We start from the raw sequence: 144179 nt of genomic DNA on the forward strand, positions 1-144179 counted from the left end.
TGAAATCAGGCGCGAGATTGGCTGCGCCAGTAGCGATGTCATTGCTGTCTGTAGCAGCCGATTACTCTCGCAGCAGTCTCTCTCCGGATCCGAAACGCGTAGGCCACGCGTCATATGCATTCCTGAGGAGGAGGCAGCTTTCGATCAGTAACGCCGCGAGCAGAACCGGGAACGAGCTCTTTTTCGATAAAATCTTTCATCACCCAGAATTAGACAAAGAACTGCTGTCACTGCACTGCACATTCCGATGATTACACCATGCTAATAAGGTCGGCATACCTTCTATCAGAAGGAATTCCTTTTCGCTTTCCTGGCTCTTACGCACACCTTAAGAGTGGAATCACCTTCCCGAAATTCTCGCTACAATTCTGAATCATGAAATTTAAAAACCCCATAGCTAATATTTTATAGAGCCCGCTTTTGCACCTGCTATGGTTATGTTAATGTTCAATCTTGTTTTATTTAGTTTTTGTTTATTTGGTAATAACGAACTCGTATGTTACATCCAATTTTCGTACCTACATTTATAATAGCCATGTTAATCATGCATTGATTTATGTTTCGCATGCTGCTTTCATTCAGCAATCTTATTCTTTGTATTTATTGTTTCACACTCCCCTCTACTGCTTCGGCCCTGAGGGTATATCAAGCAAACATGGCTAGCCGATTCGTCCGTCCGTGTGTCACCTGTACGCCGAAAACTCCTCCAGCGCATTAGCGAAAAGGGGCGCGCGACTGGCTGCGCCGTAGTGACGTCGTTGCTCTCCGTCGCAACCCATTGCGCTCGCAGCAGTTTCCCTTCGGCTCCGAAATGGGTAGGCCACGCATCATACCCACTGCTGAGGAACAGGCAGCTTTCGATCAGGAACGCCGCCAGCAGAACCGGGAACGAGCTCGTCTACGCCGTGATGATGCAGCAGCCCGGGCACAAGAACCGGCTCGTGCAGCCGAGTGGAATCGGCAACTGGGCACCGAGAATCCGGTAGCCTACCAAGCCATCGCTAAATGAACCATTGGGATTAATGCAGTGATAAACGCCGGGGCCACACGGTTCAGTTTCGCTGGTTAACCGTCTGTACGGAGTGCTCGGACGGCGACGTTTAAAGCTTTCTTTCGATGCAACGTAAGCGCCTAGGATATGTGGCGCTTTCTGCTAAGAGCTGAAGCGGAGACCATGTGGCATTCACCCATCTCCCTTGAAATAATTCCTCTGTGAAGGTTCAATGGTCTATATGCGGAACATTGGTATGCCCGTGTTATACCGGTATTAATCGACACTGAGCCAGCTTATATCCTTGACTCTTAAAACTAACCTAAATATATTACACATTGCGATGATAACGAAAACCAGTGCTTAGGTTTCACGCGTCGAAAGCACCATCTTATTATTAGGTAGACCGTAGTGTGGAGCTCTGGTAGAATTTTGACCACGTGGGGTTTTCGTGCATCTAAACCACAACATGAGCGGTCTTGCATTTCGCCTGGATCGATAGGCCGCTGCCGCGTCAAAGAGAAAAGCAGCGACCTCCGCAAAGCAACACCCAAGCCATTAGGCTACCGCGGCGAGTGATAATGAACAACTTATTCGCTTAGCACATCGGTAGCAACATTTTCGATACTTTTTGGCAAGGGTAAATAATGAATAAATGAGAACTTCCAACTGATCAAGTGGAAGTTAAGCTACACCACTTGGTGAAGCTTAAATCCGTTTTTTGTGACCCATTGTCTTTGGGAAGAGACTTTTCACAAAGAAAAGAAAAAGAACAAATAGACAAGTTCGCAATAACTTGCGTTTATTCCAAAGCACCCAAAGAAATTAAATAGGCGTTGTCAACATCATGTGCAAAGTCAGGTATAGGGATCGGGTAGGTAAAATCAAGTAGCTAAAATGAAGTAGCTAAAATGAAGTAGCTAAAATGAAGTAGCTAAAATGAAGTAGCTAAAATGAAGTAGCTAAAATGAAGTAGCTAAAATGAAGTAGCTAAAATGAAGTAGCTAAAATGAAGTAGCTAAAATGAAGTAGCTAATATGAAGTAGCTAAAACGAAGTAGCTAAAACGAAGTAGCTAAAACGAAGTAGCTAAAACGAAGTAGCTAAAACGAAGCAGCTAAAACGAAGCAGCTAAAACGAAGCAGCTAAAACGAAGCAGCTAAAGTGAAGCAGCTAAAGTGAAGCAGCTAAAATGAAGTAGCTAAAACCAGGTAGGTAAACCAGGTAGGTAAACCAGGTAGGTAAACCAGGTAGGTAAAATCAGGTAGGTAAAATCAGGTAGGTAAAATCAGGTAGGCAAAATCAGGTAGGCAAAATCAGGTAGGCAAAATCAGGTAGGCAAAATCAGGTAGGCAAAATCAGGTAGGCAAAATCAGGTAGGCAAAATCAGGTAGGCAAAATCAGGTAGGTATCGGGTATAAAATCGCAGATCTCTAAAAATGACTTAAAACACGTACGCATACGGATGTCAATTGAAAGGGTTGCGCCATGAGGTGGCGGCTACAATATGCGACGTTTTTTTTAGGACAACACGGAAAATGACTGGGGTCAGAACAGTCAGGAGAGAAGCATCCTTTCTTGAAGAGGAAAGAGAAGTCCGGGAGCTCGAGGGGGGCCAACAGCCGGGCGTACTCGATTTGGTCGCTATTGGAGAAAGGAACAGAAGAGCATGTAATGTAGCAGTGCTTGTACATGCAACTTAATGTAGAACCCAGTTATTCGATCAGGGTGACAGCACATTCATTCCGTCCGCAAAACTGCTAGGTTAGCGTTCCCACAAAGAGCTGGCGACCCAACACACAGTACACGACTGCGAACTACAGCCGATTTATTAAACGGAGACTAAAGACAAATACTAAGTCAAGCTAAAGTGATAGATCAGTGCTCGAGAATATCTAAGGTGCGAATATTATCGCGACGAGAGCCTTAATAATCAAGACGTTGAGGTAAGTGAAATAAGACTCCCACGGGACATTCGAGTACTTGCCCGATGACGAAAGCACTCATTTAAATTTTGTGACTAGCACTCAACCACTCACTGCAGAAATATTCCTTGTATGGTGTATGACTAAATTGCGAGCTGCCTAGTTCTATTTCATTTTTAGAACAAGAACTCATCGAAATGTCCCTTGAAAACGACGCGGGTGGGCAAAAGGTTTCGTATTTGCTCGATTCCGCAATGTCGACACTTTCGTGTTTCTGTAGTTTCGTTATCGCGTAGTGCTGCACTGGTTTTTCTGGCTCGCGAAACTCGCACAAACTGCAAGTGGCAGAGAATTCAATTTTCATGTGATGTAGCGGGATGCCCGAACGGTCTACGCCACATGACCGACATGCAACTGGCGCGGGGAATCCAGCGCACTGCCGTGGCTCGGTGCCGCCGTCTGTCGGGCGCCGTTTTACTCACCGAAGGCAGCAAAGGGTGGTCATGGCGCATGCAACGTCACGACTTCCCTGTTGGGTGGCCGGAGATTTGAATTTCTAAAAAGGTATTCGCACCCTTCAGTTTCAATTTCTTCGTAAATTCTTCTTGGCCCGAAAAAAGCGTTGCGATGTTTCTGGGACTGTATTTGAACAATCCACGCCGACTTGGTATTTGCCTTTAGTGTCCCTTTAAGCTTTGGCTTGGAGATAAAATCGCAGAAATAGTCTGGTTACACGATCACTTAATTGATTTGTATGAAGTTTGCGGTATTTGAGAGATAGTTAAATTCCACCAACTGCCTATCACAGACTTGTGCTCAGCAGGCTGTTTCTTAGATGTCATGCTATAGCCATTACAAAGAAATCGCAAGCGATTTCTCCCTAATCAAGTTTATTTGGAGCGTAGAATTGATCAGTATACAAGTAGACGTATGGGCATACAAAGGCTACAAGGACGCAACTTGGACAGGTCCCTAATCACTAGCGGGATTCGGCAGTTATTTCGAAAAGAATTTCAACAAGGAGTACTTAATTTTTCATATGCGCATAATGTTTTAATATTTAAGAAGCGCAATCGCACAGAAATATTCATGGTTGGGGAGATTTCATCTGTTTTAGACAACATCGCCGAGACATGCACTTTACACACGAACTCCCGCGGTCCGGCTCTATTCAGTTTTATTAAGTATGTTATGTTTACTAAATTTATTAAGGTTATTAGGCATATGGAGTTTTTTTACGTTTTATTAAGTTTTATTCAGTTTTATTAGGTTTTATTCAGTTTTATTAAGTACATTAAGCTGCAGTTTTTTCGGAAACAAATCACTTGGGCCTATTACCTGCCGACAGAGAAGGACCTGTTCTATTGATTTGCATGTTGGAAGACTGTCAAAAGGCGATTGTTGCTAACTGCACTTATCCTGCCATCAAGAACTCCTGGCCACATTTGATTTCGTTTAGTTTTCGAATTCTTGTTTCGCTCATTTTCCATGAGTAGGACTTACTAAAACGCTCCTACAAAAGCTTGTAAAACGCAGAACTAGCTGGACTAGGACCGAGACCCAACAAGAAAAATGTGAGGTCTGAAGCGATGCCCTCTCCGTACAAGATCACGCACAACATCAAGAAAGTCGTTCGGAGATGCGGTGTGCCTGTTGTGTTCTCCGTCCCTACCAAGCTCAAAAATATATTTTCCAATTTGCAATGATGATGTAAAAAGGAGGAAACGGCAAGACACATTCTACGACATTCACGTAATGTTCCACAGGAGTGGTGTCTGAGGTTCTATTCTCCAGTGGCAAGTCCCATGTTGGGCAGACTGGGAACTGCGCGAGTCATATGAGGGAGCATGCATAAAATCTGAATAAGATTGACTGCGCCCAATTAGTGATGCATGTTAACACGCGTGGCGTGGAAGCGAGCTGTAATTCGGTAGTGTACGAATTCTGGACAGGAGCAAGAACTCCCCCGCAAGAGAAACACTTGAGCGTTTGATATTAAGAAACATGGTGATAAGTGTGTCAGCGGTACGTCTTTCTTTTTATGCCGCTGAGTTTGCACTTTCGGAGCCAAATCTGAGATTCGACAACGCGTCAGGTGTCTTTTGTACGATGAGATACGCAAGCGTGCACTCGTAAGTGTCTAGTTTTTTTTTGCGTAAAATAAACTGCTGCTGATAATGACGCTCGTTGGTGTACTTTTCGAAGTTCTTCGTGCCAACCATACATCTAGGTATCAAGCAACAGAGGATACAGAGTTTTGATTTAGAACCTCGCATGCTTTCCCGAAATGTTGCGAAAATTGATGTCTCAGATAATGCAGAATGTTTACAAATTTACAACTCCGCGCCAAACCATATATCTCAGTTTTGTAAACTGTACCTGTCAAAGAAACTAAAGCACATGAAGTTAATAAAATTTCTCAACTTACTCAATACTGCAGGAATGCTTACAAGTGTTTAGCAAAATCCGAACTCCCAAGGTAGCAGTTCCGTCGGGATCAGTCTATAATACATTATCTTGCCCACTTTAGGGTCTCTGTAGGTGCTCTTCAGAGAATTGAGAGCAATATTTACAACCAAAGTGAATAGTTGAAAACAGTGCTTAGTTTTGCAATGCATCAACTTTTGTTATGTCATTCACGGCTTAGAATATCTGTTTCCGATAGTCAGTAGGCTTGACCTTCTCGTTTTAAATGAAAAAAAAAAAAAACTGGCTGTGGCTTAGCTAAGGTTAAGCCCAGGTTGCGAAGCATACTAGCCTTTATTTTAACGCGACAGCGTTAAGGAGCTATTGTCGCAGAAAAGCCGGTGTTGTCGGCGTCGGCTCCGGTGTGCGGCGCTTGCTCAGGCGCAAATTTCATTGCCGCGCCGAACGCTGCGTTGCTAGACGCTCACCGCGTCCGATGCGGGGTGCGTAGCCGCTGCGCCGTAGCAAAGCCACCTAGAAGCAGTCCCTGTAGCACGCCGCAACCTTCGCTTCTCATTCCAACGAGCAGCTCTGTCTCCAGGAGGCATCTCACCTCGTGAGTGTCTAACAGAGGCAAGCGCAGCTGCTTATATACCGCCGCGACGCCGCGAGCGACGGCGTGAGTTGGATCCCCGTTTCTCCTCTGTCGTGACGTCACGGTGTCACGTGGTATTGTAGGCTACATCGCGGCGCCTGAGGAGCTGGGTTGAGCTCTAGTAATATGCTTCGCATAAAAAAGTTCGTTGACTGAATGTGTGCTCTTTAGTGGCGGAAGCGCCGGGTATGGCCAAAGAGCACCATGCCATGGAGTGTTAATGACGTCGATGTGGTGTAGTGTGATGAGTTCTCTGAAGTTGATGTGACGTGACGTGGATGTAAAGGGGCCTAAACATGGTCGCTAAATTGCGCAAAATCTACGTGTAATAAGATTATGGCAATGACTGATGACGTGTACTATGAGGATTAAAATGTGTTCCGAAAGAATGATGCTATATATAAAATACGTAAGCTGCTAACATTGCCTTGAGCACTACTACTACCCTACCAGTGCCCTTGAAACATAGGGGCCTGGAGGCTCTGGCTTTTGCAGGCTTGCTATTTGTATTTTTTTATTTATGCGCAATAAGGATTGTACCGTATTGTATGCGCTATAAAAAAACAACTGTCAAAACGGCATCATCTGGAAAGAGGAAGCGCTACGGAAATACTGGGCTTATAACATGTAGGACAACATCAATATAACGAGGACTGTTTGCTCTTGAAAAGCTGTTCTTGACCAAGGAACATAGCCGGATGAAGAGGGACACAATAGCGGTAAGCAAAAGGAAAATACTTCTTCCTCTTTCGGCTTCCCCTCAATCCAGTAAGACGAGGAGGACGGCCAGCCTGTCACATCTACCACAGGTTGGGGGCTCGTTACTAGTCAAGAGAAAGTTATGAGTGCCAAATATGTGTCATATTCTGATTCGAGTGAATAGGACATGTGTTCGTGTTTTCGTAGTTGGGGGCCAGAAACCCAACTTCGGCTTAATCACGTGAAGCTTATTGCTCGTTTCAGCATCCCACAAGCGTTGCCAGTGGCGTCGCAGTTTGTTTCGTAGGAAAGGGTTCAGATCTGTGGCAGGGGGAGCAGCAGAACAGTTAATACCTTGCGATTTCGTCGGCAAGCACATTACCTTCGACTCCTCAATGTCCAGGAACCCAACATATTACTTGACTACGAGAGGAATAACGTTGAACAAGAGTGAGTAGAGTTCAATAAAAACAGGATTTGTAAAGACATTAACGCTTTTACAAGGCTTTACGAGTGAGAATATTATTGCTCCCTAAAATTAATTTCTTTATGTGTTTTACCACAGAGAGTACCGCATATGTGCATGGTGGTCAGGTTTGGAAAAATGAGTGGCCAACAGCAGCGTAAGAAACACCAGCCCGTGACATTAACGCGTCCGTGTAGAATTCTGAGCAAGAGTACTTCGATTGCAGTTCATGAAAATGCATTGCGATTTCGGGCTCCGGAGCGTGCTTTGTGAACTCTACAAAGGATGAATCGCGTTCTATCACTTCCCACTCCCGGGGCGGTAACAGCTTCCCGAGAGGCACTCGGCGATGTTCGAAAAGTGTGACACTCATTTCTTCGCCAAGTTCTTTCACACGCAGAGAGAAAGGTAGTCTCAGAGAAGGTATATTACGAAAACGTGTTGCACACGGGAAATCGTTAACGGTTGTAGAACACGGACGTTCTGATTACAGTGCACATTGAGAAAGAAGGTGAAGCTCATATATGCTCTCTGCAAGTGGAGTGACGACTCGTTTGATTATACGCACAAGATTTCGGCAGGGCTTGTTCCGAATGCGCTAGTGGTCAGGCGGGTATCTAGAAGGTTGACGGGATTTAGAATCTTCAGCGCGCTTGGAGCGGCACTGATATACGACGACACCATAGTCCAATTGTGACCGAATTAGGCTCTTGTCAAGATTCATTAAATATTTCCTGTCGCTGCCAGAGAATGTGACGTTAAATTTTCAGTGAATTCATTTTTATGCATTTCACTTTGAGATATCTTATGTGTGGAATAAAATTAAGTTTAGAATCAAGTATGATGTAGGGGATACATGTAGGGGATAGGGATAGAGATAGAGGTAGGGGATGCACGTCCTTTTTCGTAACTCTGAAAAGCTGCCGATAATCCACGCAAAAGCGCCATGAGCCATCCATCTTTTTTACCACTACAACAGGTGACGCCCATGGACTACATGACGGTTGAATGATGTTCTTGGCAAGCATTTTGCCAACTTCGGCGTGAATAATTGACGCTCAGCCGGTGACGTTCGATACGGGCGGCAATGAATAAGAGGAACATCGCCGGTATTAATGCGATGTTTAAGAGCTGTAGGTAAAGGATCGTTAAAACGATCGTTAAAGTCAAAAATATCGGTGTAGGAAAACAGAATGCGGTAGAGCTCACAAGCGTGGTCGGACGGCACGTCGGGTGCAATCATTTTCTGTAAGTCGGCGATTGTTAAAGTTGCCGACTTCGATGGCAGAGGAGGGTCGGCTGAATTGTCCTCTACTACAATAAATGCTACTGAGTGATCCTCGAATGAGCAAATCTGGTGCAGAGACATCGCGCGTGGCCGTACTTGTGTCGTCAAGCAAAAATTGAGCACTGGCAGGTAGACGCAATCCGCCGTAATTGATAAAACTGTATGAGGTACTGTGATCCCGTGCGTAAGGAGGACGTCTTTCATAGGAGGCGCGATGTAGTGACCGTCGGGGACTGGTGGGGATGACACGAAGACAACGTAAGTCAGTGAATAAGGTGGCAAGCGAACGAAGTAGACGGAACTGAGGCAACTGGGGTGTGGCACAGAGGGATCCAGAACAGGCAGGTCAAGGCGAAGAATACTGGCGGAACATTCGATGAGAGCAGAATGTGCGGAGAGGAAGTCTGAGCCGAGGATGATGTCGTGGGGACAGTGGGCTATGACTGAATAGCACGATAATGGAGCGACAGGCGAAGGAGACGCGGGCGGCACACATCCCAATTACAGGGATGGTGACATGGACAACAGGCGTCGTGGCGGGCGTAATTATTTTCTTCAGGCGGTCACGAAGTTGAGCGCGCATTACCGACAACTGCCCCCCAATATCTATAAGAGCAGACACAGAAACACCGTCGACGTGCACGTCAAGAAGGTTCAGGTGTGTAGGCAACGTCAGAAGAGGATTCGGCGCCGTAGGGAGCAATGCAACGTCACCTCGAGGCACTGCATCGTCTGGTTTTCCGGCAGGGAGCGGCGTCTGAAGGGAGTCGGCGAATAGGAGAGAGGGGCTGGGGAGAGCGAGATTGTCGTCGTTGGGGCGAAGGCGAACGAGAATAGGGGCGGTTGGGCGCAGGAGAATCAGTGGCGGCATTATCGGAGCGTGCGGCATATGGACGAGAAGGGCCACGTGGGGGGCGAGAGTAGGCAGTATAAGTATACCGGGTCGGGGAACTCCAGCGACTGCGACAGTGCCGAGAAATGTTCTCGATTCGACGGCAGCAGAAACAAATGCGTTTGTCGTCAGCAGTGCGCCATTCAGATGGGTTGCGGATATGTGGTGGGTAATAAGACGCGGGACGGTGTGGAATCGAAGAAGCCGGGTGGGTATCCGGGCGATGGGCCGAGCAGATGGTGTGAAGACCCATGTTTGCGAACTCCTCGCGGACAACCGCCTGGATCAGGGAAACCGTGACTGCAGGAGCGTTGGAGGGGCAGGAGTCGAAGGCAGCCGGATAAGCGGCCTCGATCTCACGCCGGACGATCCTAGTAGTATCGCCAGTGTTGTTGGGACGAGGAGCGTCGGCAGAGGAAGATGTCGCTAATGTGTTGGGCAGACGGGCAAACTGCTGGTCGATACGTCGGCTTTCAGTGAGTTACAGGCGGCGGCACTCTTTTATAACTGCATCCACCATCGCCACGTTGTTTAAAACGAGCAAGTTGAAGGCGTCATCGGCAACGCCTTTGAGGATATTGGAAACCTTGTCTGACTCGAGTCATGTGCGCGTCAACTTTGCGGCACAGAGCCAAGACGTCCTGAATATACGTGACGTAGGGCTCTGTTGACGTCTGCAGTCGGCCGGAATGCGCTTTCTGCGCGGCAAGCTGGTGACCGTAGGGGTTGCCGAACAAGTCTCGGAGCTTTTGCTTAAGCGAATCCCAACTGGTGAGCTCATCTTCATGCGTCCGAAACCAAACTCGAGGTGTGCCACCGAGGTAAAAGAGTACGTTAGCGATTATGATAGTAGGGTCGCACAGATTATTGCGGCTGACGGGTTCGTACAAGCTGATCCAGTCCTCGACGTCTTCCCCATCTTTGCCCGAGAATACGCCAGGGTCACGGGGAGCGGGGAGAGCGATGTAGGTCGTCGAGGTGGCAGCAGGTGTCGGGGCTGGTGGAGTCGAGTTGTCGCCGGCAGCCACGAAGGAAGGCTCGACGTACCGCCCACTGCGAAGCTCCATGACGAGGTACAGGGAACGTTCACCTCCACCAGATATGTAGGAAGACGCAGACTAAAAGCTATATACAAGTATATTTACAAAGACACACGCCGCACTTACCCAAGAGCGAACAACCCGCGCTAGCCTCTCATCGTCATCGTCGTCTTATCACTGCTCTCCTCTTCGTCATCGCAAATACTGTTCCGTAGAGATATCATGGCTTTGCTCCACCTGGTGAACGCTCAGAACTGCTGCTGCAGCGCCTGGTTCAGGCATCAGAGCTAGCCCTTCATGGGACAAATGAGTGAGTACTGGCATGACTTTTCCCCGGTTAGCCATCGCTGTTGTCTCTGAGTTTCTTTGGAATTAATCTTTTCTAAACGTGATCTCACCTGTCGCCGCCTTCTACAATGGTTGATGCTTGCTCCAAGCCTGTGCGGCTTGTGCTGGGCCATGCGTGATCAAAGCTGTTGCTAGACCCCAGGTGCAGGTAACTTGTGCTCCCATTGTCAGTGACACCTGTATGGTACAAAAGTACAGCAAATGTCTTCATTTCCCGTTTTGCAAGGGCAGTTCATAGGAAATGAACACTTCATTATTATAGATGGTGCCAGGCAACAAGTTTTAGTCGTGGGGGAGCCCTACTGCACCGCTACCGGAGTCGATGCTTTTCCTATCTGCAACTATGTCTTGAATCGACGCAAGAACTTCATGCCAGGCGATAGGGGTGCCGAGTACGATCTTACGTCTTCTGACAGATTATTACGCTCTATCTCATATCGCGGACAAAATATCTATCTCATATCGCGGACCCACTATATTTGTTAGATAAACTAGTTATTGGCGCATTAGAAACGTCTTGGAGTTCTTTCTTTTAGCTAAACTATTACGAGCGCTACACCTAGCAAGTTACAGAGGAGGACAGAGAAAAATTGAAAGGGCACATTTCTACCGAGGGATCATAATTTTGTGTTTGAAGCTTGATCAGAGATTCGTAACTTCCTACTGCACATATATGTGTTAGCCAAAGACGTACTTGCCTTTCAGAAGCTGGGTATTCGAACCCCATTTGGCCACTCCTGCGGCTGAAGTTCCCAAGCACAGGTGGTAAGCAATGCACATTTAGCAGCTCATTAAGAAATCGAAAACGGTTGTCCTCGCCAATGACCCTGTGTATGCCATCAACAGACTATAGGACAACTTTCTAAACGATTGGCCAATGCGATTATCTAAGATTCGTGTTGCTGACAGCAGATTAGCTTGGAAAGAAATATGTAAGTCCCAATTCACGGGACAATGTCATTATCTGGTGCAACGGAAAGCGTGAAATTGCTTTAAAAGTGTGGGATGTGCGGATAGCACTGCAAGGATTGTAGCTAGTAGCGCATGTTCCCTAAGTGCGCAGAAATTGCATTACATTGAAAAAAAGGGAAACGGGAGAGAATAAAAGGCGAGAATACGGCAGAACCCTTGTCAGGATGCAAGGAGGTTCCCTACAAAACAATGAAGGGCACACCGCATTGCCGAATACACCTTTATATACAATCTGATTTGGAGAAAGCCGGCTAAGAATGATAATCGCATTATTACACCCAATGCCATAGTGTCTACGCCTTCGTACGTCACAAAAGCATTAAAAGCCTGGGAGGCCATGCTCCAGAGCGAGGCTGAAGACGACCAGCGTCGAGCAATCCGCCTGGCCATTGAGGCCGTGAAGACTCAGCGTCCTAAACGCGCGGGGACTGCTTCGTACCCACCACCCCCCTACCTGCATGTAGATTAAGAGGCGGGCACCCCAGCTCGGTGGAATAATAAAGTTTTCTATCAGTCAATCAAACGCCAATTCCGAAGCAGATCACTAAATATTTCAGTTGCATTATCTTTGACTTCCAACGAACTACAGTGCGATTGATCAGACGTAATTTAAGAAGTTCATTTTTAAAGTCCAGCATACTCACTTTTGATAGTCACGCCGTGAAAATCTCAAGGTGCAGCAGTCGGTGTTATGAAAGCGGTTGCACAGATACTGGCAGGACGAAAAATGCTTGATATATTCATAGACTGCTGATCAGCTTACATAATAGAGCATTCTGATTGGAAGGCCGTTGTATCAGCAACGTGTAGGCTTTCTTGTTAACACAGCGGTATAATTTTCAGGTGCCGCCACACTTCTTAATATATCAATGAGATTAAAGCTCATTAAAGCTTCAGAAGCATATGGTGGGGATACATGGTAAAGATTTATGGTAGCAGAGGGAAAGAACTAGCAAATAATTTTGTGTTATTGAGTTAGATTTTCATTAAATTTGTCATGTTTACGTTGCAGTTGTTGCTATCGTTCTGGGTATAAAATAAGAGTTTCAGTAGAATTGATTTGGGCTGCCGCAAATTGTAAGCTCTAACTTGTATAAAGTGGGATATGTGGGCTGCTGATAAAATGCTACATGGGAACAATTCTCACGTTGTGCCGAAAAGCTTACAGCTCCGTTACAACCCTCTGGCATAGACATCTTAAACGCTGCCCTAATTGCAAATCACACGCTGCGATGGAATCAAAACATTTTCTCCTCTTAGTTTGATCGGTTCAAAGAAAAAAGTATCAGAGTGGTAGCGCGACGGACCCACTGAGATTATGCTTGCTAGACAAAACTGTAGACAAATTGTTATGCACTGATTCCAGTGGCGAGTGAATTGATCGTGGCGCATGGAACGTAGTCGGCTTCTGAAGCGACGGCCTATAGGTGCGTGCGTTCGCAATTTTCTGATATGAGAAGAAATTCGTTGAAAAATTTGAACTGCATAGATTTCATATGAATTTGCATGTATTCATATCAGTGCACGCAGGGAGAGGGTGCAAGGACAGGAAAGGCAGGGAAGTCAACCAGAGGAGCACCCGGTTTGCCAACCCAAAGTGGGGGTGAGGGAAAGGGGACACACATTTCTTTCAAAGGACATTGATGAAGGGGCTCATGCGGAAACAGTGTTGGCGCCGCTGGTAACGTGCCTCTTTCTAAGCAATGAGTGCTGCCAGGGAACACGTTGGAGCTATCCTCTATGTTTGTTGCAAAGGCATGTAACCATGGCCTACGTACCGTCGACGTTGTAAGTCCCGTCGGTTATTGGCCTCTGCTGAGTGTTCCATTGGTAAAGCCAGGCGTCGTCAGAAAGGCTGCAATTATTAAAGGTGTTGGTGTTAGATAATTACAGCTGTGGCGAAAAAGTTGAAATTGCACTTTTATAAAACAAAGCTCAAGAAAGGCAAAGTACTGTTTGGTAAGCGGACTACTTGAAATGTTTCGCACTCACTAAAGGCACTCTGCGCTGGCTGGCATAGGACAAACGGCACATGGGGCAACATCTGGTGCAGGGCACTCATCCACCATAGTCAAAAGGGCCCCTACCTTGACTTGCACGAGCATTGTCAGCTTAATGGTCAAATTACAACGGGTATCATGCCTACGGGTGCAGTTCCCTACATAACATGCGTTCTCCACTTACCACAGTGGCAGAATCCTAACAATTCCGATAGAATATATTTTGCTCTATGGAAATTTTTTATGCAATAATAATAAAACAGGTTGTAGGGTAAAGAAGACACTATGCGGATGGTTTCTGCAATGCTAATGAAAAGCAGCGCTCATGTTAGAAAAATTTCCCTTTGTACCCGCATGTTGTCGTTCGGCACCGCCGTGGAGAATGCAGTGTTTTCGCGCAGATTTTGTCTCATAGCCAACTGTCAATTTGAACAGTTCAGAATGAGAGGATGAAGTCGAATGAACTGCGCCTCAACGAAAATGGAGTTCATAAATATTTCTTTGCAAACTATGCTAAGTTTGTTACTGATCTGCCAGTCGCAGCTGCTTATCTGATAATTCATGGACGGATCAAGTTTATTGTGAGAACGGCTTGAAAAAAATGTCAGTCACTTTAGCATACGCCATAGATAATGGAGGTGAATGTATGCACGCTCACGACAGAGCCATCGAATTACTCGATGGTTTCGTCCGAATGCCCGTTCTTGGTTATTACCTCTTCTTCAAAATAAAGGTTGTGGGTTCGAGCGCCCTAATGAGTGTACCTTATTCAAATGTGCCTTAGTCATATTCGCCCTAATTAACATGAAATGGTGGGGGTTCGACTCCTTTCCAAGGTCCTGAGTTCAAGTGCCTTAATTGACTCTGGAATAATTGACTGTCTTTTTTGGCATGGTTAGTGGCGTCGAATCAGCATAGTTAGTTGCTTAGTAACTCGGGGGACCAACTGCTATGCATGCTCACTGACCTGGAGAGGCAAAGCAGAAGGGTGGGTCTAAAAATTATTCAGCAGAAAACTAAAGTAATGTTTAATATTCTGGGAAGAGAACAGCAGTTTACGATAGGTAGCGAGGCACTGGAAGTGGTAAGGGAATATACCTACTTAGGGCAGGTAGTGACCGCGGATCTGGATCACGAGACTGAAATAATCAGAAGAATAAAAATGGGCTGGGGTGCGTTTGGCAGGCATTCTCAGATCATGAACAGAAGGTTGCCATTATCCCTCAAGAGAAAAATGTATAATAGCCGTGTCTTACAAGTACTCGCGTACGGGGTAGAAACCTGGAGGCTTACGAAAGGGTTCTACCTAAATTGAGGATGACGCAACGCGCTACGGAAAAAAAGAATGATGGGTGTAACGTTAAGGGATAAGAAAAGAGCAGATTGGGTGAGGGAACAAACGCGAGTTAATGACATCTTAGTTGAAATCAAGAAAAAGAAATGGGCATGGGCAAGACATGTAACGAGGACGGAAAATAACCGATGGTCATTAAGGGTTACGGACTGAGTTCCAAGGGAAGGGGAGCTTAGCAGGGGGCGGCAGAAAGTTAGTTGGGTGGATGCGATCAAGTTTGCAGGCACAACATGGCCACAATTAGTAAATTATTATTATTTACATTACCCCTAAGGGCCCTCACATGAGGGTATTACATAGGGGGGGGGGGGGGAGAACAAACATGAAATATACACAAGAAATAAACTACATAAAATAAACGTACACACAAGGAACATAAAATAAATAGATATGAACAAGGGGTAAATGCACTTAGTCATGAAAACACAAGAACATTTTACATAATATGTTAATATGTGCATATAGGCATAAGTAATATCTAATCTGCTACCACTAACCGCTTTCTTGCAACAAATTTTGGAAAGATGGTAGGTTAACTTCAGTAGCTATGCGTGATGGTAGGTTATTCCATTCTATTATTGGGCGAGGAATAAATGATTTTGGGTAGAGCGACGAGCGGCACATTATGCGTTTTACTTTGTTAGCGTGGTCACAGCGCGGGAAAACTGCAGGGGGGGGGGGGGGGGGTGAAAAGAAGTCTTCGTGAAGCGTGGAATGGTGATAAAGTTTATGAAGTAAGGTTAGGCGAGCAAACTAGCGTCGACGTGATAGTGATTCCAACTCGGCACGTTCTTTTAACGATGTGACGCTGGTGAAGCGTGAATTATCGGAAAAGATGAAGCGAACAGCACGGTTTTGCAGATATTCAATGTTGTTAATTATGTTTGCTTGATCGGGATCCCATATGGCAGAAGCATATTCAATTTTTGGGCGGATCAGCGTGATATAAGCCAGTTTTTTTAAAAGAGAAGGTGCGTGCTTGAGGTTACGTTTAAGAAGACCGAGTGCTCGGTTAGCTGATGCTAAGACGGTGTTAATATGGTAATACCAATGTAAGTCAGACTGAAGATGAAGGCCAAGATGCTTGTAAGTTGGCGCAAGTTCTACTCTAGCATTATTGAGAAAGTAGGTGGTAGGAAGTCGAGTGGAATGGTTGGTAAATAATGTTAGCTTGGTTCTAGATGTATTTAAAGACATTACCCACGAAGAGCACCAAGCGGTCACAGCATCAAGATCAGTTTGTAAGGAAAGTCGGTCAGCGTCATTACTAATATTACGATATATAACACAATCACCTGCGAATAATCAAATTCGAGATGAGACACATTTGGGTAGATCATTAATGAAAATTAAGAAAAGTAGGGGACCGAGGACGCTGCCCTGAGGGACTCCAGATGTTAAAGGAACAGAAGAAGAGTTACAGCCATTAGCACAGGTAAATTGTTGTCTGTTGGAGAGAAAATCTTTAATCCATGCAAGAACGTTTGGGTGAATATTTAAGTGTGTTAATTTGATTAGAAGCCTGTGATGAGGAACGCGATCAAAAGCTTTAGAGAAGTCAAGAAACACTGCGTTAACGTAGAATCCTTCGTTAAATGCGGAAAATATATCGTTAGTAAATCCGGCGAGCTGAGTGTCGCATGAATAACCCCTGCGAAAACCGTCCGGGGTAGTTGGAGACGTATGGGAAGTATGATGATGATGATGATGATGTTGAGTGGCGTCGATGTGGCAGCAATGTGAAATACGACGACGACGAACGAGCCAGTAGTGATACGAGCACTGATTTTCTGTGCAATTACAACGCGACCTTGAAACAGATGTAAGGATATCCGCCTTAAGAATGTCGGATGACTGATACATTGTATAGCATGAGCGTAGCTGAGACGCGACGCACTACTACAATTGTTCACAAAAATGTAAAACAAATTCTGGGTTTTTACGTGCCAAAACAACTTTCTCAATATGAGGCACGCCGTAGTGGGGGACTCCGGAAATTTCGATCACCTGGGGTTCTTTAACGTGCACTTAAATCTAAGTACACGGGTGCTTTCGCCCCCATCGAAATGCGGCCGCCGTGGCCGGGATTCGATCCCGCGACCTCGTGCTCAGCAACCTAACACCATCGCCACTGAGCAACCACGGCGGGTATAAAAAAGTGAAGAGTACCACAGCATATTGTGACTTTCCACTTTTTTATCGCTGTATTATAAAGTCGCCATAGTTTGCTCCTTCTAAAACGATTCGGAGCCCTGATATCTAAATTGAAGTGGTAAGAGAACTCTTAAAAGGAATACCAGAAGTGGCATCATTGGCCAAACTAATCTGAGCGGGAAAAGGGTCAGCTTGCCCGACAGTTTGTTTTCTCTTTAAATGCATTGGTCGCCCTTGGGCAGCAGGCAATACGAGAAGCAATTGTCTTAAGCCAAGCTGTTGCTTTTCCTGCTCCGGCCTTATGATTAATTTACCTGACTTTAATGGCTCTTATCTTTGCAGCAAGTTGGTTGACGCTGACAGACATGCGTACAATTTATCGCCCCCGCACAGCCCAAAAAACTACCGACATCTGCATAACCTATTGCATCATACAGCGAGTGCGCGAATAGGTTAAATACAAGTACTGTCACGTTTAAACGCACAATGGATGAAATATGCAGACAATAAATTTTCTCCTTCTCCAATCTCAGTCTTCAAATCTACATTTAACCACTGATTGCAATCTGTTTTACTGTAACGTAGGTAACATGTATTTTTCTCTATTTTGCTTTGGTGGCACATCCTTGTTTTTTGTTTTTCTTAATTAAAGTTGTGAACATTTCCAGCTATAACTTGCACCTTCAATATTTTATAAATTTGCATATGAATAGCAGGAACAGTAGGGAGAGTTTATGTGCTAACATAATTGCATATCTGGCCTTGAGAGGCAGCGCGCCCTCCAGTTGTTTCTTTTCTCTGTGTGCGCCCCTGGCGCTGTTTTGGAATTAGGATTGCGCAGTCGCATTTATTCCGTTACTTTTGTTGACGCGACGCAGCCAAATATGTGCGACGATTCAACCCACGTGAGGTTACTTGGAAAGTCTTCCTTATATCCACTGCCGTATGTGGTATCAATATCGCAATATGTACTTAAGTAAAAGGGGGTAAATAAACGACTTAATGCATATCGATAAAATTAAGCAAATATTTATCATTTTCTAAGAAAAATGGAAATGTTTACTCAAGAAATATATAAATTAACATTTAGGAAGAATTCTTCGCACGGGCAATGTCGACCTTAATTCGACCAAAAGCATTGGTTACTTGTCTGGGGTAGAACAACATATACTAACCTAAACTCTTTCTCTTACAAAAAATTGCACCGACTATTATGGTACTTCCGAATGCCTAATTTGAGCCCAGCTGCATACGTGTTTTCATTTCCCGATATATTGGCAGGTGCGGACAGTGTCTCGTGAAGCATGTTGCAAACGGAGCCAGGTGTGGCGCGACTGCTTCGCGAAATGGGAAATCATCACTTGCGTGCCGTAATCCCATTGCCGTCATGCCGTGACACCATCCTCATTGATGCGTCGACGTCATCTTTTGTTCGTTATTCTGCAGCAGTTATGCTGTCACAATTGTGTCGGGATTACGGCATCGCTGTGATTGCGTCGTGGTCACACAGACGCTATCATGCATTCGCTGCCATACGGTACAGTCGTCATGCCACCATGGCGGTGCGGTCGTCGTCATTATCGCTTTTTCATGCGGTCGTCTTACCGTCGTCGACACGTCGTCCTTGTTATACCATCATTATGACTTAGAATGCGCTTGTCATTGTCGTCATGCCGTCCCCGTTGTACGACTAGACCATTACATCAATATCATTCCTTAAAATTAATGTTAAGTTATGAGGTTTTACGTGCCAGAACAACGATCTGATTATGATGAACGCCGTATTGGGGGACTCCGGAAATTTTGACCACCTGGGGTTCCTTAACGTGCGCCTAAATCTAAATATACGGGTGTTTTCGCATTAAGCCCCCATCGAAATGGGGCCGCCGTGTCCGTATCTTTGCACACGAATGTGGTGTAGTACGGATGCAGTTGACAAGCTTGCAAGAGTTCTGAGCATGACAAGCGTGTTAGCACCACCTACACCATAACACGTGTTTATAATAACTTGATATTGGGCGCGTTTATTTATTTATTTATTTACTTACATACCTACAGCGCCCAACGTTGGGCATTAGAGTAGGGGGAAGGAGTATACAAATGATGGAAATACAGATGATTGATGTTACACAAGGATAGATCTAATACACAATACAACAAAATATTGATATTGAAAACACAGTACTTCACACAACATTACACTAGAGGTTATTATGAAATACAATATAAATACACTTTAGTACAATATAAGACGCAATGATATTATTAATAATAATTATAATTAGAATAATGTAATGAAAAAAAAAGAACAGCGAGTAAGGCAAAAAGCCGCGGACAGGAAAGGTTAATCTCCTATTCTGTCCGAAGCGAAACACATTTTACAACTACAGATATAAATGTTTCGACAACAAAGTTACGAACGCAGATGGCGTTGCTGTAACAATTTCGAACGGCAGTTTATTGCAATCATGTACAGTTTTTGGAAAGGAGGAATGCTTATACAGGTTGATACGGCATTTGTACTCTTGCACCTTTAGCGAATGATCTGTTCTCGGCGATATGTAGCTTGGGTTCTTTATGTATGTGTCCCTGCACGAACCAGTCTTGCCTGTGTAAATATTGAAGAAAAGTTTAAGCCGCGAATATTTCCGTCGGTTCTCGAGAAGTGGCCATCCCAAGTTAACACGTATTTGTGATGAGCTCTGAGTGAAATCATAGTTGGCAGTAACGAACCGGGCGGCGCGTTTTTGTAGTCGTTCCAGTTGGTTAATGGCTGTGTTTGTCTCTGGGTTCCAGGCAGAGCTGCCGTACTCCAACATCGGACGAACGTTTGTTAAATAAAGCGTTTCCTTTACCTTATGGGGGGCTCTCCAGAAATTACGTTTTGGAAAATGTAACATACGACTAGCCTTTAACGCCACGCTCTCTATATGGTCATTCCAAGAAAGATTATATTTAAAGACAACGCCTAAGTACTTGTAACTATTTACCTCGATCAATGGTTCACTGTTTAGAAAGTAATTTTTAGCAAGTGGTACCCTCTTGTTAGTGAAGCGAATGACATTGCACTTGGCAGAGTTTAATTTCATGCTCCAGCTGTCGCACCACGTGGACACTGTTAGAAGGTCATTTTGTAAGATACTTGAATCGGCAGGGGACGTAATGGTGCGATATATGCAACAATCATCAGCATACAGGCGTATGTGACTGGAAAGATGCGTTCCTATGTCATTTATAAATATTAGAAATAACAGTGGGCCCAAGACGGACCCCTGTGGAACGCCCGATAAGACTTCAGTCTCTGATGAGGTCAGTCCTTCCAGGACAACACGCATCAGAGCTCTCCTTTATAGAAAAAGTTTGACAGTGGAGGCATAGTTGCACCATGGGCAGCATTACGCACAATCTGTGATTTGCTTTATGCAAGGAAATTTTTCCAAGCGTGCGCTCACCTAGCAATGTTTTTCGGAATGGCCGACGCTTCCTCCATGGCAGCGCGGCTTGTACCGGCAGTGCATGATTGATGCTGTTGCTGAACACCATAGGTAGGGAACTGGTGATACCGCTTTCAGTGACATGTGTATGACCTGAGAGAATAACAGAGGTGTTAGCTCATCACTGCGCAAGGGTCATTCAACGAGCGTATTTCGTGATGAAAAAAGAACATGCAGATTTAGTTGAGGTTTAGTGACATGGTAACCTGACTTCCGTGCTTCTGTATGCGGTGAGCTTTCTCTAAATAAGCGTTCAATACATATGACGAAAGAGACGGAAACTATACAACTTGGGGTTTCCACTAAAATATGGGCTGTATTTAGCACACCAGAATAGAACACAATAGTGTTCCATGCTGAATATGAGATTACGCATTTTTAACGCAATAGCACTACGCGCCTCGTGTCACAGCTAATTCGGTGTCTGCGTCCGGCGCTGGCGTTGACCGTCTTGTGAGCAAAAAATCATTCCGAATCAGGCATACTGAATCATGCGGGCTTTCCATGTAGCGCAAATGTGTTACTGACCTAAATGAATGCAAGTAAAATGCGTCAGAACCATAATAAAATACGATTTACACACAACCTCCAACGGTGATAGTATCGGATTGTAATTTGAATATACAAGAAAATCTTCTTTTGCGCGGGAACTCAAGCACAAACCAATTTTCCAGCGCTTCTACCTCTCTTGCACCACGGGCAGTGGCGTACCCATTTCCGTGCGAAACCATCCAGATGGCCCTCGCCTCCGAGCATAAGCGGCCCACACAAGAAGCCGCGTTTCAAACAGAAAGCTCGCTTTCGTGCACAGTGTATGCGGCCAGCGTTTCCCGGTAAACATTACGGTTACACAAGATGCAGTTACCGGGAAGCGCGATAAGGTGCCAGGGATCGTTGAATGGTATCGCATTCCACTCTTAAAGGCGAAGCTAAAGCGTCTTGCAAATTTCGTTGTGTCTGTAATCAGAGTCGAATCTTTGCTCTACATTTCCAGCAATAAGCATATTTCAGACTTTACTAAGCTGCGGATGGAAAATATTCAATAGTTCTTAAGTTACCTTTTGCACAAACCTAACTTGCCTTAACCATAAAGGTTCCTTATAGTAAAGCTCCCTAGTAGAACAGAAAACTAAAGTTTAGTTCTGGGAATTCTGTCTAAATACATAAGAAATACGCGGTAACAATCGCACTAAATTTGCTGAGGTCTGTTGTACTTGAAAGAAAACATTAAAATGTAGGGACTTGCGCAAACGAAGTTTTCTTTTGGCTGCGAATGCTTTTATAAAAATGTTTCAATATGGAAGAATTTGTAAGTTATGAACAATATCAAGCTTTCAAATTTAATGGAGCAATAAAAATGATAACACTGTTTTGGATACATCTAATAATATATCTAAAGTGGTCAAAATGATAAAACATCCGGTGCTCTGAAATACGATACTATGTTGTGGGTAGGACTTTTGAGAAACGCTCGTAAACATTCAACAATTCTGTAAGTTTGTGATTAATGAACCAATGTTGGCTGCCTTAGGTGCCCTAGCTCATGAAGTTTTACAGAGTTGTGATTTGTTTTTTTTTTTTTTGGGGGGGGGGGAAGCTACAAATTTGTAAAATATGTCCTTGTCATTTGTGTCGTCCATGTATGGCTATCACGCATTATGGCTCTCACGCACGAACTTTCCTATCAGCTATCCTGTTAATTCGCATTGGGGCTGCTCGTACGAACACCGACACGGTGACGCTCGTAAAGTGTGTCCTCTTCTGCAGTAAATGCACCACTCTCGTGTCCTATGTAAATGTTATTTTCGTTGCGGGTTGTTAAGCGTCTTCGCAAGTAGTATCGATGGTCGAAGGCCATGCCGTACATACCAGTGAAGTCCGTCGCATCATTGTGCCTGTTCAGTGCGTTCCACAGGTCTTCGAAGGAGTCGTCACAAATCCTAGAATTAGACATATGTATTGGTATCGGATTCTTTGCTTCCAGGTAAGGCGGGAAATATCTGATGAAGCTTTTGTAAAAGTACAATTTGGAAGAAGCAAACTGCAATTCGTTAATGAACCTGATACATGTAATGTTTCATTTTACACAAATGCTCACGTGCTGGCTGGCATGAGGGGAATAAAACAATGAAAGTTTATTCACTCACGTATGACACGTGTAGCTGCCTTTCCGAATAATTAAGTTGAGTTACAGGGGCACGAACAAAGCGCAATTGCAGACATAAGCATCAGAAAAAAAAAACGTAAATGAAGGGACGTGATTCTGCCGTTGTATACCGAAAATCATTCTAACTTGCGACTTCATTACCGTGGCAGCAAAAAACATTGTCGAAGGTTTACTAGTTAAAACCTGCTTTAGAACTTAAGTATACTTATAAGTCTCATGTCGGCTATAAAAGGAAGAGACATCATAAAGGTGACAGCCGCGCGATGAGCAGCACACGTGAATGGTGCGGGAGTGTTTTATGTTATGCCTTGGACTGACTCCCGCACAGGGGGCGAATCAGTCGGCCGAGATATTCACGCAGCACGAGATGGCATTTCAGGAATCGCCCGACACTTGTGTGCTGGCGCGAGTAATAGTGGGTGCGAGAGAGAAAATCTGGGGCCTTCTGCTTCTTGAATATCTGAATTTGCCTAGGTATTACGGAGGAGTACATTCTTTGCTCGTTTTGTATGTGTTTCTTCCTATATTTTCGGCATTGCGGAATGAGGTCGCGCGCTGGCCATGGCCATGCACTAGTTCGTGTACGCTACCACGCTGACTGCCGGCGCGGTGACTCAGGTGAAGCAGCGGACACTGACGGGCCATTTGGTGACCGCTGTGTCAAACCGTACGTCGGACGTACGCGAATCCCAGAATAAAAAGGTACGTGGGATGGACTTTCCCGAGCCAAGCGGTGCTCGTGCTGAGTCAGTCAAGCCGGATCATACCATTCTCGCACTTTACGGTGCTCTGCCTTCGTAATTAGGATCGCTCAATTACGCGGCGGAGCTGTAGGAGCAGTGGTAGAGACCGGGCCTGCTCTCCTGGAGCAGTATCTCCTCTCGTGCCAGGCTTAAGATACGTCGGGCGCGCCAGCAGTGGTTTGCTTCGGTTTCGCTAAAGCTTCGCGGCTCCCGCCTACCGATGTTTTGCACATGTTTTTGGTAAAGACATTTATTTAGCTTTAAGGGGACTATTAAAAAATGCCTTTGAAAGGTGACGGAGAGCAGCATTCGAAAGGCGTTACCCGACCGAAATTATACTTCACCGCCTGGGCTTCTGTAATGGGCATGTAGACTAGTGTGCATTCTTGAATTTCAGCATCGGGGATGATGGGCCTTTGCTCCGAAAGCATTAGGGGTGACCTCGAACTCGACAGCGCAATTCCGTAGCCACTGCGCCACCGGAACAGGTTTGCGATGCGGTGACCTAACATGAGCGACAGTAATGTTCTTCGATAAAAGCATTTGCTTCCCGCAGTGACATACCTTTGGGCCTTAACGATAAACAGCCGCAGCTGTGCTTACTGTGAGGATATTTTGGCATCACCCATGCATCGACGCGCGAAAAAAAGCTAAGAATGTCGCCCACTTACGCAGTCTGAAGTTGTCTGCCAAAGGCTTGCTTTGAATTAAGAACAGCTCTATAGCTTTCAACGCCAGTGTTCCCGGTCATACCTACGGGGGACAATATTCAGTGAGAATTTTTACAAGCGGCAAGACTCACGTAGTGCAACAGTCGGAAGTGCACGAAGTGCCTTGCAAGAATTCCTGGCTTGTGCTCGGAGTTGCTTCGTCGCCGAAAGTAAACGCAGGAGGCGTGTTTCCACTGTTACTTTCTTCAGCCATGGTTGTTTCGGCGCCTCCGGAGCACCAGCGTCTGTTTCCTAACAAAACGACGCCGAATCGCCACGCATGCGCAGTTAGTGCCGGTGAGGAAAGGGAACAAATGAAATGTTTGGGTCTTTGCAAACTAGAAGGAAGCCGTACAAATCATCTGAAAAAAAGACACGATAAAGTGAGCCACTGCGTCGACGTTAAAGTGCTCATATTTTAGCGATATAACAGGCGACGTGATAACGCGCGCTGTCTTCCCAACAATTCATCAAAACAGTGTAGCCGTTTCTCCCAGTCAAAAACCATTGACATGAAATTTGTTTATTAAGGCGAAAACCTTTCATGGGTCATGGGTCGAAAATTTGGCCGTCCGGCGTGATGGTATCAAAATTCAAGCGCATGCGCCAGTATTTTTTTATCAAGAAAAAAAAAGAGTTCGATTGCCTTTCTTAGCGTTTAGTGCACACTTTTGTAAATAAGTACTGTAACCAAAAAATGTTTGCGTGTGGTTTCTTCGCTTTTGTTCGTGTTTGCCGAGCAATGTACACGGGTCTTATGACGTTTTGAGGAGTATCAGTATGTATGGTTGAACTGGAAATACATGTGTCGTTGAAAGTTAGCGCTGTCTGTTTGTCTGATTTGCCTTTCCGTGTCCCTGCCTTTCTGTACTAAAAGAATATATATACAAGCCCACGTAGCTACCTTCGTCGATTATAGCGCTAAAAGCTCATTCAGGGAACCAGCATGTGTCTCCTAATGGTCTTCATAGACATGTCATGGCCATTCTAGCGTGCCTTTAACCACGTAGAATCAGTGAGGATACTTGGCGACCGCAAAAGAGCACAAGGGCAAAACGAGTTAAGAGAAAGCAAGTAATAATAGAAAGTAACAACGCTTTCTAATGACAATGTCAAAGTAACTTATTAAATGTCTTGAGAGTGCGCAGGCTTTCGCGTTTATGCTGTTTTGCTTTAACTGTAATCTTTTGCTTTCTTCTTCCTTAATAGAAGTGCTACGGCTTCCATGGGAAAATTGGTGCACGTTAAGGAATTTCGGAATATGTATATATAACGTAAACATTTTCATTTCGAAAACTCTATCTCTTAAAGCGGGCGCGATTTGTTCCCAGTCTGTAAGGGGGCGCTGCGGTCAGGGTAGGGCGCTGGTGCGTTCTCGATGTTGGTGTTAACGAGCTCTTCTTTTACCCTCCTTGTCTGGCCACCGGGCGCGTTTGACATTGCGTTTTTCTTTCTTGTCTGTTGACTCCGTGAACACGTGGTAACCATAGACAGCTTGAGTGCGTTCAGTCTATAGAATTGACAACGATGGGCTCTGGACCAAGTACCTTTGTTTCTTACTTTGTGTAGAAATATAGGAACTTCTTTCATGCCCGGCTGTATCAGCGAAGCCTACGTGGCTTGTGATTGGGGTTCTATCACTGCTACTGGACGCCTGACCCATGGATGCACCGATTGTGTGTTCACGCATGTCATAAGACGCGAATGAAGAGCAGATGCGAGGTTCGGGACCCTGCGGCCTTTTTGGAGTTACTGTCGCTGTCACTGTCATAAGCTTTTATTTTTCACACTCGCTACATGGAGTCCTGAAGTCGTGAAAAAAAGAATGCCTTGCAAGCTGCACCACCAGCCCGAAACAATTCTGTTGCCACGCACTTTTACGAAACCGGGAATTAAAAGACTGCTGGATAAATTCCCAGAATTGTCCACAAATGCGTAACCCTTGTTTTGCTCCAATCTTAGTTCGCTTTTCTTTACTTCGTTTCCATAGCTTATGCCGGTCTACCTACCCATCGCTTTTCCGATGTCTAAAAATGCTTGCGCATTAGTACGCAATTCTCAGAATTTCGGTAGCATTTTGTGTTGCTTATCATGTCTGTCCTGCATAGACCACATCATGCTGCATATTGAAACTCTACGATCAAAACGGGTTCATCAAGCCACGTTTAGGAAGTAGCCAAAACATCTACTTTGTTGAAAACTGTGTCTTGTTCAATGTCTGTATAGTGAGCACTAAGTCATCTAATGTTGGAGGAAACCAACGAAAAGCCACCTGTTCCTTCGGCCTCAACTACGCGCTGGTTGACCTCACTGTACACGGTCTAAAGTCGCACTTTGTTCAAGCGTTGCATTTCGGAAAGGTGAATTCCGTCATACCACTTCCCTTTGTGTGACGAAATGTGAAGACGTCATGGGCATTTGTGAGATATAGGTCTTATGAGTTGGTTGCTCTTGAAGGAGTGACGTAGACAAATGTTGGGGGGAGAAAATTTTTTAGGCTTCGAATTATCTGCAATTACATTATTATACCAGCTCTCAACCAGCTATTCTATCATCTGTCTATCACGCTGAAGAAAATACATTGTCACATGTGCAAATTAGACCAACACGCTTGAAATCACTCTGTAGCTAGTTGGACCTCCGCAAAGCACTGTCTCGCGTATGGGGAACTCTCCGTGACCTTCGCGCTTCTGATCAGCAACGCCAACTCTTTAAGGCACTTGCTCTCCACCAAGGCTGACGAGAAGTAAATGTTGGAGAATACTTTTTTGTGGTTATTGCAGGTGACATAGTGCTACGAAAGGAAATTGTACGAAGTTCCCTTGATGCGAGTTTCACCAACGGACGAACCTTTCTCGATGGAAGAACTGGAGGCTGTTCTAGCCATTTTCAGGCTTTCCCCTTCGCCCCTAAGTAGACACTATATCGTACGTCGCTATCTGCCACCGTGACCATGAAGCGTGTGAGATCACGCTGTTTCATCCCGATGTTTCATGAAGTCACGATGAAGTTGCCTTTGGGTCGAAGCGTAGCCGTCTTTTCCCAATCCTAAAGCAAGCATTCCCTTAAACACACATCACATCGGCCTGTTGCTCTCGCCTGGTGTGTTCGTAAATTGATAGACAGGGTGATCTCCTCACGCCTCAAGGGGTTTCTTGAACATTACAATGTTTAAGGAGAGGCAATGACAGGCTTTTGACGTGGCCGTTTAGCGGTCGACTACGTCATTGATTTTTATTCTTCAATTCAACAAGAGAAATGATCCAAACGCTGTGACGGGTGCTGAGGGTAATGATTCTTGCGAAGCTCTCATTCACACGCTCCTGTCCGCTGAAAACCGTGGCCACCCTTTTCAGTGAATTTGATGGTACCTGGCCTGAATGACTTCTTTTCGTCGCCAATGATAGTGAAACTACCAACCACTGCACCAGCTGCTGAGTTCCACAAGTTGACGTTTTGAGCCCAGGCTACTGGATTCCCTGGCACAGTCGGTCAGCCTATAAATCTACGCAGATGAGATTGGCTTCTGGACTTTAGTAATTGCCCGCAGGTTCACGCGAGATTACAACGAACTGTAACGCTCACGTCTGCTCATCTTAAGGGACAGTACGTCTCGGCGCCATAACAGCAGGACACGCTTTAGACGTCTCCATGAGAAAATCGATGACAGGATCTCCGGTGTATGCTATTGGCCAGCCTATCTTGTACAAGAGAACTCATCGATATTTAAAGATCAATGTTGACGGCGTACTTTTCCGGAGCCCCATGCATCTTTCCCAAGCCAGTCATGTCGATCAGTCACCGTTTCAAAGTAATCGCTAGAAAAACATGCGGATCCTTGGTTTCCTAGTGTTAAGGCACTCCGGTGCTGTCAAGCACTCGGAAGAAACATTTGACATTATTTGAGAACATTCAAGCTCATGCGTTTCGAACCTGTCTTGGTCTTCCTTGATGCCTTTCAAGGGCTGCAAGAATTGCCATCGCCAGGCAACATCCCAGCAGTAGTTATGTCACCACGCACACCCTTAGAAATAATTTCTGGCCCCTTTGCCGACACTAGTCTCAACGCATTGCTTCTCACTGGAAAAGTAGGCCAGCGGTAACTTTCTCCGGCATTCTAGCCGCCTACCAATCATCTCTTTCGTTTCATTTCACCCTTGCAGCAAGATCGCCTTGTGTCCTTTGCAATGTCTCCGTCACCCACAAGTGCGGCTGTGTATTCCGCGAGTTGTAAAGAAGCCTGACTGGCCAACTTGCGTCCTGAATCAAGCCGCTCTACATATACTGCATGATTCTTACACCATTCGAGTTTCCATTTTACCGTTGGCTCTTCGACTGTAACCAGCTCTGCTAGTGAGGCAGACATTTCATCGACGTAAATCTGCACGAAATTCAGGATCAGCCACGTCAGAACACTGACTGGGTCCATACTTTGCGCCCTCTGCAGCGCTATGTCATATGTGCATCAACAGTCAGCAAATCACTGGGCTGTATTCTGTGACTCAAAGGCAGCCGTGCAATCGCTGTTATGAGCTCTTCTTCCCAGGCCAAATGAAGTATTCGAAGTGGAGATACGATTAAGCTGCCACCCAGCGGTGGAGAGAGGCCATGTAATTGTATTTCAGTGGCTACGTGGGCGCTGCCAGATTGCTGTAAATAAAAATGCCGACAAATCTGCCCGTGAGACACATGATGTATGTGCATGCTCCCCAATACTATTGTCGAGAACGGGTGCACCACGTTAACTCAGTGGCCTGGCACATATTACTATTGCAATCAAAGTGAACACACCGGGGTTCTCTAAGCGGCTCCTAAATGCCATGTACCCACATATGAGATTACAAATCTTATCCGCTTTTAATTTTTACCCGGTTGATTTTAATTTTACCTGGTGGACCTCCATAACAGCACAGCAAAAGCTTTCTTTTTCATGGTCGCTGGAGGCTTTTTTGCTTATTCCCAGGGAAGACCTTCATCAGCCGTCATAGTTGCATTGCCTGAAGACAGCGGTTCGTACCGTAATTTATCAAGGCAGGAATTAACGAAGGTGATTTGACGTCCAAGTGCGATCAACCATTTATTGACTAGTGTTGCCTACAGACAAAATAGGAGAATGTTTTTTTACTTGCGGAGTTTTGGTATTAATTACGAAGTTTCTGGCGAAATGCCTCAACACTTTATGAGCGGCAGCAAGCGTAATTAATTTGTTGGTATAAAGCAGGAACATAGGACCAGGACGAAAGAAGATTGGCATGCCACTTACTCTTCTTTGAGAGGAAAACAAGCACTGTGAGAGGAGAAAAATAGATGGGAGGTTCTCGATGGAAGATAACCGACGATGAACGTGATGCAAAGGAAGGGCTGTGCACGCTTTTGTGCGCATATGACGAGAGCTGTCGGGACAAGTTCCAAACAATAGCACAAGTGACTTCTGGTGAAACATACTTTCAGTTTTCTGAAAGGGGGATTTCCCATTATTTGTGAAAATGTCCCCACCTAATAGTTTTTCATTGATGAATGTGCTTAATATCGATGTGACTTGCACATTCGGAATGAAAAAAAAATATATATTTTTTTGTTGGGTATTTCTATGTAGTGACAACAGTGACAATAGGTGTTTAGCGAGGTATGCTCCACAGCCGTGTCGAACATCTTTCAATACGGAGTTCGCAGGAACTCTATGTTAGAGCACGGAGCTTCTACAGACACACACCGGGTAATTTTGTAGCTGGAAATTGTGAATATTGAAGTTGGAGGGGTGTGGAATTATTTGAAAGTCTATAATAATGAATAATGTGTGTTTTCTATGGAATAGATATTAATAAAGGGCAAAAGAGTTGTCGTCCACCAAGATATAGCACGACTATACAAAGGAAACCCGTGGTTTCCTTCGTGCTATAGCTTTGTGCTTAATCCGAATAAATGACAACTTTTCTCTCTCATGATGATTCGTCGACCATGCGGTTCGCATAACTGATTTACCAGAATAGTTGTTATTTGGGATTGCAATTTTTTATTAGTTTACGAGCAGTTTAACCGCCAACTGTGCGCACCCCAACTTTATATTGGGGCAAAAGTAGCGGCTACTCAGGTACTCAAATGATTGCTGGGTCTCCTCAGACGAGATCAGCGATTGAGGTTACTTGAGGCTGCGTCAAAAAGAACATCTTGCGGAGTTCTACGTGAGCAATTGTTCTGATGGTCTTTCAGAGCTTGTCGGAACCTAGTCGCAGGATTTCCACTTCGGCGAGGGCACTAGGCGGCTATGTTTCCGAGTACGCATTTCGAGAATCTTATCCTGGCCCATGGTTTCCGGAAGAAATTTTGCGACGGTCTTGGCCGGCTTACGAATTAAATCCGGCGTAAATCCTTTGCTTCAAACCATGCACGATCAAACATGCTTTCTTCTCAGGAAATGAGGGTTGGTATTTTGCTTAAAGATCGCGACATTCTCATTCGGTAGCAGCGCAAGGGTTTCAATTAGAACTTTGACCCGCTCGTCGCGGACGACCCTCGTGAATATTTGTAGGAAGACGCTGCGAGACCGCTCCGAAGTTGTTAGGCTGCATTCTCGGATCTCGGTCCACGTACTGAAGGTGTCTTCCAGTGAGATATAGACATGCCGTAGCTTATCGTCACAGTTTCAATTATCGATTGTAGCGATTCTTGCGTAGGACACCAGCTAACTTCTGGGATCCTCATACAGTGATCCGCGGAAGATCGATGGCTGCCTTCGCTTTTGGAGCACAATTGTTGCAGGCATCACGGGGAATGTCATCGACGTTGTTAGCTTAGCCATGATCTTCACAGTCTTTAAGGGCAGACGTCGGTACTCTGGTGGTAGTAGCCTGTGGCTAGGTCTCTGGCTTATGGCGACGTTTACACCACTTTCAGGGCTTTCTGACTGTATCCAGAGACTGTAAGCTCCTCTACAAGATGTCGCGATGTAATGACGGTGAGAGAGAGAGAGAGATAGATAACCTTTATTAAAAGAATATTTAGAATAATCGCAAGTGATCGGGGCCCATAATCCAGCTCGTCGCTGGCTCTTGCCTACTTCTCAGCTATCTGGATCAGCTTGAGATGGTCGTTGAGGGCCAAGCTGAACGGCAGTGCCTCCCATTGCTCCATTATGGTATTCGAGTCGGGGTGTTCTATGTTGCGTAGCGCGCACTCCCACGTCTTGTGTCAGAGTTGGTGTGGCCCACCACCACGGGCACTGGTCCCTGGAGGCTGTGGGATATTTGCGATGTAATATGTGTAGGTTCATATAAGTGCGCGTCTGGAGCCTACGCCAGGCAGTGGCATCCTCTGTCTTTAGATTTCAATGGGAATGTGGATATCGCAAGCGACTCCCTCTTTGGTAGTTCACGATGGCTCACTACTAGAGGTCGGCGGGGTCCGGGTCTTCTACAGGCGGCGTGTGTAGTGCTCGGTTATGCAAGAATCTTTGAGCTGCTCTGTCGGCCTCCAGCTTACTCGTGATGCCAGTGTGGCCCAGTATCCAGAAAGTGGTTTGGGTGGTGATGTCCTCAGGGTCTTTCATCCTCAGGGTGATGTCCTTGGGTATTTGGGCTAGGACTTGTGCAGCAGGTCTTCCGATTCTTCCCGGTAGGAAGTTCCGGCAGGCCTGCTGGGAATCCCCGAGGATCTTCAGTAGCTTGTTTGCGTGTTGGACTTCGCGGATGGATAACGCGATCGCTAGCTCCTCGGCTTCCGTGATCGAACAGGGTTGGGTCGATGCAGTGGAGGTAACATGGTCTCCGCGGTCGCATACCACAGCCACTGTGCCCTTGTTCTTTGTCCCATACGTGGCGGCGTCCATAAAACGGGACTTGGCGTGGAACCTGAATGTTTTCTCCATCTACTGGGCCTTCGCTCTCCTGTCGGAGTGTACGTTCGGGTATATGTTGCGTGGTATTGGATCAACGTGATAACTGTCCTGGGCGTGACGACGTATCGAGCAGGTTTCTTGGGTTCGTGTTGGCATTGCTTGGAAGCCCAGGGTTTGTGGCACCTGCTGGGCCGTGTGAGTCCGCGCAAGTCTCTGTTGTTGTGGCACGTAAAGGGCTTCTGTCAGTTCGCTGAGGGCGTTGTGTAACCCTAGCGCCAATAATGTTTCAGTCGATGTACTCATCAGCAGGCGGAGAGTGGTCTTGAAAGCCGACCTCAAGATTGTGTTGGCCTGCTTCCTCTCTGAGTGTGCCAGATAGTAGAAGGGAAGGCTGTATGTGATTCTGCTCACCACCCGGCTTCTGACCAGTCGGGGCGTTGTCCCTTTCCTTCACGCCTCTGCCGTTGTATGTTACGCAGGAGCTCATGCGTGATGTCGCCTGGGCACAGGTTTTGAGGAGTGTAAGGGCATGTGTGGTATGCTTGTTGAAGTGCAGCCGTACGCCTAGCACCCCGAGCAGTGGCTTCTCTTGTATGAGGCCCCCGTTGAGGTATACCTCGAGTTGTCTTGTTGAGCCTGTGGGGACTGTGTAGTTACCCCGGCCTCGTCAGTATCGTAGGAGCTCAGATTTCTCGGGGGAACACTTTAGCCCCCGTTGCCTTAAGTATTCTTGGATGAGGTGAGCTGCACTATGTAGCCATTCTTTTCCGATGAGAGACCCTGTTGTGCTCTACAGTGTTATATCGTCTGCGTAGATTGCGCATCGAAGACCTAAGTCCTGCCGTTTATTTGCGAGGCCAATCATGGCGACGTTCAAGAACGTGGGTGAGATGACCGCACCTCCTGGTGTGCTCAGGAAGCTCTGAACATATTTGTACCTTCGCTCTCTGCAGTTGGTGTTGGCGAGCCCTTCTAGGATTCTTTGGTGGCTGACTTTGATATAGATTGCTAGGAAGACGTGTTCGGCGCTGTAGAGAACGTTGCTGAGGATTTATTCCTTAATTTGGAGTAGTAAGTCTTGTGTGGAGAGGCCTGCGCGGGAACTGAACATGGTGTGCGGCAGCTGCTTGTCTTCGAAATGTCTCTGTAGTGTCGTGTTCATAATTTTCACGTGCACCTTGCCGATGCAGGACATGAGCGACATGTGTCTGAGGTTTTCAAATGACAATTTCTTGCTGGACGTGGGGATCATGATTATTCGGTCGTGTTTCCACGTCGCCGGCACCGTACCTTGTTCCCAGTGTTGGTTGAGAAAGGCCGTGAACGTGGAAGTAGGCCAGTCGCTCAGGTTTCCGATCATAGAATTCGTGATGCGGTCCGTGCCCGCCACTGTGTTACTGGTGGTGGCTGCGATTACTGGTCTCATTTCGTTTACTGTGATAGGTTCGTCCACTAGTGGGTTGGTTTGTCCTGTGTAGGGTGTTGTACATGGTTGTGTGGGAGCGGGATCTCCATAACACTTGGCCTTAATAGTATCACCGAGATCTTGTTGGCTACCTGGGTAGGTATGTAGTAACCGCTCCAGTGCCTTGTGGCCTCTGGGTTTGGTGGGACCTGGGATGGTTTGAGGATGTGCCATGTTTTGGCTGTATCCGTGGTGCCACCGAAGGAGTCCCAGAATCTATAACAGTTCACCGAGGCGAGTTTCATCGTATAGTCTTCTGCTTCCGCTGTGATTTGTGCTATACGTGTCTTCTGTTTCCTGTTCTTTTGTGCTTTCCGCCAGCGGGTGAGGCCCCGTTTCGCATCGCACAGTTGTAGTAACTGGGATTCACCTCTGGGGTTGGCTCCGTGCTGGCGACTTCCTTTGTGTGGCGTTGTGTATGTCCACAGAGATTGTCGCTCCCATCTTCCAGGTTCATGATCGTGTCTGCATCCTGTTCTTGGGCTTCCCTGATGCGAGTTTTGCTGTGCCGATCTGTCTGCAGAGGCGTCCAGTCTGTAGTGTTTATTTAATATGTAGTGCTCGCTGCCCAAGTTTTTGATTGTGCTGAGCCATTCGGCTCGCGTGGTGTGCTGAAGAGGAGGTCGGGAGTGGAGTCGCTGGTTAGGCTGTTCCCTTCACCAGTTGGTATGTTTGGCTCTGTGAGGAGTGTGAGATGACATAGTACAGTTTTCCTAGCTGGAAATATTTCTAGCCCGGTATCTAGTACTCCCCCCCCCCCGCATGCTCTGTGCTTTGAAATCATCTACATTACCAGGGGGTTGTCTTTATCGAGGCGGAGGGTGTCCGCAAATAGTTTGCCTACGTTTACCCGCCTTCGGGTGGAGGGGGGGGACACAGTATATGTTTAGGACGAAGGCGCTATGTTTCTGGTTAGCTTTGTAGACGAGTTCGAGGAGTACGTGTAGTACGTACCCATCGTGTCTGGGCTTGTGTTACATGGGTGTGATGTTTCTGTCTACTAGTGCGGCTACGTTCCACTTGTCTTTACTTCTGTGGTATTGTTCGTAGCCATGCAGTGTTGGTCAGGTACGGGCTCTCTAGGGCTATGAGCCCCGGTGGTTTTGAGGAATGACCGATGACTTTTGTCATCGCCCTTTTTTTCCTTCGGTACTCACCGCAGTTACATCACCATGGGTAAATTTCTAAGTTTTCGTCGACTTGGCTGTATGGTCTAGGCATTGTTAGATGTTGCGTTCGGTGATGTTATGATCTCGCCTAATTGGTTCGGTCCTGCCACAGCTGTGGCCTTGAATAGGTTGTGTCGTGTTTTTTTAAGTTTTGTGGAGTGAACCTGGTCCTTAAGCTTGCTGTCTAGAGTGGTTTTCATGCGTTTTATTGCTCTGTCTGTGCGTTGTATTGCAGTCTGTTATTTGTTCAAACTGGGCGCGTGTAGCATCCATGTAGGCGTGCATGTGGAAGCGGATGGCAGTGGCATGGGTTTGTAGGTCAGTGATGGCCTTGTGTAGTGCCAGCTCTTGTGGTATTTGTGTTAGCTACGTAACTTGTTTGGGTTGTCGGTTTTCTTGAATGAGCGTTTGTATCCGTGCGTGCATGCGCACGTGTTCCGGTTCAAATTTTACAGATGCGGCGTGTGTGCTTTTTTCATACGAGGCGGAAGCTACTGCTGTCCAGGTTACCTCGTTTTCTTTGGCGGTAGTTTTCTTCAGTGAGGCTTCCTTGGTCTTTCGTTGGTGCTGCCTGCTGAGATTGCTTGGGCGTCTACCGAGATCACCATCTGGGCGAACGAAAGTGAGGCCGGGCGCGAGAGCAGGAGCGGGATGTGGACCTTGGGTTGGAACCAGACTGGGATCCATAGACGCTCGAAGACTCCGCGTAGTCAAAGTCTGAGTCTTCCCGCTGAGCTGAGCCACGAAGGGAAAGGTCAGCCGCAATGGTCGACTGAGTGACCGGGCGGAGTTGCTGTTGCGTTTTGAGTGTGGTGGTGGAGGCAGGTTTCCCTCTGCCAGGAATGTACTTGGCTTGTTGCACATGGTCGCGGCCGGGAAATGTGCCCCTCCGCAAAGAGCGCGATTCGGAACACAAGTGTGTCCGGCGTCTGGGTTAAGGTGGGTGCAGACGTTGCACGCACAACCATTCGGTTGGGGCAGACGTCTGGTTGGTGTCCAGTGGTTCTACAGATGTAGCAGAATTGCCTTGCCGACTGGTTGTCTCGGCAAGGCATCTCCCTTTCGAAGAAGGAAACAACACAGTAAGAAGAACCGTGAGACAGGAAACTATCGCTTTATTGGGCGAACGTGAACCCACAGAACAAGTTCACTAGGACAGAAAGATAGTCCGATAGATCCAAGCACATGCATTGATCATCCAAGAATTGATTTACAGCTAACGAGCGTCGCATGTTCGTACGTGATTTATCAAAGATTCCAGCGTAATTGTTGGTGCTTGCATGCCTTCCAAAATGCGGAACTGTATTCGCGTTGCGCGTGCGATTTGATTACAGAAGGTTCGACTACAACGTAGAAAAAGCATATAATTGACGAAAAATATCGACAATCTTGTGATAATGCAGTCGCGTCATGCGCAGAGTGGTAACAAGCTTTGTAACCTGCGAAACGCATTCACAAGAAGACTATATACAAGTATGCGTGTTAATATGCCTAAAAACTGCATCTCACGTTTCCTGTCATTGCTTGCACAGATGCGTTTGTCACATCAGGGTAAAAAGATTGTACAGCAGTAACTAGAGAACATTGCGAGTCTTGACAGACGGTTTCCAAATGGATGAAAGACTGGCTTTTGAAGCTTTAAGCCACCACAATAAAACAGCTAAAATTATCGTAGTTGGTGAAGACGTGATATAGTGAAGCTTCCAATTATTTTGATCTAATGCAGTCTCACTACTCTCATCAGCTTAGTTTATGGTATACAAGGACCTTAAGTAATGACAGAGATTACTTGTTAGTGTAGAAGAAAACAGTACCTCATTTTTAAATGCTTTCCAATAGGAGATGTTCCCTTCTATGGACATTCGGATATCATAAAGCACAGGGTTCATTAGATCCTGTTCACTACTAAGCTGTCAAAACACCTACAAAGAAACACTGACAGAACAAGGAGTCAAGGATATTGTGAAAGCATTTCAACCTTCAACACAAACTTGCAGCCCATAAGGATTTGTCTTGAAATAAATTTGCTAATGCTGTGTTCGCGAACAACAAATTCAGTTACGCAAACAGTAAGCGCTGGCTAGGATCTGCCGTATACCTCGACATTGAAGCACTCCAAATACCTTTGGCGACGACATCTTATAACTTGGAGAAACCAGATGGCATCATTCACATCGCTTATTTGACTAGGCCGCTTTAACCGTCAAAAGAAACCGGCCTATACACACGATGCGTTTAGTTAGCTCCTGGATCCTCTGAAAGAATATCAGCGTTGCTTCCCCGCACTGCTTCACTTTCACGTTGGTATGCAAAAGCCACGGGCGCTTTGGTTAACTTGCGCACTAGTCAGACTTATCTCTGGACACCCCTATGCGTCACGATGTGTGTAATAAGTTGATCGCCGTCTCCGAATGCATCTCCACACAATTGGCAGGTAATATTCTGGTACAGCTGTCCATCGACGGCTTTCTCTGAGACCAAATGCGCCCTGCGTACACTAATACGGGGTTTCATCCATGCATGTAGCTTCGACGGTGACGATCGAGAGCCGAGTTGTTCTTGAAGGATGCATTACATATTTCGCAAACTAAAGCTCTGTCCTCACAACAGAAGTTGTGATGTTTGAGTTTTTTTTTGGTTTTGAATGGTTTAGAACACTTCGGACAGACATGCGGTTTCTCGTCTGTGTGAGTGTAGTTGTGTGTACGGAGATTCCACGACTTCGCGAATGATTTACCACAAGTTTTGCAAGTGTATGGTCTCTCGCCTGTATGTGTACGTTTGTGGATATCGCGGTGATGAGATTGCCGAAATGATTTTTCACATATTTCGCATTTGTAGGGCCTCTCGTTTGTGTGCGTGCGGTAATGTGTGGCAAGGAGACTAGCCCGGTGGAACATTTTGCCGCAGGTTACGCATTTGTGGTTTGTGCCTGTTGTATTCCGGCAGTGATTCACTGAATCATTCACAGGATCACTTGCTTTGCAAGTGTAGGCTGTATCGCCCGTGCGTTCCATGGTGTGCGCATGTAAGGCATCCTGTCTGCTGGAAACACTGGAACATGCACCGCAGAACTCTTGCTGTTCCCTCCCTCCTGTTCCAGTAGCATTCCTGCAAGTAAACGTGCAATGGGGCTCAAAATGGGTGACTGTTGTTACAGGATGATAAAAACACATTTGCCAATTGAGAGTTGGACAACCTAAATCGCGCGTCCATAGTAAGGCGATTTGCACAATCTTTGCTGGAACCTGCTACATTTATATTTAGCGCTCGATTTGGCGTCTAGATTGGCAGCAATTGAACACTGGAGCTTTTGTTCTGTCTATTTCGTTAAACTTGAAAACATAAACTGTGGTCCGTGGAGTGGATATTAATAAAAAGTGTTATATTTATTACATTATAAAAAGCCTAAATGTAACCTGTGCAGACGAGTAGAACTATCTGAAAGCGAAGCTTATGTATGAAACTTACAGGCTCTAAAGATTAAAGATAGTCGTACTTCTTGGACACGCTAAGGAGAAGCATTCAGGCAAATGTCCAGAAATGTACCCTCGGAAGTGAGATGTTTGACCCAAACAGACCGTATTGCCTGAGCTAAAACACGTTTGCTTTTTATACAAGCCCTTGTAGGTAAGGAGGAGTAACATAATTGCAAATGCTTAAAAGGCGTACTGTAGTACTCGCGTTATCTCAGTCAAATACGGGGGGGGGGAGGGGGGGTAGCTGCTCTTCGTCGGCCATATGTCAATACACAAATATCAAATACATATCGAATAGTATGAAGGGAGCCAGAGTTTTCAAGCGCAGTGAATGAAATCTGCTGCGGAAGGGTTCCTTTTTTTGAAGATCCTATTCTGCAAATATACAGTACAACGCTCATTGCAATGTTCGTCAGTGTAACATAAAAAACCTCTATTTCTTTCTATTCATTCCTTGGCCATGATATTTCTTGGGCGTTAATTTCATGAAGTTTGCATACGTGGAGTTGGCATTGTTGGCGCGTCATCATTCCTAGCGTTTAAGGCAGAAATGCTAGAAAAAAATACGAACAGAATACGAAACACGCACAAGTGCCTCTTGTATGCGTTCTCTCCTGCCTGCTGTTTTTTGAAGTTACTACCCTGTTTGTACTGGATGAAAATTGTTTGCTGTGTTGCTGTTAATATGTTATTTGTTCGTTTACCTGTATTTATTCTAACAAAATTAAGTTATAAGCGTTTTACGTGCCAAAACCACTTTCTAGTTATGAGGCACGCCGTAGCAGAGGACTCCCGAAATTTCGACCACCTGGGGTTCTTTAACGTGCACCTGAATCTAAGCACGCGGGTGTTCTCGCATTTCGCCCCCATCGAAATGCGGCCGCCGTGGCCGGGATTTGATCCCGCGAGCTCGTGCGCAGCAGCCCAACACCATAGCGGGATTTGCGTTTTCAGAGGAACCGGTCTAGGCTGAAGAAAACATTTCTTCAGTGACTTACGTTCGATTTGAAAACTAGTTGGTAGTATTTCATTTAAACAGTTAAATTCCAGCAACCGCATCAATCACAACTTTGATCCATCCATCCATCCATCCATATTTGCGTGAAGTTTGGGTTTGCGAGGATTTCGACAGGATCTGCTCCTAAAATAGTATATGTCAGGGTGCTGCGTAATACATCTATTTTGTGCACTTTAGATGTGGTATTAGGTGCAGTTTAGAGAATCGCGGCGTTCGCTTTATTGCGGAGTTGTTTCTGAATTTTTGATACGTGCGAGGCAAATCAAAAATGCAATTCCTTGCAAAATTAATAATTTTTTCAAATGGAGTAACTGGAATACTTGTGCAGTGGGTTGTTCAGCAGACTGATCTCATTTTCAATGTACTTAGGTCCTGAGCTGAAGATTCCTGTTACACCAGCGCCATATTGTCTTAACTGCAGACTACATTTCGCATTTCAGGCAACAACGCTTTCATCCGTCGCAGAAGATCGTCAGTGGAAGTATAATTGAAGCACAGGCAGCGTTCCGTGTCGCCTCGCTGAGTTCCTCCATCGAAAGGAATTCATACGAAAGTTTGGCTCACCAAGCGTAGTTCCCAAAGATGTCCGATGGTTCCTGCAGGCACGCGTAGCTTGTACTGGCCACTGGGCTGCTGCTGCAGAACGGAAGTGTGAAACCCGTGCTTCCGATTTCTGTGTGGCCTGCGTGCCCTAGAATCAAGGTGCCGATTTGCCATCATGCGACAGCAAGGCCGGAGAATTCCGTGGTAAGAACGCGCAGGAAGAAAGAAGAAACCCTGACAGCGCTGCGGCCCTCTCAAGTGATTCTCTAAATTCGAAGAACAAAAGTGGGAAGCCACAGCGTAACGTTACGAAAAAGACGCCCGTGTGTTTCGGGAGTTGTTCGTTGCTACATTCCTTCGTCTCTTCTGCATAGAGCGGAGCTCGGTTGACCTTGCAAGGGCTGATTTTTGTTCTCTCGCTTCTTGGCGCGCTTCCATAATGGTTCTGCTCTGTGATAAGCAACTCGGCGGCAGACGACGGTGCTGTCGGTCATACAAGAACACGGTACATGCAAATGTATGTACGGAACAATCGCTGCATAATAGGTTGCCGCTGTTATTGAAAAATAAAGTGAAGTGAACATTCGATATTTTACCTTTAACATCTCTGGAACGAGATTGGGCTTATAGATATCTCAGTTAACCACAAAAAGCGATTAATAGTTCACGAAAGAAATTTGTCATTGGTGACGATGAAACCTGCACATCTTCGGGTGACCCTCATATTAGCGCTGAGACAAAGGACATTTGCGTTAGCAGAGCAAGGTCATTAAGGTTCGAGCGGATTCCAGCTGGCTTGGCTTTCAGCGTGTAAGTGCGGTTGGACTTGGGACTTGTGGGCAGACCTTGCACCCCACCCTTAGGCTGTCACAGTATATTAGATGAGGCAAAGAATGCTTAGCAATAAAATTACTTAACCGAAGCAAGAAAAGTTTGGATCAACCAAATAACGAAAAGGTGCATGAATGACATTTACTCAACCATATCTCAGATTATCGGCGATGCTCTTTAACATTGGTGGCACGAGAAACGTCCTCTGGTGGTCAAAATAAATCCGGAGTCCCTCGCTATAACCCAGAATTAATTCTTTCATGCTGTTGAAATGTATTGTGTACGATAGCAAACGTTAGCTTCCTCAATCATCTTGACAGCAAGGCATGGTATAACAGTGACCGAAAACCTTCCCGCACCTACCACAGTCGGTGGATGTGCTATCAGCCAGGTGGTACTGCGTGTTCCATAGGTCAACACGGGTTGTCTCAGGAATTTTGCAACACAAGACAGCTATTCACGTGAGCACTGAGGCAATAGTGGTTGGACAAAGATTGTAGCCGAAGCCAACGTTTCGACTAGGGGACACAACAGACGAGGACAAGTTCCTGTGTGGAAACGTTTGCCTCCAAAATCCTTAAGGCACACAGGCATATTGCACTGAAACAATTTAGTGCGATCTATGGTACCGGAATGAAAGAGGTCCCGTACCAATATAGAAGCTGCCTTCGCGGAAGGGCGAAGCTATTACATCTATAATATATTATTAAAACACTAACGAAAGTAACGTTAATAGTAATTAGACAGTGTATATTCCAAGACACGCTCACGTAATAACTAAATCAATGCTATACCACGTGCGCAATGACACGCATAACGCGTAATCTAATGACTTCTAACACGCCCGGTCAAAAAGATGGTGTGATGAGGAAGGCCGGCGAAGGATACTGTAGGTGCTTGTCCCAGTGTGAACGTTCCCTAATGCCTCCACTCTTTACAAGTGATTTCTACTTCACAGGTCAAGACAGCAGGAAGATATTGCATACCAAGGCGTCAGACTTTTCTGCTTGCCGTTTTTTTAGTCTTCGAAGCGTCCTGGCTCTCCGAAAACGATGGCGATCATAAGTCTCCACATCCCACATTTCCATGCATGCAATACAAAGGGGCAGCGGAAGTTTTTCTTCTACGTAGTGTACTAAAAACCGATGCGGCACCTGTATTTGGAAGCAATAGAGAATGTCATGTCTAGAGCACCGACCGCGATTTGTATCTCGCTACAATAGTCGATTTAAACTTACGCCTACGGTAACACAGACGGACGCCTTCGCTTTTAAGGCTATACATATTCCGCGAATGTGTGCTGCAAGGTATAGACTATGATTTATATCGGAGAGTCGTGTCAAGGCAGCCGCTTTAGTTCAAAGTGCACGGGAACCCTCTTTACCTAAGGTAAGGGAACTGCCGCAGTGTGTACCGAGTGACGTTAGCAGCACGGAAGCCAAATTATATTCCGTGGCATGCAGCAAATAGCCGAGGATCTATCATTGGCCGTTCATCCCCCACCTGAAACTTAAGAGGCTATTCGGCCGAAGATCTCACACGCTTGTGAAGCAACACAGTTACGCTGGCTATTGAACGATTGTTATTGACGAACTTGACACCGGCGGAGAGGGGAGGCTTCGTTCCGGCCGCGAAGCTCTCCACATCTCTGTAAGGTGCCTGGTGATGGTCTCGTGCTGACGATGCCCTCTCGGTGAGCGCATATTTCCCCCCTCATCTCTTAAGTGGTTCAATACATACAAGCATTTGTCTCGCAAACCAGATTTATTTCAAGGGAATTTTCCACGTCTCAATAATTTCTCACGTCGTATTCGAGTGCTGATTGCCGTGTTATAGTTTGTTAACGAAGCTTTCCCTCAAGTCTAAATATTTTAAGGCAGTTTGTCGTGTGCGTAGCATGGCCACGCACGCTTATATCGCCTTCTGTTTCTCTACCACGGTTGCGCTTTAAAACCACGGCGCTGCAAGTTTGCTTCAGAGACTTTCCTTTCCTTCCCTCTTCTCCGACCTCAAACTGGCTCTCTTAACTACTACACGCAGAGACAAAGCAACAGCGCATTTCAAAGGCGATACTACGGTATCCGCATCCACAACGCTGTTCCTGCGATTGTAGGCGCGCGTTTAACTGGTCACGCACATCCTTGACATCAGACCTATGGCTTTGATGTGCGAATAATGAATGCGTAAGCATTTGAAGAATTATGGTATGAGGCATACATGTCCAATTATATAATATTACGTGGATGTGAACCGAAGTGCGAATTCAGCGCAGTATGACTAATATGTTCACACTACGGTCATAAAGCGCGTAACAGCTCTTTTGGCGTATCGAACGTAACGGCTGTAAAAAACGTTACGGCAGTTAAGCCGGCACCTTTGTTCACATTTAGTGGTGCTTAAATTACGGCTTTTACAGCAGGCCACTCAAATTTGGAGCTGCAGAATTGAAGTCACCAGCGGTCCAATATGGCTCCTGCCAACATGCCAGCGCTGGCCGAGATCGAAGAAATTCACGCTCAAAACAAACTTATAGCCATGTATTCAATCGCCCAAATACGACGAAGGCGACGCAGAAGGGTTTGGGTGCGGCAAGTATTTCTCGACAGGGCCGTGGACGGCGATTTTCACAACCTTTTCGCCAAGCTCCGAGTTGGTGACGCTGCGATTTTTCATAACATCATGCGCATGTCGCCCCAGCAGTTCCGCTTCCTTGAAAACCTAATGAGACCACTCATCAAAGTTCGGAGCACGCATCTGCGGCCATCGATTTCCTCGGCGGATAAACCAGATGAACTGAAAACAGTCTCGCAAGGCGCACTGCAAAAATTTTCACGAACACAGCCAATCGTGCGCACGGAATGGTGCAATGGCACTTCCCGCGCTCGGAGCTGTCTGCAGACGGGAGGACGGAAGTGTCGTCACCGGTTGTTGAAAGCCGAAAGCTTATCGGTCATTGGCTGTGTCGCAACGGTCGTAACATAACAGTCGTAAATATTGCCGACCCTTTAACACTCTCACCCACGATTTTTGCGAGAATTGCGCACGTTGGTACCTTTACGTTCGCAGTCTGAACTAGACGCATACGCTTGTTGCGCTTCTGCTTACGTATGTTACGAAAAATCGGCGCCTTACGAACGTAGTCTGAACATAGCATAAGCGAATATGAAACAATCGAGAACGCGCGCGCGAAGGCGCAATGCAGAGCCCAGAGCAAGCGTTCTCGGTCAGCATTTCCTTCTTTGTTTTCATGTCTTCATTTTTGTGGGAAAGTCTTACACTGATAATTGCATAAGGCGATGTTTTGGTGTGAAGTTCTTGAACACAGGCGAATTCGAGACGAGCATATTGACGTAGCTGTTACCATTTGTTTCTTACCCTCTCTGTGGAAAGAATGAAGGAAAGGTGAATTCTGGGCAAACTGTGTGGCCTGGACTGGTCAGGGTTCTTGCACTTTACACAAGCACTGCAACTTGCCGTATTATCGGTGCAAGACTCGCTTGTTCAGTTGTCCTAGTAGTTGACATATCATAGCTACGTATCAATCAGGGTGAGAACTCCCCCACAATGACGTGCAGAAGTAGGGCAGGCTAACTTAAAAGAAACTACTTTGATATCATCAACGATAGGTAGTGCCTAAATACAAGAAAAAAGAAATGGTGAGATTACGCAGTACTTCCCATGACATTTTGACATAATTCATGTTTTCTTAATAAGATATCTGCGGCTAAGCAACTCATTCAATAACCGTTACCTAAAAACTTTCGTTTTATGGCCTTAGAAGCGTTTGGTGAAGGGAGTGACAATAAATATAACAAAAAACTGAATTCTAGGGTTTTTATGCACCAAAACTACGATCTCATTATGTTGCACGCTGTATTGTGGGTGCACGGAATAATTTCGACCACTGCTTATTAGCAGCGCACTTATGCTACATTGCCTCGGTACACTTAGACATCCTCTATGTCATTGTACGCACTTTCTTTTAGATGAACATCTCGCTCCTCACTATGTTCATCTCATCTCATTATGAGGCAAGCCTTAGTGTGGAAGTTCGGATTAATTTCGGCCACTTTTCTTACTGCATGTGAACCTACCCTACAAGGTCGCGGTAAACATAGATATGCTCTTTTTCATTTTGACATCTATCTCTTAGATGAACATCCTCCTGCCCAATATGTCCATATATTTCACAGGGGGAGTGAGTCCCCAAGGTAACCATCCTGAACGCATGTCTTCAGGTCTAAAAGGAGTAACATGCTGCCTGTTTTTTTTTACTCTGTCCATGTCCAGTAGCGCTCCTACAACTATTACGTAAGTCATGTCATGCTCTGTATGCTGAACGCTCAAAGCTGCTGATGCAGTGCCTGTTTCAGGCATCAGAGCTGGTCCTTACCGAGAGAAATTAGCGCGTACAGCCATGATTTTCCCCCGGGTAGCCTTCCCTCTTGTACCTGAGTTTCTTTGGAATTAAACTTCTCTAAATGTGGGCTCACTGGGCGCCACCTTCTGTAATGGCAGGTGCTTGCTCCATGCCTGTGCGGCTTATGATGGACATCGCGTGATCAATGCTGGTGCTGGACCCCAAGCGCAGGTAACTCGTGTTACCCTTGTCAGTGACACCTGTACGGTACAAAAGTACAGCAAAGGTCTTCATTCCTCGCTTCGCAAGGGCAATTTATAGGAAATGAATGCTTCATTATTATCGAGGGTGCGAGGCAAGAAGTTTTAGTTGTGGGGGTACCCTACTGCAGGGCTACCGGAGTCTATGCTTTTCCCATCTATAGCTATGTCTTGAATCGACGCAAGAACTTCGTGCTCTGCGATGGGGATACCGAGGACGAGCTTAATTGTTCTGAAGATTATTACGCTCTATCTCATATCGCGGACACAAAAGCAGAGTGTTCGAAGGAGAATAAGACATGTCGATTTTATGTGCGTGCAACCCTTGACCCTACCATATTTGCTGGATTCTCTAGATATAGGCGCATTAAATACATGGTGGAGTTCTTTCCTTTTGCTAAACCATTACGAGCACTACGCCTAACGCATTACAGAGGAGGACAAAGCAAAATTGAGAGGGCACACGTCTACCTAGGGATAATTTTTTTAAGCCTTATGAGAGATTCTTGACCTCCTATGACACATACATGTGTCACGACGCACTCGCCTTTCAGAAACTGGTTATCAGAACCCCATTTTGCCACTCCCGCGGCTGAAGTTCCTAAGCTCAGGCGTTAAGCAATGCATATTTAGCAACTCATTAAGAAATCGAAAACAGTTGTCCTCGCCAATGGCATTTTGTATGCCGCCAACAGACTATCAACGGAACATCAACAACGATTGGTCAATGCGATTATCTAAGACGTGTTGCAGACAGAAGATTAGTAGGAAAAAAATATGGAAGTCTTAATTCACGGGGCAATGTCATTAAATCGTGCAACGGAAAGCGTCAAATTGCTTTAAAAGCGTGGGATGTGCGAATAGCGCTGCAAGGATTGTAGCTAGTAGCGCATGCTCCCAACGTGCGCTGAAATTGCGTGACATAGAAAAAAAAAGGAGAAGGGGAGAGATTAGAAGGCGTGAATACAGCATAACTTTCGTCAGGATGCGAGGAGGTTCCCTACAAAACAATGAAGGGTACACCTTATTGCTGAATACACCTTTATATTCAATCTGATTTGGCGAAAGCCAGCTAGGAATGATAATCGCATTATTACACCCAATGCCATAGTGTCTATGCCTTCGCACGTCACAAAAGCATTAAACGCCGATTCCGAACCGGATCACCAAAGATTTGAGTTGCATTATCTTCAATTTCCAACGAACTACAATACGATTGATAAAACGTAATTTAAAGAGTTCATTCTTAAAGTCCAACATACTCACTTTTGCTAGTAACGCCGTTAAACTCTCAACGTGCATCAGTCAGTGTTACGAAATAGGTTGCACAGATACTGGCAGAACGAAAATTGCTTGATATATCCGTAGAATGCTAATCAGCTCACAGAATAGAGCATTCGGTGTGGAAGGCCGTTGTATCAGCAAGGTGTAGACTTTCTTGTTAACACAGCGGTATAATTTTCAGGTGGTGCCACACTCATTGGAAATCGTTATGTACTGGGATCCTTAGTCTATCAATGCGATTGAAGCTCGTTAAAGTTTCTGAAGCATATGGTGGGGATACCAGGTAAAGATTTATGCTAACAGAGCGAAAGAACTAGGTAACAATTTTGTCTTATTGAGTTACGGTTTCATTAATTTTGTAATGTTTACTTTGCAGTTGTTGCTTTCTTTCCGAGTATAAAATATCACTTTCAATAAAAATTGATTTGCGGTGCCCCAAATAGTAAACTGACTTGTATACAGTGGGATATGTCGGCTACTGATAACATGCTACGCGTGAGCAATTCTGCCGCTTTGCCGAACCTGTTACAGCGCCGTTACAACCCTCCGTTATAGCAGACACCTTAAACGCCACCTTAAATGCAAATCAGACGCTGGGATGGTATCAAAACATTTTCTATTCTAAGTTTGATCGGTTCAAAGAAAAAAAGTATCCAGTGGTAGCGTGATGGACCCACTGAGATTCTGCTTGCTAAACAAATTGGAAAACTGATTGGCATGCACTGGTTCCAGTTGAGAGGTAATTGATCATGACATGGAACCTAGTCTCGCATTCTGATGTGACCATCTTGGAGTGTCCATTCGCAATTCAGCCATATAAGTACAATTTCGTTCACAATCTTGAACTGCATGATGTCTTAATAGTTTGCATGTATTCCGGTCGACAGAGGCTGAGTGAGAGCAAGGACAGGAAAGGCAGGGAGGTCAACCGCACGAGCATCCGGTTTGCTAACGCACAGTGGGGTGAGGGAAAGGGGACACACATTTCTTGCAATGGACATTGATGAAGTGGCTCATGCGGAAACAGTCTTGGCGCCGCTGGTAACGTGTCTCTTTATACGCAATAAGTACACTTCTGCCACGCAACATTTTGAAACTATCTTCCATGTTTGTTGTAAAGGCGAGTGACCTAGGCTTACGTACCGTCGACGTTGTAGGTCCAGTCGGTTATTGGCCTCTGCTGAGTGTTACATTGGTAAAGCCAGGCGTCGTCAGAAATGCTGCAATTATTAAAGGTGTCGGTGTTAGACACTTACAGCTGTGGCGAAAAAGTTGAAATTACATTTTGTTAAAACAAAGTTCAAGAAAGACAAAGTACGGGTTAGTAAACGGGTTACTTGAAATGTGTCGCACTCACTAAAGGCACACTGCGCTGGCTGGAAAAGCACAAACGGTACAGGGGGCAACATCTGGCGCAGGGCCCTCATCCACCATAGTCGAAACGGCACCTACCTTGACTTGCACGAACATTGTCAGCTTAATGGTCAAATTACAACGAGTATAATGCCTCCGGGTGTAGTTCCCTACATAACATGCGTGCTCCATTTGCCGCAGTGACAGAATCTAAACAATTAACAAGGAAACAAGGAAATGTTTTGCTCTATAGAAAATTTTTATGCAATAATAATAAAACATGTTGGGGCATAAGGAAGACACTGTGCAGATGATTTCTGCAATGCTGATGCAAAGCAGCGCTCATTATAGAAAAATTTCCCTTTACCCGCATGTTGTGGTTCGGCATCGCTGTGGAGAATGGAGTATTTTCGCGCAAATTACATTCATGACTCGCATTCTGGAGCTCTGAGAAATACAGCGCATTAGGGGCTTAAATACATTGCTCTTAATAGAAAATAGATTTTTTCTCATAGCCAAGTTTCCAACTTTAACAGTTCAGAATGGGAGGATGAATTCGAATGATTTGGGGCTCAGCGAAGATTGAGCTCATAAATATTTCTTTGCAAACATTGCTAAGTTTGCTTCTGCGATGCCAGTCACAGCTGCTTATCTGATAATTTAATGAAGGATCAAGTTGCCATAGATGGTGGAGGTTAATGTCTGCGCGCTCAAGAGAGAGCCATCGAATTACTCGATAGTTTCGTCCGAATGCGTTCTTGCTTCTTATTACTTCTTTTTCGCAATAAAGGTCGTGGGTTCGAGCACCCTTATTAGGCTACCTTAATTAACTGTACCTTAGTCATATTCACCCTAATTAACACCAAATGTTGTGGATTCGACTCCTATCAAAGGTCCTGACTTCAAGTGCCTTAATTGACTCTACAATAATTGACTGTCTTTTTTGGCATGGTTAGTGGCGTTGATGTGGAAGCGATGTGAAATACGACGATGACGACGAACGAGCCAGTAGTGATACAAGCACTCCAATTTTCTCTGCGATCACAATGCCACCTTGAAACATAGATCTAAGGCTTTCCGCCTTAATAATATGTCCGTTGACGGATACACTGTACAGATGAGCGTAGCTGAAACGCGAGGTACTTTGCAATTATTCTCAAATGGTAAAGAGTACCGCAGCCCCCTGCCACCCCCCCTTGTGGTGACTTTCCACTTCTTTATCACCGCAATATAAAGTCGCATAGGTTTGCTTTTTTAAAACAATTCGGAGCCCTTTACTATGGATTTCAGTGTTAAAAGAACCCTTAAGAGCAATACCAGAAGTGGTTTCAATGACCCAACTACTCGGAGCGGGAAAAGGGTCAGCTTCCCAGCACTTTGTTTTCTCTTCAAAATACATCGGTCGCCCTTAGGCAACAGGCAATACCACAAGTAATCATCCTGAACCAAACTATTGCTGTTGCTCCAGCGGCCTTATGTTTAAATTACCGGACTTTAATGTATCTGTTATATTTGTATCAAATTCGTTAACACTGACCCACATGCGTACAATTTATCTCTCCCGCACAGCACACGAAACAACCGACACGCGCATAATCTATTGCATCATACATCACGTGCGCGAATAGGTTAAATTCAAGTACGTTCATGTTTAAAGGCGCAGTGGATAAAATATGCCGACAATGAAATTTTCTGGTTCTTCAATCTCAGTCTTCCAATCTGCATTTCTTCACTGATTGCAATCTGCGTTACTGTAACATAGATAACCTGTATTTTTCTTTATTTCTTTTGCTTTTGTGGCACATGCTTGTTTTTCTTAATTGAAATAATGAACATTTCCAGCTATAACTTCTAAGCTCTATATTTTATAAATTTGTATATGAGCAGTAGGAACAGTTGGGCGAGTTTATGTGCTAACATAATTGTAAATCTGCCCTTGAGAGGCAGCGCGCCGTCCCTTGTTTCTTTTCTCTGTGTGCGGCCTGGCGCTATTTCGGAATTAGGTTTGTGTAGTGGCAGTTATTCTGTTACTTTTGTTGACGGTACTCAGCCAAATATGTGCGACGAATAAACCCACGTGACGTTCCTTTGTAAGTCTTCCTTAACTCTACTGGCTTATGTGGTTTCTATATCGAAATATGTACTTAATTAGTAAAAGAAAGTAAATAAACCACACAATGACAATTGATAAAATAAGTAAATATTTATCATTTTGTAAAGAAAATAGAAATTTTTACTCAGGAAATATATGAATCAACATTTAGCCGGAGTCCTTCACACGATCAATGTCGTCCTTAATTCGATCAAAAGCACTGATTACTTGTCTGGGGTAGAACAACATATAGAAACCTCAACTCTATATTCATCTTACTAAAAATTGCACCGACTATTATGGTACTTCCGAATGCCTAATTTGAGCCCAGCTGCATACGTGTTTTCATTTCGCGATATATTGGCAGGTGCGGACAGTGTCTCGTGAAGCATGTTGCAAACGGAGCCAGGTGTGGCGCGACTGACTCGCTAAATGGGAGATCGCGAGAGGCAGCGCGTGGGTGACGCGTGGGCGCGATTCACTGCAGCCGCCGCTGTCGTCACTTCAGTGTCGTAATCCCATTGTCGTCATGCGGTCACACCACCCTCGTTGATGTATCGACATCATTTTTTGTTCGTTATTCGGCCGCAGTTGTGCTGTCGCCATTGTGTCGGGATTATGCCGTCGTTTTCATGCCATCGTTGTCATTGCGTTGTCGTCACACAGACGCTATCATGCATTCGTTGTTATTACGGTACAGCCATCATGCCGCCTTGGCACTGCGGTCGTCCTCATTATCGCTTTTTCCGGCGGTTGCTTTACCGTCGTCGTCATGTCGTCCTTGTCATACCTCAATTATGACTTAAGAATCCACCTGTATTTGTGATGCCATCGCCATTGTACGACTTTACCATCACATCCATATCATTCTTTAACATTAAAATTAAGTTGTAAGGTTTTACGTGCCAAAACAAAGACCTGGTTATGAGGCATGCCGTAGTGGGGGACTCCGGAAATTTGGCCACCTCGGGCTCTTTAATAACGTGCACCAAAGTCAGAGTACATGGGTGCTTTTGCATTTCGCCCCCATCGAAATGGGGCCGCCGTGGCCGGGATTTGATCCGGTGACCTCCTAATATCATTCCTTCTTATTCCATCATTGCGTTAGCGTCATACAGTCATCATACCTTCAGGCTCATAGGTTAGCTTGGTATACGAAAATCATAACAAAGCGGTACAATATTTGAGCACAAGGCATATAGTCGTATCCTCGAAAGTCGAAACATGATCGCTGTACTCTAAAATGAACGTCACTTAAGCAATATGGCTCGTCACTGCATTGTTCGATTGCTTTAGACACCCGCCGTGGTTACTCAGTGCCTGTGGTGTTAGGCTGCTGACCACAAGGTCGCGGGATCGAATCCCGGCAACAGCGGCCGCGTTTAGGTGGGGGCGAAAGGCGAAAACACCCGTGTACTTAGATTAAGTGCACGATAAAAAAAAACTCTGGTGATCGACATTTCCGGGGTCCTCCACTACGGTGTGCCTCATAATCAGAAAGTGGTTTTGGCACGTAGAACCCCATTTTTTAACTTAATTTTCTATTTAGACGGACGCCTTTCTCTGTACTAACTTTGCAAATGCATAAGGCGTAGTACGTACGCATTTGACAAACTTGCAAGGATGCTGAGCATGAGAAGCATGTTAGCACCATGCCACGTGCTTAGAGTAACGGTTGATATTGTGCGCGTTTCACGCATATTAGAGCCCTCCTCCATAGAAAAAGTTTGACAGTGGAGGCATAGTTAAAACACAGGCAGCATTACGCACCGTCTGTGATTTGCTTTATGCAAGGAAATTTTTCCAAACGTGGGCGCACCTAGCAAGGTTTTCCGGAATGGCCGATGCTTCCTCCATGCAAGCGCGGCTTGTACTGGGCTGTGCGTGATTGATGCTGCTGCTGGACACCATAGGTAGGGAACTGGTGATTCCGCTTTCGGCGACATGTATATGGCCTGAGAGAATAACAGCGGTGTTAGCTCGTAAATGTGCAAGGGTCACTCAACGAGCGTCAACATTTCGTGCTGAAAAAAAAAAACCACGAAGATTTAGTTGAGGTTTAGTTTTAGAGTAACCCGACTTCAGTACTTCCGTATGCGGTGCTCTTTCTGTGAATATGCTTTGAATACTGATGACGAAATAGACGTGCTTGACGTAACTCTTGCAATGTAGAATTTCCCCTAAAATAAGTGCTGTATTTATTACACCAGAACATAACACAACAGGGTTCCATGCTGAATACGAGATTACGCATTTTTAACGCAATAGCCCTATGGGCCTCGCGTCACAGGTAATTCGGTATTTCCGTCCGGCGCCGGCGTTCACCGTCTTGTGAGCAAAAAACCATTCCGAATCAGGCATACCGAATCACGCAGGCCTTCCGTGTAGCGCAAATGTGTTACTGAAAGAAATGAGTTTAAGTAAAATGCGTCAGAAATATAGTAATGTTCGAGTTACACACAACCTACTGACATGATAGCATCAGATTGTAATTTGAATATACGAGAAAACATTCTTTTACGCGGAAAGTCAAGCACAAACCAATTTTCCAGCTTTTCTACCACTCTTGCACCACGGGCAGTGGCGTACCCATTTCCGTGCAAAACCATCCAGATGGCGCTCGCCTCCGAGCTTAAGCGGCCCACACAAGAAGCCGCGTTTCAAACAGAAAGCTCGCTTTCGTGCACAGTGTATGCGGCCAGCGTTTCCCGGTAAATATTACGGTTACGTAAGATGCAGTTACCGGGAAGCGCGATAAGGGGCCAGGGATCTTTGAATGGTATCGCGTTCCACTCTTAAAGGCGAAGCTAAAGCGTCCAGCAAATGTCGTGTCTATCATCATCATCATCATCATCATCATCATCATCATCATCATCATCATCATCAGCAGCAGCAGCAGCATAATAATAATAATAATAATAATAATAATAATAATAATAATAATAATAATAATAATAATAATAATAATAATAATAATAATCCTAGTTACGCCCACTGCAGGGCAAAGGCCTCTCCCATGCTTCTCCAACTACCCCGGTCATGTACTAATTGTGGCCATGTTGTTCCTGGAAACGCCTTAATGTCATCCGCCCACCTAACTTTCTGCCGCCCCCTGCTACGCTTCCCTTCCCTTGGAATCCACTCCGTAACCCTTAGTGACCATTAGTTATCTTCCCTCCTCATTACATGTCCGGCTGCACGTCATCATGACTGCACGTAGGGGCATAGACTTGTACCACCTTCAATTTGTACCTCTTATTAAGTTTCCCAACAATTCCTGCCACCCTCTCGTTAATGCTATAGAATTCCTGTATGTTACCAGCTATTTCCTTATTAATCAGGAATCCGATTCCTAGTTCTTGTCTCTCCGCTAAGCCCCGGTAACACAGTACATGCCCGCTTTTTAGCACTGTATGTGCTTCTTTTGTCCTCCTAACCTCACTGAGCCCTATTATATCCCATTTACTACCCTCTAATTCCTCCAATAACACTGCTAGACTCGCCTCACTAGAAAGCGTTCTAACGTTAAACGTTGCCAGGTTCAGATTCATAATCGGGGTCAAATCTTTGCTCTACATTTCCAGGAATAAGCTTATTTCAGGCTTTACTAAAGTTCCGATGAAAAATATGCAAAATTTCGTAAGTTGGCTTTTGCACAAACGTAACCTCCCTTAAGCATAAAGGCCAGGTACTCCTTATAGTAAAGCTCCTTAGTAGCGCAAAAAACTAAAGTTTAGCTCAGGAGATTCTGTCTAAATACATGACAAATACGCCGTAACTATTGCAATAAATTTGCTGATTTCTTTACACTTAAAAGAAAACGTTAAATTGTAGGGACTGGAGCAAACTAAGTTTTGCTTTGCCTGTGAATGTTTTATAAAAAAATTTCAATATGGAATAATTTGTAACATATGAGCAATATCAAGCTTTCACATATAATGGAGCAATAAGAAGGATAACACAGTTTGGAAACATCTAAAGATACATTTAAAGTGGTCAGAATGATATATTACGCGGCCCTCTGAAATATGATACTGTGTTGTGGGCAGGACTTTGAGAAACGCTAGTAAGCATTCAAAATTTTTGTAAATTGGTAATTCATGAACCAATATTGGCCGCCTTAGGTGCTCTGGAACATGCAGTTTTAAAGAACTGAGGTATCTTTTTTTTTGGCGGGGGGCAGACCTACGAATTTGTAAACTACGTCCTTGTCAGTTGTGTCGTCCAAGTATGGCTATCACGCTGTATGGCTTTCACGCACCAACTTTCATATCAGCTACTGTTTTAATTCGCATTGGGGCTGTTCGTATGGGAACAAACACGGTGACGCTTGTAAAGTGTGTCCCCTTCTGCAGTAAATGCACCGCTGCCGTGGCCTATGTAAATGTTCTTTCCGTTGAGGGTGCTTAAGCGTTTTCGCAAGTGGCATCGATGGTCGAATGCCATGCCGTACATACCCGTGACATCCGTGGCATTGTTGTGGCTGTGGGTAAGGGTGGTTGAACTCGGGACTTGTGGACGGAGTTTGCGCTACATTCTTATGTTGTCACAGTATACTGGATGAGGTGAAGAATGCTTAGCAATAAAATGACACAACCGAATCAAGAAAAGTTTGGATCAACCGAATATCGAAAAGCGGTGGGAATGATATTTACTCAACCACACATCATACAGCGCCGATGCTGTTTAACATTGGTGTCAAGTTGAAGGTCCTTTGGTCGTCAAAATAAATCCCGAGTCTCACTATGGTGTGCCTCATAAAATCATGGTTTTCACACCTAAAACCCCAGTATTCATTCATTCATGCTGTTTAAGTGCAATGAAGGCATGGTATAGCAGTGACCGAAAACAATCCCGCACCTACCGCAGTCGGTAGATCTGACATCAGCCATGAGGTACTGCGTGTTCCATTGGTCAACATGGGTTGTCTGAGACATTCTGCAACACAAGACAGATATTCACATGAACACTGAGGCAACAGTTGTTGAACAAAGATTGTAGCGAAAGCCAATGTTTCGACTAGAGGACACAGCAGAACAGGTCAAGTTCCTTTGTGGAAACGTTTGCCTTCAATATCCTTAACGCACACAGGCATATGACACTGAATCAATATACTGCGATCTATGACATCGGAATCGAAGAGGTCTCGTGCCAATATAGACGCAATCTTCACGGAACGGCGAAGCTATTACATCTCTAGCATGATATAACAATAAGGAAAGTAAGGCTAGTAGAATTTTGTGTGTATTCTAATAACGGCTCACGCATTAACCACATCAATGTTATAACACGTGCCCAATGATACGCATACACGTAACCTAACGACGTCTAAAATATCCCGGTCAAAAAGATGGCGTGATAAGGAGGGCTGGCGAAGGAGACTGCAGGTGCTTGTCCCAAAGCGAACGTTCCCTGATGCCGCGACCCTTTACCCGTGATTTACGGCGCACAAATCGAGAGAGCGGGAAGAATTTCGTATCAAGGCGTCATAATTCTCTGCTCGCCGTCTCGTGGTCACCTCGTCCCCACCTCCCCCACGCGTAGAAGTTCACGTGACTTCCAAAAGTCCACCTGTGCGGCACATGTGCAGTGAAACTGAGGATAGAACGGTGGTGGCGACGATGCGAGAGCACCTCGAGATTTCCTATCATAATCTTTCTCACATTATCACCTAGAGGCAAATAGACATCACATTATCATCACATTATCACCTCAGATAGACATCACAGACAACACATTATCACCTAGCTTTCTAATAGACATCGTGCTGCTATGGTAATGCGGGGATATGGGTGTCCGAGGAGCCGTCTCTAAAGTGGCATGGCTTGAAACGTGGCCTTGACTTCATAGACACCATATTTTGTAAACTGAAATATTCCCAATATGTTGTCATCCAGCGGCACAACATCTTTTGGTAACGTGTATTCGCCTACAGTAGACAAGCGTACGCTAGTAAAATGTTGCCATGCTTACGCAAATCTTTTCTGTTCCCCAACATCACGGGCTCGCAGGCAGTCTATAGATTTCATATAATTTTACATCCAAACACAAGCGCTCACGACTGAAAATAACAAATTATCGTTTAAAATTAAAGAAAGAACTGATCATTACATACTATTTCAGCAGAAAAAATCAAGCATCATTAAAGACGAAGTGGTGCTGGTCATGCGTGTCTCTTGAGGTGTCCTGGCTCTGCGAAAACGATGCCGATCCTATGTCTCCACGTCCCACGTTCCCATGCATGCAACACAAAGGCGCCGCGGAAGTTTTTCTTCTACGTAATGCACTAAAAACAGATGCACTTCCTCTATTTGCCAGCTATAGAGAACTTGCTGTCTTAAGCGCCTACTGTGATTTGTATCTCGCCAATATGGTTATTTACACAACTTACACATACGGGGAGACTGGCCGATGCAGGCGCTCCTAATGCTATACATATTCCGTGCATGTGTGGCACAAGGTATACAATGTATGATCCATATCAGAGGGTTGTGTCAATGCAGAAGCCATTGCTGAAGGTGCATGGAAACCCTCTTTGAATACGGTAAGGGAACCGCAACAATGTGTACCGAGTGACGTTAGTAGCAGGGACGCCAAATGATGTTGCGCGGCATACTGCAATTAGCCAAGAATTTAACATTGGACATTGAACACTGACCTAAAACTTGACAGGCTATTTGTAATGTTCGGCCGAAGATCTCGTAAGGTTGGGAAACAACACAGTTACGTTGGCTATTCAGCGAGTGTTAATGGCGGATACATGCGCAGCCGTGTATCTGGGAAACGGTTGCGTCATTTCTCAACGCGGCTCAACCCACCTGCCAAAGTTTGTTCTGCCGCTCGGCGGTCAGCTTATTCTTTATTGTGGTAGCAAGCATATGGACAATCCAGACAGTTGTGCCGTCGGCGTTGCGATCGCCGTGTTGTTCCGTATAAATTCCAAGGGCGATAGTGCGGTCTCCGCTCCCACAACGCTGTGTGTGTGAGTGTAAGCGTGCGTTCAACTGGTTACGCACATCTTTGAACTAAGATCAATGGCTTTAATGCAAGAATAATGGACGCGTAAGTCTTGGAAGAGTCCTGGTATCGGGCACACATGCACTGTTGTAATATTGCGTTAATGTCAACCGGACTGCTAACAAGTGCCGTATGACTAAGTGAATCAGTCAAACAATCGAGAACTCGCGCGGATGCATGAAGCATAGCCCAGAATAACTGAGCTTGGTGAGGCTTTCCTGCTCCACAGACTCTTTCCATATTGCATCGTACTGCTTTATGTTTTCCTGTCTTTTCATTTTTGTGGTGAAGTCATACACTGAAAATCGCTTAAAATCGTCTCGTTGTGAATTGCTTCACACATGCGAAGTGGAGACAAGCTTATTGACGTAGCTTTTCTACTTATTTCTTGTCCTCTCAGCGTAAAGAAAAAACGAAAGGTGAATTCGGACCAAAGTGGGCTGACTAGACTGGCCAGGGTGCCGGCACTTCTATACACAAGCACTGAAACATGCCGTATTATTGGTACAAGACTCGCTTGTGCAGTTGGCCTAGTGGTTGACGTATCACAGCTACGTATCGATCTAGGTGAGAAGTCGCCCTGCGAGACATAAGGAACTACGGCAGGCTAAATTTAAAAGAACAGCTACTTTGACATCATCAACGATAGGGAGGGCTTAATTACCAAAGAGAAGAAATGGTAGGATTATGCAGTACTTTCCTTGACATTTTGGGATATTTCGTGTTCTTGTACTGATATATCTTCGGCTCAGCAGCTGCTTAAATTACGGTTACCTAATAACGTTCTTCTTATGGCCTGTCATACGTTTGGTGGAGGTAAAAATATTACAAATTCAAAAACTTAATTCATGTGTTTTTATTTGCGAAAACCACCATCTCACTATGAGGCAAGTCTTAGTGTGGAAGTACGGATTAATTGCGGCTACTTTTCTTGCTGCCTGCCTACCCACCCGAGACGGCCTCGGTAAACTTAAACATCTTCTGTTTCATTTTGATATCTATCCTTTAGATGAACATCTTCCTCCTCACTATGTTCATATATTTCACAGGGTGGAGTAAGTAACCAAGGTAACAATCCTGAAAGCGTGCCTTCACGTTTACGGAAGTGCAACATGCTTCCTGATTTTTTTTACTTTGTTCATGTCCAGTCACGCTCATGCAACTATTATGTCATGGCAAGTTCCGCCTACCGAGCGCTCAAAACGAGGCAGTGCTTGTTTCAGGCATCAGAGATAGCCCTCCCCGAGAGAAATTAGTGAGTACAAGCCTGATTGTTCCCCGGGTATCGATTTCTGTTGTCTCTGAGTTTGTTTAGAATTAAACTTTTCTAAATGTGGGCTCACCTGGCGCCGCCTTCTACAATGGCTGATGCTTGCTCCATGTCTGTAAGGCTCGTGCTGGGCGTTGCGTAATCAATGCTGGTGCTGAACGGCTGGTGCACGTAATTAGTGCTGCCATATTCACTGACACCTGTACGGTACAGAAATACAGCAACGGCGTTCATTCGACAGTGTGCAAGGGTGATTCATATGAAATGGATATTTCATTATTAAAATGGTGCGAGACCAGACCCGTTTAGTAGTGGGGGAACGATACTGCACTGCTACCGGAGTCGATGCTTTTCCTTTCTGCAACTATGTCTTGAATGGACGGAAGAACGTCGTGGCAATGGGGATACCGAGCACGATTTTAATGCTTCTGAAGATTACTACATTGTATCTCATATCATGGGCGCAACAGAACAGCATTCGAAGGAAAACAGGACGCGTCGATTTCTTGTGCGTGCAACCCTTGACCCAGCATATTTGCTGGACTATCTACTTATAGGCGTATTGGATACGTCGGGAAGTTCTTGCCTTCAGCGAAACTATTACGAGCACTAGACATTGCATGTTACAGACTAGGAGAAAGAAAATTGAGAGGACACATTTCTACCGAGGGATTATAGTTTGTTTTAAGCGTGATCAGGAATTCTTAACCTCCTATGACAGATACATGCGTTAGCCAACGACGTACTCGCCTTTCAGAAACTGGTTATTCGAAGCCCATTTCGCGACTTCTGTGGCTGAAGTTCCTAAGCGGGGCTGTTACCAAAGCGTTACAATTTGAGGTAGTGGCACGCTCAGAGGAAATCACTATGTACTATGACTGTTAATCTGTCAACGCGAATAAATTTGTGGAACTTTCAGAAGCGTATGATTTGGTTAGTAGGTAAAGATTTATGCTAACAGAATGCGAAGAACTAAGCAACAATTCTGTGTCTCTTTGCGTTACATATTCATTAAATTGGTAATCTTTATGCTGCTGTTGTTGCTTGGCGTTATATGTTGCAGCGTCAAATGGTCGGTTGCTCGTGACATGCTATGCGTGAGCAATCCTGACTCTGTGCCGAAAACGTGAGAGCACCGTTATGACCGTCCGGTATATGCATCTAAAACGCCACCCTAATTGCAGATTACTATGTGCATTGGCATGAAAACACTTCTTTGTCTACTAAATCTGATCGGTTCAAGGGAAAAATTACGGTGGTAGCACGACGAACCCAGCAAGATTTTATTTGGCAAATAAAATTGTATGCCAATCGTCGCACGCTGATTGAAATTAATAGTGGTTAAATGATCAGGGCATGCAACGTAGTAGGGGTCTCGGCTTCACGGACACGCTCCAGCTAGGAGCGTGTCCTGGTAGTTCACCTATGAGAAAATTCGCTCAGAAACTTGAAGTGCCTACCTTTTGCATGACCCTGCTTGTATTCACATTAGCACAAATTTCTTACTATGGTCAGTGATAAGGTGGTTCATGTCGGAAAGAGACTTAGTGCCGCTGGTAACGTGCCTCCGTATACGCAATAAATGCACAGCTGCCACAATGGACGTACGGGCTACGTACGGGCATGGTCGTGGTAAAGGTGAGAGACCATCGCCCACGTACCGTCGACGCTGTAAGTCCTGTCGGTTATTCGCCTGGGCTGAGTGTTCCAGTGGTAGCGCCAGGCGTCGTCAGAAATGCTGCAATTAATACAGCCGATGATGTTATGCTCTTACAGCTGTGACAAAAAGTTGAAATTATGGTTTATTAAAAGAACGTGTACAAAAAGCGAAGTACTGCTTTGTAAGACGCTAATTGCAATGTTTCGTCCTCAGTAAAGGCACACTGTACTGGCTCGCATAGGACAAGCTGCACGAGGCGCTATGTCTGGTGCAGGGCACTAATCCAATATATTCGAAACGGCACCTACATTGACTTGCACAAACACTATAAGTTTAAGTGGTAGAGTACTTACAATGTCAACGATCCTTACACATGTAGTGGGGTATATAAAATGCGTACTCCAATTTCCGTGGTGACAGAATCCTAACAATTTTAGAATAAGATATTTTGCTACATGGAAAATTTTTTGGATTAATAAAACAGGTTGAACGATAAAAATGACACTGCGGAGATTACTTCTGTAGTTCTGATGCAAGCCAACGTTGATACTAAAAAAAATATCCCTCGTAGAAGCCTGCCCCCTACCCCGGTCACTCAACGCACGCGTGTTAGCCGGCGTATCAAGGGCTTCTGACGGCTCCGGCAGAAAAAAAAAAAGAGGAACGGAAAGGAAAAAAAAGGGGGGGTGGGGATACGCCAAGAAATCAAGCTCAGTGTTGTTGCCTATAGCTTGAAGTTTAGCGTAGCGAATACATTCTAATGCTCCCTTTGAAGCGTTTATGCCTATTGGTTGCAATGTCTTGAACTTATGGTTAAGGTATGATTCTCTGTATTTTCTTTCTCGTTCAGAACGGAAGTTTGACTGTAAGATGTAGAGTTTAAGTTCATCAAAGTTATGACCTGGTTGGCTGAAATGCTCGGCGACGGCGTCGAAACGTTGGCTCCTGCATTCACCTTGTTCACGTTTTTCTCATCGTTTTGAATTTCCATCTCCCGCATTCCCCGTGTTTAAGCTGGAAGTCAGTGCGACACATAACCGTCTTAACGGAAGACGGCGGCCAGTGAAGTGCAGTCAGCTACCATTTTCGAAAAAAATGGAGGCGTATACTGGGAATGCGAATAGTTAGCACGAGAGTAAGCACCCTCTCCCTTCTTTTTTCGTCAGCGCCATCCGCGTATCGCTGTAGCTTCGTTTCGAGGCTATTTGCCACCCTTTCGTGTGTTCCCACTTACATTGCTCGCGATAGTACTCACCAACTCGGCAAATAAAGTCAGGCAGTACGCGTTAAACTAATAAACTCCGACGTTTTAGGTGCCTGAAACAGGACCTGATAAAACGCGTCCTACAGTAGAAACAGCATTTAGACTTTCACCACCGGGGCTTTTTTAACGAGCGCCTAAATGCAGGTAAGCGCGAGTCTTTTTACAGTGCGCTATCATCGAAATACGGTGGTAACATCCGGAAATGTAGCCGGGACTTGGACCTACAGCATGCAGTGCTGGGTGTGCAGTGGGAAAATCATACATAAGCGAAAAAGATTTTATTCGTTAAATAAATTAGTTTCTCTTTGTGACAAGTTTTATCCCGAACGCTAAGCAGCTTTGTCCTGAACATAACAATACGCACCGCCCGTGCATCGAAGCGCCTATATGCAAGTCTCCGATTCAAAAGCTCAAGTTGGCCGTCAACAAAGACTCGATATGGGTGGGAACATCCGTACAGATGTAAAAGCCTATTACGTGGTTCATGTCTAAGGGTAACAATATTCAATGAAAAATTAATAAGCAGTAACAGCTTACGTTGGGTAGGTGCCCAAAGAAGACGAAGCACCCCGAGTGTTTTCACGGTTTGCGCTTAGGGTTTCTTCATTCGTGAAGCTGAACACAGGAGGCGTGTGTTCGTTGACTCTTTCTTCAGCCATGCCTGATGTTTGGATGGCGACGAACTGGCGTGTATTCACGAGTACGTGATGTTGAAGCTCCGCGCATGCGCAGCCGATGCCCAAAATGAACGGAAGGAAACATCGCTTTTGGCAGTTCGGGATTTAGAATAAGTTGACGCCGCATATATGAAAATTCGAGAGATAGGGCGCGCCACTAGGTTGATGCTAGAGTAGAAATTTTGCAATGATAGCAGAGGCACCCCGATTACCCGTGATATCTTTCCGTTGAATCATCTAACCAAACTAACCCTCACTTCCCCCCCACCCCCCCCCCCCAAAAAAAATTAGTGTTCATGTGACGACATCACTGCTATTTTTATGCTCTTGTCAAAGTTCGCCGTGGAGACGTCACTGTTTTGTATCGACTGTGGTTGGGCGTTGCCTTTACCAAAGCCTATGCATTCCGCATTGAGATTACCGACACCGCAACCTGTGACCACTGCGGCCGTGAAGAATCAATTGACAATATTTTGCACGCCTGCCCGCGGTACAGTCTACAGAGGGAATGCCTTCGTCATAAATTTGACCAGCTGGGCAACCAACCAATATCGGGAAAAAAAATTCACGCCATCGAAAGGGCCTAACGTCACAGAAGAAGCCTGTGCAAGCACTATTGCGCTTTTTGCGATCTACTGGCCTTTTTGAACGTCTTTAACTGGAACACCTTTATGTGTGTGTGTGTGCGTGTTTTTTCAACGCTTTCTTCTCTGTCCTCTTTCCAACCCCTACCTCCCGTCCCCACTGTAGTGTAGCAAGCAGGAGACTGGTATCTGGTTAACCTCGCTGCCTTCCCTCTTCATCTCTCTCTCTTGTGAAAGCGAAGTACACAGTTTGCAGGGGATAAATTGTTGTTCGTGTAAGGACTTGTGAATGTGTAGAAGGTATACGAGTTAAATTAGCCATAAGCAGCGGGTTATTACCAGATGCGACAATTTTGCTGACTATCACGCTCATGTTCAAATGAAGCAGACAGTTCGTATCGCCGTACGAGGTACGCTCACTTTTCTCTGTTATCCATAAATTGCAGTTCCGGTTTCCCAACAACAAGCAATAAGGAACTGCAGCTGCTTCGCAGTTCCCGCGCTTCTTCGGTGACAAATGCTCATGCGTTGCGCATAGCCGTAGCTCAGTCAGGCCTCGCGCACTGGGGTCAGTGTCGCGTCCCGGTCATCGATTGTGCCACAGTCGTAAATTGCGTTTCATGCCGATCATGATGAGCGCTGTAGTTGTTAAATTTAGTATGCTGCTGATCACTCCCAACGTTATACATATGTGCCGTACAACATCTGTTCAAATATGGGATACAACCAACCAAGGGTGACCGCTTTATAACGCTGCGAGTATGATAGCAGATGATGGCGGAGCCGAGGCGCAACAAGCCGAGTCGGTAGTCGAGTCGGTTTTCGCTGTGCTCTTGCCGTGTAAACATTCAAACTCATTTTTCTCGCCCTCGTTTGAACCACGAGTGGGAGAGGCTTCATTTAGTTGCGCTTTCAGTGCAATTTGAAGCTGATGGCTCTATAAAAGAATTGCCGCCACATCAAATACGACATATTGCTTAGAACGAATGAAGGTAAGATGAGACGCTGATCGTTTGAAGCTTGTTTTATATCGCGCAGGCTGTAGCATGCCATTTCTATTCCCAGCAGCTACATAATACTGCATTAGAAATACACTATAGCGAGCATCAATACGCGGTTTCAAGTCGCTTATGGTTCAGGCAATGCTTATTTAATTCCATCCGGTGCATGCGCCAGAAAAACTCACTAAATAAAGTTTTTCATTTATTGATTACTTCATTTAGGCAATCATGAATGTTTCATTGCGTAAGTAACGGTGAAAGGTATACCACAGGCACGACAAGTGATGACCACAAAAGGTAGTGTTCCAAAGACGGCGCTTTGTAGTCTAGTTCCGGCGCACTAGCAAAGGTCACGCTCGAGACATCACGAGCGAAAAGTGAGCAGACTTTCAATTATATCTTGTAGGCTTGGCTTCGCCCACGAAAACAGGCAGATAGCTGTAAAGATTTCGCTACACTCACCGAGAATGCTTCGCATTAAAATACAGGCGAGCCATCGCATCACTCACTCCTTTATCGCGTTGCCGTAAGTTCTGCGGATACTGTTGACGAGTGAATTCCCGCTCGGATTGATCATAACTTAACCACCTATCTATTTTGTGCTCAGAAAAATGTCCACTTGGAGCTTGATTATCAAGAAAAACGGCAGCACAGTTAATATAGTTGCGACGCTTTAAAGTGGTATGTCTGTCTGCAGGGTATCTTTTCCGTCCGAATAAGAGCCGGACTCACGGCACTGATATAGCGTCTAAGCTTTCGACCATCATTCGCAAGCGTCAGACGCTGTTGAGGTATGTGCGATGATTGTCGTATCGCGCGACACGAACGATGCATCTGATTGCTCGCATACGTAAGTCCTCTTGGCGAAAGCAGTTGAACTAATGTATCTGCAAGTGAGACGAACAGATGCAAACTCTACTGTATAGGTTGCATACCAATTACTGGTCCCCCTGGCATTCCCTAGTCACTGCACCACTCTTAGAAGTGAATTGAAAACGCGGTCCTAATACACAGAGAGGCTGTGATTACAGGTAGACTGTAACCACTCTTTTTTGCAGCGAAAGAGGTTGATGCATGCACTAGCACAGTTACGGGAATGCAAGTCGCAGCTTCTGTCATCCTACACCCATGTGGACCGTTTGGGAAAACCGTAGAAAAGAGAATTGCTGTTTTTTTTATTAAACTTTCTTGATCTACAAAAGTCTGTTCGTATCCTGCTAGAGTAATACAGATGCGGATCCCGATGTTTACACTAGAACGTATTCTTGCATTGTACCACGAAGTAATACACACAGAGAGACTAGAAGCAGACAGGACTAGCGCAAGAAGCTGCATCGTCATGTCTTGAACTTCATGTTGATAAATGAGCTTCGACTGTTTTTGAAGAAGAAAGTAGTTTTGAAAAATGCGCATGTGTGAATTTGTTCACACAGTGAAACAAGCCGGGTTTATTTCATAGTTTCCTAGAATGCACTGGAAGGAATTCGGCCGCTGCAATCGCAAATTATGGGGTTTTACGTGCCAAAACCACTTTCTGATTATGAGGCACGCCGTATTTGAGGACTCTGGAAATCTTGACTACCTGGGGTTCTTTAACGTGCACCTAAATCTAAGTGCACGGGTGTTTTCGCATTTCACCCCCATTGAAATGCAGCCGCCGCGGCCGGGATCGGCCGCTGCTATTGTTGAGCCGCCATGGGTAGGATGGGATGTACATGGATTTGTCTGGTCATCGTACTTTTTCATCCAGACGCTGTGTTGAATTAGTTTATTACGTTTTATATGCCTCCCTTACACTCCTAAAAGAAGCGATCTAGAAACGAGGAACAAGCCCTTTTCCTCCTACAGGCTCGTGAGTGCCTCCTTCACACGCACTTCATATGTCACGAAATCTTGTGGCAAACAAAAGGGGAAGAACGTTTATCCCTTGTCTGCGTATCTCACATCACCGCCGCCGGTGACCCCAACATTGGCGGTAATAACTTCTTTTCGACGGAAAGTAATGCTAAGCAGCATAACCTAAGGTCTATACCTTTCACGACAAGCAACCACCCATGTCAAAGCTCTAGCTCGAACGGGATGCGATACAAGAATAGTGGAACACAAAGGAGCGCCCGGCTGGTGACACAGAGCGAGACAAGCGCGTACTCAGGCATGTCGGCCTAGGCACCGCAGATATCAGCCAGCCTTTCTCGCTTTGTTGCGTGAAAGTAGGATGAGAAGATTAAGCTATGTCAAATGTATGAATTTGTGGTCGTTTCGAAGCGCCATCCGCGACGTCTTCGAAGCGGAAGCAAAATACGCTTGCTCGCGCCGTTGCCACGTAGCTGGGCGGTGTGAGCGCCTCACCGCCGCCAGCGACGCCGTATGATCCACAGCTAGAACACAAACCGTGCCACCAGAGCCACGAGGCACATGAGCGCACCATGTAACCAGATATACATCAGTATATCCATCTTCACTTGCGTGCCCGTTCGGCACGCAAGTGACGAACTGGCATACTCCATAGTCGGAGCTATCCTTCCCCAGTGGCGTAGCTAGGTCGTCTGGCATCCGGGGCCCATAAGTATTCTGGCACCCCCCCCCCCCCCCCGGGTGTAGCCGGCGGAAAGAGGGGTGTCTTCAGACGTATATGACAACCCCCCCCTCCATCACTGGCCCCTGCATCCGGGGCCCACAGCCCCCCGGCCCCCCCTGTTGCTACGCCACTGTCCTTCCCTATCATTTGTGAAGTTGTGCGTCAGCAAGGGTCGCACCTTTGTTCTAATAGTGCTGAGTTTGTTAGCTGTAGTAGGACGGTTTAAGGCGCACTTGGAGTAAATAGGGGCTCGAGCGGCGCCGCTAGAATTGCGTGTCGGCCCGCACTACCTCGTAGTCCTGTGCGCACATTCGGCTAATTTTCGTAGTGTCCGAAATAACGTAGCTCTTCACGCAGTTTACGTTGGCTGATCGGGGTGCAAATCAAAATGCAGTCGCCGGGCTTGTATTTCACAAAGCGTCGTCGAAGATTGTGGCGTCGGCGGTCCGTCCATGGCTGGTGCTTGATGTGTAGGCGGGCAAGTTGCGATTCTGTGGTGCGCTGCAGAAAGTTGGCGGCGTCCAGATTCTCTTGTCTTCGGTGGTGACACGCCGTAGCATGGCGTTGAAAGCTGCTGTTGGGTTCCTACCGTGAACTAGCTCGAACGGCGCGATATGCATTTTTACTTGCACTGTAGTGTTGTTGGCGAAGGCTCCGTGCGGGAGGGTGGCATCCCACTTCTGGTGTTGGACATCCATGCACATCCCACTCGGCGTTATCATGCAACCTCCAGCTGCCTACATCGAGAAGCATGTCGACGTTGGCTGTTCGTGGTCTTGGGTTAGTTACTTTGCGACGTCGGGTGATGGCTGCATCGCATTGTGCCGCTATTACGTGGCGTCGTGTGGTCTTCAGGCGGCGTATATTTTCCTTCGGAGCGCCGTCGAAATGGCAGTGCGCCGTTGCATCATCATGGAGGTTGATCACGCGTTGGTGGTGGAGGATCTTCAGTATTTCAACGAACAGCATCCGCACCTCCATCTTTTGCCATTGTTGGTTTTTTTTTTTTGCTAATTGTTTCACAGACCGGCCACGGATTGGGCCAGTGTACTGTAGCGCTGCAGTGACAGGTTCTGCATTGGCGACAGCGATGAGGAATACCGTCGGAGTCTCCACTGAGTTACAGCCAAACAGACAGCGCTTCGACCACTGTTCGCCGACGTCAGCGTCGACACCGAAAACGTTCACGAAACTCCACAACTGCAGATAGGAACACACCATCTTTCGTCGGAAGGATTGCTGTATGAACGCATAGTGCCACGGAGATAGATACGAGGATAGCAAATAAAGCGGAAAGGCTTACCCGTCCTGAAGAATGACCTGAGCTACCGAGGGCAGAACTCATTGCTAAGTTACCTCACAACGTACCGTCTTCGATGGCTTCGGCACCTGTTGAAATGACGTGAGCTGATGATCTCCAGGTCATCAACGTTCTGCGGTCGCTCATGAATGTCATTTGCGTTATACTTACCAATATAAAATCTTCGTTTGCGCAAAGCGCGCTACAGGTGCTGGACACTTTCATTCCAGTACTTTCAGCTCTTGGTTGAAATCATGGATCTCCAGAAGCCGTCATTTCGTGACGAAGTCCGGAACGGGTCGAAATTTCAGTGGAATACCAGAGGACGTAAGTCATGCATGTCGGACTTAGGGCAGTTTCTGCTCATGAATAAGTTACCTACCATCATCATCTGGGAGCCCCTATAAGACAACATCTGATTATCCGGGTATGAGTGTTTCATGTCCACCACTCACGGAGAATGCCGGAAGATCATCGTATTCACACGACGTGATCTTACGTATGGTCATCATCCAGTGCCACCGGACCAAGAAAACCAGTACGTATGTCTGACAGTGAAGAAAGGCAAGCTCACTTTCACAGCAGTTGGAGCCGGCCTTTTGCCCCCAAGTCGGCTGGACTGCGAGCGGTTACGGCGAATCACGACAGCGACTCCGGTGCCTTTGGGTATGACTGGAGATTTTAGTGCCCGCCACTATCTCTGGGGAAGTTTTAACATAAATTCGAGAGGCAGAAGATTAGTGCTATTTTTCTCTGAACAAGATTTCTGCTTGTTAAATGATGGAAGTCCCACCTTTCTGCGTGAAACTGTCTACTGTAGCTGCCTGGACCACATCTTTATTTCACGCTCCTTCACTAGAAAGGTCAGGTGGTTTTCGGATATTGAAACGCGGGGAGGTGACCAGGTATCCACTTATCTTAGGATATAAGGGTTGACGGGCGCAAAGTTAGCCTGCGTCACGCAATGTATTGACTGGCCAAGGTTCAAAGCAAATTGTCGAAGACGGCTGTCGTGATGACTTGTCCTCTCGCCTAGACGAAATCATAAAGGGTGCCCTAGAGGTTGCCACACATTCGCTTCCGAGAATTTATACAGGCACCGAATACGATATTGAGCTGAAGAAGCTTCTTGCAATTCGTCGCCGTGCAGAGCGAAGATACAGGCGCACGAAGTCTGTACATGACTTGAGGTTCGCCAGAAGAACTCAGAAGAAAATTCAGCGTCGTATGGACAAACTTGCATCGCAAACATGGATGTCATTCTGCGACTCTTTGGACTCATGAGAACCTTTGTCTCACATATGGAAAATTGTTCGTGGTGTCCGTGGAACCCCTCAGCAGCGCCACCCATTTAAGTCTTTGGCAATTCACCAACAATGCAGAGAGATTGACGTCGCTGAAGATTTCTGCAGGAGGATTGCTGACGAAACTAGCCCCACTGGAATGTTCACCCTTTACCTCACCGATTTGACACTACCCCCGCATGGAAAGTCCTTTCTCAAAGCTGCACTTGCCCTGTGCAAGCGTTGATCCTCAGCAGGACGCGATGGTATAACCTACCGTGCCCTCTGTAATCTTGGCGAAGCGGCTCGGAAAGGGCTCCTGCTCTTGTTCAACAGCTCCATGTAGACAGGTACAGTTCCCCAGGAATGGAAGACCAGTCGCCTAATTCCGCTGCTCAAGCCTGGCAATTCACCTGTAGACATTGCATCATACCGACCAATTGCGCTTGCCCGTTGCTTCGGAAATCTAATGGAGGGGATGATTGTAGCACGGCTAGAATGGTACCTCGAACATTACTAGGTATATCCAGATGCAGTGGCCGGTTTCAGGCGTGGCTGTTCTTCGATAGGCAACGTTATCGGTTTGGTGACGTACGTCAAGCACCAGAAGTTCTGCAAAAGCTTATCTGCTGCCCTGTTTCTGGATGTTAGAGGAGCGTACGATAACGTAATGCATGAAGCGGTTTTCAACGCTTTAGAGGCAGTAGGACTTGACGGCAAGGTATATTTATTGATATATAGCTATCTACGTAAGAGATCCTTTTTCATACTTACCGAAGATGGCCCGACCTCCCAGAATTACAGTAACCGTGGGATGCCACAGGGCGGAGTACAGAGCCTAACACTCTTCAGTCTAACACTCCTTGGACTCGCCGACATCCTGCCAAGCACCGTCAGGCTCTCCACTTATACCGACGACATTTGCATCTGGATGGCGGTTGTGACGCGACTTGTGAAGCCACGCCCGCGGCTTCAGAAGGCAGCCACTTTAACATCATCCTACCTTCGAGAACAAGGACTTGATATATCATGTGCAAAGTGTGCATTGGTGGCGTTTACCAGAAAATCAGTCTCCATACGTGATACCCATCGACCGAAAGCTGATCCCGTACAGCACGAGTCAGATTTTTGGGTGTGGTGATTGACAGAAATCGCTTCTGGACCCCTCATGTGAATTATGTGAGGAAACGCCCGACAGAAATTTGCCAATGTTTAGCTTAGTAGCAGGAAAGACATGGGGCGTGCCAATGCAATCTATGCTGCAAGTGTACAGGGCCGTCTTTATGAGATTGCTGTGGCACAGCCTACCGGCCATGTCCAACACCTGCAGAACTAACCTGAATATAATCCAAAGCATCCAAATCCAAGCCCTCAAGATATGCCTTGTTTCATCGCGGAGTGCGTCAACGATGCAAGTTATTGCAGTCGCCCAAGAGGGCAATCTTAGAACGCAAATTACCATTGAAACAAGGCATGTTGCCATAAAACACTTCACCCGGAACCCTACCCACCATCTGGCAAGTCTCCCAGTAGATGGGCCCCACACGACATTCAGTGCGACTGTCTTGGTGAACCGTGCCTCTATCAGGTCAGGATACACACCTGCGCAAGACATTGCATTCCGCCATGGTGTTTGCGCCCCACTCAAGTAAACCTTACAATCGCAGAAGTTCAGAAGAAGTCGGAATGCCGTCATGAGCACTCAAGCAACTAACTTTACTTATCTTGTACGAGAAGTACAGCGACTGCACATACGTCTATCCTGATGGATCAACTACATCAACCAGTTCCGGTGGCGCTGTAATTATACGAACAATGAGAATAACCCAGCAGTTCAAGACTTCCCATGTCACTACGTCTACAGCTGCAGAGCTTGAGGCTCTCCGCGATTCGCTTCCAAGGCCGGCCTTGGAAAGTATGCAGTCATTTCTCCAACATTGAACTCATGATCAGCTCACGTGTGAAATCTTGTCCATCACTTAAGAAAGGCCATGATATCTCTTTTCAATGGATACCAGGTCATTGCGGTATCATAGGAAATGATGACACCGATAAGGCAGCTCGGACGTGAAACTAAGACCGCTGCGTCCCCATTCCTCTCTCAAGAACCGACGCCGTGAGACAACTTCGCATTCTAGCGCGCACGATCTCCTTAGCAGAGTGGAATACCGCACATACAAGGCGCACATGACTGACTAAACACTCTAAACTTGTCACTGCAACTAAGACCTCCGGCCGGTCTGCACCGCCGCGAAGCGTCTCTTCTGTGTCGGTTGTGGCTCGGAGTGCTTTCACGAATGCCTACTGAGCACTAATTGGAATGGCTGATAGTCCTTAATGTAATGTTTGCGGATGCGAGGAGAACACTGACCACTTATTCTGCCGTTTGTCCGCAATTTCAGGCACACCGAATCTGTATCTAACATAATGAGGAAATTAGATGATCGTCATATGAGTGAACAGACAGTACTAGAGCACGGTGCCCACCGATCATCGGCTCAGAAGGCACTTTTGTGTTTCCTCAGAACGTCTGGTTTGCGCGAGCGGCTTAACTCAAGTACTGTCCGTACACGCCTCTACACATCTCTCCCTACTCTCTTCCCCTGCCCCCTTACCCTAGCGTAGGGTAGCCAACCAGACTCTTGACTGGTTAACATCCCTGCCTTCGTACATTCCTCTCTCTCTCTCTTAGCGACGGTGTTGGCCAGCTTGCGAATTAAATCTGGCGTGAAGCAATTGCTTCCAACCACGCACGAGGAAACACGTTTTCTTCCGAGACATGACCGGGTCGACGTAAATACGGTTCATCTCTTCTGTAATAATCGCGATATTCTCGTTCGGTAGCTGCACGCAGGTTTCGAGCAGAACTTCGGCTCGCTCCTTGCGCACGACTCTCGTGCATGCTTGTAGGAAGACGCTTCGAAACAGCTCCCGCAGTTTTAGGCTGAACGTTCGGTTCTGGAACCAGGTCCAGGCGGTGTCATTCAATGAGATATAGTCATGCCGTAGCTTATCGTCACAGTTTCAATTATTAAACGTAGGGCGTAGGTTTCCAGCCAGCTTTCCAGAACTTGATATGATGATCTACGGAAGATGGGTGGCTCCCTTTGTTTTTGCATAACAATCGTTGTAGGCGACATAGGGTGTTTCAGTGCGACTGCTCACAGGGCCACGGTATTCCTAGTTTTCTTGGGCACACGTCCGTACTATTCCAGTAGTTGTAGTCTGCGGCTAGGTCGCTGACCCATGGCGACGTTTACACAGTTTTCACAGCTTGCATGGTGTATGCGGTAACAAAGAAGCTTGTGTACGAGATGTCGCGTTGTAGTGGCAGTGAAGAACACAAAGAACCGTGTGTCCCGAAATACTCTTTATTGGGCGAACGTGAACCCACAAAACAAGTTGCAATCGGACAGAAAGATAGTTCTGGGCACAAGCATCGATCACCCAACAAGTGATTTACGGCTAACGAACGTCGCATGAATCATCGAAGATTCCAGCGCAATCCTTGGTGCTTGCATGCCTTCCAGAATGCAGGACTGTATCAGCGTCGCGCGTGCAATCTGATTACACAAGGTTAGACTAGAACGTAGAAAAAAATATATAATCGACAAGAAACCTCGAGAATCATCTCATGCATGCAGGCGGGTCATGCACTGAGTGGTAACCGGTGATTGTAAGCCGGTGAAACGCATTCACAAGAAGGAGATATGCAAGTGCGCGTGTCAATATGCCTAAAACCTGCATCTCACATTTCCTGTCATTGCTCGCGCAGATGCGTTTGTCACACCACACTAAAAAAATTCCACAGCTTTAAATACAGAACAGTGGGAGCCATAACAGACGTCTTCCAAGTGGATGAAGGACTGCCCTTGAAAACATGAAGCCACCACAATAAAACAAGTAAAATTTTCGTAGTGCGAGAACACGTAATATAATAAATCTCCAAATTATTTCAATCTAATAGTCTCACTGTCATCAGCTTAGTTTATGGTTTCCAAGAAAGATTTTAGGTAAGAATACAAGAGCCAAGAGAACCAAAACAATCAATGCATTGGACAAATTTTAAACGAAATAAATTTTTGCATGCGTTGGATGCGTCTATACATTGTCGTAAAAGCGGACTCTGGAAGGCAGCAGGGCTGAAGTTCCTTAATGACAGTTTACTTGACAGATTACTTTTCAATGAGAGATGTTCCCTTCTGAACACACTGCAAAATCATTAAGCAGAGGGTTCATTAGAGCTTGCTTACTAGTACATTTCAAAACACTTGCAAAAACATCTAATCGAACGGGGAGTCAAGGATCTTGTGCGGCAGTCTCGACCTTCTGCTTACACAAAACACAAGTTTGCAGCCCATGAGGATTTGTCTTGAAATAAATGTGCTAAACCTGCTTTCGCGAATGACACATGTAGTTGTGCGAGCAGTAAGCGCTGGCCAGGACCTGCAATTTACTTCCACCTTGAAGCACCCCAAATACTCCTGGCGACGACGTTTTGTCTCGTAATTTTGAAAAACCAGATGGCATCGATCACATCATGCATTTTACTAGACAGTTTTAAATGTAAAAAGAAGCCGGCCTTTGCACAGGTACGTTTGGTTAGTTTCTCACTCCTGTGAAAGTGTGTCAGCGTTGTTTCCCAGCAATACTTCACTGTCACGTTGTTATGCAAAAGCCGTGGGTAATTTACTTGCGTGCTAGTGAGAATATTACGGCTGCCCATCCCTATGTGTCACGATGTGCGCAGTCAGTCTAACCTCGTCTCCAAATGAATCTCCGCATAAGTAGCAAGTATTATTCTGGCACAGGTATCCGTCGAGGGTTTCTTTCTCCGTGTAGTGATATGACCCAGACAGTGTTTTATACCCGGGTATGCTTTGGCGGTGATGACTGAGACGTGAGTTGTCTAAAAACGATTCATTACATAATTTGCAAACGAAAGCTCTGTCACTACAAGGGATGTTAAGATGACGCCTGAGTTCTTGTTTCGTTTTAAATGGTGTAGTACATTTGGGGCATACATTGGGCCTCTCGTCCGTGTGAGCGTACTGGTGCCTACAGAGATCCGTCATCCGCACGAGTGATTTACCACATGCTTCGCAAGTGTACGGTTTCTCGCCTGTATGTGTGGGCTTATGGTCATTTAGATGAGAAGACTGGCGGAACACTATTACAGATATAGCATTATTGGGGTTTCTCGCCTGTATGCGTGCGCTTATGTTTATTTAGATGACTAGACTGGGTGAACGCTTTATTACAAATATCGCATTTGTGAGGTTTCTCGCCTGTATGCGTGCGCCTATGTTTATTTAGATTACTAGACTGGGTGAACGCTTTATTACAAATATCGCATTTGTGGGGTTTCTCGCCTGTATGAGTGCGCTTATGTTTAGTTAGATGAGTAGACTGGTTGAACGCTCTATTACAAATATCGCATTTGTGAGGTTTCTCGCCTGTATGCGTGTGCTTATGTTTATTTAGGTGGACAGACTGCCGAAACGATTTTCCACATATTTCGCATTTGTGAGGTTTCTCGCCCGTGTGCGTGCGGCTATGTACAGTCAGATTACGAGCCTGGCCGAATGATTTCCCACACCTTTCGCACTTGTGTTGTTTGCCTGTTGTGTTCCGGCAGTGTTTTACGAACTTCGAATTCTTTACAGACGTTAGTTCAGATGCTTTGAAAATGTGGGCTGCATCGCCCGTGTCTCCGTCGGCATGCCCATGTGAGGCATCCTGTTTGCTCGAAACATTGCCAGAGAAATAGCAGAATTCTTGCCTTTCCCTTCCTCCAGTTCCAGTAGCGTTCCTGCAAGTAGAAGGACAATGAAGCTGAATATGGGCGACTCTAATAACGGGACGACAAAACACATTTTTGGGCATTGAAAGTTCGACAAACTAAATCGCGCGTTTATAGCAAGGCTATTTGCACAACCTGAGCGCGATGTTGCAGCAAAGGTCCAGAAACGCGCCCTGGGAAGTGAGTCGTTTGGCACAGAAACAGACCGTATTACCTGAACTAAAACAGGCTTCCTTTTTATAGGACCCCTCGTACCTTAGGAGGAGTAACATAATTGGAAATGCTTCAACTGCGTACTATACTATTCACGTTATCTATAACAAATACAGGAGGTGGTAGAGGGATTGAATCCTTGGATATATGTCATAACTCAATACATACATAATAAATACATGTCGAGTAATGTGAAATATTTCGATGTTTTAACACAGAATCCATAAAATCTGCCACTGAAGAAGCTTTTTAAAGATCATGTTGTGCAAATATACAGTACAACGCTCATTGCAACGTTTGTCAATCTAACATAAAAACCTGTATTTGTTTCTCTTGATTCCATGTCCATGACATTTTTCTGCGTTAATTTCATGAAGTTTGCGCGCGTGGAGCTTCGGCATTGTAGGGGCGTCATCGTCTCTACCGTTTAGGGCAGAAATGAAAAAAAAATACGGACAGAAAAGGACACATGCACAATTGCCTAGTATATGCTTTCTCTCCAGTATATATATTTTTAAATTACTGCCCTATATGCACTGGACGGACATTGTCTGGTGTATGGCTGCTAATATGCTATTTTTTGTTTACCTATATTTATTCTTGTCATTCTTCCCTTAGATCCTGTGCTAATGGGTCCTGTTCATGCCAGCGCCATATTGTCTGAACTGCAGATGACATTTGGCAATTCAGGGAACAACACTTCCATCTGTCACACAAGTTGGTCAGTGCAAGTAAAATTGAGTCATAGACAACGTTTCGTGTCGTTTCAGTGAGTTGCTCCATCGAAAGGAATTCATACAAAAGCATGGCTCACCAGGCATCGTTTCCAAAAGTGTTCGATCGTTCCTCCATGTGGGCGTAGCTTGTACTGGCGACTGGGCTGCTGCTATAGACCAGATGTGTGAAAGAAGTGCTCCCGGTTTCTGTGTTGTGCGTATGCCCTGAAAGCAGAGGTGCCGATTTGACATAGTGCGACAACGAAGCTGGAGGATTCCGTGATAGCAACGCGCAGGAAGCACTGCGGCCGTCTGAAATAATTTTCTAAATTGAAACAACAAAAGTGGGAACGTACGACGTGATGTTACAAAAAAGACATGCATATGTTTCGGGAGCTGTTGATTGCTGTATTCATTCTTGTCTTTTCTGCCTTGACCGGAGCTTGGTTGACCTTGCAATGGCTGATATTTGTTCACTCGCTTCTTGTCACGCTTTGATAATGGTTGTGCTCTGCGATAAGCGACTCAGCGCCAGACGCCGGTGCTGCATGTCCTACGACAAAAGGTGACATAGAAGTGCATGTACGGAACAATCGCTGCGTACTGGTTTGACCTGAACAGTTAACCGTGAAAAGCGATGAATGGTTCACGAAAGAGAAAATTGCCATTCATTACTATGAAACCTGGACATCTTCGCGAATTTTTTCGGAGATCCTCATATCAGCGCTGAGACAAAGAACATTTACATTAGCAGAGCAAGATCATTAAGGTACGAGAACATTCTTGCTGCCTTGGCTTTCAGAGGGTAAGGGCTGCATATTGGATGAGGCAAAGCATATTAAGCAATAAAATGACTTAACCAAAGCAAGAAAAGCTTAGATCAGCCGAGAACTGAAAGATGTATGAATGACATTTACTCAACCATAATTCAGACAGCGGGGATGCAGTTAACATTGTTGGCACGTTAAAGGTGTCCTGGTGGTCAAAATAAATCCAGAGTCCCCTACTACGATGCGCTTCATAATAAAATAACGGTTTCGACGCCTAGAATACCAGAATTCATTCATTCATACTGTTGAAATGCATTGCGTGCGCTATCAAACGTTAGCTTCCTCAATCACCTTGACGGCAAGGCATGATATACCAGTGACCGAAAACATTCCCGCACCTACCGCAGTCAGTGGATGTGCTATCAGCCAGGTGGTATTGCATGTTCGCTTCGTCAACACGGGTTGTCTCAGGAATTCTGCAACACAAGACAGATATTCACATGAACACTGAGGCAATAGTGGTTGGACAAAGATTGTAGCGGAAGCCAACGTTTCGACTAGGCGACCGAACAGACGAGGAGAAGGTTCTGTGTGGAAACGTTTGCCTCCAAAATCCTTAAGGCGCACAGGCATATTGTACTGAAATAATTTAGCGCGATATATGATATCGGAATGAAAGAGTACCATTATAGACGCTGTCTTTGCGGAAAGGCGAAGCTATTATATCTATAATATATTATTAAAACACAAACGAAAGTAAGGTTAGTAGTATTTAGGCAGTGTATATTCCAAGACACGCTCACGTAATACCTAAATCAACGCTATACCACGTGCCCAATGACACGCATAACACGTAATTTAATGGCCTCTAAAATGCCCGGTCAAAACGATGGCGTGATGAGGAGGGCCGGCGAAGGATACTGTAGGTGCTTGTGCCAGTGTGAACGTTCCCTGATGCTTCCACTCTTTACAAGTGATTTCTACTTCATAGGTCAAGACAGGAAGACATTGCGAACCAAGGCGTCAGATTTTTCTGCTTGCCGTCTCTTGGTCTTCGAAACGTCCTGGCTTTCAAAAAACGATGCCGATCCTAAGTCTCAATATCCCGCATTTCCATGCATGGAATACAAAGGCGCAGCGGAAGTTTTTCTTCTACATAGTGCACTAAAAACCGATGCTGCACCTGTATTTGCAAGGAATAGAGAATGTTATGTCCTAAGCGCCGACCACGATTTGTATCTCGCTACAATAGTCGATTTAAACTTACGCCTACGGGAACACTGGCCGACGCATTCGCTTTTAAGGCTATATATATTCTGTGAATGTGTGCCGCAAGGTATAGACTGTATGATTTATGTCGGAAAGTCATGTCAAGGCCGCCGCTTTTGTTCAAAGTGCACGGGAACCCTCTTTGCATAAGGTAAGGGAACTGCCTCAGTGTGTACCGAGTGACATTAGCAGCACGGAAGCCAAATAATATTCCGTGGCATGCAGCAAATAACGAAGGATCTATCATTGGCCATTCATCACTCACCTGAAACTTGAGAGGCTATTCGGCAGAAGATCTCACACGCTTGCGAACCCACACAGTTACGCTGGCTATTTAACGATTGTTAATGACAAACTAATCTACACCCATCTTGCCATCTCGGAAACTGAAGCCTCGTTTGTCAACACGTCTCAACCCACCTGCCAAGGCTTGTTCTGCCGCTCTTCGGCGAGCTTATTCTTTATTGCAACAACAAGTATATGGACATCCCAGACGCAGTTATGCCGTCGGCGTCACCATCGCCGTGACTTTCTGTATAAATTCCAAGGGCGATACTATGGTATGCGCTCCCACAACGCTGTGTGTGCGATTGTAAGCGCGCGTTTATTTAAATGGTCACGCACATCTTTGACATCAGACCAATGGCTTTAATGCGCGAATAATGGACGCGCAAGCCTTTGAGGAACTTATGAATGGGGCATACATGTGCAATTATAAAATATTACGCGTATGTGAAGCGAACTGCCAATTCAGCGCAGCATGACTAAGCGAATCTGTGAAACAATCGCGAACGCGCGCGCGAACGCGAAAAGCAGAGGGGAGAGCAAGTGTGCTTGGTCAGCATTTCCCGCTTCATGTTTTCATGTCTTCATTTTTGTGGGGAAATCTTACACTGATAATTGCATAACGCGACGTTTTGGTGTGAAGTTCTTGAACACAGGCGAAATCGAGACGAGCATATTGATGTAGCTGTTACCATTTATTTCTTACCTTCTCTGTGGAAAGAATGAAGGAATGGCGAATTCTGGGCAAACTGTGTGGACTGGACTGGTCAGGGTGCTTGCACTTTACACAAGCACTGCAACTTGTCGTATTACAGGTACAAGACTCGCTTGCTCAGTAGTCCTAGTAGTTGACATATCATAGCTACGTATCAATCAGGGTGAGAACTTCCCCCAAAAATTCATGTTCTCTTACTGAGATATGTGCGGCTAAGCAACTTATTCAATAGCCGTTACCTAATAACTTTCCTCTTATGGCCTTGGAAGCGTTTGATGAAGGGAGTGACATTAAAATTAAAAAAAAGCTGAATTCTGGGGGTTTTATGCACCAAAACTACGATCTCATTATGTTGCAGGCTGTATTGTGAGAGCACGGAATAATTTCGACCGCTTTGCTTATTACCAGCGCACTTAAGCTACATTGCCTCGGTACACTTACACATCTTCTGTGTAATCGTAAGCGCTTTCTTTTAGATGAACATCTCGCTCCTTACTATGTTCATCTCATCTCATTATGAGGCAAGCCTTAGTGTGGAAGTATGGAATACTTTCGGCCACTTTTCTTACTGCATGCGTATCCACCGTACACGGCCTCGGTAAACATAGATATGCTCTGTTTCATTTTGACATCTATCTCTTAGATGAACATCCTCCTCCCCAATATGTCCATATGTTTCACAGGGGGAGTGAGTCCCCAAGGTAACCATCCTGAACGCGTGCTTTCAGGTCTAAAAGGAGTAACAAGCTGCCTGTTTTTTTTTTCCTCTGTCCGTGTCCAGTCGCGCTCTTACAACTATTACGTATGTCATGTCAAGCTCCGCATGCCGAACACTCACAACTGCTGATGCAGCGCCGGTTTCGGGCAACAGAGCTGGCCCTTACCGGGAGAAATTAGCGAGTACAGTCATGATTTTTCCCCGGGTAGCCATCCCTCTTGTCACTGAGTCTCTTTGGAATTAAAATTTTCTAGATGTGGGCTCACCTGGCGCCGCCTTCTGTAATGGCAGGTGCTTGCTCCATGCCTGTGCGGCTTGTGCTGGGCATTGCGTGATCAATGCTGGTGCTGAACCCCAGGTGCAGGTAACTCGTGTTACCATTGTCAGTCACACCTGTACGGTACAAAAGTACAGCAAAGGTCTTCAGTCCCCGCTTTGCAAGGGCAATTCATAGGAAATGAATGCTTCAATATTATCGACGGTGCGAGGCAAGGAGTTTTAGCTGTGGGCGAACCCTACTGCAGGGATACCGGAGTCTATGCTTTTTCCATATATGACTATGTCTTGAATCGACGCCAGAACTTCGTGCTCAGCGATGGGGATACCGAGGACGAGCTTAATTCTTCTCAAGATTATTACGCTCTATGTTATATCGCGGACACAATAGGAGAGTGTTCGAAGGAAAATAGGACATGTCGATTTCTTGTGCGTGCAACCCTTGACCCACCATAATTGCTGTATTATCTAGATATAGGCGCATTAGATACATGGTGGAGTTCTTTCCTTTAGCTAAACTATTACGAGCACTACACCTAACGCGTTACAGAGGAGGATAAAGCAGAATTGAGAGGGCAGATTTCTACCGAGGAATTATAATTTTTTAAGCCTGATCAGAGATTCTTGACCTCCTATGACACATACATGTTTCACGACGTACTCGCCTTTCAGAAACTGGGTATCCGAACCCCATTTGGCCACGCCTGCGGCTGAAGTTCCTAAGCGCAGGCGGTAAGCAATGCAAATATTTATCAGCTCATTAAGAAATTGAAAACGGTTGTCCTCGCGAATGGCCTTGTGTATGCCACCAACAGACTATCAACGGAACATCAACAACGATTGGTCAATGAGATCATCTAAGACACGTGTTGCAGACAGAAGATTAGTTGGAAAGTAATATGAAAGTCTTAATTCACGGGGCAACGTCATTAAATGATGCAACGGTAAGCGTGAAATTGCTTTAAAAGTGTGGGATGTGCCGATAGCGCTGCAAGGATTGTAGCTAGTAGCGCGTGTTCCCGAAGTGCGCAGAAACTGCATGACATTCAAAAAAAGGAAAACCGGAGAGATTAGAATACGTGAATACGGCATCACCCTTGTCAGGATGCGAGGAAGCTCTCTACAAAACAATGAAGGGCACGCCGTATTGCTGAATACACGTTTATATACAATCTGATTTAAAGAAAGCCGGCTAAGAATGATAATCACATTATTACACCCACTGCCATAGTGTCAACGCCTTCGTAGGTCACAAAAGCATTAAACGCCAATTCCCAACCAGATCACGAAAGATACGAGTTGCAATAGCTTTGACATCCAATGAACTACAGTGCGATTGATTAGGCGTAATTTATGGAGTTCATTTTTAAATTCCAGCATACTCACTTTTGCTAGTCACGTTATTAAACTCTCAACGCGTATCAGTCAGTGTTATGAAATAGGTTGCACAGATACTGGCAGAACGGAATATGCTTGATATATCTATAGAATGATAATCAGCTTACAGAATAGACCATTCAGTTTGGAAGGCCGTTGTATCAGCAAGATGTAGACTTTCTTGTTAACACAGCGGTATAATTTTCAAGTGGTGCCACACTTATTCGAAATCATTGTGTACTGTGATTCTTAATCTATCAATGAGATTGAAGCTCGTTAAAGTTTCAAAAGCATATGGTGGGGATACCTGTTAATGATTTATGCTCACAGAGCGAAATACCTTGCAAATAATTTTGTCTTACTGAGTTACGGTTTCATTATTTTGGGATGTTTACGTTGCATTTGTTGCTTTCTTTATGGGTATAAAATAAGGGTTTCAGTACAAAATGATTTGGGCTGCCCCAAATTGTAAACTGGGACTTGTATACAGTGGGATATGTCGGCTGCTGATTACATGCTACACGTGAACAATTGTCACGCTGTGCCGAAAATGTTACAGCACCGTTACAACCCTCCGCTATAGTAGACACCTTAAACGCCACCCTAAATTCAAATCACACGCTGCGATGGTATCAAAACATTTTCTCTTCTAAGTTTCATCGGTTCAAAGAAAAAGGTACCTAAACGTAGCGCGATGGAGCCACTGAGATTATCCTTGCTAAACAAAATTGCAGACCATTGGCACGCACCACTGGTTCCAGTTGCCAGTGAATTGATCACGGCATCGAACCTAGTCTCGCTTTCTGACCTGACCATCTAGGCGTGTGCATTCGCAATTCAGTCATATAAGCACAAATTCGTTCGAAATCTTGAACTGCACGATGTCATATCAATTTGCATGTGTTCCCATCAGCGCAGACAGAGAGAGAGAGGAAGGACAGGAAAGGCAGGGAGGTCAACCAGACGAGGAGCCGGTTTGCTAACTTACACTGGGGCTGTGGGAAAGGGGACACACATTTCTTTCTAAGCACATTGATGAAGTCGCTCATGCGGAAACAATGTTGGCGGTGCTGGTAACTTGTCTCTTTATACGCCATAAGTACACTTCTGACCCGCAACATGTTGGAGCTATCTTCCTTGTTTGTTGTAAAGGCGAGTGACCTAGGCCTACGTACCGTCGACGTTGTAAGTACCGTCGGTTATTGGCCTTTGCTGAGTGTTCCACTGGTAACGCCAGGCATTGCCAGAAATGTTGCAAATAATAAACATGTTGGTGTTAGATAGAGCTGTGGCGAAAAATTGAAATTACATGTTGTTAAAACAAAGTTCAAGAAAGGCGAAGTACTGTTTAGTAAACGGGCTACTTGAAATGTTTCGTACTCACTAAAGGCACACTGCGCTGGCTGGCATAGAACGCACCGCACACTCGAGGTAATATCTGGTGCAGGGCACTAATCCACCGTAGTCGAAACGTCCCCTACCTTCACTTGAACGAAAATCGTCAGCTTAATAGTGAAATTACAACGGGTATCATGCCTCCAGGTGTAGTTCCCTACATAACATGCGTGCTCCGCTTACCACAGTGGCAGAATCCTAACAATTCCTGAATAAAATGCTCCATGGAACATTTGTTATGCAATAATAATAAACAGGTTGGGGGATAAAGGAGACACTGTGCGGATGGTTTCTGCAAGGCTGATGCAAAGCAGCGCTCATGTTAGAAAAATTTCCCTTTGTACCCTCATGTTGTCGTTCGGCATCGCCATGGAGAATGTAGTATTTTCGCGCTAATTACATTCATGACTGGTGTTTCCCGGAGCTGTGAGAAATATATTGCATTTTTGGTAGTATTTGAAGTTATAGGCTTAAGTTCCTTGCTCCTAATACAAAACAGATTGTGTCTCATAGCCAAATGTCAATTTGAACACTTCAGAATGTGAGGATGGAATCGAATGAATTGCGCCTCAACGAAGATGGAGTTCATAAATATTTCTTTGCAAACTGTGCTAAGTTTGCTTCTGCTATGCCAGTCGCAGCTGCTTATCTGATAATTGAATTAAGGATCAAGTTTATTGTGAGAACAGCATGAAAAAACATGACAGTCACATTAGCATACGCCATAGATGGTGGAAGTTAATGTCTGAGCGCTCAAGAGAGAGCCATCGAATTAGTCGATAGTTTCGTCCGAATGCGTTCTTGCTTCTTATTACTTCTTTTTCCCAATAAAGGTTGTGGGTTCGAGCGCCCTAATTAGGCTACCTTAATTAACTGGGCCTTAGTCATATCCGCCATAATTAACATCAAATGTCGTGGATTCGACTCCTGATGATGATGATATGTGGTGTTTAATGGCGCAAGGGCCAGGTTTGGCCAAAGAGCGCCGATTCGACTCCTATCCAAGATCCTGAGTTCAAGTGCCTTAAGTGACTCTGGAATATTTGACTGTCTTTTTTGGCATGGTTAGTGGCGTCGAATCAGCATAGTTACTTGCTTAGTAACTCAGGGGACCAACTGCAATGGATGCTCACTGACCTGGAGAGGCAAAGCAGAAGGGTGGGTCTAAAAATTAATCTGCAGAAAACTAAAGTAATGTTTAATAGTCTCGGAAGAGAACAGCAGTTTACGATAGGTAGCGAGGCACTGGAAGTGGTAACGGAATACACCTACTTAGGGCAGGTAGTGACCGCGGATCTGGATCATGAGACAAATGATCAGAAGAATAAAATGGGCTCCGGTGCGTTTGGCAGATAATTTCAGATCATGAACAGTAGGTTGCCATTATCCCTCAAGAGAAAAGTGTAAAACAGCCGTGTCTTACCAGTACTCACGAACGGGGCAGAAACCTGGAGGCTTACGGAACGGGTTCTACTCAAATTGAGGACGACGCAACGCGCTATGGAAAGAAGAAAGATGGGTGTAACGTTAAGGGATAAGAAAAGAGCAGATTGGGTGAGAAAACAAACGCGAGTTAATGACATCTTAGTTGAAATCAAGAAAAAGAAATGGGCATGGGCAGGACATGTAATGAGGAGGGAAGATAACCGATGCTCATTAAGGTTTACAAACTGGATTCCAAGGGAAAGGAAGCGTAGCAGGGGGCAGCAGGAAGTTAGGTTGGCGGATGAGATTAGGAAGTTTGCAGGCACAACATGGCCACAATTAGAACTTGACTGGGGTAGTTGAAGAAATCTGAGAGAGGCCTTTGCCCTGCAGTGGGCGTAACCAGGATGATGATGATGAAGAGTGGCGTCGATGTGGCAGCGATGTGAAAGACGACGACGACGAACAAGCCAACAGTGATACGAGCACTCTAATTTTCTGTGCAATCACAGCGCGCCTTGAAACAGAGATCTAAGGCTTTCCGCCTTAAAGATGTCCGATGACGGATACACTGTACATCATGAGCGCAGCTGAAACGCTACGTCCTACTGCAATTGTTCTCAAATGGCAAAGGGCAGCATATGGTTACTTTTTGTTTGCTTTTTAAAAAAATATTCGGAGCCCTGTAATATAGATTTCAGTGTTAAAGGAACCTTTAAAACAACACTAGAAGTGGTTTCATTGGCCGAACTACTCGGAGCGGGAAGAGGGCCAGCTTGCCCAGCACTTTGTTTGCTCTTCAAAATACATTGGTCGCCCTTAGGCAACAGGCAATACGATAAGCAATCGTCCTAAACCAAACTGTTGCTTTTGCCTCACCGGCCTTATGTTTAAGTTACCGGACTTTAATGTATCTGTTATATTTGTATGAAGTTGGTTAACACTGACGCACATGCGTACGATTTATCGCTCCCGCACAGCACACGAAACAACTGACATGTGCATAATCTATTTCAGCATACACCGCGTGTGCTAATAGGTTGAATACAAGTGCGTTCATGTTGAAACGCCCAGTGGATGAAATATGCCGACAATGAAATTTTCTGCTTCTTCAATCTCAGTCTTCAAATCTACATTTCAACACTGATTGTAATCTGCTTTACTGCAACATAGATTACCTCTATTGTTTTATTTCTTTTGCTTCGGTGGCACCTGCTTGTTTTTCCTAATTAAAATAATGAACATTTCAAGCTATACCTTCTGCTTTCTATATTTTATAAATTTGTATATGAACAGTAGGAACAGTTGGGCGAGTTTATGTGCTAACATAATTGTAAATCTGACCTTGAGAGGCAGCGCGCCATCCCGTTGTTTCTATTCTCTGTGTGCGCCACTGCCGCTGTTTTAAATTTGGATTGCGCAGTCGCATTTATTCTGTTACTTTTGTTGTGGTGACTCAGCCAAATATGTGCCACGATTCGAACAACGTGATGTTACGTTGCAAGTTTTCGTTAACTCTACTGGCTTAGGTGGTATCTACATTGCATTATGTGCTTAATAAGTAAAAGGAGGTAAATAAACGACATAATGTAAATCGATAAAATTAAGTAAAAATTTATCATTTTGTGAAGAAAAAAGAAATTTTTACTCAGGAAATACATAAATTAACATTTAGGCAGAATTCTTCGCACGATCAATGTCGACCTTAATTCGACCAAAAGCATTGGTTAGTTGTCGGGGTAGAACAACAAATAAAAACCTAAAATCCTTATCTAACAAAAAATTGCACCGACAATTATGATACTGCCGAATGCCTAATTTGAGCGCAGCTGCATACGTGTTTTCATTTCGCGATATATTGGCTGGCGCGGACATATTCTAGCGCGGCGCGTTGCAAACGGAGCCAAATGTGGCGCGACTACCTCGCGAAACGGGAGATCGCGAGAGGCAGCGCGTGGGTGACGCGCGGGTGCCATTCACAGCAGCCGCCGCAGTCATCACTTCAGTGTCGTAATCCCATTGCCGTCAAGCCGTGACACCACCCTCATTGATGCGTCGACGTCATTTGTTGTTCGTTATTCTGCGGCAGTTGTGCTGTCGCAATTGTGTCGGGATTATGCCGTCGATGTCATGCCATAGCTGTCATTGCGTCGTTGTCACACAGACGCTATCATGAATTTGATGTCATACGGTATAGTCATCATGCCACCTGTGCGGTGCCGTCGTCGTCATTATCGCTTTTTTATGGGATTGCTTTACCGTGGTCGTCACGTAGTCTTTGTCATACCTCCATCATGGCTTCAGAATGCGCCTGTAATTGTCGTTATGGCGTCGCCATCGTACGACTTTACCATTACATCAATATCATTCCTTAAAATTACAATTAAGTTATGAGGTTTTACGTGCCAAAACCCCGACCTGTTTATGAGGCACGCCACAGTGGGGGCCTCCTGAAATTTTGACCACCTGGAGTTCTTTAACGTGCACCTAAATCTGACTACACGGATATTTTCGCATTTCGCCCCATCGAAATGCGGCCACCGTGGCCCAGATTCGATCCGGCTACCTAGTAATATCATTCATTCTTATTTCATTATCATTGCGTTAGCGTCATACCGTCATCATGCGTCCGGGCTCATAGGTCACTTTCGTAAGTGAAAGTCATAGCAAAGCGGTACAATATTTGAGCATGTGGCATACAGTCGAATCATCGAAAGTCTAAGATTTGTCGCTGCACTCTGAAATGAACGTCACTTAAGCAATATGGGCCGTCACTGCCTTGCTCGATTGCTTTAGGCACCCGCCGTGGTTGCTCAGTGGCTATGGTGTTAGGCTGCTGACCACGAGGTCGCGGGATCGAATCCCGTCCATGGCAACCGCATTTAGATGGGGCGAAAGGCAAAAACACCCGTGTACTTAGATTTAGGGGCACGTTAAAGAGCCCCTGGTAAAAGAACCCCTGGTCCTCCACTACGGCGTGTTTCACAATCAGAAAGTGGTTTTGGCACGTAGAACCCCATAATTTAATTTCGTCTTTAGACGGACGCCTTTCTCTTTAGTAACTTTGCAAACGAATATGGTTTAGTACGTACGCATTTCACAAACTTGCAAGAGTTCTGAGCATGACAGGCATGTTAGCACCACCTACACCATAACCCGTGTTTGTAACAACGGTTGTTATTGTGCGCATTTCACGCATCAGAGATCTCCTCCATAGAAAAAAGTTAGACAATGGAGGCACAGTTGCACCACGGGCAGCATTACGCACTGTCTGTGATTTGCTTTATGCAAAAAATTTTTTCCACACGTGGGCTCACCTAGCAATGTTTCCCGGAATGACCGATGCTTCCCCCATGCCTGCGCGGCTTGTACTGGTCTGTGCATGTTCAACGCTGCTCCTGAACTCCGCAGGTTGGGCACTGGCGATTCCGCTTTCAGTGAGATGTGTATGGCCTGATAGAATAACAGAGGTGTTAGCTCGTCACTGTGCAAGGGTCATTCAGCGAGCGTCAACAGTGCGTGCTGAAAAAAAATAACAACAACGATTAGTTGAAGCTTAGTGACAGGATAACCTGACTTCAGGACTTCCGTGTGTGGTGCTATTTCTGGCAATGTGCCTTCAATACATATGACGAAACAGACGTGCTTGGCGGAAATTATGCAACGTTGGATTTCTTCAAAAGTACGTGCTGTATTTATTACACTAGAATAGAACACGATAGTGTTCCACGCTAGGACAACAGTACGCATTTTTAACGCGATAGCTCTACGGGCATCGTGTCGCAGAAAATCCGGTGTCTGCGTCCGGCACCGGCGCTGACCGTCTTGTGAGCAAAACATCATTCCGAATCAGGCATACCGAACCACGCAGGCCTTTCGTGTAGCGCAAAGGCGTTACTGAACTTAGCGAATTTAAGTAAAATGCGTCGGAAACACCGTAAATTGCGAGTTACACACAACCTACAGACATGATAGCGTAAGATTGTAATTTGAATACACGAGAAAATATTTTTTTAAGCGGACACTCAAACACAAACCCATTTCCCAGCGTTTCTACCACTTATGGAGCGGCGTCCAGATGGCGCTGGCCTCCGACCATAAGCGGCCCACGCAAGAAGCCGCGTTTCTACCAGAAAGCTCGCTTTCGTGCATAGCGTATGCGGCCAGCGTTTCCCGGTAAACATTACTGTTACATAAGATGCAGTTACCGGGAAGCGCGAGAAGCAGCCAGGGATCTTGGAATGGTATCGCGTTCCACTCTTGAAGGCAAAGCTAAAGCGTCCTGCACATATTTTTGTGTGTCTAATCGGAGTTAAATCTTGGCTCTACATTTCCAGCAATAGGCATATTTCAGGTTTTACTAAGGTGGCGATGGGAAATATGCAAAATTCCATAAGCAAGCTTTTGCACTAACCTAACTTGCCTTAACCATAAAGGCCGCGTTCTCGTTATAGTAAAGTTCCATAGTAGCGCAGAAAACTAAAGTTTAGCTTGGGAGATTGTCTAAATACGTTAGAAATACGCCGTAACCATTGCACTAAATTTGCTGAGGTCTGTTTCACTTAAAGGAAAAACTTCAAATGTAGTGACTTGAGCAAACGAAGTTTTGTTTTGGCGGTGAATGTTTTTATAAATATCTTTCAATGTTGAATTTCTAAAAGGTGAGCAATATCAAGCTTTCAGATGTAATCGAGCGATAAAAGGATGAGACAGTTTTGGAAACAGCATCTAATAATATACCTAAAATTTTCGAAATGATATATGCAGTGCTCTGCAATATATTACAATGTTGTGGGTAGGACTTGCAAAGCGCTCGCAAACATTCAAAAGTCCTGTAACTTAGTATTTATGAATCAATTTCGGCCGCCTTAGGTGCTCTAGCACATACAGTTTTACAGAGCTGTGATATCATTTTTCTTTTTTGTTGGGGGGGGGGGGGAGCGGGGCAGAGCTAGAAATTTGTAAACTATGTCCTTATCATTCGTGTTGTCCAAGTATGGCTTTCACGCTGTATGGCTTTAAGGCACCAATTTTCCCAATCTGCTATCCTGTTAATTCGCATTAGGGCTGTTCTTACGGTAACTGACACGGTAACCGACACGGTGACGCGCGTAAAGTCTGTCCTTTTGTGCAGTAAATGCACAGCTGTAGTGGCCTATGTCAATTTTCTTGACTTTGAGGGTGGTCAAGGGTCTTCGCAAGTGGTATTGATAGTCGAAGGCCGTGCCGAACACACCAGTGACGTCCGTGGCATCGTTGTGGCTGTTCATCGCGTTCCACAGGTCTTCGAAGGAGTCATCGCAAATCCTAGAATTGTACATATGTATTATAATCGGAATCTTTGTACAGATAAGGAAGGAAACATTCGCAGAAAGTTTGGTGAAAGCACAATTTGGAACAAAGCAACTGCTATTTTGTTAACGAATGTGATACATGTAAAGTTTAATTTATCCCTATGCTCACTTCTGGCTCGAACAAGGGGAACCTTGTGCAATACATGGAGTGGGGAGCCCGATCATCGATCGTAGAGGATACGCCTCTGACTTGCATGAACATGCAAATCGAGTTTAGTTTAGATTACTTTAGAACTTATGTTTATGTTCACTTACAACGGTTCTGATTAGTGCTTTGTAGTTGGCTATACGTGTTCGGTTTTCAAGTTGTCGTGGTGCCAATAACTCATGGAGGAGGATCGCAATGATAATTTTGGAATATGCTATCTGGAATATTTTTGTCTAATGGTTCTATGAAATAGGGTGAGGCTCAAAAAAAGAGGGTGCATGAACTCCTTGCATGCTTTGATTCAAAGCAGGGTTGCAATAAAAAGAGATGCTCGTTGCGCGGCCACTTGGATTCGCAATCGCCGCGGTGGTATTAGGATGTTCAAAGCAATTCCAATACGAATCGTGGATCCGCGCCATGAGCAATCAATCTTTAAAATAATTAAAATTAGGAGCAACATGGCTCCCACAGAATAACAGTGAACCGACAGTTGCCTCTTAGGGAACACTCATTTTGAGCGCTTGAAAAGAGAAGGACGCAGTCATTTGACATTTATCATATGTGAGAAAAATGTGAGGCTTAAAGCGCGTGAAAAGGCAAGGTTGAAAGGAAGACGTGACATGTGTGTGTCACGTGTTCCTTGCGTTTTTGTCTTTCCACGCGCTATGAGGCTCACGATATTGTACCAACAAGCCCATATGACTCACTGCATTACGACAAAAATGCGTTCTTTTGAGTTTCCTTCACAGCTGCCTCTCGGAAAAATTAGGTTGAGCTGCGGGGCATGAACAAGCCACAACGGCAGACATAAGCCTCAGAAAAAAGAAACGCAAATGAAGGGGCGGGCTTCTGTAGTTGTATACCGCAAATCACTCTTACTGGCGACTTCTTTACTGCAGCAGTAAAAAAAAAGTTGTCGAAGCTTACTCTGTAAAACCTCACATAGAACTTAAATATACTTATAAGTTTCCCTTCAGCTATAAAAGGAAGAGACATCATCGAGCTGACAGCCGCGCGATGTGTAGCACGAATGAACGGTGCGAAAGAGTTCTTACGTTATGCGTTAAAGAAACTCTCGTAAAGGGGGCGAATCAGTCGTCCGAGACAGCCACCCCGTACGCGATGGCATTTCAGGAATCGCCCGCCCTACTACAGATGAGTAGTTTCTTTGCTCGTTTTGTATGCGTTTCTCTCTATAGTGCCGGAATGGCGGAATGTGGTCGCGCGCTGGCCATGCCCATACGCTAGTTTGTTTACGCTCCCACGCTGGCTGCCAGGGCGGGAAGTCACGTGAAGCAGTGGGCACTGACGGGCCATGTTGTGATCGCTGTGTCGAAAGGTACGTCGTGTGTACGTGAATCCCAGAATCTAAAGGTACGTCAGACGTACCTGATTTACTTCGGTTTTGGTAGCTCCGCGGCTCCCGCCTACCAATGTTTTGCGCATGTTTTTGTGACGGACGTTTATTTAGCTCAAAGGGGACCATTGGAAAAATATGCCTTTAAAATTTCATAGTTCGCAGCATTCGAAAAGCCTTACATGAACGAAATTTTGCTTCACTGCGTGGGTTTCTTTAGCTGGCACGTAGACCAGTGTGTGCTTTTTGCATTTCACCATCAGCGTTGATAGGCCGTGGCTCCAGGAATAACAGGGGTGACCTCGAACTCGGCAGCACAATGCCTTAGCCACTGGGCTACCGGAACAGGTATGCGACGCGGTGACCAAACACGAGCGACAAACATGTTCTTCGATAGAAGCACTTGCTGCCCGCAGTGACATTCCTTTGGACCTTAACGACAAGCAGCCGCATCTGTGCTTACCTTGACGATATTTTGGCATCAGCCGCGCATCGACGTGCGAAAAAAGTTAAACATTTCGCCCACGTACGCAGGCTGAAGTTGTCAGTCAAAGGCCTGCCTTGAAGTAAGAACAAATCTATAGCTATCAACGCCTGCGTTCCGGGTCATTCCCTACGGGAACAATATTCGTCGAGACTTTTTACCAGCGGCAAGACTCACGTAGTGCTACAGTCTGAAGTGCCCGAAGCGCCTTCGAAGAATTCCTGGCTTGTGCTCGGCATTGCTTCGTCGTCGAAGTTAAACGCAGGAGGCGTGTGTCCACTGTTACTTTCTTCAGCCATGGCTGTTTGGGCGCCTCTGGAGCACTAGCGTCTGTTTCGTGACAGAAGCACGTATGATTGCCGCCCATGCGCAGTCAATGCCGATGGGTAAAGGGAAAAAATGAAACGTTTGGCTCTTTGGAAATTAGAAGACAGCCGTAGGGCTCATCTGAAAAAAAAAAAAAGAGCGGATAGAGTACGTCACTACCTCGACGCTAAAATGCTCATATTTTAACGGTAGAAGAGGCGTTCTAATAACCCGCGCTGTCTTGCCGCAACACGATCAAAACCGTGTAGCCCCCTCTCCCAGTTAAAAACCATTGACATGAAATGTCTTCTTTTTTAAGCCGAAAGTCTAAGATGGCTCGTGGGTCGAAAATTTGTCCGTAGGGCGTTATGGCATCAAAATTCAAGTGCATGCGCCAGTATTTCTTTATCAATAAAAAAAAAGAGTTCGATCACCTTTCTTCGCGTTGAACGGACACCCTTCTAATTAAGCAGTGTAGCCTCAAGAGTCTCTGCGTGTGGTTTCCACGGTTTTGTAAATGCCTGGCGAGCAATGTACACGTGTCTTATGAGGTTTTGAGGAGTATCAGTACGTCTGCGTCAACTGGACATATATCTGTCGTATAAGGTTAGCTCTGTCTGTCTGATTTGCCTTTCCGTGTCCGTCTCATTCTGTGCTACGAGAATATATAAAGGTCCCTGTAGCTAGCTTCGTTGAATTAAGCGCTAAAAACATCATTCAGGGAACTTGCGTGTGTTTCCCAATGGTCTTCATAGACTTGCCACGGCCGTTCTAGCGGGCCTTTAACCATGCAGAAAGAGTGGCGATGCTTAGGTGACCGAAAACGAGCAACAGCGAAAAGCGAGTTAACATAAAGCAATGATGATGGATATTGTTTCTTGGCGCAAGGGCCAGAAATGGCCAAAGAGCGCCATGACATTTGATTATGAATGGCAATGAGTATCGTTGAATATGGCGCGAAACGACTGGCTGTATATTGGCCTAAAATATTCGCTATAAATAGTGTAAAATCTGTATCTATTAAAATAATGCCAATGAAAAGTGAGTTCTATGGTTGTAAAAGTACGTTGTGAATGAGTAGATACTAAAACGTGTTAATTTATAGCAGCACTAGTGCCTCTGCGGAGCCCTTCAGCGCAAGGGCTGCGAGGCATGTGCTTTGTGAGTGATTCCATTGCAGCTACAGCCTCTAGGCAGAGGCTGTGCTACAAGTAGCCTGGCCAAATAATGTCTATTGTATTAGTTTCTTCTAAGAAGTTCAGTACTAATTTAAAATTAAATAGAGGGTCATTGCCTAAAAAGAAGACTGGGTGTAAAGGTACATTATGACGGTATAAGAATGGGAAGAACTTTTTTCTCTCCCTTTCTAATAATGGGCACTGAACGAGAACATGAAAGACTGTAAGTCTACTGCCACACCTAGTGCATGTTGGAGGGTTAGTTCCAGTTAGAATGTACGAGTGAGTGCTATAGGTATGTCCAATTCTTAATCTACAGAGCAGTACTTCCTGATGTCTTGTTGTTTTCTCAGAAATCCAGTTCCCTATCTTTGGTTTGAATAAATGCCGTTTGTTGGATACCTGAGTGTCCCATTGCCTTTGCCAATATTTCCGTAGTTTATATTGTAAAATAGGCTTAAGGTCTGTGTAGGGTACAGGTATATTGAAGTTTGCGTCACAAAAAGCTACAGATGTAGCCCTTTCGTCAGCAGCTACGTTGCCCTCTATGCCTCTATGGCCAGGCACCGAACAAAGAACAATTATTTGGTTCGACATGTATGCTGAGCATAGAAGGTTTTAGACTTCATTAAGGATAGGGTTTTTGTGTTTTCGCAGACTTGATATGCCATTAACAACGCTTAATGAATCTGTGAATATGACAGCCTTTATTATACCTGTTTGCTTTATATGTTTCACAGCAGAGAGGATCGCGTATGCCTCCGCTGTGAAAATGCTGGTGTTTGGATTTAATGCACCGGACGTTGAGAACGACGGTCCGAGAGCTGCATAAGCTACACCATAAGTTGACTTTGAAGCGTCTGTATAAAACTCCGCGCAGGAATACTTAGCCTGGAGTTCGAGGAAGTGTGAATGTATGTGTACCTCAGGCGCATGTTTTGTTAATGCGACGAAAGACATATCACACTGGATATTCTGCCATTCCCAAGGTGGTGCAATGTTAGTGGGAGTCATTAGGACTCTTTCTCGATGTTGAATACCAGTTTCATGAGCTAGTTGTTCTAAGCGCACAGAGAGAGGAGCTCGAACAGATGGGCGGTTATGGTGAAGTCTTGCAGATGATAAGTCAAGGACAGTTGAGTGACACGGATGTTCGTTATTCGATTTACATTTTAAAAAGTAGGAGAAGCTCAGATACGTTCTGCGCAGATGTAACGAGCATTCGTTCGCCTCCACATACAGACTTTCCACAGGGCTTGTCCTAAATGCGCCTGTTGCCAGCCGTATGCCTAGATTGTGGACTGGGTCGAGGATTCTGAGAGCACTATCCGATGCGGATTGGTACACCACGGCTCCATAGTCGAGGCGTGATCGTACAAGGCTCCTATATAGGCTAAGCAAACACCTCCTGTCACTGCCCCAGTTTGTTCGAGAAAGTAGCTTCAGCAGGTTCATTGTCTTCAGGCACTTCGCTTTGAGATATTTCAAGTGTGGAATAAAATTAAGTTTTGAGTCCAAGATAATACCTAAAAATTTGTGTTCAAGGCTGACCGACAGTCGTTGTCCATTAAGGTGAATAGTGGGTCCTGGTGATATGCCTCTCTTGTTTGAGAAGAGAACACATGTGCTTTTTTGAGGGTTAAATTTAAAACAATTTTCTTCTGACCACTTTGACAGTTTGTTTAGGCCGAGCTGTAGCTGCCTCTCGCAGATGCTAAGATTGCACGATCTAAAAGCTATCTGTACATCGTCTACATAGACCGAGTAAAAGAGTGTGCGAGGTATGACGGTGTGTAAGGAGTTCATTTTCACAATAAAGAGAGTACAGCTCAGCACTCCACCCTGCGGTACACCTGTCTCCTGTACGAATGATCGTGACTCCACATTGCCAACTCTAACACGAAACGTTCTGTCAGACAGGTAGCTTTCCATAATGGTCACCAGGTTGCCACGTATACCCATTCCAGAAAGATCCCGAAGGATCCCAATGCGCCACGTGGCGTCATACGCCTTTTCCATATCAAGGAACACAGAAACGGCAAGCTGTTTGTGGATAAAGGCTTCACGGCTGTACATTTCCATGCGGACAAGCTGGTCTGTCGTCGACCTGACTTCCCTGAAACCGCATTGGTATGGGTCTAATATTTTGTTGGTTTCAAGATAGTGGAGCAAGCGTTTATTCACCATCTTTTCAAAGAGTTTGCATAGGCAGCTTGTCAACGCTATCGGTCTATAACTGTTTGCCAAGGCAGGGTCCTTACCCTGTTTCAAAATGGGAATTACAATGGCCTCTTTCCAGACAGAGGGAATCTGGCCAGAAGACCATATACCATTGTAAAGAAAAAGAAGAGTTTTTAGTGTTTCAGATGGCAAGTGTTTTAACATTTCATATATTATGCGGTCAGAGCCTGGGGCAGATTTGTTGCAGCCGTTTAGTGCTGCTTGAAGTTCTGCTATGCCAAATGGTCTATTATATACCTCACATTTTGCAGTTTTTAACGCGATAGCGTTAAGGAGCTCGTGTCGCAGAAAAGCCGGTGTCGTCGGCGTCGGTGTCGGCGTTTTGTGGCGTTGACCGTGAGCGATAAATCACGGCAGGCACTCCATAAATAAAAAGCAACTTCCAAGATGGGCTGGGTGGGAATCGAACCAGGGTCTCCGGAGTGTGAGACGGAGACGCTACCACTCAGCCACGATTTCGATGCTTCCAAAAGGTACAAACGCGCCTCTAGTGAATGCGGTGTTGCCTTCGAAACGAGCCGTGGAAAGTTATACTGTGGTGTATATCGGTAATTATGAACATGTAACTTACAGAAGTCGCAATTACACGAGTAGCGAAGTGCGTTTCGCTGCATTTCTTCTGCGCTTTCCGCACACGGAGAGCCATCTTGCGGCAAACACAGAAGACCCCCTCCTCTCCATGTACGGCGCTGCCCCGACAGATGGCGCGCCACGCGCGCATTGGAGCTGTCGCGGCTCGGACTCTCTCCCCTGACAACGCTTCGCCTTGCTCCCTCTGTAGAATCAAGCATCCTTCCTTTCTTTAGATCACTATCTCTCTATCTCTCTGCCCGTGCCGATCACGGCGTTTGGCTGGCGTGCATCATTTCCCCCTCCGGGATACCGAGTTCTTTGGTTCGCTCCGCTTGCTCAGGCGCACGTTTCGTTGCTGCGCCGAACGCCGCGTTGCTCGACCATATGGCTCGACGCTCACCGCGTCTGATGCGGGGCGCCTCGTAAGCGATGACTGCCCTGTAGCCCATTGTCTTACACCCATTGGCGGGTCGAAGGGAACGCTATCGCGTTCCACTCTTGAAGGCGAAGCTTAAGCGTCCTCCAATTTTTCGTACTAATGGCTGCCGTTCTATTCGTGTTTTATGTCTTTGAAATGTGTCAGAATAGTGTGACGAACTGGATATGCGTTCAAAATGTGCGCCTAGATAGTTCGCCTGGTCTTCCATACTATCTCCCTGTGTATTTACTAAGGGTAGCGAGTAAGGTTGTCGGCCTTTGATCCAGTGCACTCTATTCCAGACTTTTGTCTCATCCGTGTAAGAGTTAATTCCTGACATATATTTTTGCCAACTCTCTCTTCTAGCTTGTCGGCGCGTTCTCCTTCCCTGAGATTTGACATGCTTGAAATTAACAAGGTTTTCTGCAGTTGGAGAATCGCGGAGCAACCCCCATGCTTTGTTCTGCTTTTTACGCGCGTTACGACACTCCTCGTTCCACCACGGAACACGGCGCTTGTTAGATGATCCCTTTGTTTCTGGGATACATTTGGTTGCGGCATCAATCAGAAAAAAGGTGAAGTATCCAACTGCACCTTCTAGGCTTAGAGCACAGATGTCAGTCCACGATATGAGAGTAATTTTTGAGAACTGTTCCCAGTCGGCTGAATCAGTTTTCCACCGAGGAAACTGTGGCGGACATTCATTCATCTTCGGTGTAGACAGAATTATTGGGAAATGGTCGCTACCGTATGAATTTCCAATAACATTCCATTTAAGATCAGGTAAAAGGGTGGGAGATGCAATACTGAGGTCTATAGAGGAATAGGTTTTATGTGCAGTATTATAATATGTGGGTGCCTTACTATTCAAAAGGCATGCACCAGATGAAAAGAGAAACTGTTCAATCAGTCGACCTCGCACATCGCAATGAGAGTCGCCCCATAGGTTGCTGTGTGCATTTAAATCTCCTAGAACCAAATAGGGTTGGGGTAATTGATCTATTAATTTATGGAATTCATGTTTATGGAGCTGATAATGCGGAGGTATATACAGAGAGCAGACGGTAATAAGTTTGTTTAGAAGTATGGCTCGAACGGCCACTGCCTCTAGGGGCGTTTGTAGTTGTAGATGTTGGCACGCTATACCTTTGTCGATTATAATGGCTACACCGCCAGATGATGCGATGGCATCATCACGATCTTTACGAAAAATAACATAATGACGAAGAAAGTTAGTGTGTTTAGATTTAAGATGGGTTTCCTGTACACACAGCACTTTTGGAGTGAGTTCGTAGAGAAGTTCTTGAACATCATCAAGGTTTCTGAGGAGACCTCTGACGTTCCACTGCATAATTAGCGTGTCCATAATGAAGTTAATTTGGTGCTGTGTGTACGGAAATAGAAGTTATGCCTTAGATTACAGAGCTCTTTCGAGGCCCTGTAACCGGGGTTTTGCTTTTTCTGAAGCGCTCGAGGGAGCCTCGCCGCTCCTTAGGCGCTTGTTGCGCCTTGGGGGTAGGTGTAGTGTCCATTGTCTCTAGTGAGGCGCCGGACACGTGCTCTTGCGAGCGAGAAGTTACCAGCGAGGGTCCCACCTTGGAGGGCAAGACCCCTGCGCCCACCGGCCCGGAGGTCGATGGGGCTCCCTGAGGGATTTGGCTGCGCCGGCTGTTGCCAGCGCTGGAAGGGGCCGGGGAGGTTGGGGCAGCCTCGGCTGCGCCCACCTTCGAGGTCGTTGGCCCCGACTGCTGTGTTGGCGTAGCAGCGTCAGCTGCAGCCGCCGGGGGGGGGGGGGGGGGCGGATGGCGTCACTGCCGCCTCACTGGGTGTGGGTCGGACAGCCGCCGGAGACCGTTGTGGCGCTGCCCCTGACGCGCCACTTCGGCGAAACTAGCCTTAGGAAGGTATGCAACCCGCCTGCGTGCCTCTTTGAATGATATGTTTTCTTTTACTTTGATAGTGACTATTTCTTTTTCTTTCTTCCAAGACGGGCATGACCGCAAGTATGCGGCATGCTCGCCATCACATTTCACGCGGTGTGGAGCGTTTTCGCACGTTTCAGAGGCATGGTCACGGGAACTACATTTTGCACATGTCTGGCGGCCTCGGCAGTTCTGTGAGCTGTGGCCGAATCGCTGGCACTTAAAGCATCGTAGGGGATTTGGAATGTACGGTCTCACTCGGATTTTCACATACCCTGTCTCAATAGCGTCGGGTAGGTTGCTTGAGCCAAATGTAAGTATTAGGTACATGGTATTGATTTCTTTTCCGTCACGTCTTATTTTAATTCTCTTAACATTGATCACGTTCTGATCGTTCCAACCCTCTAGTAGTTCAGCTTCAGACAATTCTAGCAGATCAGCATCAGATACAACGCCACGGGTAGTATTCATTGTACGGTGTGGGGTCACTGTGAGTGGAACACCCCCAAAAGATACAAGTTTGGACAGTTTTTCATATTGTTTCCGATCGCGGAGCTCTAGGAGAAGATCACCGCTAGCCATTTTCGATGCTTTGTATCCGGGACCGAATACTTCCGTCAGAGTTTTCGAGAAAACGAAAGGCGAGATCATTCTTACTGTCTTCTCAGGCTTATCAGAGTGGATGACATGAAAGCGGGGAAAGTTCTGTGTACGATTGCCAAAAAACTTAGACATCTTCGGTGCGCCCTCGTTTCTGAGGGCGATCAGGAAGTTTGGGGAAAGAAGTTTCCATGAAAATGTATAAAATTCGGCAACAGCGCCGACCGCCCACCACGGAGCCCAACGAGGGGACGCTGCAGAGCTTGCATGCAAGTCTGCACGACGCCAGCCGTACGCCGCCACTATAACCAAATATGGTGTACCCAAGATTGGATAGCCACACAGGGTTAACCCTTGCCGCCAAGAAGAAGGAAGTAAATAGAAGGGAGAAGAAGACAGGAAAGATGTAAAGTGAGAGATAAAGACGAAGGTTTGAGAAGAGAGAGACAGGAAAAGGCGACGGCCGATTTCCCCCGGGTGGGTCAGTCCGGGGGTGCCGTCTATGTGAAGCAGAGGCCAAAGGGGTGTGTTGCCTCCGCCGGGGGGCCACAAAGGTCCAATCACCCAGCATCAGCTCAACCCCCAGGATCCCCCTTTCCCCAGACACGGCTAAGCCGCGCACGGCTACACGCGGGAGGGTCCAACCCTCGTGTGCTCGGGTCCGTGGGGTCGCCACACACCAAACGCCTGCTTGCGCAGACGCCCCTGCGGGGTAACATAAAGCAAGTAATAATAGAAAGTAACAACGCATTCGAATGACAGAGTTCAAGTAATTTAATGAATCTCTTGCGAGCGCGCAGGCTTTCGCTTTCATCCTCTTTACCGCATGCTAAAGAAAGCATAATCTTTTAATTTTTCTTCTTTAATTAAGTACTATGAATTGCAGGGGAGGATTTGTGCACGTTAAGCAATTCGGGAATACATATAATGTAAACATTTTCACTTCCAGAACTCTCTCTCTTAAAGCGGACGCAGATGGTCCTCGGTCCGTTAGGGGGCGTTGCGGTCGTGGGTGGGGAGGTCGTGCGTTCTGGATGTTGCTGTTAATGAGCTCTCCTTTTACCCTTCTTGCGTTTGCCAGCGGGAGCGTTTGTCATCGTGTTTTTCTTTTTTTGTCTGCCGGCTCGGTGAACACGTGATCCCATTGACAGGTTGAGTGCATTCAGACCATCTAATTAATTACCAAAGATGGCAGCACAATCACAAGCACATTTTATTCATTTTTCTTTCGTGGAAATATTGGAAGTTGTTTCGCGCTATAGGATAGGATAGGGATAACCTTATTAAAGTGCCGGCAAACGACGGTTTAACGCGTCGTGACGCTGGCCAAGCGTCGACCCGGGGTTATACCCTACTCTGCACTAGCCCAGTTGGGCCCGTTTGTAGTTGGTCATGACGCTTGTGCTTTTCGAACGCACACCGGGCCTGCTGGACGGCCCATAGTTGTGAGTCCTTGTCTGCAGACTGCAGTGCATCTTGAAGTTCGGGTGCTGTTGCACCTCAGGGCGGTCCCTCCTTTAGCAACCAGTTTGTTGCATTGGTAGGCGATCCCACTGCAAATGACCTGTCTCCCGAAGCTCCACCGACATTACTTATTGGGTAGCGTGGCGTTCTCGGTGAGCTGCAGGAATCCGGTAGACCATGGCGACCGAGTAAGGGCGAGACGACGTTTTGCTAGGGCGAAACTTGCATTGTTTTATCCCATGTTAGTTGAAATAAAATAAGAAGAGAATGAATCATCAAGTATTAAGTATGAAGTATATCACAAGTACATTTCGGAGCCCCTTAAATAGGCTCTCTACAATCGTGTGGGCGGGATCTTGCTTTCGTCGATGACACGTGACAAGCACAGAGAGAAGGCCCCTCCTCCTGCAGTACCAAGCACGGGAAGGAGAAGTCGATCCTCTTTTCGACGAATCTGGGGAGAGTGTTGAGTGAGTGACCTCTCCGGTAGCGTGGGGATGACGCAGCACCCACGGGCCCCGAAGAGACTGGTGAAGGGGATGTCGATCCTCATTTCGACGGATCCAGGGAGAGGGTCGGGTGAGTGACCTCTCCGGTAGCGCAGGGATGACGCAGAACCCACGGGGCCCGACCATGAGAGGGGAAGGGGATGACGTAGCACCCACGGGGCCCTTGGCGTCCGGCCATACCTAACAGCGGGTAAGTCCTGGAGGTAGCTGCCGTAGGGAGCTATGATGCAGCCGCGAAGCCTACGTGGCTTGCGATTGGTGTTCTATCGCTTCTGCTGCACGCCTGACCCGTAGGTGCACCGATCATTTGTTCAGGCATGTGATAAGATGCGAATGAAGAGCTGATGCCAGGTCCCGGTCCCTGCGGATCGTTTAGAGTTCCTTCCAGTGATGGCGCCACTGTCGTAAAATTTCTTTCACACTCGCTACAGGCAGCGCTGATCTTGTGGAAAAAAGAATGCCGTGCTACCTGCATCGCCAGTTCGAAAAAATTTTGTTGTGCGAACTTTCATGAAATATGGAATTTAAAGACTGCTGCATGCATTCCGAGAATTGTCCAGTAACACGTAACCGTTGTTTGGCTCTAATCTTAGTTCGCTTTTGTTTACTTGGTTTTCATAGCTTTTGCGTGTCTAGCTACCCATCGCTTTCCGATGTCTAAAAATGCATGCGCATTAGTAGATAATTCTCAGAATTTCGGTAGCATCTTGTGTTGGTTATCATGTCTGTCCTGCATAGACCACATCATGCTGCATATTGAAACTGTCGGATTGTAACTTGTTCATCAAGCAACGTTTCAGAAGTAGTCAATAGACCTACTTAGTTGAGAAGTGTGTCTTGTTCAATGTCTGTAGAGTGTGCCCTAAGTGATTCGACGTCCGAGGAAAGCAGCGACAACCCACCTTTTGCTTTGACAGCAGCTACGCACTAGCTAACCTTGCTGTACGCGGTCTGAAGTATCACTTTGTTCAAGCGCTGCACTTCAGAAACGAGAATTTCGTCATTGCGCTTCCCTTTATGTGATGAAATGTGAAAACGTGCTTGGCATTTGTGAGATATAGGCTTTAGGAGCTGGTCGCTCTTAAAGGAGCGGCGTACACAATTTTCACGGGTAGAACATTTCTTAGGCTGCGAATCATCTACAATTACACTATTATCCCAGCTCCCAACCAGCTATTCTATCATCTATCACTAAGAAGAAAATACATTGTCACATGTACAAATTAGACAACGTGCAATCAAAATCGCTCTGTAGGTAGTTGGACCTCCGAAAAGCACAGTCATGGCGAGCTCTCCGTGGCATTCGCGCTTCTCCTCCGCAACGCAATACGTTGGAGGCACTCGCTCTCCACCAAGGCTAACGAGAAGTGAGTGTTGCAGAAGATTTTTATGAGGCAATGGCAGGTGACAGAGTGCTACGAAAGAAAATTTAATTGTACGACGTTTCCTTCACGCAAGTTTCTGGAACGGACGATCCTTTCTCGATGGAACAACCGGAAGCTGCTCTACTGTTTCATTCTCACTAAAGGCACACTGCGCTGACTGGCATAGCACGAACAAAATGCGGGGCAGTTTCTGGTGCAGGCCAATAATCCACCATTGTCGAAACGGCACCTGCCTTGACTTTCACGAGCACTGTCAGCTTAACTGTAAGAGTATTTACAACGGGTATGATGTGTCCATGTGTAGTTTGCTATATAAAATGCTTGCTCTACCTCCCACAGTAACCTAATCCGAAGAACAATTTTGGAATGAAACGTTCTGCTCTATGGAACATTTCTTATGGATTAATAAAATAGGTTGAAAAAAAATGGCTGTGGCTTAGGTAAGGTTAAGCCCAGGATGCGAAGCATACTAGCCTTTATTTTAGTTGTTGAACCACTGTTTAGCTTGGTGAACTGCTGTTGCTTGGCTATATTTGGTTCGGCTAGACGAAGAAACAACTCATGCGTTACTCTGCTTCGCCTTGGACGCCCCGCATTGGACGCGGTGAGCGTCGAGCAACGCAGCGTTCGGCGCTTCAACGAAATGTGCGCCTGAGCAAGCGACGCACGCTTGAGCCTTAGAAACAGCTCGTTTCTAAGGCAACACCGCATTCACTAGAGGCGCTTTTGTACCGCTTTGAAGCATCGTACTCGTGGCTCAGTGGTAGCGTCTCCGTCTCACACTCCGGAGACCCTGGTTCGATTCCCACTCAGCCCATCTTGCAAGAGTTGAGCCAAAGCCACTTCTTCTCTGTCGTGACGTCACGGTGTCACGTGGTATTCAAGGCGACACCGCCGCGCCTGAGGAGCTGGGTTGAGCTCTCGTAATATGCTTCGCATAAAATAAAAATGAGAGTGTGTGGATCGTTTCTCCAATTACGATGCAAACCAGCAGTTGCATTAGAAAATATTCATTTGTACCCGTCTCTAGTGATTTGCCATCGCCGCGGTGAATGTAGCATGCACACGCTATATACACTCAACACTCACGGATGCCGGAGCTATGATGAATATATGGTATTTTGTATATTTGCAAGTATGGACCTGAAAGACTTGCCCTATATAGAAAACAGATTTTTTGTCTTGTAGCCCAGTCTTAATTTGAACAATTCAAAACGAAATGATGAATTCCAATGAATTGAGGATCAATGAGGATGGAGTTCATAAATGATTCTCAACAAGCGATGCTCAGTTTCCTTCTACTATGCTGCTCGCAGATGGCTATCCGAGAATTTCTTGAAGGGTCACGTTTATTGTGAGAAGAGCAGGAAAAATTTCCGATGACAGATGCAATGCTGAGCAAGAGCGTGGCCAATACGCGACGTGCTACTACAGTTGTTCACAAATGGTAATGGGTAGCGTAGTGTACCATGACTTTCCCCTACTTTATCACTGCTCTATACAGTCGCCCGTGTTTGGTAGTTTAAAAACAATTTATAACCCTTTAATATAAATTTCAGTGGTAAAAGCACTCTTAAAAAAACAAAACCAGAAGTGGTTTCATCGGCCAAACTACTCCAAGCGACAAAAGGGCAGCTTGCGCAACGGTAAGTTTTCTCTTTAATACTCATTGCTCACCCTTATGCAACACAGGCAAACGTACAAGCAATCGTTTCATACCAACTTGTGGTTTTTCCACCAACGGGCTTAAGTTTTCTAAAGATAGAGTGTTTTGCGGGAATAACCTACTTAGTAACACTTTCTTTACGTGACAAATTACACTGTTTTTGTGCACTCTGACGATTCGTCCTGAAAAGGCTTACCGGTTCGGCAAAGCAAGCGTGCAGTGCAGTGCTCACAGCTAATAAAATCAAAGGCGCTCTTTCGTGCAAGACACATCACCGGAAAAACTCATGCCGCACTAGGGTGCCTGCACATAAATTTTCACCACCGGGGCTTCTTTAACGAGCACCTAAAAGCATGTAAACGCGAGTCTTTTACAGTACAGGAGTGAGTACAGTACAGGAGAGTGAGTACTAGCACCCAGTTGGGTGTGCGCAGCGCAGTAATTATACATAAGGGAAAAAAAAATTCTTCGTTAAATATATTCGTTTCGCGTTGTGACAAGTCTTATCTTAAGAGCTAAATAGCTGAATTTGCGCTGGACTTTGACACCACTTTCGCACCGCCCATGCATCGACGCGTCCGTATGTAAGAAAGTTGCCTATTTAAAATCTCAAGTTGGCTGTCAACAAAGCCCCGTTTCAGGTAGAAAAATGCATAGCTGGTAAGTCCTTCATTCAGGGCCGTGTCTGCGGGTAACAGTATTCAATTAAAATTTCACAAGCGGTAAATCTCACGTTGTGTAGGTGCCCAGAGTAGAGGAAGCCCCCTGGGTATCGTTACGGCTTGCACTCGAGGTTACTTCGCCCGTGAAGCTGAACACAAGAGGCATGTATTCATCGCTCCTTTCTTCAGTCATGCCTTGTGTTTCGGTGATTTAATGGTCTGGTATGTATTCACCACTGCGCGGCGCTGAATCACCGCACATGCGCATTGAGAGCCAAGAACGAACGCGAACAAATAACGCTTTCGGCATTTCGCGATTTATATTAAAATGAGATTGTAGATGTTTTAAAAACGAGATGATAGAGTGCGCCGCTACCTTGACGCTAAAGTGCAAATTTTTGAATGCGAACAGAGTCACCCTGATTACCCGTGCTATCTTTCCGCGAAATCATGTAAAAGAACCAACGCTCACTTCAAAAAAAAAAAACGTTTATGTGACGATATCGTTACTTTTTTTCGATGCTCTTGTCAACGTGAAGCGCCCAGCTTGCAAGGGAGAAATTGCTGCTTGTGTAAGGACTCTCGAAAATGTAGGAGGTACACCAGGTAAATTAGCCCTAGCAAGCGTACGATTATCAGATGTGAAATATAATTCTTTGTTGGTGACACTTATCAACCCATGATTCTGGCGAAATATTTGGAATGACTGCGCAAAGCAGCTATGGCGTCGTTCTGAGTGGTGTTGCTCACTTGAACGCGATGGTTTCGTTCAAGTTTTTTTATATTGGCTTGCGCGTGTGTTCAAAGTGTGCCGTGCGCTTCACTTTAAATTTTGCGTCACCTAACGCACGGCATTAAATTATTGGCGAAAGGTGTGAGTGGAGGCTTTCTGTTATCGTGACAGTTCATGCGGCGGCATCAGACGCGCTGTCTCTTGTCGTGACGATTAAATGCGGAACGCTCGGCGAAGAAGCGTCGCTTTATGTTCGTTCACTCTCCGTAACACAGACACAGAGTGTCCGACGCGCAGAAAAATTAGTTGGTGGAATGTCTTCTAGACACTGTTGCTTTGTCTGAAAACTGTTGGATATGAATGGTGTCGCACGCAATAGCAAATAATTCTTTGAAAATATTTCGCATACATTGCTATACATTAGGACTGTGTGCTCGCCATAGTACTTTTGACTAATGAAATATGTTTTGACTGGCCAATTATAATAGTTGCGTTATTCTGGACGAATAAAAGTGAAGTTGCTTTTGAAACCTCTGTGACGTTGGGCTTTCTTTCCTATTTGCTCACATTCTTAAGGAACCGAATGGAGCAATTGCCGCCAATAAAAGCCTAATTATGTTAACATTAAGACATACTCCACTCCCATAGTTAAATGATACGCTGGCGCTTCAGCTGAGGCGAATTCGAAGCTCGCCTCAGCCTAATAAGGAAGATAACTGCTGGCGTAGCACTCGGCTAGAGAACCTGGTATTTATGAGCTGCACATGTGTGGCCATACATAATTGAGGATGTATAATTTTTTAGGAGGGTTTCCGTACAGTGATAAAATGAAGGAAAAGACATTACAAAGAAAAAAAAGAAAAAAAAGGAACATAACATGTGATTTGAACTCGTGACCCTTCAATGTTGCCCGGAAAGGTAGCTGAGGCGGTTGGTTCGTGAAGCCACAGGTTACTTTCAAGCGCCATAGCTCCTGCTCCGAGCCTCATACTAGAGCTACACGCTAGAGCTAGAGCTATACGATGCCCGCGCAACCTTGAGCGATCGGAAAGCGCGTTTTCCCTTCTTGGCAGGCGGAGAGGGAAGGGGGGGGGGGGCTTCGTTCCGGCCGTAAAGCTCCCCACATCTCTGTAAGGTGCCTGGTGGTGGTCTCGTGCTGACGATGACCTCTCGGTGAGCGCATATTCCCCCCCCCCCTCATCTTTTAAGAGGTCCAATACATACAAGCATTAGTCTCGCAAACCAGATTTATTTCAAGGGAATTTCCCACGTCTCAATAATTTCTCTCGTCGTATTCGAGTGATGATTGCCGTGTTATAGTTTGTTAACGAAGCTTTCCCTCAAGTCTAAATATTTTAAGGCAGTTTGTCGTGTGCGGATCATGGCCACGCATGCTTATATCGCCTTCCGTTTCTCTACCACGGTTGCGCTTTAAAACCACGGCGCTGCAAGTTTGCTTCAGAGACTTTCCTTCCCTCTTCTCCGCCCTTAAACTGGCTCTCTTAACTACTACACGCAGAGACAAAGCAACAACACGCGCATTAGATCCTATAGAGGAGATGAATATTTACAATTATTATTACGGTTATAAATATATTCGAGTGCTGGTTGCCGTGTTATAGTTTGTTAACGAAGCTTCCCCTCAAGTCTAAATATTGTAAGGCAGTTTGTCGTGTGCGTATCATGGCCACGCATGCTTATATCGCCTTCCGTTTCCCTACCACGGTTGCGCTTTAAAACCACGGCGCTGCAATATTGCTTTCCTCCCCTTCCTTCTTCTCGGCCCTTAAACTGGCTCGCTTAACTACTACACGCCGAGACAAAGCAACAGCGCGCGCATGCGATCCCATAGATGAGATGAATACATATATATAGAAAAGTATCAGTCTTAGCTCTCGTAGTAAAGCCTTCTGAGCCGTTTCATTTTTTTTTCTTTTTTTTCTTTGAAAGAAGTCCTATTAGGGTTATTATAGTTACACGAAGGTATTTCGCCCTCGTAAGCAGCAGTCCTTGAGATAATTACTCTGGCTAGCTTGCCACGCTATGCGTGCCACCCTCGCACCTGTTTAAGCTTTTCCTAGACCCTAGAGCTATACTATGTCCGCGCAACCTTGAGCGATCGGAAAGCACGTTTTCTGCTCTTGGCCGGCAGAGAAAGGAGGCTTTGTTCCGACCGCAAATCCCTCCACGTCTCAGTAAGTTGCCTGGTGGTGGTCTCGTGCGGACGCTGCCCTCTCGGTGAGCGCACATTCCCCCTCATCTTTTAAAAGGTTCAATATTTACAAGCATTTGTCTCGCAAACCATACTTATTTCAAGGGAATTTTCCACGTCTCAATAATTTCTCTCGTCGTATTCGAGTGCTGATTGCCGTGTTATCGTTTGTTAACGAAGCTTTCCCTCAAGTCTAAATATTTTAAGGCAGTTTGTCGTGTGCGTATCATGGCCACGCGCGCTTATATCGCCTTCCGTTTCTCCACCACGGGTGCGCTTTAATACCACGGCGCTGCAATTTTGCTTCAGAGCCTTTGCTTTCATTCCTTCTTCTCCTCCCTTATACTGGCTCTCTTAACTACTGCACGCAGAGACAAAGCAACAGCGCGCGTATTCGATCACGCGCTCGCCGAGTACGTGATCAAGCTTTTCCTAGTCTCTAAAGCCGCTTGAGTTCGCCCTTCTCCACGGGCGGCCTTCGCGGACAACATCAGTCCCTTTCCACACATATGGAATAATTTGGTATATATCTGGATATGAATGACATGACAGGAGTGCATGACCTAACATGAATGGCATGACATGAATGGCATCAATTGCATGACATGATATTACTGACCATGCATGCATCAGCACGTCATTCCGGGTCATTCTTATGTAATCCACGCATGTCTCACCTCACATGCCCTAATACATACATTAAAGAAATAACCTCGACTTCATCCCCTCCTGTCATTTTGTCAATTTCATGACAATGATGTCATGACATGCATGCAAATCATGTTACTTCATTTATATTATAGATATCGTGATATATAACTTGCAAGAAAATTAAACCGACATGAATGACAATCATGTCATGACATGAATGTTATAATTGAGATGAGTATAATGGATAGAATCATATTTGTTCCATATCATATTCATGTATGTTATAATCATATTTCATGCCATGTATGTCACAAAATGATTGGCAGGAACGCCAATGTCTATGTCAAGCCACTGCATGATTCCAAAGAATGTCATAGCGTGACAAGAATTAGATAAACTCGTGACATGCATCCATGCATGCACCACATCTCATTTCCATGACAAGAACTTATTATGACCAGTGGACCAAGTTGTGTACTAACTTGGACCGATGATTGTACTTATATAATCGTGTTAGGGATACTGCTATTGTCGTTGCATCTTTATTCCAGTTTCGTATTGTGATTCTTGCGTCGGATTCCCTCATGCCATTAGCGCTCGAGCTTGGTGGCACACGTAAAAAAATTTACTTAGTACTTATGGACGTGTCCTAGAAAAAATAGACGAAATATGCACAGACAATCCTGGGAAACATTAATGACCAGCTCGAAGGAAGAGGATCAAAAAGAAGTCATCCGCATGGCCATAGACACCACTGAGCTCCAAGAAGCATCAGCCAGATGAAAAGTGAGAAGCAAGATGGAAAAACTGGAAGAATGACTCCTCGGTACTCTATTTGCGGGTGCAAATAAACGTTATTGCCCTGTCTCTGTCTCTCTCTATTTAGTACATACTGCAGACCAGACTGTGGTCCTTTCATGACGGGCAGACATAATTACCTACAAGACTAGGAAATATAAATAGAAAGATGCATATAGATACATTCATATACATTCATATTCTAAGGATAGCAATTAGATGAACAAACTATATTTTCTTTGATACATTGCCCACAATACGCTTTGTGAAAAGTTTAAAACACAATGTTTACTCATTCATTGTTACCGGTCGATTGTAGAAAGCGGAAGAGGGTGCGAACAGAGCACAAGGTTGTTTCCTACAGTGAGTGCGATCTGCAGAATTTCTTTCCTCAGGTCACTGTTGCGTCTTACTTCGCTTTCACAACATTTACACTTGGCTACTGCTACCTACAGACGCTGTGCAAGCGCTCTGTTTGGTCATAACTAACAAAAACAATTACAACACATTTTACAGAACAAAATAAGGCGTAAATTCATTCTAAGGCGCAGTGAGGTTCATTTTTACACCGAAGCTGTAAATCGCCAGGCGATTCGCCCGTCCGTCTGATGCCTGTACGCCGAAAACTCCTCCGGCGCAAATCCATGCATATGTGTCAAATCAGGCGCGAGATTGGCTACGCCAGTAGCGATGTAGTTGCTCTTCGTCGCAGCCGATTACGCTCGCAGCAGTCTCTGTCCGGATCCGAAACGCGTAGGCCACGCGTTATACGCATTCCTGAGGAGCAGGCAGCTTTCGATCAGCAACGCCGCGAGCAGAACCGGGAACGAGCTCTTTTTCGATAAAATCTTTCATCACCCAGAATTAGACAAAGAACTGCTGTCACTGCACTGCACATTCCGATGATTACACCATGCTAATAAGGTCGGCATACCTTCTATCAGAAGGAATTCCTTTTCGCTTTCCTGGCTCTTACGCACACCTTAAGAGTGGAATCACCTTCCCGAAATTCTCGCTACAATTCTGAATCATGAAATTTAAAAACCCCATAGCTAATATTTTATAGAGCCCGCTTTTGCACCTGCTATGGTTATGTTAATGTTCAATCTTGTTTTATTTAGTTTTTGTTTATTTGGTAATAGCGAACTTGTATGTTACATCCGACTTTTGTACCTACTTTTATAATAGCCATGTTAATCATACATTGATTTATGTTTCACATGCTGCTTTCATTCAGCAATCTTATTCTTTGTATTTATTGTTTCACACGCCCTCTCTACTGCTTCGGCCCCGAGGGTATATCAAGCAAACATGGCTAGCCGATTCGTCCGTCCGTGTGTCACCTGTACGCCGAAAACTCCTCCAGCGCATGAGCGAAAAGAGGCGCGCGACTGGGTGCGCCATAGTGACGTCGTTGCTCTCCATCGTAGCCGACTGCGTTCGCAGTAGTTTCCCTCCGGTTCTGAAATGGATAGGCTACGCGTTATAACCACTCCTGAGGAACAGGCAGCTTTCGATCAGGAACGCCGCCAGCAGAACCGGGAACGAGCTCGTCTACGCCGTGACGATACAGCAGCCCGGTCACAAGAAGAGGCTCGTGCAGCCGAGTGGAATCGGCAACTGCGCACCGAGAATCCGGTAGGCTACCAAGCCATCGCTAAATGAACCGTTGGGATTAATGCAGTGATAAACACCGGGGCCACACGTTTCAGTTTCGCTGCTTAATCATCTGTACGGAGTGTTCGGACGGCAATTTTTAAAGCTTTCTTTCGATGCAACGTAAGCGCCAAGGATATGTGGCGCTTTCTGCTAAGAGCTGAAGCGGAGACCATGTGGCATTCACCCATCTCCCCTGAAATAATTCCTCTGTGAAAGTTCAATGGTCCATGTGCGGAACATTGGTATGCCCGTGTTATATCGGTATTAATCGACGCTGCGCAAGCTTATATCCTTGGCTCTTAAAACTAACCTAAAAATATGACACATTGCGATTATAAAGAAAACCAGTGCTTAGGTTTCACGCGTCGAAAGCACCATCTTATCAGGTACACCGTACTGTGGAACTCTGGTAGAATTTTGACCACGTACACGAAGTACACGAGCGGTCTTGCATTTTGCCTATATCAAAAGGCCCCTGCCGCGTCAAACAGAATACCCGCGACCTCCGCAAAGCAACACCCAAGTCATTAGGCTACCGCGCAGAGTGATAATGAACAACTTATGTGCTTAGCACATCGGTAGCAACGTTTACGACACTTCTTTGCAAAGGTAATTAATGAATAAAGGAGAACTTCCTGCTGATCAAGTGCAAGTTAAGCTACACCACTTGGTGAAGCTGAAATCCGTTTTCAATGACCCATTTTCTTTGGGAAGCAACTTTTGTCCAGGAAAAGAAAAGGAACAAAGCAGACTCGTTTGCAATCCCTTGCGTTTATTTCAAAGCAATTGCATAGGTGGTTACAAGTATACGACACATGGGAAGCAATAATCGCAAAGGATCTAAGTCGACCACAAATGCCACGCTTACTTCTCGAGTTACACATTGGTAATGTCAGTCAAACATGAGATGTCAAACTTCAGTTGTATTGTTAGAAGCACGTTCATATTGTGACATAAGAGTAGAGCACATGGGCGGTAAGGCAATTAACAAGCAGAAAATGCTGACCACTGCAGTATTCAACAGATAATTTTCTGGTCAGTGGTACGGTTCCTGTTTGCGTTTACACAAGGTAGCGTATGAGCCACACAAAGAGCCCAGGAGCGGAAAAATTACCACGGCTGATTTCTGGAAGGGAACCGATCGCAGCCTACCTAGAGCAATTTTTGAAATATGCCATAAGAATGTTGTACGTAGCATTCTTCAGCTCTACCTAAAAGGCTAGCAGAACAGCGTTTGTCAGAGGCTTAGACATCCGTAAAGAGTTCGCATCACACTACAAAGGCCCGAAAGGAAGACACATACTGAAGCCTGATCAAGTCATTGTATTCTATGGAAGATTTCTTGCTATATTAGCTCTAAACAACGCCAGGAGACGATGACATGCATCTTCGCCGCGCTGCACCCACGAGTAGAGCAACATGCACATCAAGAGATTATCTACCGGCTGTAATATGGTCAAAAGTTCCTGTCCGCCACATACCCACGAGTGGAATCATTGCGTGCTGCACGCTACGCAAACAGGAGTGCTGCACGCTAGGTAACATTTACCGCCACCCCACGACTCTTATTACAATAAAACCCGAAGAAATAAAATACGCGTCGTCAACATGTTTAAAATCGGGTATAGGCAAGCGCAAGTAAAAACGTAGGTAAAATCAGGTAGGTAGCGGGTATAAAATCACGTTTGTCTTAAAATGAGTATTAAAAACACGTAAGTATACGGATGTCAATTAAAAGGGTTGCGCCATGAGGTGGCAGCTACAATACGCGAGGTTTTTTTTTTAGGATAACACTGAAAATGGCTCGGGTCCGAACAGTCAGGAGAGAAGCATCCTTTCTTGAAGAGGAAAGAGAAGTCCGGGAGCTCGAGGGGGGCCAACCCACCGGGCGTACGTGATTTGGTCGCTATTGGAGAAAGGAACATAAGAGCATGTATTGTAGCAGTGCTTGTACATGCAACTTAATGTAGGACCGAGTTATTCGATCAGGGTGACTGCACATTCATTCCGCCCGCAAAACTGCTAGGTTAGCGTTCCCACAAAGAGTTGGCGACCCAACACACAGTACACGACTGCGAACTGCAGCTGATTTATTAAAAGGAGACTAAAGACAAACACGAAGTCAAGCGAAAGTGATAAATCAGTGCTCGAGAATATCTAAGGTGCCAATATTATCGCGACGAGAACCTAAATAATCAAGGCGTTGAGGTAAATGAAATAAGAGACTCCCACGGGACATCCGAGTACTTGCCCGATGACGAAAGCACTCATTTAAATTTTGTGACTAGCACTCAACCACTCACTGCCGAAATATTGCTTGTATGGTGTAGGACTAAATTGCGAGCTACCTAGTTCTATTTCATTTTTAGAACAAGAACTCATCGAAATGCCCCTTGAAAACGACGCGGGTGGTCGAAAGTTTCGTTTTTGCTCGATTCCGCACCGTCGACATTTTCGTGTTTCAGTAGTTTCGTTATCTCGTAGTTCTGCACTGGTTTTTCTGGATCGCGACACTCGCACAAAGTGAGTGGCAGAGAATTCAATGTCGATGTGATGTAGCGGGATGCCCGAACGGTCTACGCCACATGACCGACACGTAGCTGGCGCGGGCAATCCACCGCACTGTCTTGGCTCGGTACCCGCCGTCTGTGGGGCGCAGATTTACTCATCGAAGGCAGCAAAGTGTGGTGATGGCGCATGCAACGTCACAACTCCCCTGTTGGGTGCCCGGAGATTTTAATTTCTAAAAACGTATTCGCACCCTTCAGATGTAATTTCTTCGTAAACTTTTCTTGGCACGAAAAAAGCGTTGCGATGTTTCTGGGACTGTATTTGAAGAATTCACGCCGACTTAATATTTGCCTTTAGTGTCCTTTTAAAGTTTGGCTTGGAGATAAAAGCGCAGAAACTCCCTAGTTGCACGGTCGCTTGATTGAATTGAATGAAGTTTGCGGTATTTCAGACTGCAACTGCCAGTCACAGCCTTGTGTTCGGCAGGTTGTTTCTTAGATGTCATGCTGTAGCCATTACAAAGAAATTGATTAGGGAGAAATTGCTTGCTAGTTTATTTGGAGCGTAGAATTGATAAGTATACAAGTAGACGTATGGGCGTAGAAAGGCAACAAGGACGCGACGTGGACAGGTCCCCAATCACTAGAGGGATTCGGTATTTCGATAAGAATTTTAACAAGGAGTATTTCATTTTTCATATGCGCATAATGTTTTAATATTTAAGAAGCGCAATCTCACAGAAATATTTATGGTTGGGGAGATTTCAATTGTTTTAGACATCACCGAGACATGCCCTTTACACACGAACTCCCGCCGTCCGGCTCTATACAGTTTTATTAAGTTTAATAAGGATGTTTATCAAGTATATTAAGTATAGTAAGTTATTAAGTATATCAAGCTGCAGTTTTTGAGCAAACAAATCAGTTGGGCCTATTACCTGCCAACATGCCGATTTGCATGTTGGAAGGCTCAAACGGTGATTGTTGGCAACTGCCTTTATCCTGCCATCAAGAACTCCTGGCGACATTTGATTTCGTTTGGTTCTCGAATTCTTGCTTCGCTCATTTTCCAAGAGTAGGACTTACTGAAACGCTCCTACAGAAGCTTGTAAAATGTAGAACTGGGTGGACTAGCACGGAGACCCAACAAGAATTATATGAGGTCTGATGCTGTGCCCGCTCTGTACAAGATTGCCCACAACAGCAAGAAAGGCGTACGGAGACGCGGTGTGCCTCTTGTGTTCTCCGTCCCCACCAAGCTCAAGAATACATTTTCCAATTTGCTACGATGACGTAAAAAGGAGGAAACCACACGAGACATTCTACGACATTCACGCAATGTCGCACAGCAGTGGTGTATGAGGTTCTATTCTCCAGTGGCAAGTGCTATGTTGGCGAGACTGGGAACTGCGCGAGTCAAAATGAGGGAGTATGCGTAAAATTTGAATAAGGCTGACTGCGCACAATTGGTGATGCATGTTAACACTCGTGGATGCGAGCTGCAATTCGGTAGTGTACGAATTCTGGGCAGGAGCAGGAACTCTGCCGCAAGAGAAACACTTGAGCATTTGATATTAAGAAACATGGTGATAAGTGTCAGCAGTACGTCTCTTTCTTTGTATGCCACTGAGTTTCCTCTGTCGGAGTCAAATCAGATTCGACACCGCGACAGCTGCTTCATGTACGGTAAGATGCGCAAGCGTGCACTCGTAAGTAAAATAAACTGCTGCTGATAATGACGCTAGTTCGTGTACTTTTCGAAGTCCTTCGTGGCAACCATACATCTAGGTATCCAGCAACAGGGGATACAGAGTTTTGATTTAGAACCTCGCATGCTTTCCACAAATCTTGCCGAAAATCGATCTCAGATTATGCAGAATGCTTACAAATTTACAACTCTGCACCAAACCAGATATCTCAGTTTTGTAAACTGCACCTGTCAAAGAAACTAAAGCGCATGAAGTTAACACAAATTCAACTCTTACTCAATACTGTTGTAATGCTTACAAGTGTTTAGCAAAATCCGAACTCCCACGCTAGCAGTTCCGTCGGGATCAGTCTATAATACGTTATCTTGCCCGCTTTAGTGTCTGTAGGTGCTCTTCAGAGAATTCAGAGCAATATTTACAACCAAAGTGAATAGTTGAAAACAGTGCTTACTTTTGCAATTCAACTTTGGTAATGTCATTAAAAATTAAATTTTGGGGTTTTACGTGCCAAAACCACTTTCTGATTATGAGGCACGCCGTTGTGATGGACTCCGGAAATTTCGCCCATCTTGGGTTCTTTAACGTGCACCTAAACCTAAGCACACCGGTGTTTTCGCATTTCGCCCCACATCAAAATGCGGCCGCTGTGGCCGGGATTCGTTCCCGCGACCTCGTCCTCTGCAGCCCTACACCATAGCCACTGTTTACCCTCTTGAGTATTCGACTTCATACTTGAGAGAAACTTCTGCCAGCCTGTCCTCGCGTCTTTCCTATTTAACATGTTGAAATTCTATTAGAATTTCGGCCGTAGGATATTCACGTAGTTTGCCCCCATGCTTAATTTTGTCCCCTTCATGCCTTTCTGAAATCGTCCTTCCACCAAGGGACCCGTCTTTTGAATGAAGTGCCACTTGTTTGAGGAATGAACTTTTCAGCGCCATCATTGATAAAAGCGGTAAAGTATGAAACGGCATGATCTATACTAAAATTATCCATAAAATCTTTTCGCAAGTAGTGGATTCCTTAAAACATTCACAGTCAGCTTTGGCTAGCTTCTAGCGTGGGGCGTCCGGATGGAAGTCAGGTTGGTTTACTAAGTTCAGCGCTAGTTGGACAGATTTCCGGACAGATTTTTAATTACACATCAGTCTAAATCAGAAAAGATAGAAGCGAAGGGGGATCGCAGGTCGAGTGACGAGTATAAATTATGATGTGGATTACAATAAGCATGTTCGTCCTTTTGGTGAGGCACGTTCCGGAGGTTAAAAGCAAAGTTACAATGAGTCGACCTATCCGGTCGCATCGCGAGTCTCCGCACATCGTGCTATGAGCGTTAAAACCTCCCAAGAGTATGTTAGGCTTGGGAAGCAGATCAACGAGGTTATACTTTGTCGAGATGATCGTTCGGTGGTATATAAATGGAATATGCAGTGACTAATTTATTGAAAAGAATGTCCCGAACTAACAGTGCCTCAGGGAGCGTCTGAAGCGTCGACGTGTCGGCAAACTACAGACTTGTCTGCGACTATGCCGACACCACCGGAGGCGTTCCTCGTCTCGCTCTTTCGACAAGATGCTGTAATTACGAAAAAAATTGGCATTCGTAGGCGTCAGATGTATCTCGAACATACACCAACATTGGATTGCGTTAGGGTAGTAGTTCTATAGTGCCGTCAAGGCAATGAAGAAGCTCTCCGACATTCCACTGTAGTATTTGTGTTTCCATAATGATTAAGATATTTTTTGCTATTTGTTTTAGAGACTCATATTAGCTCACGGGCCCTTTCCGGGTACCGTGACGCGAGGTTTTTCTTTTCTGGAGCGATCACGATAATCTAGCCGCTCCTTGTGAAGGCCTCGACAAGCTGGACGAGACCTTTGAGACCACCAGCCCAGAGGTCGATGGCCCCTTCTGCTGAGATGGCGGAGCAGCACGAGCTGCAGCCGCCGAGGGGAGCGGGGGGGAGGCAGGCGCTGATGGCGTCACCGCCGGCTCGATACGTGTGGGCCGGACATTCTGTTAACTCAAGATCTCCAAGAGGTCAGCCTCGGTCAGGTAAAGGAAATCAACGCCCGAGAACGCCGCGGGTGGTGTCCATAGCACGGTGCAGGGTAACTGTTACTTGGGTCTCCCCCCAAATGATACTAGTTTCGGCAGTTTCTCATATTGCTTCTGATCACAGCTCTAAGAGGAGATCACCGCTTGCCATCCTTCACTCCTTAGAACCTGGGGCAAAAACTTCACACAACGACTGAAACAAGGAACGGTGAACTGGATTGTACTGGTTTGTACGACTTTTCAGAGTGAATAATGTTGAATCGAGAGTTCAGGATTTGGCGTCCGAAAAAACGGGAAGACATCTTCGGTGCGCCCTCATTGGGGGCGATCAGGGAGTTTAAGGAAAGCATTTGCCATAAGTATGCATGGTGTTTTCAGCACCGATGCCAACCGCCCATCATGGAGTCCAAAAGCGGGACTTGACAAGTTCCTGCGAGGGAAGCCCTGCCAACGCCAGCAGGAAATGGCTGCTATAACCAAACAGCATAACCAAGAATGGCTAGCCACACAAGGTTAACCCTTGCCACTGGGACACTCGGAAGTGAGAAATGAAGAGAGGACAGGAAACGGCCACCGACGATTTCTTACAGGCGGATCAATTTGGAGGTACCGTCTATGTGCAACAGAGGCCGAAGAGGAAGTGAACAACGGATTACAGTACTTTCAAAAAGTGTGTGGTGAATCGGTCACAATTGGAGTACTTGAAAATACCGGACCTGATGTTGACGTATCTGCTCTGTGATATCGGGGCGAAATTGCTCTCATTTCCGGCGGTACTATGCTATGAAATAAATTAAAAGTGGTTATTTATTTAGTACTTTAGGAAAATTACTTCAGAATTGCTGATCCGTTTCGCTTTAGTAGTAGCCCACACAAGGAGATTTTACATGCACAAAATAATGGACCATAAATACATGCACCATAATTACGCATAATAACGTCTTAATTATTCACGTTGCCGCACATTTCAATGTACGTATTGCAGCTGGGGTGTGCAAGACTTAGGACGAATTCTGAGGATGGCACCGATTTCCAGATATGTGCTGTAAAACTTGCGGCAAAAACTCCCTGTTCCACTTACTTCCGAAAGAATACTGTTTTGTGCGTTGAAGTTTAAAAAATAAGTCAAGGCATTTCATCAGACAGTCTGAAAATCAGTGTTTCCAAACTTGCTTATCCACAGAATTTGTCCCGAGTCGATAAGCTGTGCAGACTCACTAGCCGCAACTCGCAGATTTAAAAATGCGAGGTAAAGGAATAAATCAAAATGATAATTAGCGTAATTGTGTTAATTATTCTGTGAGGCAACAATCTTTCGTAAAGTAATAGCTGCTACATAGCGCTTTTGCATCAGTGGTTCAAATTGTGCTATCTCCCACAGGCAACTTAAAGATTCTGCGCAGCTAAAGAATAACCTTAATGTTTTCTAATTCAACAAGCTGAACGCATGTTTTCAGCATGAGTCGTTGCAAAAAAAAATGTGTGCCTTTAAAAAATGCATCTTTGTACGTGTTTCTCATTCTTGCAACGTAGGAGGGATAATCGTAACTGAAACGTAGTGATAGCCACCTTCTCCTTTTGGGTCGATCTCCACCAGACCATCCGCACCCCGTCCTGTCCTGAAAAAAAAGAACACGTCATATGTAAATATAAGTACACGATGACAAATGTTATTCACAGTATCAGCACATGACGCCTGCAAGCAGAGGGTTCGTCGCGATGTCAAATCCGTCAAGTACCGCCAGTGCTTGCGCAAACCGATCCGCGACGAAAGCCTGCTACGTGTTATAGAGAACGCAGAAGGGCTCGGCTATCGTGCTCTGCTAACCTATGGCGCTTTCATTCAACGAGAGTAGCGCCATCAAAGGCGGGCAAGGGCGGATCTTTTCTGCTGGTCCTCATTTATGGCTGCCTGACGCGAACGACAACATTCGGTGCACTGCACGTAATTGGTGACATGAAGTAATAAGTGGCTTCACTGGTCAAGCCATTTCTACATTAAGACTCTTTTGGAACAACGGCACGCAGGTTTACTAGCTGCACCTTGAAGACGCTTGTTGTATTAAAGTATTAGAACATTTAACTAGGCTTTCTCTAGTGCAGAAGTTAGTATTACGCACGTCTGGGGTACCGCAGCGCATCGTCTCCCCCCAAGATTTTACCTTCTTCATCCCTTATAGCTGTCTGCATATTGTTAGTTCGAGCTCCGCGTGGTCAAACATGGCTACAGAATCTTTGCGGTGGGCCTTTGTGCCTTTTGGCAAATGTCATGCGCCCAACCTCCACTTGTGTATGTTATGCGCCCAAAGTTCCCGGGATATACTTTAGCGAAAATGTAGCAGCCCCAGTTGGACGTCTAGACGCACAAGGGTGTTTTCGCATTTCGCCCCACATCGAAATGCGGCCGCTGGAGCCGGGATTCGAACCCGTGACCTCAGCCGAACAGCCGAACACGATAGCTATTAAGCAATAACGGCGGGTAAGGGTTTGAGTGCATTAGAAGTGATGGGAAATATGCACGCACACAGTCGATTTTGACGGACATACTGAATCCAATGGTTCCCCAATGTTAATTCTGTGGGATGAAGGGAAAATGAGTCATAGACAGGTAACGTGGCAATGCGGAAACAGGCAGTCATGTATACACTACGCCTTAGCCTCAGAAATGGCTTAAAAACTAGACCAAATGATAATAGACTAACATGGAAAAAAGCGCCCATGTAGCGATCATAGAGGTTTAACTTCAAACCGTCCGAGAGGTACTAACGCAAAGCATGAACTAACAGCAAAGGAATTCCTAAAAATAAGTGAACAGCAAATAACAAGCACAGAAATTTCGGGCTGATCCATTTATAGTGGCGCATTAGCCACCGAAGCTGTCGATCACAGACCGACCAACTATGGCAAAACTCCGCGGCCAGAAACATCTTGAATCTGGAGTTTGCACCGGTGAAACTCGAATGAGGTTGCAACTCGCGCCTCTCGTACTCTGCTTGTTCTTCGGGAACTTTCCATTTATCTTGGCGTTGCAACTGTTGCAGTGATCTACCTCTGAAATGCATAATCCGGTTATCAAACAGCCCGGCGGCAACCGCGGCGCACACCTCCGTGTTTTCTTCGCACAACTGCCGCAGCGTTGCATTGAGGGCAGATGACAGGACACGCAGGCAGCAGCAATGGCGGCCAGCCCGGGTGCACTCCCCTACTGCGCAGGCGCGGCGTGCCGTGAAATCACGTGTCCGTTCTTCTGCGCCGTACTATAGTTCGTTGTCTTTTTTGGCTCCTTTACTGGCGTTACCCAGCCCAGATAGTCACCCCCTCCATGCGAAAGCGCACATACGGCTCATCCCTACAGGCTCGTCAGGCAAGCAGCTTCGCTGTACGAACAGAAGAAAATGGAGGCTTTTCCTACAGCAGTCAGAATATAAGTTGTAGACGTTACGCAGAAGGAGATAAGACATACATGCATAAAAACTGCTCAATCACAAAGGGGAAACCACGTAAGTGACGGAACAAGGAAATAAAGCTAGCTTGAAAGGAGCGTAAGCAGGCGTCTAGGGATCAAGGAGAAGCAAAAAGTTGGGACTACACGCAGAAGAGTTGCTGCTTAGCTGGAACAAATACCGACAAAAAGTGCGGCGAGTGACCTTGTGTAACAGAAAGAAATACACAAGCGAACGTTCTGTGAATTACATTTACATCAGGCACAAAGGCGCCCAAAAAAAGATTCTTGAACAACATAACAGCACTCGTAGCTAAACTAAAACTCGCAAACGGCTATAAGAGTTGAAGACGGTAACAACTATGAAGTTGACGATGCACTGGGGTACATTACAGACGTTGTGAGGGATGACTTTGGCACGAAAGAAAGGGTAGTTGAGACACAGATCCAGCAACAACAGAGAAGCCTGGCGTAGTCCCAAATGCGGCAGCAGGACCCAGTTAAATTCCAATCAGGCTAATAAAAACTGTCCTAAGAGCAAGGTACCGATGACTAATGCCATAGGGCAAGTGATTTGAACCAGGAAAGTTCCGGAAGATGGTGTGAAAACGAAATGAACATCCACAAAGGTAAAGTTTATAAGGATCAGACGAGCTTGTACAGGCCACTTACAGTAACGTCCGTGATAATGTCACGGGGTCAACAGTAGGCAGAAGTATATTTACAGGATATTGACAATTGCAGCAGCTGACAGGATGGTAGACAGCGCGCAAAGTCCAGAGCGTCGTCTTCTTTCGACCAAGATGAAAAGTGTTCTTAAGGTGTCACATGATCCCTGGCGGCTGAAGCATCGGCTCACTGCTGGTTAGGAGGCGGGCGAGAGGTACGACTTTCTAGGACAATGTTCCCATCATCCTTCAACAAATCTTACCTGATCCTTCCCCATTGTCTTCCCCCTTTGCATAGCTCCCAGGCGTTCTTCACTCCTTCCGGCGTTACTTGTGGGATTTCTAATTCGTCTAGACTATTCTCTCTCACATTGTCGTCGTGGGTGCTACTGGTACTGTACAAATATCTATAGAACTCGTCAGCCACGTGAACTATCTCATCCATATTAGTAACAATATTGCCGGATTTGTCTCTTAACGCATACATCTGATTCTTGCCTATTCCACAATCTACGTAAAATCGCAAACTGTAGTCCTTTTTTCCTAGTACAACAGGGGTGCCCATGGGCTTCAAGAAGGTTCAATGATGTTACGAGAAAGTATCTTGTCAACTTCATGGCGGATGATGTGTCGCTCGGTATGCGAGACGTAGTAGGGTCGCCGATGGATCTGACTCGCATCACCCGTGTTCGATGTTTGACGACAGATGTTTGTCCTAGAGGACGCTTTTCAAGGTCCAATATGTCGCATTACAAGGCAAGGAGGCAAAGTAGTTCTTGAGCACACTGGGGCGGAAGGTTGGGAGCAATAATTTTCTTTAGGGTATTCAAGTCTCAAGGGACAGGAGGCGAAGCAAGAGTTGCACACGAGGAGCGCTCACAAGTTCAACCCAAAATGTGGTAGTATCGGGCCAGCGTGACTTGCGCCAGGGATATTCCGCGCGGGGGTGCTTGTGTACAAAGTCCAAAGCTCACAAGCGGTAGGCACGACATGTTGTCCGAAATGGTAATGACGGTGTGAAGAAAAGCGACGTTATACGAGAGCAGGACATCTGCATTAGAGGATACGATGTAGTCACCGTTTGTTACAGGTGCAACGGGTGAAATACCTATGAAGGTAATGGCATGGTGAGGGAGGCGATATGCTTTGTGAAACAGCCGTGTAAGAGCACTATCGGGAGGGTCAACACCAGCAGGTAGAGCGAGTTGCACAACACCAGCAGAAGAGCCTCTCAAAGCGGAATGTGTAGACAAATTCAATACCCAGGATTAGGTCGTGAGGGAAGTGCTCTAGAACAATAAAATAAAACAAGCATGATGTCCGGCGACACTCACGAGAGCCAGGCACATGCCAATAAGGGCTGGTGTTCCACTGTCGGCGACTCGGATTACAGGCGACGGGGCAGCAGAGGACTTTCTTGAGACGATTCCGAAGCTGAGCATTCATCAGGGATACGTGCGCGCCTGTGTCAGTCAGAGCTGTAACTGGTATACCATCCACGTTCACTGATAAGGTTCCGATGTGTGGGCAAGGTCAGAAGAGGATTTTTGGTTCTGGTCGGTTTGGCCGCACTTATTTGAGCAGACGGCCCGCAGAAATCGGAGTGTGTTCCAAGATTTACGCGAAACTACTTACGCACCCAATTATTTAAAAAACCATGGATAAAAATGAGATGGTGCAGTCTTAGGTTTGAGAACGAATTTCGGGTAAATGATGACAACGAGCATAGTTTATGGTGAAGAGTCAGTGCTGCCCTCTTCTTCAGAGTAGCTTCTTTTCCTTCATTTATCGTCGGCGTCACAGTTCGCCTTTCACGCGACCACGAAAGTTCCACAAAATTTTATCACTGCACCATAACACATCTCATGACAACTTCACTGGTGTGCACTTTTCACACTCGGGACGCATGTATGTATTCCAGTCTAGAGTAGGCTCCAAACGAATAACGATGTCACACGAGTTTATCGATGGAGATACAATACATTCCTGCAACTATTTACAAAGAAACAGGTGGCTTATTCTGCGAACTCCAGCTTTTCTCTTTGCCTTTGACATGGCACCCAATATTCTGTCATTGATCTTGCGGAAGCGAACGCATGATTTTTCTGCCCCGATTTCTAATTGCTCCAGCACTTGGGCACGCAGCAGTTATTAGGCATATCCGGGTATAGACGTAATCCACATTCCATGGCAATGTAAGGCTTGCCGGACGCATAACCGAATTGAAGCACAAACACAGAATACGAGCGCGGTTCACGACCAGAAAATGCGCGCTCGGAAGCATGTCGCCGCATGCCAGGTCTTTTGTAACCCCGAAGCTATCCAAGGAACGGCAGGTGCATCTAATCGAATTGTTATCGCCGTCGTCGGTAACTCGCTCTTCCGCCTCTAATTTTCAACACAGGTGCGCCGCTCGTAGCACGCTGCACTGAACTTCTATGTGGGCCTCTTTTGCGTGACGTAGCTCAAGAGGAAATGTTGTAGGAAGAAGGCCTTAAGTTCTCGAGGGGGTGTTGGTGTAGCTGGCTCCTGAAATTATGGGTTCGCGACACTGAAATACTTTCATCTTGCTGCTATGAGCCGATTTGGAAACTTTTTGCAGCAGAACGCTCTCTTGATAGGTAAAAATTTCCAGCGTATAACCAAAGTTTGCTGTGCGGCCTGGTGAGAGGCGCTTGAAGAAAGCCTCGGCAACATGGGTCAAAGTGAGCGGCGAAAGCGCAGAAGTATCTGTACCTAAAAGCGTGGACACAAAATGAAGGAAAATGTAAGCAATGTTATCAACCAAGTACAGGTAATTGAAGGCCTAAATAAACAAGCAGCAGTAATCAGAAAGTGGGAGAAACAGAGGCAGCGAATTGGATGCAAAGAATGGAAATGAAAACTACCATGGAAATTTCGAACAACAAAAAAATTACAAGGGAGAACTTGAGGTAAAGTGAAGGGACGTGCATTGCGATTTAAAGCTGGAGCTGAATGCCGAAGCACGCTGAGATACCGAAGGGTATATTAGCAATACGATGAGGCATGTGCACAGCGCAGCAAACGACTGGACGAATGCAAAGGCATTCGTCCAGCGAGACCAGTACGCAGCGTACGCAGTAATGGTGGCCATGGGCGGTGCATTGGCGGGCTGGAGGGGAGAGGCGCGCACTCTCCGCTATAGCCGCGACTCGGCGGTTGGTCCGCGTAAACCTGTAGCTTAAAGTTTCGCACGGAATCGTTTGCCACCGCATATTCGCCATGGCCGACGCGTGTCGTTATTCGTGATAAACACAGCCTGCGATTCTTGCCGACAACGTTTCTGGATCTGTCAGGAAGTTTCCTTTAAGGCATTCCAGAGCGCGGATTTCGCGCGAGTCGCCCGCTCCACACCGACACTGTTAGTCTACATTCGACGTGTGCGATGTAGAGATGCACGAAATGTCTGGAAAATGATGCAGCACCGGAAACGATCGCTCTTTAATATCACCTATGACTGGACTGACGTGCGAAGTGTCCCAAAGCGCTGACTTATACGAGGGAAAGTTCTAATGGTGTTTTACTCCGACCCTGTTGAGGCACGCGTTCATGGCTTAACGGTTTCGGTATCAGGCTTCCATGCTCTCAGGTCCAGTAAATATACATACCCAAGTTCGTTGCCGGATTGATTCCCATCAGCATAGCACAATTCGTAGTGCAATGCAAGTGTAATGCGGAGGCTGTGGGTTCAGCTCGAACGTGCGACAAGTTTTCTTTTCGTCCACTTTCATTTCCCCTTTTGTTTGCTGCATTTCAGTATCAACCACAGCCAATTTTATTGATGCTTTCATGTCATTATCTGTTGGCTTTATATGGTTATGATTATCCGGGGTGATTTACGCAACTTGAACAAACAATTTCAAAAATTGACAAACCGCAAGTAAATGCTAAGATCAATTCTGCAAATGTTTGAAACTTCACTTTAGGGCCAAGTGCGCTTCGTTACGTTGTAGAGGGCATTCGAAAACGACCGGTCCAATTTTTTTTTGCGGCAACGTACATGCCGCGTGGCCATTTCTTTTTTCCGACCTTTAAAGAAAGCCCAAAATATAAGATTAAGAACAACCACATGACGGCAAACTCGGTTTCATTCAGTTGCGGCTAACCACTTTTCTTTAAAATCCTTGGTTCAAGTTACGTGAACCACCGTTCGTATACAGAGAAGGCAAAAAAGCAGGTTGGCTCCATTGGTGTAGGGTCACAAATGACAACTACGTACGTGGAAACACTTCGTCACTATCCAAGCGTTTCGGCTGGTATTTCAGCCTTCAGTCAAAATAGGCGAAGGCTGGTCCACCAAACGAAACGTCTGGACTCGAGGTAACGAATGTGACGTACGTGCATATACATCTTATAGCGCACCACTGAAGGCGCAAACACGGGCACGCGTCGGCACGGGCCAATGCGTGTAATGCGTCATAAGCGTAGGTGGAGAAAAGGGTGATGCGTGGCGACGCACAAAGATTTTACCGACTACTGATGCTAGAAGATCGGCGACGCGTGGCGAAACATGGACGGCGTCCGCCAATCACCGGCTTCGAAGTCTCCGGCTGCTATACGTATCTTGGGGCGAAATGCGAAAACACCCGTGTGCTTAGATTTAGGTGCACGTTAAAGAACCCCAGGTGGTCAAAATTTCCGGAGGCCTCCACTACGGCGTGCCTCATAATCAGAAAGTGGTTTTGGCACGTAAAACCCCAAATATTATTATTATTATTATACGTACCATGGCCGCCAATGCGAAGACGCCGATACCAATGATCGTGCGAGTTCTCTGGACGCATGCCGCGTGCGACAGTGTCCATGAAAGACGGTGTTGTGATAGGAGACAACGATACAGCCGACAAGCGTGGGTCGACACTGACTTCAACACTGAAATCTAGCGTGCTGCTTATTTGTCCGTTCGGGGGTAAGCAAGAGTTTGCAAAAACATGAATGCCGACTATGCAAGAATAGAAAATACAAAAACGAACAAAGATTTTCCACCCACACGGGAAATTTCGTATTTGTAACAATTGAGATTTAGAGGTAATAAGCAAAAAATGGAAATGTGGAGGAAGCAATGCGACTATTGCCAGTCGGAAGGCTGCGGTCACTGCGAGTCAGCGTATGCCCAGCTGCTGGAATGTCGTAATACTAGATGAAGACGGGTCATCCCACTGCGTTTAACGGAGATGCGTGCCCAGGCAATATCGATGCCAGTGGGTTCAGCGTGTTCAGCGAAAGTGATACAAACGACATCAGTTCTCACAGCGAAGCTGTATACCCCTACCGTCGAAGGAAATTTTCGAGTCGTATGCAAAAAAAAAAAGCACCCCACACGTGGTCCGATACAGAATATAGTGCAATGCCCACCTACCCGCGGCGCAGGTGCAGTTCACCATTAAGGGGCCCAAATGCACAGCTTTGCTGGCCATCCTTCACAGAGTGGAAGGGCACTATGGTCTTTTCGTTTAACCGTATTTTTGTTCTTTTTGACCTTTTATCTGGTGCAACAAAACTCCGTCACGTGGTTTTTAAATTGGTGAACAGCTTAATTCTATGGCAATCCGCAATTTAGTGGAAATGCATTTTCATTGTATTCCACTCGTTAACGATCAGGTACAGCGTTCACGCATATAAAGCTCGATGCATGCCGAACAGTATCGAAGTGGCCTTTACCGACTTCTTTATGCGAGCTTTCAGAAACCGGGCAGAGATTCGATCTAAATAATATGTCAGGTAAAAATGTCAGTGGAGTTGTAACGGCAATGCTAAAGAAATTGACGCGAGCATTACGTCGCACCCATTGGAGGTGCCTGATCCATGCTGTAGAACACGTTCATCAATTTGCAAAGTTGGTCAGGAGCGCTCTCGACATATCCTGCACCTACGAGGAGCGAAGTGCAACTCACAGTGGGGTCCAGAGCAGACCACCGTCAGTTGCACCACACACACGCGTGCGCTGTTCTAAGCCCCGACATACTCGTCTACCTATACCACACCAGCGGCTCCGCACACTTCACTCGCACAGTTTCTTCCACTCCTAATGCTAACGATTAAGAAGCCCCCTTGAGTATCACCTTGAAGCACGTTCAATATCAGGATATGGCATGAAAATATGCGATGCAGCGCCAACTGGCTAACCAAGCACTTTTATACTTTCGTTGCTGGCTGAGATAGACGAATGAAATTTACAATAATTAGGACAAAGCTGCTTTGTCCACTTACAAGCATATATTGCTTTCAGCACCTAACCTGGGTATCTAACCGGGATACAATTGTTGCCATCCTTCACAGCATACCTGCAGGCAATAAAAACCAACTTCAAAAGTGATTGTGTCCCTGAGCAGTCTAGCATGAGAATATAAATTTGTGAAGCAGCAAAAATCCGCAATGACAACGAGGCGATCCCTTCCACTTTCCCACTCACCTTCTAGGTGCCTTGGCAAAAGCACGTTCCCTTTTGTGCGCCTCTTTCGTGCAGAACTTGTCAAAGGTAGCCGGCACCTTGGTGCTGTCATTCCATTCGGGGCGTTGCGAAGACGAAGCAGCAGGCCTGCAGCCAGCGTGTCTATCTGGACGCGCTCCGCCTGAACAGAAGTGGCCTTGGAACTGCACATAAACAGATAATTACAGATTTTTAAAACTTCAGGGACATAAGCTACGCAAGCCTTTTTGCCGAGGCTTTTCTTGCAACTTATCTGTTCTTAAAACATTTGAAGCTCTGTTAGCGTGCTACCATTGTTCAGCTTTTTTAATAGCGGAAAATAATAAACTCACTTTCGAGCGTAACGCAACCTTTTTTTTTGTGGCTGTGGACAGCTAACTGTGGACACAGATAACTGCGTTTTGTTTGCGAAATTCTGAACCTTCTCTAAACTGACTCGTTCACTTTTACTTTAGGTGAAAGTTTTTTTTTTTTACCCTCCAAGGCTGTACCTGCAGTTGCAAAAAAAAAAAGGTATCCTTCAAGTACTTGTGAAACAAAATTTTAATGATATTGTAACAGCTCATCACAAGCAATACAATTGAGACATTCGAAATATCGCTCATGCTTCCAGAAGGGTGTAGGGGCTTACATTTACAGGCTTGCATCTTGAAGGCCTCATGAGACGCTGCTGAGGAGAAGCTTGCAGGCGGCGCTTCACGCGGCAAGCAGGCGACATGGCTGCGTCGAACGTACAGTCGTAAGTTCATTGGCCGGGTTTTCACACGTCGCAAAGCAAAACATTCGAGACGGCACCGTGCAGGACACAAGGAACGGGTGGGGGGGTTATTCTATAAGTGTCCACCTAGTGGAATGTCCGTTTAGGCTAGGTGGGAATTGGCCGAGGGTGCCCGTTTTTCTTCCTAGCTGGTTACGCAACCCAGCCAAACAGCACTTCAGCAGCAGCTGAAATGGACATGTGCTCCAGGTGGATATTTAGAGAATAACCTTTCTACTAGGATCACTAGGATTAACGCTGACCAAGTGGAATTCGTCAACGCGCACCGGTCATTTCTTGCGCGAGTGCTTTTTCATACCGATCCTGTTAACGCGAGTTAGGTCACGAGAAATTGAACTCGCAACTTCGTGCTCTGCGAGCTACGTTTACCAGATCAGCAGCAGTGACTGTGCCAACGTGCTTGCATATTTGATCTGTAAGGAAAAAAAAATGGCTGTGGCTTAGGTAAGGTTAAGCCCAGGATGCGAAGCATACTAGCCTTTATTTTAGTTGTTGAACCACTGTTTAGCTTGGTGAACTGCTGTTGATTGGCTATATTTGGTTCGGCTAGACGAAGAAACAACTCATGCGTTACTCTGCTTCGCCTTGGACGCCCCGCATTGGACGCGGTGAGCGTCGAGTCGAGCAACGCAGCGTTCGGCGCGGCAACGAAATGTGCGCCTGAGCAAGCGACGCACGCCTGAGCCTTAGAAACAGCTCGTGTCTTAGGCAACACCGCATTCACTAGAGGCGCTTTTGTACCGCTTTGAAGCATCGTACTCGTGGCTCAGTGGTAGCGTCTCCGTCTCACTCCGGAGACCCTGGTTCGATTCCCACCCAGCCCATCTTGCAAGCGTTGAGTCAAAGCCACTTCTCCTCTGTCGTGACGTCACGGTGTCACGTGGTATTCAAGGCGACACCGCCGCGCCTGAGGAGCTGGGTGGAGCCCTCGTAATACGCTTCGCATAAAAGAAATTTGAAGGTGGTAGGGACTACAAGCTTGGTCGACAGTTGTCAAATGTAATGCCTAGTGACATTCGTCAACAGCCTAAAACTTATGTGGCATAGAAGAAAAGAGCATAGGAACATATATTTGAGGGAGTTGGTACAGATACATGACGGAAATAAACAGCGCAACTTTTCCGCAAACTGTAGGACACTACAGGGCGGCGCTTGCACCTGTCGTCCTGTCCTACGGTCAGCGTAAACGTTGCACTGGTTATTTCCATTAAGACAGAGCATGGTTCAGAAGAATATGGAGACTTCGATGAGAACAGTGGGTTGGTATTTATCTGGTTATATTAGGTACCTGCAGCCCCGCGTGGGGCATTACTGTATGGTAGAACAATCACTGAATACAGTGATGCGATCGTACAAGATGCGGTAGGCAATTGCTGTAAAACTTGTACAGCATAAGCAAAATCCCAAAATATAGAGAAACAATTGTCTCATCTTACAGAGGTGGAAGCAATCCCGTCATTTAAACGGAAACTGAGGCGGTGTGGTAAAAATACAATGCAAGAGGCTCTTCCACCCGTTTATTGCTTTTCAAAAGATGCATTTATAGAAGCAGTCATTCGGCAAATGTATTCACGCCGTGTTGAATAGGGACAGCAGTGCCATTTGATAGAGTGAAGATTACTTATGTCGTACATGATGCTGTCGGCTCCGGGAGCAGAGCTTAGACAATCGTTTACGGAAGCCCTGAACTCGGCGACACTAGATGAAACGCCAGGTGGCGCCGAGGAGTGCAGACGTGTTCGCATCGGCTCTGTCAATAGTCTTGCCTAGTAGCGGTCAAAATCATGTGACCACCACGGAACTCGCTGGATTTGTGTAGGAAGACACCAGGAACGCGCTGATACCCCATTTTTTTGACAAGTGGACCCGGTTTCTTCCAAGAAGATAAGACCACCGCCCGAGCATGCCGGCCCGCCACGCTAAGCCTAACGGCGTAGCGGAGCGCGGACCCCCGGCAGTCAGCTCCCGGCCCAAGCGTAGCGCCGCCACGGCCCAACTTCCAACGGACAACGACTCGGAAATAGCCCAGGACACCATGGACACGGATGACCAAGCCATCGAAACCCAAGCGGGATCTGCGGCCGACGCTGAAGAGGACTTCCTCTCACCTGACGAGGTGACACAGGGGGAATCAACCAGCGACGCCGACGAGAACGAGGAGAAAGACACAGCAAGGGAAGACGACGAAGCCAAGAACGGTCAGTGGCAACTTGCACTATCTTTGCGAGAACGCAAAGGTTTAAGAAAACAATTGCGAGCAGCCACTGATGACAGCGGAGCTCGAGGCGACGGTGAGGGCAACAGCAGCTGCATTGCCAGGGCGCCTGCAGGAGAGCGAGCTAAACGCGGCTTAGCGTCTATAAGAGCCCGACGGCGAACGCGCGCGGCGCCGCTGCCCAGAAATGACATGAAAATTATCATGCGTCCCAAGCCAGGGCTAGTTGTAAAAGAACTTAAAATCTACGAAGTTGCGCGAGCGATAGAGCGTGCAAGCGGCGACCCGGAGACCTGCAGGAGCGATAAATTTTTGCTTCGCCTCCGCAACGGGTCAAACATAATCATTGTAAGTACCCCATAAGAACAAGTGGCGGAGAAGATCGTCAAGATCAAAACGCTGGAGCTCAATGGCACTAAACATCCGATGAACACCTACATAACCACCCCTGAAGGGTACCTTAAAGGAGTGGTGCACGGACTGGAACGCGAAACCCCAGAAGAGGAACTCTTAAGTCATCTCCGAGTGCGCACTCAAGGAGTGACAATCGTCCAAGCCCGGATGCTCGGCAAGTCTGAAACCGCAGTGATAACGTTCGATGGACCGATAGTGCCACGCTTCGTCTACTATTACGGTGGCGAAATGCCATGTGTGCCTTATCAGCCCACAAGACAATACTGCAAACTGTGTAAAAGCAAGGGACATAGAACGGACGTTTGTCCAACGCCCACGGCAAAGGCGTGCAGCAATTGTTGGCTAAGGGACCCTCCTGAGGACCACACCTGTGATCCAGAGTGTGCCCTGTGCGGGGGGGCTCATCCCACGGCGGCATCGGAGTGCACTAAGAAACTCAAACGGGTCCCCCAAAGGGGCAGGCCACCACTGTCGCAACGTCTACGCCGACCACAAGCCAACGGAATCCTCAAGAGACGCTGGTTCAGCACGGACCGTGAGGACTCTGCATCACCAGATGGGGCCCGTTCCAGGTCCCGATCCAGTTCCCGATCCAGGTCCAGCTCCCGAGACCGCTCCAACTCCAGGGACAGTGGCCAAGAGAGGGGCCAAACAACAAAACAGCAGAAGAGCAAGAAGACTGAACAAAGAAGGCAAAAACAAGGTGAGCTGGGCAGCAATCGCCTCCCAACCCCCACACCAAACAACACAACTCACACGCCTAGAACGCGAACTAGAGCTAATGCGAGTGCGAATAGGAGACCTAGAAAGAGAAAATAGGCAATTGAAAAAGCAACAAACGCAGCAACCACAACGAGAACCTAAACCAGTCCAGACAGGACAGAAAGGACAAAAACTACCGAATTTAGAAGGCGACACCGTAATTACCTTGTCGATATTGAAAGAAACCATAAAAGAAATTATACCCACAATCGTAGAGCAGGTGATGATTCAGGTAGATCAAAAACTAGAAGCTCTGGACAAGAAAATCCAGGCACAACAAATAGAATTTACGAAAGCACTGAGAAAACATGCCACAGGCAGCAGCATAAGAGAAAAGGCAGAGAAAGTATACAACAGGCCAGGCTTGTCGGCCATGACCCAGGCGACACACAATGCCTAAACATCAAAAGCACGCTTCCGAAGAGTGCGAAATATGGCAGTGGAACTGCCGCGGGTTCCGGCGTAAAATGGGACAACTGTCACAGCTGGTGATGACGCAAAACAGATCACCAGCTATCATTGCATTGCAAGAAGCCGGAACAAACCCAAAATTACAGGGATACGAAACCTTCAATACCGAAGGTGAAAACTGGAAGGTCGCAACATTGGTGGACAAGAAAGTAACGGCAATATGTCACAAATCCATAGAAGGAACGGAAATTCCGCATATAATAACAGAAATCACATATAAAGGCACCAGAGGAAAGAGCGCCTTCATAATTAATGTCTACAGCCCGCCGAGTCAGAAAAGAGCAACGTTCGACAAACTATTTCAAGAGGCCGCAAAAATCGCGAAGGGGAGACCTCTAGTGATAGTTGGGGATTTTAATGCCAGGCACTCAAGCTGGGGGTATCCAACCCAGAACAATAAAGGCAAAAATATCATGGGACAAATAGAAGCGCTCGGCATGACACTTCTAACAGACCCTGCAATGCCAACAAGAACAGGGAATAGTATCTCCGCAGACACAAGTCCGGACTTAACAATAACCAAAAATTGTCCAAATGCGGAGTGGTGCAACACCCTCGAAAATCTAGGCAGTGACCATTGCATTATAAGCACCACAATCCGCACAGCTCAAATCCGTAAACAAATAGGTACAGCTAAAATAACAGACTGGCGGGCGTACAGAGAATCACTTAAAGAACATACCACGGACATAAATGATTTAGATAATTGGTGCGAATGCATACGAAATATAAAGCAGAAACATACCAAAACCATCACCAGGACAGACAAAACACCTGAAGTGGACCCTCACCTATTGCATCTGTGGGATGCAAGACGAAGCCTGACCAAAAGATGGAAGCGACAGAAATGCAACCGCAAACTCAAAATGAAAATCAAAGAAATAACCCAGAAGGCCGAGGAATATGCTAATCAACTTACAACAGCCAACTGGGAACGCTTCTGCGGATCACTTAATGGAACCCTAGGGACGGCAAAAACGTGGAACATCCTCAGAGGAATGATTGACCCGCTCAAAACCAGACGCGAAGGACAAAAGAACTTGGAGAGATTGCTACACTCGTACCCAGGCACAAAAGAAGAACTCCTACAGGCAGTCCATAGAAAATGCTTCGGTAACAAAGCCCCGATACCCCCATACCAAGCTGATTACATCGGACACCCAAACCCAGAAATGGATGAACTCTTCACGGTAGCAGAAGTTAAAGCAGCAATCGCCAGTACAAAACGGAACACAGCGGCAGGGGCAGACCAAATATCAAATGCCATGATTAGAAACATGAATGATGAAGCCATAACAGCCCTTACGAACTTTATAAATGATCATTGGGTCAAAGGAACGATACCACAGCAATGGATACACGCTGTGATAATCATGATTCCAAAACCAGGGAAGAAATTTACTTTGGACAACCTTAGGCCCATCTCTCTTACATCATGTCTAGGAAAGGTGTTCGAAAGATTAGTAAACACTAGACTCCAACGTCATCTTGAAGAAAACAACTTAATGCCTGATACCATGTTTGGCTTCAGACCACATCTGTCAACACAGGACATACTCCTGCTTTTAAAGGAGGAAGTCTTAACGAACGTCCCCAAGGCCGGAGAACACATTGTCATGGCTGTCGACATAAAAGGGGCCTTCGACAACGTAAGTCACAAAGGGATACTGGATGGACTTGCAGAGACCAGCTGCGGTCAAAGGACGTACCAGTACATCCGAAGCTTCCTCAACCAGAGAACAGCAGTTATAAAAGTAGGAAACGATGAATCTGAAGTCATTCATCCTCCCAACAAAGGAACGCCACAGGGTGCGGTTATTTCGCCTACACTCTTCAACATAGCCATGATTGGACTAGCTAAAAAACTCCAAGAAATCCCCGACGTCCACCATTCCCTATACGCTGATGATATAACGATATGGATAACCAAGGGCAACTTGGGAGAGAAGGAGGAAAAGCTCCAATGGGCAGCCAATATAATAGAAAACTATACGCAACAAAGAGGACTCCAGTGCTCTGCGGAGAAGTCAGAACTCATTCGCCTCACAAAAACAAAAAAACAAAGAACTGACCCGAGACTCAAACTCGAGATCAGGCTGGATGGGAAAATTATTCCTGAGAGGTCAATAGTAAGAGTGTTGGGGATGTGGCTGCAATCTAATGCCAGATGTTTACACACTTTAAACACGATCAGAAAAACAACGCAACAAATTAACCGGATGATAGCCCGTGTGGCTCATAATCGGACAGGAATGGGGGAACAAGACACCCTCAGACTGGTGAAAAGCCTGGTCATCAGCAGACTAATGTACTCCCTTCCTTACCATACCATGAACAGGGAGGAAGAAGAAAAGGCTGATACAATGATAAGGATGGCATATAAGACAGCCCTGAGGTTGCCACGCAACACTTCAAATGAGAAGCTTCTAGCCCTCGGCCTCCACAATACATTTCATGAGCTGGCTGAGGCCCAACTCATAGCGCAGAGGAGTCGATTGGCGCAAACGACAGTCGGCAGAGCTCTTCTTCTAAGAGTCGGCCTTGGAGGATGCATACAAATGCACCAAAACGCCAAAGGTCTACCCTGCCAGATTAGAGATTTGTATGGGGTATCACCAATACCACAAAACATGGATCCGACATTACACGCAGGAAGGAGAAAAGCTCGAGCAGAATACATAGACAAAACAACAAAATACTTGGACACTGCACGATTCACGGATGCTTCACCATATCGGGCCAACGCAAAGAACATGGTGGCAGTTGTCGTAAACCGTAAAGGGAAAATCACGGCCTGTGCTTCGGTTTCCCGAGCAACCATTTTAGAAGCCGAAGAGATAGCCATCGCCTTAGCTATACGAGAAGGCATAGAGCGCAATGCTCCACTAACAATAGTTACAGATTCTCAGGCCGCTTGTAGAAACTATCAGAGGGGACAGATCAGCGCGAGGGCACGCCGGATACTTACCGAAATCAACAGAGACCTCGACGTCAGGTATACCCAAACGATAACATGGGCCCCGGGACACGAGGGTGTTACTGGGAACCTCCATGCAGATGAGGTGGCTCGAGGTTTTACTAATTGCCGAGCTGCCCATGGCAACATGGTGGAGGACCCGACACCCATCGATCCAAGTTCTAAAGCGATCCTGCAACACTACAGGGAAATCAGAAGGCTCTACCCAGCCCCGCATAGGAACCTTTCAGCCATGGAATCAGCGACGTTACGCAGGCTCCAAACAGACACATACATAAACCTACATAAACTGCATATATACTACCCAACAGCATACAAGGACATATGCCCGTGGTGTGGGAGCACACCAACGCTCTACCACATCACATGGGAGTGCACAGCTCACACAGAAGAACAAGAAGATAATAACACGAGAGCGAGGTGGGAGGCATTGCTATCCAGCTCCGCCCTTGGGGATCAGCTCAGGCTCGTCCGCAGGGCAGAAAGGATGGCGAGGGCCAGCGGTGCCTTGGAATAGGGGCCCGACCACACGGCGTTACCCCGTTTTAGGGGCAACGAAGTTCTTTCTACGAATAAAGTTTTGTTCTTCTTCTTCGGCGACACTAAATGAACGGTTGCAGGATTCGTTTTCATTACACTTCCTGGTCAGGGGACTGTTGTATTAATTGTTTTTGTTTTGGGATCGACTCAGAATAATGTTCGGAGATAGACACACGCTCGAAATGTTGCCTAAGGGCGTTAGCCTGGTCTTCAACTTTGCCTTGTAAGGCTGACGACATTATTTTCTCTACCGGTTTCATACTTGTCCTGGAGGGCAGGTAATAATGCTGCAGGCGTATTTTTCCGAGGTTACTCTTCTAGCAATGCGCAGTGTTCGTCTTCCTTAGAACTGTTTTAAGTTAGAGGTGCAGTTGTTGGAGACTGGAGTAGCATGCCCCAAGCCTTATTCTGTTTTATTTTTTCTGTGCGTTCCTGCAATCCTGATTACTCGACGACATGAACCTTTTGTTTGGAGCCTCATTCGTTTGCTAGATGCACTCTAATGCACTCTTTTTGGAGCAACCTTTGGTGCTCGCACGATAAACAGAAGGCACGGACGACAGGGTCCACTCCACCTGTTGCTCTGTTTAGAACGAGTCGGTCGGTTGTGCTAGCTGCAAGGAAGTGCTTTTGTGTTTTCTGCAATGAAATGCGACATCGTTCGCGAGCGCATGAGTGCCAGAACACAGCTTGTCTTTCTGAAAATTCGCCGTATGCGTTGTTGTGCCATTACCACAAGCCCAGATTCCGAATCTGCAAGATGCAGAATTCATCTTGCAAGCGCCCAAATTCTCCCTTGAAAAGTCGGGATGCTGAGCCGTCAGGCAGAGGTGTCCTGCGGGAGAAGCCTCGGCGGGCAACTTGTTCAGACATGTCACCAAGGGCCAGACAGCCCGGCGCCGCACCTCCTTTTGCCTGGAGGTCACCGCGCGCGCGAACTTTGAACCGTGTGGCCAGCGCGGTCGCTGGTTGGACCTCTCGGACGACCGCCGAGTGCTGACTTTGTATTGGGCCGTTTAAGTGACAATGGTTCCTCGGGGATTATAAAAGCAGCGACGCGTCGCCTCGAAAACCGGATCCGCCGACCCACCGGGAGAGAGTCCCGCTCCCGACTGGGGTGAGATGTGTCACGCGTTTTCGCCGGACGTCGCCGTGCGGGAACAGTCGCGTTTGCTGTGAGATCTCGGCCCCAGTGCCGACACGTTCATGTCCTGTATAATGACCTGTATATAGTGTATAAAGTCCCTTTTGTTATTCTCATCGACGCCTGGCCTGGAGTCTTCGCTACCAACGCTCTGTCACGAAACGGGTGACGAGCGCTATGGGACCACAAAGTCGTAATAGTGGTGCAGCGGTGCAAATTCGTAACAGCGTGGCGAGCCAGCCAAATGTGGACCAACGATGTTCGTGCCATCGAGTGCGACCCTTTGTGTGTGGCTGTAGTGGAAAGTGGTGCACGTAGCAATGAAATACTGCACACATCCGCCGCCAAGGTTTGTGAGTGGTGGCCCTGGCTAACACTGACAAAAATACCCAAGAAAGTGGATGGGAAGACGGTACCGCGGTAGCTGAATTGGCGGAGCATCGCACGCGTAATGCTGAGACGTAGTGTCGTTCCCCACCTGCGGCAAGTTGTGCTTTCAGCGATGTGCGATTCCATTTTTTGAAATCTATTTGAATCAATTAGTAAGTGCAAGTAAATCCTCGTATGTGTTAATTCCTTGGTGTCTATGTTTGCTTCTTATGATATGATTAATAAAAATCGGGCCCCTTGGTTGATTCCCTATCTTTTCGTTCATTATATATATATATGTATAAACCTCATGACCTCGAGCATATATACCGGAATCCACCAAAGACGCTCAGGCACATGTCAGTCGGATCTTATTTAATATGTTACCATATGTGCTGGCTAATTAAAAGATCGTTAGGAAGGCATGACACAGTCACAAGAAAACTGCCATGGAGTGCACATTAAGAAGACATCTCAGGCTTGCAAGAATCGTGTGCAACAGAAAGACATCAGAAAATTACAAACGAGCATCAGAAAGCCAAATGATTGATGTTTCACATGAGTCTCGCGAGTTTCAACTCGTCTCATGTTCTTAGGGTATTCTTCCTTTCGCTTCATTTGTTCTGTTGTGTGCTCCGTGTATGATATGTGATGTGACAAGCCCTCTGCTACGCCAACTGACAACAAATCACGATATATTGTAGATTTTTTCCACCAATAAGGTTAAGCCCGCGAGATGTAGCTGACGCTACCGTGCCTCCACAAGCGAACATTGCAGGGCGCATGCGCTATGGCAACATCGCTACCATGCGTGCTTATACCTTGATCGCAAGCGTGTGCCGAATTGTACCATCCCACCACCTAGAACATGGGCGCCGGGGTCACCTAACGGCGAGAAATCACGCAGGGCGCGTTCTCGCTTGCCTAAACGTTCCTTTCATTTCAGGATTTGCTCCCCTACAGCTGTCACTGTCGCGTAAGGTGCCTCCCCGCCGGACACGTGCATTGCTCGACAGGATTTCATGGTAGCGGCACCACGTAAAGTAACGCTGGTAACTTCCAGTTGGCGCACCATCACCAATGGCGCTAGCTGCGTCTTAATATGGCCGAGATATGCTGAGCCGTGCTCATTATAAAGCAATACCTCACGCCAAACTCGCTCATAATAGCGGGGCGCGTCGGGCACCACCAACAGATATACCAGTGTGTACTATACTTTTGGATGAACACGAGCGCGTCTTGATATCAGGCCAAGCGCCAAGTCGCTGGGCGGCGCAATCATGCAATTCGGCTAGCGCTAGCAGTGGTCGTGATTTTGCTCACCATAGTACATATACGTATGTACTCGCGCACCACTTTGTCGAAGTAGAAAAGCCCGAAGGCAAACCATGCTCAAGTCCGTGCGCTTGACATTTGCATCCGCGTTTTAGGTTAAGCTAGGGAAGGGAGAAGCACCTTTGAAGACAAAGCACACCACCAAGTGTCAAAGGACCACTTATGCTACTTTCTCCTGCGTCAGAACAAACGCGATACGGTCCACGTGGAAGTAGTGGCGATTCAGCCGGGTGCGAGAAACCAAAAGCGCAGCAAATGGCGCGGTAAAACGCGTGTGCAAGCTGCGCCTGAGTAGCTGTGCCTTTGCCACATAATGATGTCCGCGAGTATAGGCAGGGCTGCCGTGTTGAGAACGGTGCACATGCGCGGTGGAACGTGTCCTGGTTAGGTCGCGCATCGATTAAGAGTCATGCGCTTTCCTGTTTACTATCAAAAACTACACGACTGCAAGTAGGCCACGCTTCGGCGTCAGTGCCGTGGTGCACCAAAGGACGAGCCACAAGCTACAACCTGGTGTTTAATAGGCGGCACAGCAACCCTTTTCTCTGGAGCGCATGACTGCAAGTAAAACACGAGCAAAGCAGCAGCTGTGCTATTGCCAAGGTGCTTGCGTAACACTGCATTGCCCGAGAGCACTTTGTGGCTCCGACTAGTTGCAAACATGTCCCAAACCGTCCAGAAAGTCCTTTCTTTGCACCGCAGTGCATCGATTAAGCGCGCTAGACAAATGTGACCAACTATGCTACCAACAAAGTCATAACTGTACGGATAGTTCCCGGAGTCAGAATGGCAACAATACCGACAGTCTTCTGACGAATTGGGCTGGTCTGACGTACAAAAATAGGGTAATGGCAGATTCGTTGAAGCATGGCGGGCATGCTATAGAAAAAGTGGCGACCCTATATACGCAATGCCTCATGGCCTAAAGCGTACCGAAATTTTGAAAGAACGCCAACATAATCTTAATCCACAAGAAAGGGGAACGCCAAAGATTGAAAAATTATAGACCGATCACCTTACTGTCCGTTGCCTAAAAGTATTTACTAAGGTAATCACAAATAGAATCAGGAGCACCTTAGACTTCTGTCAACCAAAGGACCAGGCAGGATTTGGTAAAGGCTACCCAACAATAGACCGTCAATCAAGTGAGAGAAATGTGCGGAATATAACCAACGCTTACATATAGCTTTCAGTGATTACGAGAACGTGATTCAGTCGAAACCTCAGCAGTCATGGCGCCATTACGGACTCGGGGTGTAGACGAGCCGTGTGTTAAAATACTGAAAAATATGTATTGTGGCTCCACAGCCACCGTAGTCCTCCATAAAGAAAGCAAGAAAATCCCAATAAAGGGTGTCAGACAGGAAGGTACGATCTCTGCAATGCTATTCACAGCGTGTTTACAGGAGGTATTCAGAGACCTGGATTGCGAAGAATCGGGTATAAGAGTATAAGAATACCCTAGTAAATTGCGATTCGCCGATATTGCCTTGCTTAGTAACTCAAGGGACCAATTGCAATGTATGCTCACTGACCTGGACAGGCGAATCAGAAGGGTAGGACTACAATTTAATCAGAAAACTAAAATGTATAACAGGCTCAGAAGAGAACAGCAGTTCACAATAGGCAGCGATGCACTGGACGTGGTAAGGGAAATAATCTACTTAGTACAGTTAGTGACCGCGGATCGGGATCATGAGACTGAAATAATCAGAATAAGAATGAGCTGGGGTGCGTTTGGCAGGCACTCTCAGATCATGAACAGCAGGTTGCGATTATCCCTCACGAGAAAAGTGTATAACAGCTGTGTCTTACCATTACAGAGTCGATCACACTTGTCTAGAGTGGCCCGAACGCTGCTCCGCACTGCACCTGCGACGCCTAGCAACAAGCACTGGATTCGAGATGTGTTGGCCGATAGCGCCACGCACGTGGGCGCTGCGGCATTCGCGGGCAGCCAAGATAAAGGCTTGCGTGATTTACGGGTCTCGAGCACCGGCTTTTTATCACTGGACGATCACTGCCAGCTGAGCTACGAACGTGACACGGCTAGAATGCTGCGGCCTGTCTCTTGGCTGCCCGCGAATGCGGCAGCGTGCACGCGCGTGGCGCTATCGGCCAACACATCTCGAACCCGGTGCTTGTCGCTAGGCGTCGCAGGCGCAGTGCGGAGCAGCCGTCGGGCCACTAGACAAGTGCGATCGACTCTGTACTCACGTATGGGGCAGAAACCTGGAGGCTTAGGAAAAGGGTTCTACTTAAACCAAGGATGACGCAACGAGCCATGGAATGAAGCATGATGGGTGTAAATTTAAGGCAGAAGAAAAGAGCAGAATGGATGAGGGAGAAAACGCAGTTAGACATCTTAGTTGAAATCAAGAAGAAATGGGCATGGGCAGGTCATGTAATGAGGAGGGAAGATAAGCGATGGTCATTAAGGGTTATGGACTGGATTCCAAGGGAAGGGAATCGTAGCAGGGGTGCCAGAAAGTTAGGTGGGCGGATGAGATTAAGAAGTTTGCAGGGACAACATGGCAACAATTAGCACATGACCGGGGTAGTGGGAGAAGTATGGGATAGGCCTCTGCCCTGCAGTGGGCGTAACCAGGCTGACATGACGAACAATTCGTTCCTGCACAATCCTTTGTCTCTCCAACATCACGAGCATACACATTTTTTTCTGCTTCAAATGCATAAGTGGAGACCTTTGAATGAATTGCATATGAGGAAGAGGCCTCTGTGTCCAATGAAGTTCCTATCTTCCGCTTTAACTGCAAGTCGTTCAAGTAAAAAAACCTGGTTGAACGCCCAAACGGAGCATACGGGATGTAGAGGTACGCTGACAACCACGCCCACATGTTCCTTTATAGAGCACCTAAATTGAAATACATACAGGCATTGATATTTCAACCCAACCAGAGTTCGGCCCCCGGTAGACAGGGACTTGCGACCACGCACTCAGTAACGGCCCAGTCACACAACGCCGATACTACACCATTTTTTTTCTACCAACCCACTGCGACAGCTGTCCAAAATTTCAGTGGCCCTACCAGACTGTGCGACGCCAATAGCTGGCACATCATTCGCAAGCGGCGCTTCGGCGGGGGCTGAATTCTCCGCAGATGTCAGACTATTTTCTTCAAGAGACGGCCACCCTGTCACCGTGCCTGCCGCAGAATTTTTGCTCATTTCTGCACCGGTGCTCGCTTTTTTGTTTATCTTTACCCATCCTCAAAAACATTTGAAAAAATCCTAAATAGTCTGCAAGTAACCTCCGACAGCGCATAACTTCCTGCGTTTTTTTTTTTCGATTTGCAGGTATATAGGGCTACCATTGGTCGTTCGCTTCAAGTACGGTATAAACCATGTAGTGCTCAAATGAAATCGCAGCAAAATGCTGCGAGACAGATTCGCGCAAATGAGTAGCTTCGCATTATACGTGGAAGAGTGAATATAAGCGACCGGTCTTTGGAAACAGCTGTTCAGCAGACTGAGAGGGAGTTCTTGCTTTTCGTGCCATAACCTCGCTTGAGTGCGCACCAAACGAAGTGAAAAGTAGTTGATATTATATCGCTATGGCCATAACTGAACTACACGGAATTGGGCAGCCCGAAATTGGACTGGTCTCGGCCTAGAATCACTGGGCGTTTAGGTCAGGCCGTTCTCTATTGCGTCCACGTGCAGCCGTGGCCCGGATTCGATCCCGTGACACCACAGCCACTAACAACCACGGCGGCTACGACATAAGCAGCGCGCTACCTCGAGACGTAAAACACCTCTAGCACGGCAACAACACACGTACTACAACACTTCTTAAAGGGAGCACTGTAAGACGGCGTCAGGAATAAGAATATAAAATGCCTTCACTGACCGTATCTGTCGCAAGCACTGTCGTTCGCGAGAGGAGACTGGGCTGTTGGTACACCGATGGGCACAGATCGGTTGATCAAGCGAGTGTGTGACTTGTGACTGGCGTGACCCCCGTAAGGGGCTTTAAATCGTTTAGACCACCGGCACAGTGAACGCTGCGTAACGGCAATCGCTGGAAGCATTGCACATGCGCAGTACACGTATGGTGAGACTGTCTTTTCGGCGCGCGAACACGTCACTGTAGAGGCTAATTCGTCGTCTGCTAGCCACGCTCTTGGCTTGTGAGCTGATGCTTTCGGCATTTTAATTTCCCTCCTTCTTGAAATATCTGTGCTTTGAAAAAACAAGGTAGAAAAAAAAATGGCTGTGGCTTAGGTAAGGTTAAGCCCAGGATGCGAAGCATACTAGCCTTTATTTTAGTTGTTGAACCACTGTTTAGCCTGGTGAACTGCTGTTGCTTGGCTATATTTGGTTCGGCTAGACGAAGAAACAACTCATGCATTACTTCTTCGCCTTCAAGAGTGGAACGCGACAGCGTTCCCGTCGACCCGCCAAGGGGTGTAAGACAATGGGCTACAGGGCAGCGACTACGCGCCCCGCATTGGACGCGGTGAGCGTCGAGCAAAGCAGCGTTCGGCGCGGCAACGAAATGTGCGCCTGAGCAAGAGACGCACGCCTTAGAAACAGCGCGTTTCTAAGGCAACACCGCATTCACTAGAGGCGCTTTTGTACCGCTTTGAAGCGTTGTACTCGTGGCTCAGTGGTAGCGTCTCCGTCCCACACTCCGGAGACCCTGGTTCGATTCCCACCCAGCCCGTCTTGCAAGAGTTGAGCCAAAGCCACTTCTCCTCTGTCGTGACGTCACGGTGTCACGTGATTTCATGGTCACCGCCGCGCCTGAGGAGCTGGGTTGAGCCCTCGTAATATGCTTCGCATAAAAAAGAAAAAAAACGGACATACCTATGGAGGGCGTGTCTATGTATTGCCTTCAGGGTTGTTCCAAATGCACTGTCGGATATAAAAAAATATGCGGGCGCTTCTGCGTCCGATAGCAGATGTAAGCACGGAATGGCTACCGGCAAAGCATATTGGTTGGAGCAATTACGACGATTACCCTCAACCATTTCAGGACCACCACAACTATCGGCGGTGCGCCGGACGCTGCCGGCATGGCAGATGGTCACACAGCGATGCGCCATTTCTCGAAGGAGGCGGCGCAAAACGCGCGCCGCGGAAGCCAAGGACCGCACGAGACGTTCAGCGATCGCCAGTCATTTGCACGCAGGCGCGAGTAAGAGTGGGCGCGAGAGAGAAAATCTGGGGGCTTTTGCTCCTTGAATATATGACCCTGGCTAGGCACTACGGTGGAGGTTTCTTATCGCGTGTTCTAGGCGTGTGTCCGTAGACGTGCCAGCATGCCATCATTGCGGAGTGGAGTCGAGTTTGTTTACTGTCGGGCGCTGGCTGCCGGCGCGGTAAACAAGGTGAAGCAGCGGGCTAAGTCCTGGCGGATCGTAGCTTTCTCGCGCGTTAGGGTAATGTACCTTATAAATAACAGCACAGATGTTTCTGTGGGAGCAGTAACGACCATAGTGGAGCCCGGGCCGCATATATTGAAACTCTAGAAGGCAGAGCGCCTTAGCAACCGCGGTAGAACGCAAGTGGCTGAAAGGCCGCCGTTGAGAATGACTGACCCAGTACCAGCTCCTTGAATATATGACTCCGCCTAGGCACTACGGAGAAAGTTTTTTTAGGGCGTGTTGCATGCGTTTGTCCCCTAGTTCGCTCCGCCGCTGGCTGCCAGCGCGGTGAGGCAATGGGCACGGACGCCCCATTTGGTGATCGCTGTGACTTAAGGGGCAAGTTTCTGACTGTGTTGTACAAGTCACGTGTCGCTTTTTTCGTCGCGACGATAGATTCGATTTTTTACAAGCACTACACCAGGAGGGCACATGTTACCGGCAAACGGAGTCCTCAGGAGAGCACCTGAGGTTATAGTAAAGCCGGCGGCGCAGGAGTTTCGAGGCACCCAAGGGCTAGCGAGGGTATCAAAGTTGCAAGCAGGGCGGCTCGTGGGTTGCGGCCGCGGAGGCTGAAGCTTGCCCCAACCCACGGACTAGTCACGGTGCTAGCTTTAGTGTCCCCTTCGCCGCTTTCGTTTCCTGGAGGCGCCGTCGCGAAAAATTGACACGTTGTTGCAATTAGCGAAATACACCATTGAATAAATATAATTACATCCAGCCGCCAACTTGTGACGCTAGGTTCAGCACTATCGCGCCCCGCGACTACTGCAACACCAGTCAGAACTTTGCCTCTTCTTAGGATCGGCCTGCAGCTATTTCAGCCCGCTGCACGTGTTCCGATCCAAGCGGGACGGTGGCGCACTTCAGAGAACTGCGGATAGCCGGCAGCCACGTGGCGAGGGGTCGGCTCAGGGGAGTTCTCGAGGGGAGGTAATTGGAGGAACCTCCCCATGCGCTTTTAGAGACACCAGACAATGTGCTACGCGGTCGCGCCACCTGGGACGGCTCCGAGTTCGACGAATCAGGCTTTGTGCG

At 46.2% G+C, this 144179-nt stretch overlaps 5 protein-coding genes across 12 annotated transcripts in view; 1 reads left to right on the forward strand and 4 right to left on the reverse strand.

Annotated features, from left to right (window-relative positions):
* Positions 1–2171: 2171 nt before the first annotated feature.
* LOC135905840 (uncharacterized) lies at positions 2172–24683 on the reverse strand. The gene is made up of 6 exons (XM_070528731.1): positions 24396–24683; positions 22553–22623; positions 20642–20776; positions 13460–13536; positions 10760–10886; positions 2172–2634 (listed from the first exon to the last, which is right to left on the reverse strand). Exons 3-6 carry the CDS (start codon positions 20677–20679, stop codon positions 2424–2426), a joined length of 453 nt encoding a protein of 150 aa, XP_070384832.1. The 5' UTR covers positions 20680–20776; positions 22553–22623; positions 24396–24683; the 3' UTR covers positions 2172–2423.
* An 11426-nt stretch (positions 24684–36109) lies between these two features.
* LOC135905835 (zinc finger protein 211-like) lies at positions 36110–62087 on the reverse strand. Of its 7 annotated transcripts, none has more exons than XM_065436881.2 (8): positions 61740–62086; positions 59898–60016; positions 58352–58478; positions 54856–54929; positions 51811–51946; positions 47690–47766; positions 39833–39950; positions 36110–37882 (listed from the first exon to the last, which is right to left on the reverse strand). In XM_065436881.2, the coding sequence occupies exons 1-8, from the start codon at positions 61859–61861 to the stop codon at positions 37282–37284; spliced, it is 1374 nt and encodes a 457-aa protein (XP_065292953.1). In that variant the 5' UTR covers positions 61862–62086; the 3' UTR covers positions 36110–37281. The 7 variants fall into 7 exon arrangements, with proteins under 7 accessions (XP_065292953.1, XP_065292951.1, XP_070384829.1 ...); XM_065436879.2 differs by having other exon boundaries at positions 39833–39959; positions 61740–62085; XM_070528728.1 differs by having other exon boundaries at positions 39833–39959; positions 59940–60016; positions 61740–62082.
* A 10271-nt stretch (positions 62088–72358) lies between these two features.
* LOC135905834 (zinc finger protein 501-like) lies at positions 72359–91454 on the reverse strand. Of its 2 annotated transcripts, XM_065436872.2 has the most exons (7): positions 91108–91454; positions 88824–88894; positions 86905–87040; positions 79381–79507; positions 76479–76603; positions 75456–75582; positions 72359–74437 (listed from the first exon to the last, which is right to left on the reverse strand). In XM_065436872.2, exons 2-7 carry the CDS (start codon positions 88839–88841, stop codon positions 73813–73815), a joined length of 1158 nt encoding a protein of 385 aa, XP_065292944.1. In that variant the 5' UTR covers positions 88842–88894; positions 91108–91454; the 3' UTR covers positions 72359–73812. The 2 variants fall into 2 exon arrangements, with proteins under 2 accessions (XP_065292944.1, XP_070384831.1); XM_070528730.1 differs by lacking the exon at positions 72359–74437 and having other exon boundaries at positions 75455–75582; positions 76526–76603; positions 91108–91452.
* Positions 91455–111327: 19873 nt separating this feature from the next.
* LOC135905838 (uncharacterized) lies at positions 111328–141735 on the reverse strand. The gene is made up of 5 exons (XM_065436904.2): positions 141623–141735; positions 127378–127466; positions 126729–126910; positions 117755–117804; positions 111328–111813 (listed from the first exon to the last, which is right to left on the reverse strand). Exons 2-5 carry the CDS (start codon positions 127462–127464, stop codon positions 111635–111637), a joined length of 498 nt encoding a protein of 165 aa, XP_065292976.1. The 5' UTR covers positions 127465–127466; positions 141623–141735; the 3' UTR covers positions 111328–111634.
* The window catches only part of LOC139051713 (serine/arginine-rich splicing factor 4-like), a 15011-nt gene continuing 259 nt past the window's right edge, over positions 129428–144179 (forward strand). The window contains exons 1-3 of the mRNA XM_070528698.1: positions 129428–129722; positions 130533–130856; positions 144107–144179. The exon at positions 144107–144179 is cut by the window's right edge and continues 259 nt beyond it. Of these exons, the coding sequence (XP_070384799.1) occupies positions 129428–129722; positions 130533–130856; positions 144107–144179 (692 nt within the window). The remainder of the gene's footprint in view (positions 129723–130532; positions 130857–144106) is intronic.

The sequence above is a fragment of the Dermacentor albipictus genome, unplaced genomic scaffold, assembly GCF_038994185.2.
Source record: "Dermacentor albipictus isolate Rhodes 1998 colony unplaced genomic scaffold, USDA_Dalb.pri_finalv2 scaffold_14, whole genome shotgun sequence".
NCBI lineage: Eukaryota > Metazoa > Arthropoda > Arachnida > Ixodida > Ixodidae > Dermacentor > Dermacentor albipictus.

What these genes read in the sequence shown, in the direction of transcription:
- LOC135905840 (XM_070528731.1), bottom strand. Translation starts at nt 20,679, where the DNA reads ATGGAGGAAGCGTCGGCCATTCCGAAAAACATTGCTAG. An exon ending in ATTCCGAAAAACATTGCTAG is followed by an intron (nt 13,537 to 20,641) that starts GTGAGCGCACGC and finishes TAATAATTGCAG; the next exon opens with CCTTTCTGACGACGCCTGGC. An exon ending in CGGGACTTACAACGTCGACG is followed by an intron (nt 10,887 to 13,459) that starts GTACGTAGGCCA and finishes TGTACCATACAG; the next exon opens with GTGTCACTGACAATGGGAGC.
- LOC135905835 (XM_065436879.2), bottom strand. Translation starts at nt 61,861, where the DNA reads ATGGCTGAAGAAAGAGTCAACGAACACACGCCTCCTGTGTTCAGCTTC. An exon ending in TGTCAGATCTACCGACTGCG is followed by an intron (nt 51,947 to 54,855) that starts GTAGGTGCGGGA and finishes TTATTCTCTCAG; the next exon opens with GCCATATACATGTCGCCGAA. An exon ending in ATCTTTGGGAACTACGCTTG is followed by an intron (nt 37,883 to 39,832) that starts GTGAGCCAAACT and finishes GTTTACTTGCAG; the next exon opens with GAATGCTACTGGAACAGGAG.
- LOC135905834 (XM_065436872.2), bottom strand. An exon ending in TATCATGCCTTGCCGTCAAG is followed by an intron (nt 75,583 to 76,478) that starts GTGATTGAGGAA and finishes CTCTGCTTTCAG; the next exon opens with GGCATACGCACAACACAGAA. An exon ending in ACTTTTGGAAACGATGCCTG is followed by an intron (nt 74,438 to 75,455) that starts GTGAGCCATGCT and finishes TTCTACTTGCAG; the next exon opens with GAACGCTACTGGAACTGGAG.
- LOC135905838 (XM_065436904.2), bottom strand. Translation starts at nt 127,464, where the DNA reads ATGTCGCCTGCTTGCCGCGTGAAGCGCCGCCTGCAAGCTTCTCCTCAG. An exon ending in CAAGATGCAAGCCTGTAAAT is followed by an intron (nt 126,911 to 127,377) that starts GTAAGCCCCTAC and finishes GTTTATGTGCAG; the next exon opens with TTCCAAGGCCACTTCTGTTC. An exon ending in GATCGACCCAAAAGGAGAAG is followed by an intron (nt 111,814 to 117,754) that starts GTGGCTATCACT and finishes TTTCTCCAATAG; the next exon opens with CGACCAAATCACGTACGCCC.